Source organism: Ceratotherium simum, chromosome 13 (genome assembly GCF_057802395.1).
Source record: "Ceratotherium simum simum isolate JZ-2026a chromosome 13, ASM5780239v1, whole genome shotgun sequence".
NCBI lineage: Eukaryota > Metazoa > Chordata > Mammalia > Perissodactyla > Rhinocerotidae > Ceratotherium > Ceratotherium simum.
The window spans coordinates 47018616-47155162 of NC_141912.1; the positions used below are offsets into that span (position 1 = coordinate 47018616).

Genomic DNA, 136547 nt, shown 5'->3' on the forward strand with positions numbered 1-136547 from the left:
GTTCTGTTGGCCTGGGTTACTAACTATCTCTTTGTAAGGCAGAAGCCCCATTTGACATCACCATCACATGTCACAAATAAAATGCATTCCACCCACATGGCATTTCTATGAACACACTCATTGCCTTTTGTCTTCTCAAATGGTTGTAACTTTCTGTGCCACTCAGCTCAGAGTAACCTCCCTCCCTTCTGCACTGTAATCTTTCTCATCTCCCTGTAACTTCTTTTTAAGCTTCAACATGGGCCTCTCTGAAGTTCTCTACATAAACCATAAGAGGCTATGACTTCCCACAGCGTTTCTTAATTTCTGGCCTTAGCAACCTACATCCTGAAAACCCCATAGACCTTTGTTTACCTCTTTCTCCATGTAAACAATAAGAAATAGGGAGGGGGATGGCAGAGGCATGACTCATTCAAGAGATGATGTGTTACACTGGGCTTAGACTATTCCTGGACAATATTTCTGTAGTTTATATTAATTGCTCATTTGTGGATGCTCCAACCTCTGAAGGATTAGCACAGATCCGTCTGCAAGAAACTGACTTAAAAGAAGATCCCTTAATGCAAGAAAGTTCTGGCCCACGGAACTAACTTGACACACTGAGAGATGTCAGGAACGTGGGGAAGCATTGGGCTGTTTACAAGCAAAGTAGACCACCCATCCCACTTTGCACCAACGTCAGAGCCAACATTCCTCCTTCATCCTTCTTCCCTCAGAAATCTGCTACTTGTAACCACTGCTGATTGAGAACTGGTGACCTCAGGGCCGAGCAGGGCTCCTGCTCTCATAGAATTTACAGATTCATGGACTGTTTTACAATTCTGAATTCTACTGCTTATGTTAGGATATTCTTGGCAAAGAGTAGTGGTTGAACTATGTATCTTGCAATTGGGCAGAAAACTGGCAAGTATTTCTCCAGTTTTCTGTTTTCATAGCTTTTCTGGAATTTGGACCCAGTGCTGTGTATAGTTTGAAAGGTGGGAAGTACACGCATGCCTCTGTGTGTTTGTGTGTGTGTGTGTGTGTGTGCGTGTGCTGGGGGTAAGGGAACGTGCTTCAGTTAATGCATGTGGGCAGAGGGCCAGAGCCACATCCTATGGAAGTCCGCCAGAGGTTCCTGCCATTATGGAGATTCCATTCACAACATCAAACGCAGTGATTCCCAAAGGATCCTACAGAAGTGGGTGGAAGTTCAGTGTTTCTCGTCCTGCTGTGTTTTTCAGCTCCCCCCGAGCGCTGTGCTTTCCTTGGCTGATTACATCACGATGGCCATGCTGACACCGTGCTGTAACCCACCTCAGTTCTCCCTGACACAACTCCAGGAACCAAACCTGTCAAAGCCATCCTTTCTCTGATATCTAATTGTAATTCAGTTGATCCTTCAACCTCACCTCTGGCTCTGTCTTCTCAGCACTGAGCTCTGCCCAAAGCCAATCATGCCCTGGAGAATTTTATAGCCTAACAATCATTTCCTCTGGGGACTTTAAACAATGAGCTATTCAGTTGGGATGTGACAATTTTCAGGCACATAGGAGTAGATGTCTATGTCATCTGTGAATATGTAGAAATAGAGTTCACTTACTTTAAACATTATTAGAACTTCTGTCAGTCCCACCTCTCCCGCCCCATGAAGAAAGAGAGGCAGAATTTAAATTTAAAATTAAAAATAAAAGAAAGAGATTTTAAGGAATTAAAATGTTAAAAGAAAACTCTTTTGAGCCTCAGTAAATAAATGGTTGCTGAATCTCAGCCTCTTTTGTCCTGTCCGCCTGATGGCTGGGCCCAGTTAGGTTCCCAGTCCTTATGGAAACCACACAGCGGGCCCTTCCCCAGTGGTCCCACATCTTTATTCTGTCTCACTGTCCCCTTGGGATCAGACTTTGATTTGGAATGTATGATTGCTGTGGCGACAGCACATGGTTAACTCTAATATGGATGCAATTTCAATAAATATTTGTGTTTCTATGAAATGCACACACACGAAACACACACACACAAGTCGCAAATAATCAAATTCTTGGGAAAAGCTCCACTTTTTGTTCATCAAGGTCAAGTGTCATTAGGAGCATGGACTAGCCAGCTGTAAAACTTCCATCTGGAAGATTTCTAAGTGGTTGGAATAAACACAAATTAGACTGTACAAAATTCTTAATGTATATTAATTGGTCTGGGAATTTGAAAACTGAAAGAGCTAATACACAGAGAGCTATACAACACGCCAAGGGCCGCTGCAGCCACAGTAACAACAACAACAATAATATACAGTGCTGTAAGATTATTAAAATCTATTCTATAGTGCACAGAGAAGTACCTGGTTAAAGCTGTTAAATATAATATACGACAGTTGGGGTCTGTTTTCAGTGCAATATATTACATTTGGCAATTAGTGGATATAAAAAAATAGATTTTTTGCTTTCAAAAGGTGGAATAAGCCAAAACATAAGGCTTTTCTGATAAATTATAAAAAAGTAATGGGCAGATCTGCTTGGATCTGATAAAGCATGGTTGTTATCACACTTTCTCTGCATATTCAATCCACTTAGCTCAAACCTTAACATACAAAGGTACATATGTATGTGTTTACCATCTGGAGAATTGTGTCTCCTTCCGTGCACTTCTTGTAAATATTATTACCCACTTGAAAGCATCCTGATGAAAGCATCCTGTAATTCCCTCCCTATTTTTCCCACTGCCCTTCTCTTCTCTCTTAGGTAAGAAAATACCAGGGAGATAGCGAGAGAACTTTCCTGTGGCTTACTTTCAGTTTCCATTTTTGAGCCATTTTTTAATTCTCAGTGTGGCAGTGTCTGAGTAATTGTATTAGACAATCAACATGGAAATCTTAAAGTGTGGTCCTTAATGTGTTCTTCTCTATTTTTTTCTTTTTCTTCCTGTTTCCTTCCATCCTTCTTTCCTTCCTTCCTCCCGCCCTCCCTCTCTTCCTTCCTTCCTTCTTTCCTTCCTTTCTAGAATTCACTGAAGTATTTCCTAGGTACTAGCTTTTTACTTATTATTTTAATTAAAGCTTATCTTTGTGCCCAACATGTGAAAAGTGAAAATGTCTCTTTAAAATTCTATTTTACAATATAGACAGAGAAGCTAGGCCTTGAGGAACTTAAATTTCACTTAAATACTATACACATTTGGTATCACAGAAGGGGTGGAGGGTGGGGCAGCAAAATAAAGGTAACAATTTAATTTTAGTCTGTCTTTACAAAAGAAAGCCTCTTTCCTAATGAAAAAGTCTCTTCAGCATCTGCTCCCAGAAGCCTGTGGAGAAAACATTTTATGGATGGCTTGAAAGCATCTCTTTTTCAGAGCACATTCACGGTTCCTCAAGAGGTCACCTGGGTTGGATTTTTCTGTTCTTAGTTGAGCAACGAACAAGCACTGGATGTGTTTTCCACGGACGAGCTGGTTGTTTCTGGGGTGGAAACATTGTACGTTCCTGAAAAACAGAGCAGCAGCTCAGCCTAAAAGATAAGCGTTCAGGTTAGGGTGTGAACCTCTCCAAAGGGCCTGGGGGAGCTCTCTCCAGGAGCCAGGTAAGCTCTCCCATGCCTGGACACACACCCATGCCTGCCCTCCTCCCTCCTGGGACCCAGCGGTGCCAGAGAACAAAGCTGTCCTTCTCGAGCATGCATGGCAGCTGACCAGACAAGCACTAACTACTTCCCATCACACCAGCAGCCAGATTTCTACAAAGGACAGGGAGATCTCAATGTGGGCGCCTCTCCACATGCCACCACATGCATGGGCCTGGGGACATTCACCTGAGGGGACCTCCCTGGTCCTCTTATGTTGGAGTGACTTGGGGGAGCTCTTGGGAGGGGCCTGGAGGCTGAGCTGGAAGGTGAGGTGGGGAAGGGGGAAAGGAAAAGAAAAGAGAAAATTACAGGGGAAGGAAAGGCAGGACCAGAAGAGAAGCCGAAGTTAGGGGATAGCAACAAAAGTGCCGAGAGCGAGTGCAGTGGGGAGGGCAGCCAGGGAGCAACCACACAGGCTGGTGTCAGCAGTAGGGCGGGGCTGAGCACGGGGATTGTAGGGAGCGTGTGCTGGGCAGGGGGAGGGACACAGTGCCCACCCTACCATCAGATTGGTGAACTGCCACTGCTAACAAGGTTTCCATCATTGCCTGGGGGGCACTTTGGGGCTGCTGACAACATAAACCAAAGTTACAGTGATTATGGAACCCTCGGATAGGCCAACGTGGAGCTGCATTGATGACCCTGAGAGGCTATCGAGGGGTAACGACCTGTTATCTCAGGCCCTGGGACCTCGGGGAAAGAGCCCCAACTCCAACTTCTATCTGACTGATTCAGAAACAAGGAACTCATTCTATTGGCCTTACATATTGCATAATTCTGATTCTGTAGAATCATTTTGTAGAGTTTTCCCTATTTTCACTTTAATGCAGACGGTGAACACATTCCACAGACAGTGTTGTGGAGAACTATTGCCAAGAGCAATAGTTCTAATACACCCTGAAGATTTGATCATTTCACAACAGGTCCAATCAGTGACTTTCAAAATCAAAAGTGAAGGTCCTCCAGTTTCATAAGTCATGCATCAAACTGAAGCCCCAAACACCAAGTCCTTTGGAGTTTTAACAGTTAATACACATTCTTGAAATTTGTTTTTATATGAAAAGCCTTAGTCTAGAATACTGACACATTTCTAGATTCTGCATTTGTGAGATCTGTACAGTTTCAAGAAGCTGGAAGGAATTCTGGTGCCTATTTTCCTGGCGGGAGAGGGTAGTGGCATGGGACAGGGGCTTCAACTTGCCAGAATAGCTGAGACCTATTGCCCAAAGCCATTAACACTGTTTATTTTAAACTCCCAAGGTGGGAATTTTAACTGTGCATGTTCCTAATAGAATAGTTAACTTGGGTGAGCCCTCATATATGAATGCACAGTTTTATAAATGTCAGTGTGTAAACCAAGCACACTCTAAAAAAAAAAAAAAGAAGAAAAGAAAAAAAGGAAAAGAAACCCACAGCATGAGATCCTATAGCAGGATTTTCTAAATATATTCTCTGCTGCACTGTAACCCAGAAACATGACCCACCCATTCCTATTCCACACGGATAGAAAAGAACTCTGTGTTGGGCAAGGCCAGCAATTTACAATTCCCATTTTTATGGTTGAGGCAGGTTTGACAGACAGCCCTTCAAAAGCTTGTCTAGATTCTCCAAATCTTATTCTTCGTAAGTTACGATTACCTGTCCACTGAAGGCATTTGTCCTCTGTACCAGCTTCCTGATGGTTTGGGAAAATATTAGCAATTTCCTCTATGTGACCTCTGCCCCAAATGGAGCCATTGTAGCTAAATGCTCTGAAGTGAGAATCCCCATCGGGGCAAATTTGTCCAGGTCAACCCAGGGAGCAACTAGGGTCACTACGTACCTGTTTTACCAAACAAATTGTTAAATCTTCTTGATATTGGAGAACTCATAGAAAATACAGGTGTAGATGAACCTAGGGATGTTGACTAGAAAAGAGAAGACAAGACAATTACAAAGCAAACGTGTTAGACCAAGGCCCTGTTTCTACCTGTAGGAAGATTAGTTTGCTGCCCTCTAGTGGTCACTTACTGCATCTCTCATCCCATTTCTCAAAGGCCTATGTGAACACAAATTTCTACTTCAAGCAAATCAAGCCGGAGAGCCACCCTGAAACATTGGAATCTCACCATCAGTCTTAGGAAAATAACTTTCAAATGTATGTTTCACTGTTCGATAGGGTTCTAGCATCTTCTGACATGTGGAAACAGTCAAATATATTCAAGTACAATAGTTATTTTCCAACATGAACTACAGAAAATTCTATTTATCATTATTCCTCAAATTGTGTTCTCTGTTGCCTTAGGTTTCCCCAGAAGATTGTTTCTCATTGAAATTTTATTTTGACCTCCAATCAATATTATCTGTGCTATTTGACTGCTATTTAAAGATGTGGGGACAGCATCTTAATGAGAGCTCCATGGCTGTGTTTAATAAACAAAATGAGGTGAGAGGCAAAAACGATGAAATAATCTATGCTAAAACTAGTTGTGGAGAGAGAGAGAGAGATTTGGAGAAGTCTCTACAAAGGAAAGATTTACCTTTGAATGCTGCGAAGACCATCTCGACAGTGAAAACTTATTCAGCAAGGCTTCCTGTACCTGCATTGTTTAAAAGAAGCCATTGTAAATTCAACACACCACAAGCACTTTAGACTTTTCTAGGAGCATGAAACTTGTTCTCACCTTCTGATCCCAGAGGCATCCAAAGAGTAAAATGAATAATCCCTGAAAAGGATTGGGAAGAAGTGCATTTTAATCATATTCTATTCTCTGGCAAAATAGGGAGTATTATTAACCTACTGTTGAATTTGTACTATCTCTTTGCACATCTGAGTTTATAGAATGAGTCCAGTAGATGATAATGTTAAAAGGGATGCAGTAGGAGCACACCAAGGGACCTTAAATGTTATGATGTTATAAGGATATTTCCTATTTCCCTATTATCCGCCAATGGTGAACTGGAGATCCTGTTGATTATGCGATTAAATACATCTCTTGTGCCTACAGGACTTGGGCATGGAGTGGAATAATCAGTCCCTTCTAGTCAAGGCTTATTATAAATGTCATTAGACATGAGCCTGATAGTTTGGAGCCATTGGACAAGTAGCATAAGTTAGGATTTGTGTGGTTTTGGCATGAATATCCAAGGAGGCAATGTCTCTACTTCCAGATGCCCTGCCCCTTCACCAGCTCATGGGGGCCTATGCTTACCACCCCTCCACTGGGTGAATCAGAACTAAGCATTCCCTTCCTTGTGTTCCAAAGGCTTGTTGTCTTCACCTCCGCTAAAGCCATTCTAACAATTTGGCTTGTATCATAATGAGTTGAGAGGGAAAAAGGTAATTTTTTGTTTTAGTATAATGGAGTAGAATGTCTACCTTACATAGAGCACACATTCTTTCATTCTTTAGCAAGCGTTTCCAGAGAACACACTACGTGGCACACAGCATTCATTTTATTCACCAGATGCTTATTGAGCACCTACTCTGTCTTTTTAGGTGCTAGGGATACAGTGATAAATAGGACAGATGCTATCTCTGACCTGGCAAAGACAGAGCTCATTGAATGCTTATGGAAATTAACTGGAAAAATTATTTGGCTTAATAGTGGTATTGTCATTTAGGAGATAATCGACGACATTAATATAGTCTTGGATAAATAGCAAAATCTAGTGCAGGGAAGGGACTTTCCTGCTATTTGTATATTCAGGGCATTTAGAAGAGAGTCACATATGCAACCAAATTATAATGCAGGTGATAAGAGGTATGAGGTTCCATGGGAACAAAGGAATGTGTCCTTTCTATTTCATTGAGTTCTTGTCATTAACAGTCTTTAGGGCCAGGGCCTCCTCTGGACTAAAATCCTTCCCCATTCCTACTCTTGTTTGTGTTTCTATCATTAATTTGTCCCATCAGCCTAGACATTTCCTAAGAGTCCTGCACTGCAGAACTTACCTGGAAAGCATTGAGGAGGGTAAATACGATATGGAACACAGCATTGCTCCCCGGGAACACAGTGGCAAGACCAAAACCCCAGGTGAGCCCCAAGAGTGGTGTGAGGACCCCAATGCTCTTGCTGATCTGAAAGATGCTGCTTTTCTCCTGCTTGCTTGGCTTGTCTCCAATGGAAGGTCTCAGGATCTTGGTGATGACCACCACCGTGATGGTCACGTTCACCACCACGATGATTAGTGCTGGGATGATAAAGGCCAGCAGGGCCTTGGTATCCTCCCAGTTGAGCCAACACGCATTCTTCCTCATGTAGACTTCCTGGGGCTGGGTGGCCCCCAACGTGATGACTGAGATGACAAGAGGGCAGCCATAGCCAAGAGAAAATGCAATAGCCTTCTGAATGGACTTGCTTGTGTCACGCAGGATGAAAACCAGGCGGTAGAAGAGCATAAGACCCAGAGTCAGCATCCAGAAGAAGACACTGAGGTAGAAGAAGTGGATGAAGAAGGTGGTGGCCACACAGGCCGTCTCATTGAGTAGGTAGTGATGGTCATCAATGGTGGCGGCCACAATGAACCAGATGTCGGCAACCAGAAGGGAAGCAGAAATGTTCACAATGCAGATGTGACGCATATAGGAAGTCCGATTCTTGGTCACTGATTTCCACACCACGGCTTCCACAACCAGACAGGCCGCTAAGCTCAAGATGGAGAAGCACAGCCCAATGTAGGAAATGATATCCAGTAGTATTTTCAGGAGAGAGTCAGGGTCTGGGGAGTCAGGGGACATGAGGATGGAGAATGATGTTAGATGGTCACAGCTGCAGGAGACAGTGTCTTCATTGACTTCTTTAACATAGCACCCACTGCTGTCCCACCCCCCTGTATGGTTGGCGAGGTTGAAGTTCCAGAAGACACATTGTGGTATCCCACCTAAAGGGTTGTTGTTCTTAAAAGTCATTGAAATCCTGAATGGCATGGTTATATTGTGGCTGACAGTGGTTGTCATCACTAAGCTGTTTATAAAATTCTTTGCCTCAACATCCTGGGCAATAATGGCTTTGAGAGTTGGGAAAGCCACAGTGACAATAGATGAATCTGGCTGCAGGTTTTCCAGCTGGCACTCATCAATGGCCACATTGCCCCAGAGGTCAGAGTCTAAGAAAACAAAGCTCTGTTTGTAGGGTTTTGGGTCGCCAGATTTTATTACCATGCTCTTCATCTGCACGTTAGTTTGGGAGATGGACAAAAAGGTGCTATCTTCTGACCGTAATGCTCGGGAAAATCTTTCCACTGAATCCAGTAGCTGTGAGCTCTGATTGGTCTGTTGTTGTTGTAACACCTTCCAGGTACTCAAGATGGACTTGCTGAGGATGGCGTTAACCGTAGAGAGAACATGCTGTAATTGACATGGCATGGGATCAAACCAACCAAATTCTTTCAATCATACAACAGAAAAAAAATAACATCTCCCTGGAAACTGGTAAAGTGGGTACAGGTAAGAGGAAAATAAGAGAAAAATGAGGCATCACAGGCTATGGAGATCTGTGATACACCTTCTTATGGAAGGGAGTTAGCAGAGACTAGACCTCAAGACTGTGAGACTTTGTTAAACATTTAGCAACAGTGACAGTGAGAACCACCACCATCTCCCCCACAACCCACTAAGGCCAAGTCAGCAGGCTGGCAGAGATATTTATTAATTGTTTTATTTTATTTTAAATCTCAAGCCTACAAAGGCTTTTTGATGGGTGATATTTCATCAGCATGGGTGAGGTAGTCTCAGAAGACCCTCTCAAATGCTGAGCATCAAATGAGCAATTGAGGGTTGTCAAATGCATCTTTGTTTTTTGCTAAACATATTGATTCTCTCTCCCATAAACTTGGGCATATCATTTTCCATTTGTGCCTTCTCTCAATATAATTTCTCTGCCCTTCTTTGCCTTGTTCTGTTCTCTGAAACTATAAGCCCTATAGTTAGTTGAATGGTGGCCCCCAAAACAACATGTCCTAATACCCTAATACCCTGTGAATGTGAACTTATTTGGAGAAAGGATCTTTGTAGATGTAGTTAAGTTAAGGATCTTGAGAGGAAATCATCCTGCATTACTTAGGTGGGCCCTACATCCAATGATATTATCCTTATAAGAGACAGAAGAGAAGAAGAGAAATGGAGAAGAGGAGAAGGCTGTGCGAAGACAAAGTCGGAGATTGGCATGAGGCAGACACAAGCCAAAGAATGCCTGGAGCCAGCAGCAGCTGGAAGAGGCAAGAAAAGATTCTCCCCTAGAGCTTCAGAGGAAACAATGCCCTGCAGATACCTTGCTTTCAGATGTCTAGCCTCAAGAACTGTGAGAGAATAAGTTTCTGCCATTGTAAGCTATCCAGTTGGTGGCAATTTGTTATGGCAGCCCTAGGAAACTTATATAACTTTTTTGGACTCTTGTTACCCAAGCTGCTTGCCAGGTGGCATCTGGTTGGGTTTAGCTAATGGGAAGCTTTAGCAGGAGATGGGTGGAGAGGGAAGAAAGAAGATGAAATATATTTTTCCTACTATCCCCTGCACCCCCATTCCCATTCTCCTCAGCACATCTTTGGCAATAGCTATGTCCTTCAAGACTGTAGCTCCTGCTGAGTAACCCCTCCTCCACGGGTCCAGCTCTCACTCGGCTGTGAGTGCACTATTTCCTCTCCTTTCTCCTTTAGTCCTCGGGGTAGTTATGCCTCCTAGATGTTGCTGGTCTCGGGATGACTCACCACCTTTTTTTTTTTAACCCTAAATTTACCTCTGTAAATATCCCTTCATTGAAGTCTCTTCGTCTGAATTCTTGTGGGTGAATCCCCTTTCCTCCTAGAATCCTGTTTGCTTCCAAGTTCAGGTGTAGTGCTAGAGCATTGAGAATCCTACCTTGTACCTATTCTGAAAACCTTTAATTCCTAGTTTTCCTAGAAAGCAGATAAGAATTCCTTCTATTTTAATGAACAAACTAAAGCAGAGATTCACTAAAGAAATCTTCTTAAGGTCCCCAAATGAATACCGGAAACACTCCCTGATGTCCTAGAAGCCATAGGTGGAGAACACGTTACATGACTCTGGAAAAGACAGAGAAGAAGCCACAACAGGGAGGAGATATGTTTCTTGACCACAAGTCCTGAGGGGTGAAAAGATGAGATCCAAAACTCCTCCAAGGCTTAAACCAACTCACCGTCATCATTTCTGAATTCACTTGGGTTGGAACTGTTGAAAGCAAATCAAGGATGTTAATGGTGGCTCCCAGGCTCCCAGGAAATGAGCTGACTTCATTTTCCACCTTGCCTGTGCTAATAGAAAGATCCTTTAGGTATGTAGGGAGCTTCTCGTCCTGAGTGGGGCTCTTGATCAAAGCCTAGTAAAACAAAAGCCAACACAAAAAGACAAAGAAAACAACTTGCCAATCAGTCCAATGATCAAATCCTGCTGATCCATCCATGACAAAATCTCTCATATCTATAGTTTCCTTTTTCCTTCATTCCCATAAGTATATCCCATAAGATAACTTACTTATCTCTTAAACTATCTGTGTGTGCTCTTCAGAACAGAATATTACATAAGAAGGGAAACAGTAAAACAGATGTCAACCTGATGACTAGTTGGAAAAAAAAAGAGAAAGTAGATGTGATTGCTGGAGAACTAGATTAAAGTTGAGTAGAATTGTCACTTGGATAGTCAATGGAAGCATATTTGCTACTCTTTGCTTTTTCTTATCACTTATTTTGCTGATCATTAGGGTGACCATCCCAATTTTCCTGGGACAGTTCTGGTGTATATCTGCTGTCCCAATGTAATTAGATAGTGCCCTCTTTTATTTTCAAAAAGTGTCCTAGTTTGGATGATAAATTATATGGTCACACTATCTAAAAGATCACACCTGTATTTTCTAACTATCTATCTTCTACTTATAATCAAAGAATGAACTCAAATTCTGTCTTCTCCATGAAGAACTCTGATGAGTGTTCCAACCCAGAGGAGTTTCTTCCTCTGAATGCATAAGTATTTGTTTTATTTAACACATGTCATATTTGTGACATCTTTCCTAGTGTCATCTTGTGTTTTAATTTTGATATCGCTCCACTTAAATGATAAGCTCCTTAATGACATGAACAATGTGTTGTTTTTCTTTATTTCCTTCTCATATCGCATAATGCCTAACATAACACAAATCATTTGACTTGGCACATAGTAGGTGTTCAATAATATATGTTGAATGGATAAATCAAATGGAGCGTGATAGGCCAGCATGCCCCTTTTCCATTGAAAATGTATTTGGGTATCTAGAATCAAGACCAGGGCCCAAAGTTGAGTTAAAATTAGTATAATTTCTATCTTTCTCAGTTAGGATGATTTATATCCCCAGTGCTTCATCCATCAAGGTCTAACTCAGATGCCAAGTTTTTCTAGCAGAACTTCCTGATTATCCTAGCCAAAATTAGTATGTACAACATCTGTATTCTCTATCAAATCAGTGGTCAAGTTCTGATTTGGCCTCTTTACTCGGATAGCACTTATAATAATGCTTTGCACATATAGGTATTTTAATGAATTTGGTGTAAGACAAGAGGACAGACAGAAGATAATTAGATAAAACACAAATCAATATCACCCCTTCCCCTTAGCTCTTCTTCCAAGGGTGAGAGGATTTGGAACCAGTTGTCTGAAGATGTCACCATTGGCTATAACCCCACTAGTTGCCTCCTTAGTGTTTATTTATTGTAACTCACGGAATTTAGGAGTCTTTAACTGTCAACAACTTAGGTATGAGGTGACATTTATTCATTTTGTTGGAAAGAAAGGAATTTTCCCCTACCACATGAAAGTAACCTCTGTGCTAGGTAAGAGAGGCAGGCTAGTCCCTTCTTTTATAACTATAGGCCACCTCTAAGGATTGAGGAAATCTCAAACCTGTAAAAACATAAAGCCCCACTATTTTTATTTTCCACTGATGAACCTTATTTTTTATATTGCTTTTCATTCTGAAAAGATTAGAGCTATTTTCCTGATATCAAAATCATTCAAAGGAGAGCGCTTAGAGAGGATAGTACTACCTATACCTTGGAGCTAACGGAAACAAGATACTGAGACGACAAGGTGAGGGTACACAGCTGTTCCTAGAGCAGAACACATATTTTTTTGCCTCCATATTGACATTTAAGAAAATTTTTAAGCATTTCTGGGGTTGCATCTTCTTTGGAAACAAAGTTGTTTTGAGAGCAACACAAACCAACCCAAGGCCCATTTTCCTAAGTGCTGAGATACACAAGCTAGACAGATCTCCCCACGAAGAGCTCAGTCAGAGGTCCCAGGATCACCTTGGCCAGCTGGAGCAGACCATTTATTGTGGCAGAGATGCAGTTGTTTCTCTTCACCTTCCACTGGGAGCCTACACATTCATAAGTTATGATTCCACCAGCGGGACCTCCAGGGCTGCTGGGAATGTCCGAGAACTGACACAGCTTCTGGATGACTCGCCCAGGCTCCCCAGCACCTATTATGGGATCCTGGCATGTGATGTTCTCCTCTGCATTGGAAACACGGGAATAAAAGGGACAATTGAAAGGAGGAGAAAACATAGTGGAAACAGGGTCAAGCCAGGTGGAATTTTGATGTTTGAATTGATCTTTCTCTTTACTTCCAGTGAGATTTTCAGAGTTACCCAATTTCTTTATTTTGCTCCTGATTTCTCAAAGCCCCAGTGCTTTCCACACAAATCTGACTTTAATCTGCACTTGCTTTTCCTAACAGAATTTATATCCTCTATGCCTCATTCCCACCTCCAATCCCCAGGAATCATCTCTCTGCTGCCTGCAAAATCGAAGCCATGGAAAATAATGAGAACTTAAAGTGCACTCAGCCAGATAAGAGATATTCAGTTTACTAGGATTTGTAGGGATATAATGCCTTCACCCAAAGGATTCTCATCCTGGCGTATTAGAATCACCTGGGGAGCTTGGAAAACACCAATGTCCAGGCTCACTCCAGCCGAGGTAAATCAGAACCTCTTGGGCTGGGATTTGGGCATCAGTAGTTTTTTCAGCTTCTGCAGTGATTCCAGTGTGCAGCCAAGGTTGAGAAGCCCTGCCTTCATCCAAAGATATAATTAGCAGTAGGAATTCTGGGCACCCACAACCTGAAGATTCTAGGCAATATTTGTAAGCATTTGTTCCTTCTGTTTTCCCTGAAAGATGACTCTATTTCACCTGTACTCTAGAGGAGACTTGAATGGGAAAATGACATCTGTTGCAAAATCTCTAATCTCCAAGGGACACTGACTCTCTGATGTGCAGATCCCTCTCTCACCAACTTTTAAATTTAGCATTAATTGAGTCCTCAGCCATTGTATAAAATCTTAAAATATGTGAGTAATGTTCTACTAGGAAAATGAAATGGAATCAGAGTTGATATGAAGAAAGAGAAGAAGAACAAATATAAAACATGTTGATGCTTGGACTAAAATGGAGGGACAAGGAAGAATTTACCTTAGCTGCCCCCTGGAAGAGGTCTTCTTGATAGGGTCAGTGGACAGTGCTTCAGAGAGAGATAGGGAACTCTAAATTGCATTCTACTTTGGTGTCCAGGGCTTAGTTATCAATACACATGAGAATGACCACAAATCAGTGAACTCAAAGGAGCTGGCTGATAGAGCCATGGACCCTTCAGAGATCAGGGGTCCTACTACAGAGAAGATTTCTGGGAGAGGGGTCACTTATGGTGGAAGCCCAGGACCATCATTTACACACTTGCCCCTCTGTTGTCGTTAAGGAGAGCTCTTTGGCATGGGCTGTTACAGAAATGGCTCAACAAATCATGACCTTTTACCTTGAAAATGTTATGTGGGGGGATATTGGCTCAGTGATGACAAAGGATGGAAAAGACAGTTGCCTAATGTTTAGATCGATTCTTTTCGTGTAGCCCTGTCTCAGGGAAACAATGCTAGTGGGGACACCCTTCCTTTGCTGAAACCTCAGAGGAGTCTCAGCCCCACACAGACACTGTGCACTCTTATCTGCTGGGGGTGGTACACAGCCTCCCAGACTCAGCTGAAATATGGCTTCATCGGCAAGGCTCCTTGATCACTTCCTCCTCACCCATCAACAGCAGAGTTATGCCAGGCAGCCTCAGCTGGTCGCCCACAACGTCTCTAGTTTAACACTTATCACATTATACGTGATAACATTTTTTATTGCATCTCTCTCTCCCGTAGGCTCGAGGCCAGGAAACATGGCTTATTTCTTTTCAAATCTCCACACTTACCCCAAGGCCTGCCACATGAAGGTGCTCGACATACATTTATTGGATGGATGAATGAAGGAATGATTGAAAAAATGAATCCCTGGTCATGATTATAACACTTTAAAGTAATTTAAAATGCTCTCACCAAGAACCAGATTAAGCTTCATAGACTGGCTCCGGACTGAATTATTAGCGGCGTTGGTAAAGTGACAAAACACGTCAACAGTTTTCGGACACCGGGAAATGGAGTTTGCCATGAAATCGTATCTGTAGCACACTTGCTTTCCATTAACTTCTTTTGCTAAGATAGAATTGTTGAAAGAATTAAGTCACAACATGAGTATCCAAAGCACAAATTTTGTTAGAAGGATCCAGTATGGGTAAACTTGTCCACACTCTTTCCAGGAATGGGCCACATGCACTTTTAATGTGGTTTTACTTGCTTACCTTTTGCCTCCAGCTCTTAGAAGTAAGTAAGCCCACATTTGCATGGGTGCTAGCCAAAACTTTACCTCCACCATTCATGACTCCAAATCTGTGCCCACACATTTTTCGACAATCAAAATACCTTTTCAGCATCTCTCAAATCTCTCTACCTATCTAAATCCCATCACGTCCTGGGCATTTATTCTATCCTGCCTTCCCCACATTGGTTTAGAGTCACCTCCAATAGGTCTGTCTCCTCCATGAGACCATAAGGTGTTGGAGAGAAAATACCTAGTCTTATTTATCTTTGCATCTCCCAGTGCCTAGCCCAGTATTTGGCATATAGCACTGAACACATGCAAGTTGAACACAGAATGTTGAGATGTTTGAATATTTTAATAACCAGATTGATTCCATGCCCCCTACCATGTAGCCTTCTCCAAACTTTTTATTGGATCCTTGCTGTTCTGAATTTCCACTGTTCTTTAGATCTGTATTACTCATTTTGGATATTTAATGTTATATGCATTATCTTTTATGACATGAGCCCTTCTAGATATTAATATATGTATTCTACTTCTTTTGTATCCTTTCCATTGCCTGCTATGGTGTTTTGCATTGAGCAGGTCCCCAAAAATAGTTCTTGAAAGAATGAATAAGCTTATAAAACCCTCATGAAGATGTCTATGTTTTGAGATTTGGGATTGTGAGCTCATGTTTGGTTGACCTTAATCTGTAGGAATCCTGAAGGATCTGGACTGAAGTACATTCTATCAGAGAGGATTTGAATTTTTTTTTCCAAGTGCCATCAGTGCTACCAACAGACCACTTTAAGATAATTTTAAGTTAAGATAATTAACTTTAAGTTAATTATCCTTCAGCTTGAAGTTCCTGGACCACACAGGCAATATAATTTCAAACCCCAAACCTGAGTGAAGGCAGGACACTTGTAATTCTCAGGGGAAAATTTTGCCCAACCAGAGATGAGGCCAAGCTCTTAACTCTGGCAGATGAATTTTGTTTTCCTAGCCTATTCTTATGTCACCCTTTGAGGGTCCTGACATCATGCTAGTAGGGTGGTGGTGCCTCAGTTACTGCATAGGAAGCAAGGCCTCTCCTTTCATGTCCTTTAGAGCCTTAAATCCCAAGGTTTTGGGTTTCTGATATGACAAATGCTCTCAAGGATGCCCCAAAGTTAGTCAAAGCATTATCTTTATTTTTCTTTTCCTCTACATTTTTGGCCCTTAGTTATTCCTCTTACTTTCTTACATGCTCAACAGTGCATTTAAAAAGATTTTTGTAGAACATGTGGGATTTTTAGAGCATGCTGATTCATACCATGGAGTGAAGGACTATCAGAACATCTAGTTTACTATGTTGAGGAAGCAGAAAGCCTGCGAAGGTATCTTAATACCATCTTCAACAGTTCCCACTAAGGAGAATGGGCTCCACTCTCACAGACTCTTAAGATTTTGCCACAACCACAAGACACTGGCCACATAGCAAAATAGAAGATAATGAAGTCTCATGGGATTCTGCTCCGTTACATTCCATCTCTGATACAGTCCGTAGTTTCTTGAATTCTATTTTAAGAGTAAATTTTTAGACTTCACATGTATGAAATAATATGTCCTAACTATTCATCAGTTGGCCTCTTACCAGCAGGAAAGGATGAAGAATCTATATGGAAAGTTACTCTGTAGTCTTCATCCTCCTCTATGCAGCACTTGAAGTGGTGGGAACCTCTGCGTGACACTATAGCTTCCAAAGGATCAACCATGATGTTTGGCTCTAGAGGCAGTGGATGAACGATGACGTCTTTGCTCGCAACACTGTATGAATTCTTATATCTAAATATGCAGTAATAGGTTCCTGAGTGGAAGGAGGCAAAAATGAGATGGAATGAAATCATCGTTCCAAAAAGGCATTTGCTGGGAAGGTTAAGAAGAGGCTTAGTTTTCCCTCTCAAGCTTAGGCAAGTGCACACCACACCATCTTGGACACTGGAGGAGAAAATGCATGATCGACTCCCCTTCTGGTTCGCTATGTATTTGAAGGACTAACCAACAGCCACCTAAATATTCACTTACTTTCAAATAAAATTAAATGGCTTATCCAAAATCATACAGCTTGTTAGGGGTGGAATTGGGTTTCAAACCAGGTTCCTGATACCTGCCCCAAGGCTCTTTCATTAACCTGGGGAATAAATGGGAATTTTGGTACATGCTGGGATGGAGAGAATTTGAAGAGAGCTGTGAGCCAGCTGGAGCACTGGGGGGGTCCGCATCTCTAAGCGATTAGGCTCTTCCGTGTCCAGGACACGGTGGCACCACCAAGGAGTGAAGACAGAGAGGGAGTTAGTTCTTGGGAGAGCTTGACCTATGGACCCTGAGGTTAGATGTCTGACTCTTCTCTATAAAAGTCTAAAGATGAGAGGCTAGCTGACCGTGCTGGAGTGGGAAGAGAACACTTCAGGAGGAATAGCCTACATATCCAGTGCTTGGGGGGCAGAGTGGGCTGTGGAAAGTACTTGGGCTGAGCATCTTGAAAGGGCCTTTTCCCAGTGGACTTTGCACTAGGGGCCATCAGACGATGAGCTACCATTTGAGCCACTGCCACAGAACAGTAGAGGAAGATTATAATAGCACCTACAGGTAAGGGAGACCCTTCGATTTTGTATATACTACTTCTCTTTGCTCCGTCACTGGAGGAGCCAGAGCAGGAGCTAGCCAGAGGGAACCTGGAATGAGGACAGAGAAGAAACTCCTTTCCATTCCTGTTGAGAGGCAGGGAAATTTAAATTCAAGATAAAATAAAAGGGTTGTTGATTTAGAGGAGAATAGATTTTTTTTTTAGTCCCTGAGTATGGGACCATTGATAGTGTAATGTGACTGGAAAAGCTCCTCCTAAGTCATGGCCCGGTCATAGGAGAGAGCAATTGGACAGAGTAGGTGTGAGTTTGCAACCGGAGAAAAATACTCCCATTTCCTGATTGTATACTACCAAGTCCAAACTATAACTAGTTATTTCTATAAGGTTGCCTAGGCTCTACAGGCAGAAATAAGGAAGACCTGGGACTCACAGGATCTGGACTGATTAACCTGATAGTTAATGAAAGGCTTCAGGTGGAATGAGTAAGATTTGGCCACTGGAGCCAGCCTTAGTTTCCCCCTGGCTCTGCCATTTACCAGACGTATAGCCTCAGGTAATTGACTCACCCTCACTGGGCCTCAGGTTCCCCACCTGTAAAATGGCGATAATGATAGCACTATCTTCTAGGTTTATTCTTTTAGGTGAATTAATACACTTAAATACTTAGCACAGTGCCTATCACATAGTAAGGGCTCAATAAATGTCAGCCACTATTGTAGCAGTTTATCAAATTCTCTTTTTATTTTTTTTCCCCCAAATTTGTGTTTCCTCCCAACATGAACAAGGTACAGAGATAAATAGGAAACAAAAATGTTTCTTTCTTTGGAACCAGGCATATAAAAGCTTTACCTAGATTTTTTATAGCACAGTTGGGTGAAACACTCCCAAGAGTCTGATAAAAGTACTTTTAAGAACAATTCTCTTTTGGGGTTGGCCCAGTGTTGTAGTGGTTAAGTTCGTGCACTCTGCTTTGGCAGCCCAGGGTTTGCAGTTTGGGATCCCAGGCGTGGACATACACACCACTTATCAAGCCATGCTGTGGCAGGCGTCCCACATATAAAGTAGAGGAAGATGGTCATGGTTGTTAGCCCAGGGCCAGTCTTCCTCAGGAAAAAAAGAGGAGGATTGGCAATAGATGTTAGCTCAGGGCTAATCTTCCTCACCAAAAAAAAAAAAAAAAAAAAAAATTCCTCTTTCTTAACTTCATGGTAGGAACACAGGCTCTAGAATCAGAGATACTAACTCCAATCCTGACTCTACAACTGCAGTTGTGGAAGCCTAGGTGCATTTGTTATTCTCTCTGAGCCTCAGTTTCCACATCTGTAAAATGAGAATAATGACCTCTTCCCCCAAGGTGCTGATGCCTTAAATGTGACGACACATTTAATGTAAAGTGGCTGACATAGGTGTGTCCCAGGACGGGCCCTCTGGGGATGGTAACTGTTATGGTGTGTTTCCAGGGGTCCAGGCAGCAGAGCAGGGTATCTGGCCTTTCACTCACCCGTCCACTCCCTGGTCGAGGTCTTCACTATCAGTACCGACTCTGCTCCATCAGGATACCTCCTTGTGGTATAGAACCTTTGGTGTATTTTAATTCCAGCAGAAGTGTTCCAGTACACCTCATCATAGTTACTCACATCACTGATGCACTTTATAGAAAAGTTTTGTCCCTCAGAAACAGAAATTGGTTCCGGGGTTATTGTTAGGTTGGCTGAAAAAAGGCAAACAAAACAGACAAAAGAAAACTGACAACAAGCACAATGTTTAGTCTTTCCGGTGACATCGACACACAAGTGAAATTTAAGATAAAGATAGAAAGCATGGGCCATCCTGACTCTACTTGTGTCAACGTGGGATTGGTACCTTGCTGTTCCTGGGCTTTACTTGTTTCTAGGCTGTTCCTGGTGGTGCTCTGAACTGTACTCATTTCCATCACATGCCTTAGGAACTCGTGCACTTCCCCTTTGTGGCTGGAATTATCTCCTGATGATCAGCAGGGCAAAAGGTTGCAAACTTAGGGGTGTTGACTTAACCCAAGCTCCCCTCCATCCTCTCCCGTGACACCTCAAGGGAGACCAAATGGCTCCGTTCTTGTGACAACTCCATTCTCTACTCTTTTAAAATACCCCTTTAAAAACAATACCACATTTTATTTTAATTCCTCTCTCTCTACTTCTCTGTAAAAAGTGACCCTCTCAAGAACAGGACTCTCTCTTCCGTGTCTTTGCACCCCCAGCACTTAGCACTGGATCTAGTACACGGTCAGTGCTTACTAAGCAGAAGACTGATTTCTGGAACTACATTTTTAGTAGTGGGATCGTGAAGTTTATTGCCCAAATAATTACATGTGGACTCTCTCAGGCAAACTAGGATGTGTGAGATCCTAACTATAAGTCTCTACATTTACTCCTCTTTCTAAGAATCTCCTCATAGATTCATGAGGAATTATTCATCAAAAATGTTAACAAGACCCTTACAAATATAAAAGCTTGTATGACCATTCCACTGTTTTTGCCTCTGAATCTGTCTTTCCACTCCTCTTTGAGCATGTCCTCTAGATAGTTGACATTTCAAAAGGCCACTCGTTTCTGTCTTCCATAGGTGAACAACTTCATGCCTTGAGCCCGCTGATGCTGGCCTGCTATTCCAAACAGTGTAAAATCTTATTCTTAGTCATAATCAAAAGAAACCCGGGCTTTCCATAGTACTCTTTAGAAGTAGAGCCAAATGTTCGGAATTCTGAAGCCGAGCAAGAATGGATTAACGCGTCCCTCGCATGCCCCTCGCTGTGTTGGGATCTTGAGATGCCTTTTTAAGGTTTAGCGGAAAGAGTAGAAAGGCTCATGGAATCATGAATTTGGTTCTCTTGCTTCTCAGTTGAGGTCCAAACTACCAGACCAGTGGCAGTGGTTTTCAGCAAAGGCTAAATATGACCCTAAAGACACCCAAAAGCTCACATAATCAGTACAACTCGCAGAGTTAAAACTTGCGGTGGACGACTGCTCTCGCTATAGGAAACCGCAAATTGCTCAAAAAACCCGCGAACTCTTCTACAGCAACAATATTTTCAGATAAACCTGATCTAGCTCTTTGTAAAAATGCTAAGTCATGATTACAGAAAACCAGTCCTTTCTCCAAGTTGTTCAGAGGGGGGTCTGATGATTTATCTAAATAGTTCCTTTTTGTAAGATGAGTGAAAAAACAAGTTTGCCCCATTTTTGCAGGTGGGGATGAAGTTATAAATGCTTTATTATGTGAGGAGAAGAAATGATACTTTTAAGAAGCCTACTGAAGCTGAATTAATTGAAATATAAAAAACACTTGTTACAACCGTAAAATAAGCACAAAGTTTCAGATTATTAAAGGTTTCTGCAGCATTCTCTCCAGAATAGGTGAAACGGGAGAGGTGGAAGCACAGAGGGAGGAGAAGGGTGGTGGGGAATGAGCCAGGCTATTGGAATTCAAGGGAAGGAGAACGAGATTATGGGAGGAAAAAGGGGGAAATTAGGGGTGTTATCCTCATTATAAACTCAATGATCATTTAGGACTAATCTGAGTGTGAAACTCTACCTCTCAGGCCACTTTCGTGTTACCAGCACAATGCAGGCCCTGGCTTCCCTGCAGCCACTTGTCCGCATTCCTACCCTTCCCAGATTCTAATGACTTCATCTGCATTTAAATGGCAGAAGGGACGATCCTCTTCTGTCTCCCACTGTGGGATCTACCCCAACCACCTACCTGGAAGGCCCTGCTTTATTGCTCATAGATATTCCCAAGTGATCAGCAGCCCTTGGTTTGAGGTGCAAGGCTCTAAATTCTAGTGAACGAGTCCTTACCCACAGAGGTGAAAGTCACTTCTATGTTCTTACTGCCTCTGGCTCCGTGGGCGCTGGTGAACTCACACGTGTAGACGACCTTGGTTCCAGCCGACCCACTTAGACACTGAGTTCCGTTGGCCTGGAGGGTGTACCTGCTGCAGCTGGAGTCCATGTCTGTGTCAGAGTTTTCTGCAATGACATAAGTAGTTCTTCTGCCGTCACAGTTGGCTGACTCTCGGATTTAGCAGCAAAGAGGCCACATCAGTGAAAAAGCGTTATTATTTAAATTCGATTTCTTCTCTTTGAATGGAGAGGCAGGATTGTACAGTGGTTAGGTCTGCAGACTCAGGAGTCAGGTGGCCTGGCAGCAGATCCCAAACTCTACCACTTTCTCGCAGGGTGTTGTTGAGAAAGTCACTAAACTACTCTGTGCCTCAGTTTCTCAGTAAAATGGGCATAAATAATAACAGCTATGGCCCAGGACTATAGTCAGGTAAAATGAGTTAATATACGTAAACGCTTAGAACAGCGCCTGGCTGGGACCTGCCCCTAATAAAGACCACTAGTGATAGTCGTTTAAGTGTGAAAAATAAAAAAAGAGTTTGGATATGTTTTCAACTGGAAGGAAAAAAGATGCCAGATTGTTTAGACTATTGTTATTGAAAAGAGGAAGAAACAAGGCTGGGACATCTGATATCCATCCCATTTGAGAAACCTTTTCGTAACTTATTCTCTCCTTCCTAGTCTATATGTTTTAGTGGAAGCTTCAACTTCATGCGTTTTCAGGTTATCAGCAGTTTACCCTTCAAAACAGCTTCCTTTACATTCCCAAGATGCCCTCCAAGCCATCTTCACTTCTTGCCTATGGCTCTATAACACCCTCCTGGTGAATTTTTTCTGCTCCATTCCCTTCACTCTCTCCTCCAACATTGCTTGCTGCCATGTACCCTTAAGACATTCTTCAAACACTGTCAATCTTCCAAAAATTAAAGAAAAAGAATAAACTTCTGATTAGCTCCAATGTAAATGCATCTTTTTCAGCCTTGGCTGGATGATCAATGATATTTGAAATATTTTTATTGATATATAACCAGCTTTTCTCCTCAGTTCCCAAAACGGTTGTTCATAACACCAAACTGGTTTGTATCTTCACCAGCCTTGACTAATTACCTCCTAGTTCATGGGCACAAGTGTCCCTACTCATCTCTAAGGCTCACCCCTCCACTTATTTTTGGAAAGCCCACTTCCTCCAGTGCCTCCAGGACCTTATTCTGTCCTTTATCTTTCCTCTCCCCTGTGTCTTTAATCTTTCCTCACTTCAACCATCAGATATGCTCAAGTCTTCCCTTCCTAAAGTAATCCTTGCCCAATCTAAAAGCTCCCCTAGCCACCAGCACATTTCTTCCTCTCTTCATGCCACATTGCTTCTGCATTCATCACCTTTAGTCTTTCATTCCCACTTTTCAGCAAACCACTGCAATTTGCCTCTTCTCCCTATACTCCACCTAAGGTGTTCCTTTAAGGCCAACTGAGACTCCTTCTTTTCCACATCCAGTGGCTTCTTGTCACGCTCCCTGGACTGCAGCATCCCATTCTGCACACTTTCCCTGTGACTTGGCTCACTTGATTCCATAGGTCCCTCCTGCTTCCTCTCTCTCTTCATCCTTCTTCTGGGTCTTCCTCCCAGGCTCCTCTCCCCTCTGTTCCCTTTTTACATATTGGCGTTCCCCAGGATAGTGGCCTCCCCACACATCCTGATATGGGCTCTTTCCTTACCTTTTTCTCTACTCTCTCGCTGGGCAATCTCATCTACACACATGGCTCCTATTATATCCTGTATTTGGATGACTCCCTACTCTATCTCCAAGAGAAACCTCCTGTTGGAAACTCTAGAAGAAAATTCCCAAGTGCCAAAGCGATGTCTTAGGTACCGCCAACTCAACATGTCCAATCAAGAACTCATCTTTCTTCTCTCCAGGCAAAACATGCACATCTTCTAATGTTTCTTCTCTTTGCTATTGGCAGTTCACAAAATTAAGAATCTTTAAGTCATCTTTAATTACTTGCATTTCCTCACATTCCACTTCCACTCAGTTGTAAAATTTTTTAGATTGCACCTTTGAAACGTCTCACAACTGTCTTATCCACTCCAACCTGTGGTTACCTGCCTGGGTCCCGTTATCTATTATCTGCCAATTGCATACTCTTGAAACTGGGTCTCTATTTTCAGCTAATTACCCCTTCAATCTATTGGCTACACAACCTTAAAATTTATTTTTATTTTCTAAAATTTATTTTTCTAAAGTTCAGCCCTGATCATTTCACTTCTCTCCTTTAACCTTTAAAATCTTACCATTGCCTACAAAATAAAATAATATCTCCTTAGCGTAGTATATGTATTTGTTCACAGTATGATTTCAATCTGCCTCTGTTCTCTTTATTTCGTTCTATATTCCTCTCTTACAGACTAGGTCACAGCCTGGCTCTTCAACATGCCCGTAGCTTCATGCCTTTATGCCTGGGTTCACATCTAGAATATTCTCCTTCCCTCTTCCTCCTGTTGACTCTTACTCATCCTTCAAGGCCCAGCTTCCTCATCAAACTAATGTGCAAGACAATGAACTATGTCAGATGGAGTATATATGGAGATGTACAAAAATAATTGTAATGCACAGTAGATAGATTTCCTAAGAGAAATAAGTATAATATGGAGATTAAAGAAATAAGTATATTATGGAGATAAATATATTATGGAAGGGTGTTTTAGTTGGGAGACTAGGGAAGATTTCAGAGAAGAAGGAAGATTTGCTCTAGGCCTGGAAAGAAATAGATAGAATGGTGGCTGTGCTGTTCTGGTGTGCAGCTGTGTGTGTGTGTATGTGTGTGTGTGAACCAGTACTCCTTGGAGAACTTGGCCTTCCATTAAGCTGCTTCAGGAGCTGGGGCTGGGTGGGGGAGTGGGAGAGTGATAAGCTATGTGGGCTCTAAGCCCCCCATGCTTTTTACAACTCAAGTGGCTCCACTCTGGTGTGCTTTACCCATCAGATGTGTGGTTCTCAACCAAGGGTGATTTGGCCACCCTGGGGAACATTTGGCAATGTTCAGAGACAGTTTTGATTGTTACTACTAGGGGTGCTGCTGGCATCTAGTGAGTAGAGGCCAAAGATGTTGATAAACACCTTGCAATGCACAGGACAGCTAGCCTCAGCAAAGAATTATCAGGCCCCAAAGGTCACTAGCGCCGAGGTTGAGAAATCTTGCATTGGACAACCACATAAGACTTTTCTTGAAGAAAGGATTGTACGGTTAAATCAGAAAACCATTGGTGTACACAGAAGCACAGAAGCAGCAGCACGCTAGTCACGGTTGGGGAAAGCTAAGTAGCCCTGTTAGGCTGAAACACACAGGAAAAGAGTGGAGATGAGGCTCCAAGGAGATAGCGAACTCTGAAAACAAAAGCAAGACCTCTGAATCAGCAGCATTCACGTTGTCCTTCATACAACACCCCTGCGGCTGTGCAACTCGGGGTCCAGCACGGAAGGTACTGAATGCAGCTAATTAAGTTGGTGCTCTGCTTTCTGGAGAAGAGATGGGAGGCAATTACAAGTTTGCTGCTCAAGGTTAGATAATATCCAATGAAGATTCCCCACCACACTGAGGATAAGTGAGGGAATGGTTTTTAAGGCTATCATCATTGTCAGAAAATAGTTATTGTGGCAAATCCAATGTAGTCAACTTGGTTTTAAATGTTTACATTTATCATCTTGGTTTTTCTCCCTCTAAAAGTCTTGTAAAAAGTTGCCATTATCACTATTCAACAGATGAAGGTCTGGAGGTCAGTGAGGTGACTCAACTTGCTCTGCACCAGGAAAAGGGCACGTGGCAGAGCTGGGGTTACAGCTTTTCAGGACTAGGTACTGTCTTACTGGAAAACATGGTTTGTAAGGCTAATTTTTCCAGGGCAGAAGACTTGGCACAAGTTCTTTCCTTTTCTTTTTCTTTTTTTAAATCTAATTTTGTGGGCATTCCTACAAGTAGAGGACCGCTATTTAAAATGGGCTTTGTCTATGGCACTGTCAGGAACACAGAGAAGGACATGGAGGAGGAGGAGAGAGTGGTGGGTGACGAGGTGGAGCCCTTTGCCACGATTGGGGAGACCCCGGGCAGCTCACATAAAGGCTCAGTTTCCCCATGTGTAAAATGAGGGATTGGACAAAATCCATGGTTCTCGCTCCCTCCTGCCCAAAAAAATCACTTGTGAAATTTAAGAAAACATGCCACTGCCCAGAGCCCAAATTCATAGACTGACTTAATTGCTCTAGAGTGGAGCCCTGACAGCTGGTCTTTTAAAAAAACAACGGAGGTGACCCCCATGTGCAACCATGATGGAGGATGGTGCCTCTAACAATGCTACTTCTAGTTGCTTCTCTACTTAGGGCTCACCTCAGTCTCTGAGGCAGGCCTACTTCTGGTGGTGCTTTATAAAGTGACTCAAAAGCCACAAGACTGATTTTTACTCAATAAAGAAAAAAAGCCAGTGTCACTTTTTTATCTCTTACTGACGCCCTGTTTGGCTGCAAAAATAACATTTCAGGCGGCACACAAGCACACGCAATAACACGTGGTCAAAAACGTAAGCGGGGCCGTTGGGAAGAAAAGACACAAGAAGGGAGATTGTGGTGTTTGAGGCTGTTCCCCGTCACCAGTCCCTCGGCGTGCTGTTCCATGTTGTCATATGCCTTCACAGCCAGCCGAGAGGGGGCTGACACCCTCTTGTAAAGACTCAATTGTTTTGTGAATACTCTGCACGACGATAGGCCAAGGGAGTATGGTAGGCAGGGCGAAGAAGAAGTTCATGAACTCATTTGGGGACTGTTCTAACAAAGCGGGAATTAAGGCTCCATTATTTTTTATCATCACACCACATAAGAGGAGCTATGGGGAGACTACAAACTCTATTGCCCTAAATTCCCCCAAGCGGTCAATACGTCCCTAAATAGGCAGAGTAGTACTAGATACGGGCAAAGTAGAAGCGGCACTGATGATAATAACTATTAGTACCTCTATGCTTACTACTACTAGGATATAATATTAATACTATTACTTCTGCTGCCATTAACATTTATATCATCAGTCGGTGCCCGATGATTTGAAAAGCCCCAGAAAGCTCTCTATATTCCAAAAAGACCACCTTCTTAAAGCTGGAAATTCTTTCATTGCTGATTACCTCCTTGCTGTCTTATCCCTTGCCAGAAGTGTTTTCAAAATGAAATGCAACTTTTTCTGAGAAGAGGTAATATATTCACTTCCAAGCCCTTTGGGGTGAATTATTTAGCTAGATTGCTTTCTCCTGACCTGAAAAAGTGGGTGCTAAGAGAACTTGTGGGATTTGGAGAAAGATTGCTGCAGAGACGGGCCAGCAAGGGAGGAGGAAGAGGGCAGAGTGCCGAGAGCAGAGGCTCAATTCATCAGAAAACCGACCGTGTGGGTCCCCAGGTGGCCAGCCCTGGGGCAGGAAATCCATTGTTCTGCAGTCGCTTCAGCTCACACTGGGCAATAGGAGTGTCTGCAGCAGTCTGGCCACGAGAGGCCCGAGCATCTGCACCGCAGACTTCCTGGTTCCTCTGCCAGAGGGCAAGGTTTTTCCCCTCTCCGAGTTGAAAGCCTATAAGTCAGTACCACGGGAACTTTGCAGTGTCTTTCCCCCATCTGTCAGCTCCCTCAGGATGCCTACATCTCCTCTTCCTTAAAAATCAGGGAAGTGACTAAATGTACCATCTGTCAACATTTTCAACAGTTACCAAAGGCCTTTCCCATCCTTCGGAGTTCTTTAGAATGGAATGCAAATGCTGCAGGTGAAATGTGCTTTGCAAATGGATGTGCTCAGGAAAAGTTGCATGTACATTAACCATTATTTTATTTTTTTTATAATTTAATATAGTCTGATAGCAAAGACTCTGTAAAGTAAAGCTTTACCACACTAGTGTATTTCATGGGTGGAGTCACATTTTACTTTAATGATGTTTTACTTTAAAGATGAGCACATAATACTGTCATTTCTTAAGGGAAGAATTGGATCTTGTTATGAGAGGTTTCTAGGCAGAAGACAGTCTTCTGCTTCAGTACAAACTCTGTCAGATCAGCTGGCTCCCGTGCTGGCTCACCAGGCAGGGATAACATAGCCTGGCCAAGACAAACACTGGTCTTGTGAAACAACACCTGAGGTGAGTTCCAACTCTTTCTTTTTTTTCCTATTGTGACAATCTTGGATAAGTCATTTAATACGGACCACAATTTCCTTATTTGCAAATTAGAGGTAAAAATGCCAGCTTCAAACTTGTAGTCAAGTTTAAATGTGACTAAAAGTGATAACATATTTTTAAAAAAATGGTTAATCATAAACAGTTACACAAAAATGAGTCAGTATTGCTATTTTAGTTTATTATTATTATTATTATCATTCATCAGTATAAACTGAAGGGTGGGGAACTTCAAGTCAGATCTCAGATCTAAAACGGAAGCAAACAGGGTCAGAAATCGACATGAAACAATTGAGAGACAAACAGGTCTACACAGAGAGATGAAAAAGCAGAGACACAGCATAATATAAAAGAAAGTGTGGATACCAAAGCAGAGAAATGAGAAGGACAGAAACCAAGAGAAGAGACACAGAAATGAGAAGCTCTAAGTCAGACCCCAAAACAAAGCCAATGACCTTATCCTTAGCTCTTTGCTGAAGATGGAAAGGAAGGTAGGGAAAGGAAGGAAAGGAAAGGAAGCTTCTGTAGATGGGAGATGCTATGGACCTAAGTCATCAGGTCCCTCCCTCTGGGGTCTTCTCTGCCAGGATCTCATCTACAACCCAAGCACGACACTTGTATGTATATATTTTTGAAATTTTGTTCTAGAATGGCTAAGTTGGAGCTGGCATCAAACCTAGTACTTTTTCACAGTCTGAAGCCCGGAAAAAAACAGCATCTGACACTTCCTCTTTCACCCATCGCATCTCCCATTTTTACTTGGCCAAGAGGCAAAAATCTATTTGCAAAAGAGCATCTACCATTCTTACCTTGAATGGTTATTTTCCCCTCTTTCTTCCATTCTATTTTACTCCAATTAGCATTAATCTCACTGCAGCAGTTCAAAGATACAGGATTGTTGTCACACATGACCTTCATTTCTTCATTTGCCAAAATTTGGATGGGGGTAACATCTATTTTTTTTCTGGCCTCATATTCAAAAATATCGAGTGTCAGTTTGCAAATATATTCACCTGCACAGAATACACAAAAGCATTTATTATTACTACATATATATATTTCCTTAGAAGAATGAGAGCCTTGTCTCATGTGTCATGACAGTACATCATGAAACACCATTTTCAAAGGCATCCGAGACTTGGTCTAAACAACCCTCAGGGAACATTCAGGAAGTGCAGAAGATTAATGCAGGTATTTCTGATGCCACCAGGTAAAGAGTAGAGAGATGTTCTAAAGAAATAGCAGAAATCTCAAAGTCTCTGCTAATAAAAGAAAAAAGTGTGGGAAGGGAAGAGGTAGAAAGGAAAAATTGGAAAGCCTTGGAGAATTAGAAGACTATGGATAATTCTGGCATCCTGTTTAACTCTGTGGCAAAATCAGAATCAACAAAGGTGTGCTAGGACCCATATGTCTGCAGCCCAACTTCTCATTCAGAGAAAAAGAGATGCCCCTGTGGACATCTGGGTTACAATGGGGTTATTTTTTCTGTTTTTATTTTTGATGAGGAAGATTCGTTCTGAGCTAACATCTGTTGCCGATCTTCCTCTTTTTTTGCTTGAGGAAGATTAGCCCTGAGCTAACATCTGTGCCAGTCTTCCTTTATTTGGTATGTGGGTCACTGCCATAGCATGGCTAGTTGAGTGGTGTAAGTCCGCACCCAGGATCTGAACCCACGAACCTGGACACCAAAGCAGAGCGTGCCGGACTTAACAACTATGCCACAGGGCCAGCCCCTACAGGGGGATTATTAAATTCTAGAACGTCAGGTTTAAAACTTATGCTTCCGGGTTGCTGGGGGAGGGGAGTGGGGAGGGGCAGGTGGGAGCGACTACAATGGAGTACAAGCAAATTTGGGGGGGGTGACGGATGTGTTCACTATCTTGATTATGGTGATAGTTTCACGTGTATACACATGTCAAACTTATTAAATTGTACACTTTAAATGTGTAGAGTTTATTATATGTCAATTCTACCTCAACAAAGCTGTTCTAAATTTTTAAAAATTAAAAAAAAAAGTCTGCTTTTTGTCTCGAGTTCCAACGAAGCCTTGGTAAGTGTACAAAACTGTATTTGTCTCCAAGGCTGAATTTGCTTAGCTCATATGTCATGGGATTAATTTTCAATTTTGAAAAGTTGCACCTGGTGACTTCCTTTTGAAGAGGAAAACGCTATATACACATTCAATGGTTGGCTTCTTTATGAGCTCTTCATTCCTTTCCTCACCCCAATTATTGGATGGAAACCCACCTGCGTCACCCTGAGTGATGTTGTAGATAGTGAAGTTCGATACTGAGGTCGTGTTGTTGAGCACGGAGGTGTAAATCCAGAATCTGCTGCTGTTCTGGATGTCGGAGCTCCTTTCGACATGGTGCCAGGACACATTGGAGAACGGAACTTCGTTTTCACACACCAGAGTTACTGTATCCCCTTCAAAGATGATTTCTGGTATGACAGAGAACTTAGTTTCATCTGGAAACCCAGAAAAAATGTATTAGGATCCCAAAGCAAATAAATGTACTTGATGCTACCCCCCCAGACTGGATGCCACCACGACGAGGGTTCTCCCGAGGTCTCTACAGCATCTGTGCTGCTGACTAGAAGGAGGCAGCGTGTCCTCCTTGCTCCATCCTTGGGCAGCTGGTATCTGAGGCCCAAAGAGTTACAGCCTGCTGGATACTAGGGACAAGCCTTCCAGTTTGGGGTCTTTGCACACTTAAGAGTTCTTAATGGTAGTAATGAGGATCTCAAAGCTATTTTCAATATTTCAAATAGTCTGGTAGGAAATTGCACATTTGCTTATGAAAAAGCCACACCAGGTAACTTAAACATCAAGTTTCTTTGCTACTGACTCAAATAGTATCAACTGCTTCTTATCAATAACTGATACCTTGTGTTGACTGAATGTTCTGTCCTATGTCTTTGATGAATTAGAAATGGAAAGACAATTCAATTTTTGATAATCAAGTCTGGTTGGGAAATAATTTTTTTTAAGATCTAATACCCATGGGCCCTTAAAAGTGAGAGCTGTATAGACACACAGGTCCAGATTTGAATTCTGGTTCTGTGCCATACATAGCTGTGTGGCTCTGGGGACCTTGCTTAGCCTCTCTGAGCCTCAGCTCCCTTCTCTGGAAAATAGGGGCAGTGAGAGATACCTTGGGAGATGACTAAGGGAACAGTAGCTATTATGGTTTTCATAGTAAAATTCTGGAGAACTATGGCGTTACATCCTTTCATAGACAGAAATAAAAACATAGTATTTGCTATTTTTGTACATGTTTTTATGGTTGTCCTTTGCTTACACAACTTTCCCTCTAAGCTGTTTCTTGTGCTATGTCCTTCGTGAGTTCTGTGTTTCAAGGAAATCAGAGGAGCGGGTGAGGAGGCTCTGTGAGGCCTCTTTTGTATGGGGCTCGATGCTCAGGCCAGATTCTCTCCATAGTGTAAACATGGGATAAAACACCATAAGATTACTCCGGGGTGGTATGATGCTCTAGCCAAAAGAACAAGGCATCTAAAAATTTCTTATCACTTTTTTTAGGCTCCTGAGTAAAATAAGATTTAAAAAAATCACATTCATCTATTAGGAAGCAAGGCCATCTGTGAATATTAATGTAATGAACTGACATTGAAGTCACACAAATTTGTGTTACTTACTATGTGTCCTTGAACAAATTATTTACCCTCTCTAAGTTTCCATGTTCTCATCTGTAAAATGGAGATAATAATATCTACCTCACAAGATATATGAAGATGAAATATGTACAACACACTGGCTTAACACAGAAAAGACTCAATAACAGTGTCCCTCTTTTCATTACTATCGTTGCTAATAACTATGATTAGTAAAACTGCCAGTATCATATAGTTAAATGGAATGGATCATAAATATATTGAGAGTGATTAAAGAAAAGGGTATACTGGTTAAGGGACCCTGCTGGTTAATCAAACATCACCAGAGGATTAATATATGACAAAATGAATGGAGCTATTCTGAAGATTGCCATGAGCCTTTGTGTTTCATAAAGACAGATTGAAAAATAAGTTCCTGATACCAACTCATTCATGCAGCGTTTTTCTTTCTTGTTCTTCTCCTCTCTCTTGTCTTCTAAATATAATTATAATTTTTTAAAAACACCTAGTCACTTGACTTTTTTGGATATTTGTATTCTGGGTAAACACCACCACCACCACGGAGAGCAGGATGGTGTCTGCTTTCCCTATGGAATTGCACATGACAAGTCCGTGCTTATCGGTCTAAGGCTGTGCATATCACAGATCACATTCTGGTCTTCGAAGGAGGGCAGAGATGGATGTAGAAGGGTGTGTTGGGTGCCATTCACAACGACTTCATTGCTCTTTGGAAGAATAACCCGCAGATACTAAAGCCCCTTTGTGAACTGTACTGTCAGCAGTGTTTCTGGACTGACGGTCACCCACCCATCAGGAGAACGGCTGGACACTTACTCATTTCAGTGGCTGACTATCCTCAGCACAACTGAAATTTCTGGGAAAGAGTAATCATAACTGAAGCTCACCTATGCTAAAGGCTGCTATTCTCCTATGCCCTCTGAACCATAAATAAAAAGAATTTTTCGGGGCAATGTGTCTGCTGGTTGGTGGGGTGGCATTGGGTCGGGGAGCAGTGGTCTTGCTGGGATTGCTTCTGTGTGAGTCCACACTCGGGCCACTTGTTCCTCTTCCTTTAATGTTCTGGTTTTCATCCAGGTTGTTGCTGCCTCATCTATTCTGAATTTTTACTTTGCTATTTTATCTTGCTTATGTTGAAGCACTTTCTTACCATTGTGTATATCTCTTCCAGTATTTTATTTTTAAAAATGAGCTGATGTCTAAAAATACCAGCAGAGAATGTCAAGAGAAAGAATATAAACCTATTGTGAGGATGGCCTCGCTCCTGAGAAGGGGCGCCCTTTCTCCTGGTTGTGCCTGCAACAGTCAGCTCAGTGCCTCCCCAACCGTGGACAATGTTGCTCCAAAGAGGAATTGCCATCACGCCGGAACTGTGGACCTGAGTTATCCAGAACATCCGCTGGCCAATTCTTGCCCACCAAATCTCTGCCCAGCTGGCTCGCCTTCCTACCCCGCCAGTAACAATATGTCCCCCCACCTAATAACACAACAGAGCCCAACTCTGTACCCCATTTGTAAAATGGGGAAGAATATCTAAAATCCCAGGATTCTTACCACTGTTATATATGATCCAAAGCAGTGGTTCTCAAACTTTCCCCTGCATCAGAATCACCTGGAGGGCTTGTTGAAACATAGACTGGCCCGGTTGATCTGAGGTGGCCCCAAGAATATGCCTTTATAACAAGTTCCAGGTAGTGCTGATGGTGCTGGCCTGGGGGCCACACTTTGAGAACTACTGCTCTAAAATAACAATGGTTCCCTATTTAATATCAATACATTTCATGACTATCCCAACCCCTACCACAATGTTAGCTTTACTTTTCTGAATGTTTTGGGTCTGTTAATTAAAAAAAAATCCATAAATCCAGGTGGCTCTGTAGCCCCATTGTAAAATCTTTCCCCACTGAAAATGCCTCCTCCAACTGCAGTGACACTAGTCTGGTTGGGAGGCTTTGCACTGGCTTAAGACGGGGAGACAGCACATAAACCTTTATGCCAGGAACGAGAGCGTCTGTCTCCACGGAGGACATCGTAATGTAAGTTCCCAGGTTTAAGCATAATGATGAACATTATTACCATATCTAAATAGAATCTACATATAGGAAAAATGTAGCAATGTTCTACTTACTACTAGTAACTGCTTGAAAGGAGCTGTAGTCCATTTTGTAGGTCTGATTGAGGTTCTGTAATACTTGCTCATTCGCTTTATGCATTAATTCAGGTGATGTTGTTTTAGTCGTGACTTCGTATGTCACAACCACACTTCCGGGCCTGGACGGAGACCACTCAGTTCAGTAAAACAGTAACTGACCTGAAAGAGTCTAGACCCTTATGGTTTATTTGCATAAGAAAATAAAATGACAGGAACAGCCCGGGTACTTTTATCTTCAAGGGTTCACTGAAATCAACCTGCTTTCAAAGCTCTAGTTGAAAGCCAAGGCAGGGCTCATAAATGTCTACAGACAGGTAACATAAATAAACAAAATACCAGACAGGGAAGAGGGAACTGAATCACATCAGCAGGTCATAGGGTGGCAGCCACAATGCAGACACCGTTGTCATACAACCATGCTGGCCCGGGGTTACCAGATATGCTGAATGTCAGGTGAAGCCAAAAGCCTGAATGTTTCTGTAAACATTCTTAATTTTTAAAATTGGCAACAAACTTTTAGAAACTCTGTATAAACCCACTCAGGGCTGCCAGAGTGCCCAGCACCAAGGGGAGCCATTCACACAGCAGCATGCAACTCTGCAGTTGTAGCTGGCTGGTCAACTTTCCTTAAATAAAAGCATCATTGCATGACATTATTTCATTTTTATATTTCTGAACTCCCTAGACGACAAGCTTCTCCCAGATCTTTGCAAAATTCTTGCATGCATAAAATGAACACAAGGCTTGTTCTCACCTTCCTTCTAAGTAGGTACATCTGTAAGGAGTGAGCTACAGTTCTTGGTATTTCCTTCCCCTTTAAGGCTGCAATCTGGCATTGTCTTCGCCTCTATCGAATTGCTCCTGTTGAGTGTCCCAGATGATGGCCCTCTAACGGGCTTTTTCTCCTTCACTAATGTGTTGATCTTTGCCAATGGACAGAAATGACCTAATTACAGCATTCTTACCTGAAGCCTGTCACAGTCACCAATTTGAAGCCTGGTAAAATCCGGTAACCTTTCCAGAACTGGAAAATAAAGCAAGACAAGTGTCATGTATCAAGGTCCAGTGGGATATATGTCAAAAGACTTTAAACAGAGTAAAAAGTGTGTTTTCCTTATCACCCTGGGTAAAATTTTCTCCTGTATATGTTGTTAGCGCCAGCATCAGCAGATCTTTGCAGAAGTAATTCCTGTCTACCTATGTCAGTGTGGGTTCTCTGAGAAGCAAACACTAGATTAAATGTGCAAAAAATTTACTCGGGGAAATGCCTAGGAGAGAAAATGTGGAGGCAGCGAGGAAGGCAGGGAGAGCCCTCAGACCCCAAGTGAAAGAGAGCAGGAAGGGAGGTTGGATGAAATCATCCTAGACTGAGCTTGGAAAGGCTCAGTATGGCCTTCAAAGGAGTCCCATGTCTGCCAGACACAGACCTGCCGTGCTCATGCATTAGCAGCGAGCAGCAAGCACTGCCATGGGTTTCAGAAGCAGCAGCTGTGGCCCTTGGTCAATTACATCCCCTGTAGTTGGAGATCTGTGATGGGCATTCACATGGCTGCTACACTGCCTGATCCCTCACTTAACATATTGCAGCACTGGTTGAGCCAATGTGGTTTTTGATGATGTTTTCACTCCACTTTGTTTCTCTGAGTACCAACCCCACAGGAGATTCAATCTGACTCAAGTCACATTCACAGGACAGGTGCAATGTGCAAATTACTGAGCCAGGTACCCAGATGGGTAGGACCCAAGGATTAACATGTAACTCTATCTTTCCTCAAAAGTATATAATTCAGTGTAGTGTGTGTGTGTGTGTGTGGAGGGTTCTCATGCTGTGTAGAACTATAACATGCCAAATATGCAAATCAGATGTCCAAGAGCTCTTCTGTGTCAGCACTTCATCATGGCACCCATGGAAAATGATACTTGTGTGGCACACTGGGGTAAGCTAGAGGCTGCTCCTGGCCTAAGGCAGGGGCTCGGCTGCCCACAGAGCTAAGGGAACTCATTATCCCAGCCCACCTGTAGTAATTTCTGCTACACCAGTTGGGGAGCTCTATTCCAAATGAGTGAACTCAACCATTTAGGTTTAGATGAATTAATCCAAAGTAAAGCACTTTGAATAGTGTCTGGCACACAGTTAACACTTAGGGAATATTCTCACTCAGGGAAGAACACTCAGAGAATATTTTTACGTGAGTAAATTTAAATCTGTCTTAAGTGTGAATGCCTAGGGACCACCAGTATAGAGTGGTTTGGAACCCTCTGAAACTTAGGGCTGGTCTGCCCTAAAAGTGTGATGGGTTTCATCCATGTGTTGTGTGAATACGACTAGAAAGGCATCATCTGGTGCTTCTAGACCAGGTTCTTGGGCCTCTGAATAGGTTTCAGTGAGGTGATACCATCAAATCTTATCTGAATCAATTCTACCCTAGGAAGATGCTCCACCTACAGGTCAAAATGATGTCAAACCATCCCCTGAACACTATTTGAATTGAGCACTTCTTAATTCACCATTCCAGATGTAAAGGAATAATTTTGACATCCACATTCATAAATTCTGAGAGATTCAAGCAAACTATCCACTGTAAATGCAATAGATTCAGTTCAGCCCAAAGAATTTGTTCATTAAGAGGCTCCTAGGGCCAAAACCTACCGCTGTTTCCAAGTCAGTCTTGTAGGACCTATAGAGGGCAGAGGAAGAGTTCCTGAGGTCTTCTTGAAAGCCCACATTGAGTCTGACCGACATTCTCAGGGTAACATCTGCTGAAAAAATACAGGGCAATATTTAAAAATCTCATATTAGCATTTGAGTACACACAGGACAGAGAAACATTTGCTTGAGTTGACATAAAACAGCCATTCAACAAACAAACATTTAATGAGCAGTTACTTACCTCCCCGGAGTTGGCAAAAAGGTCCCTTAGGAGGCAGTCCTTTAAGGCAACTGCAATGATGTCCTGCAGGGGAGTTGCCGTGGTCGTGACATGTGAGATTGTGGAGGCACCTTTCCTGAGGCCACCTATAGCCTGTCTCACAGGAGCACCAGATTTCATTTCCAGTAGGTCTGCAGACTATCACCAACCAGAACAGTGAGGAGAGAAAATGTGGTCACTATCTCTGCATTTATAAACTACAAGTATTTATACTTGTAGGAAATCCTAAGTTGACTCCATATTGCCCTTCTGGGAAGTTCTCTGGCACTGCATGAGATTCCCTTGATTCCTGTATGTATCACCACGCTATTCGGCATGGCCATCCAAAAGGTGACTACTCTGACTATCCATATTAGGGGATGCTTACAATGATAACAAGATAAATAGATTCCTGAACATGGAAGGTATGGTAGCCAGCCTCCAAGATGGCCCCCGACCATCCCTGCCTCTGGGCATTCACACTCCTTTGTAGTTCTCTCTCATATTGTACTCTGGTTGGTCTGTGTGACCAATAGAATATAGCAGAAGTGATGATACATCACTTCTGAGATTAGGTTATAAAAGACACTGTGGCTTCTCTCTTGGTTGTCCTCTCTCTCTCTCATCACCCCCTCTGAGGGAAGCCAGCTACCATCGCATGAGGACATGTCATGGAGTGGCCCACAGGGTGAGGAACTGAGGTCTCCAGCCAATACGCAGTGAGGAACTGAGCCTGCCAACAACCACACAAGTGAGCCGGGACGTGGATTTCCCAGCTCCAGGTGAGCCTTCAGATGACTGCAGTGCTGGCCAATAGCTTGACCACAACCTCATGAGAGACTCTGAGCCAGAGCCATCCAGCTAAGCTCCTCCCAGATTTCTGGCCCTCAGAAACTGTGTGACATAATCTATGTTTGTTGTTTTAAGATGATAAGTTTTGGGGTAATTTGTTATGCAGCAATAGATAACAAATATAGAATACAAATAAAATTGTGCCTTTTACATTTCAATTCAAATGCAAACGGCCCAAACAAAAACTGATCCCACTGGGGACACTGAAAAATGCTCTGAAAATGGTGCTTTGAATTTATTTCTAAAACTGGATCAAAGTCATATTGCTGGGAGCTGTTTGTTCTGCAGATGGGCACCTAGGCATAGGCCCACCAACTGGCCACCCAAAGGAAAACCATCAAACGACTGTTCCTGAAATAGGAGGGACAACCAAGTTCCGTGACTCTTTGGACACTAATGCAGTCCCATGCTCTAGAAGTAGGTGGAGGTTGAGCAGATGCATAAGGAACAGAGGAAATTAGGGATGCTAGTGAGGGAGGTGAACATTGGCTGAGGGTAATTTGAAGGGAGCCAACAAGACTGCCTTTGTCAAACTCTCTCCTACTGACCTGAAATCCCACTACTAAAGCATTTCTTGTTTTGATTTGTCTGTTTTTGAGAGGGATGTGCGGGTAGTATTTGCAGAACTTTTGACTCCCATGTAAAATACAAGCATGCCTTAGGAGGATGGCAAAAGCTATTTCCTCCAGACCACCTACCACATTCCAGATATTGTTTAGTGCTTTACACACATTGCCTAGCCTTAAAAATCCTCAGTTTTGTTTACTATTATCAAAAATGTCTTTCTTGAAAGGATCATTGGTAAGCTGTTCGAGAGTGAGCAGGGGGAAGCATGGGAAGAGGAGAATGGAGAAAATTTGGGGTGCTTAGACATTAGTACCATGGTCAGTAAGTCTAACCTCCATTACCCACCCATCCCATCCACTCCCCTTTGAGGTCAACTCTCCCCAGCCGTCTTGCTGGTCCTGAGAGCCATGAGTCTCAGGCTCTCTCAGTTAGCTATCAGAAGGATTCACCTCCCCAACGTGGGAATGGCCAGTCTTGCTGCCAGGATAAATTAAACTTTCCAAGGGCATTTACATCTTAAAAGAGAAACTTGTTAACCCAAGTTGTAAATTGACTAACCCAACATCTAAACTTGTGTTAACAAGTTCCTAAAATGGTATAAATAGCAGAGCCCCTTGAAGTCATGCCATTTCCAGTAGAACAAAATAAATCAGAGTTTGTCAATATGTCTACATTGAGTGTACATAACATGAACTCACAACTAAAGCTCAAGTATCCATAATCACAAGCTGTTCAATGAAAATAAACTACTTATTTATTTGATAATTACTGGTTTATTTTGTTTACTAGATTTGCTTTCTAGCACCCAAATACACACCCAAGGTTTCCTTAAAAAAAATTGGGAGGCAAAACAAAATTGACTAAAAATCTATCAAAAAATTAATTTTTCCCCATAAATAGAAGCAATAATTTTAGAGGCAGAAGACCTGTGCTGAGTAGGAACATAGAAGGGTGTTTCCTATGTTGCTACAATGTACATTAGTTTTGTGAGATGTTCTATGGAAAAGAGTCCTGTGTGCAAATACATTTGAGGAACACAGAGTAAACTTCCCACTGCTGGAGGACTCACAGTGCATGCTGGCATCCTATCAGAGAACCACTAACTTGAGGAAATTAATGCTAACGTCGAATTTGATGGGAAGTGGCATCCAAAGGGAGCCACAAGGCAGCCATTTCAGGTTCAGGTAGCATATATTAAGAATCAAAAATTAAGATGCATAGACTGATATGGTGATAGACTATTTGAAATATGAGAATTCAAATAGATTTTGAAAAATAAGAATTTTATTTTTGCCTCCATTTTAGAATCATGAAACCCAACATCTGTTACTGCTTTGCAATTTACAAAGCAGTAACCTTTTTTAGGACAAGGGACAGTCCCATCTTACAGCTTCTCAGATGATGGTCCTCTGAGAAATAGGAGAGCTAGCATGACTTTGAAAGAGAGTCAGTGTCCAGAAAATCCGATCCCATAGCCTGGGGGTTTCTGGTTCATGCCTTGCTTCTGACCCAGGCGTGTACCTGGTTCCTATTTCCTGACCCATGATGCCAAAAAGAAGGAAACTTGCTACTTATTAATATCCTCAACCACTCCTTGCTATCTATACCCACTGATTGCCCAGGGGAAGAGGACCCCGTAGTTTGTCATGAAGGACCTGGCAGTATGACCACTTTGCAACAACCACACACAAACCACCAAGCAAACATTTTGCTACCATTTAAAATAAGGAAACTGGCTGCAGAGTTTGCCAATAAGGGCTTCATTCTGGAAGGCTGTGAAGTCATAAAATCAGACCCATAAGGACTGTTGGGTCATTTCACTTGCCTACTAAGTATAATTTTCTCTAATGGTCAGGAGTTCAGACAGCCTTTCTCCTGACATGTCCCATCCTCCATTCTAAAGTGATGGGTCTTTTACTCACCTGTTGTCACTGCTATGCTCAAAATGTTGGTGGCTTGGTCAGTGCTGTTCCCTTGAATTGGAAAACTGAGGCTGTTCAAATGAGCTTTGAGAGGCTCCAGGAAGGAGGCATTTTCAAAACTGATCTCAATGTCAACGGTGTGCTCTTCAGCCGCAAGGCTACTCGAGGCAACTGGAATGAAACCACACGAAGGCTGTGAGAACACACCGTGGGTGACAGAGAGAGAACGTGATGGACATGTCAGCATTTAAGGGTAATTCCACGACCATGTGGATGCTGGACATAACAGCCTTTAAGAATTTCTAATGAAACTTTTTAGAGAAAAAGAAGAGTTTGTCAACTCACCAGTGCCAAGCCCCCCTCATGGCGTTCCTGCTCTATGACCCTACTATTTAAAGGAGAAAGGCAATGCAGTGGTCTCTGGCCATCTGAGAGATTCAAAGGCTGAGCTCAGGACTTGCCCTTCCTCTCCGTGCCCCCCCCCCCTTGGTGTCCCAGGCCAAGGACTGCTGTGTGGAGAATGGACTGTAGGGGGCAAGAATAGAAGCAGGGAGACCTAGCAAGGAGGCCTTGACAACAGTCTAGACAATAAACGCTATATTCCTGACTCACAGGAATGAGTCAGGGTGTTTCCAACACCATTCAATTGACACGCAGGTATTTTGAGAGCTGAACTGTGCATGGTTTGAAGACCTCTGGGAAAAGCCATCCAGTTAATTACCTTTGCTCTAAGCCTATGCACACAGTACGAGCTCTGTGTTCTTACTCTGTAACTCTGGTGTCCAGAACATGATAGGCACTCAACAAAAGCAAAATTGGCAAATTGGAAAGTAAAATAAAAGATATCTTCAGCTCTTCATTGCTTTTCCAAATTGTCTCTAGGCTGGTTAACTGGCTGGCATTCTAGCTGAATCTGCTCCTCAACACATGCCCACTGCAGGCAAGCCGGACAATATACATTGGAGTATTCTTTCATAGTTTCCTGTATTACACTGTCTGGTCCACTAGGTGTAAGCTTCTCAAGGGCAGGAACTATTTCTTTCACTTCTCACAACCTTACTCCATCTGGCACGGAGCTCACCACAAACAAATACATGCCCAATTAGTTCTTGTTAAACCTGTGACTCTCTGTTACTGCTAGAATCTTTGGCTCATTCTTGGCTGAAACACGTAACTGGAGCAGAAGCCATGGGCTAGGTTAGTAGTTAATGAAGAACCTTCAAAGAATAGGAGAATTTTTTACACAGCTGTGTTAAGAAGACCAATTGTGGCTTTTCTTGTCAGTCAAATAAGAAAAAGATTAGTGAATACTTGCAAAACCATCACTTTAAAATTTAAGTCAAACCTGAAAATATGATGTATATTTTACCATAAAATTGAAATTCTACGTCCATTTTCTAAAAGGGCAAAGAATTTTCCCGCAATATTGCAAGATTTGTTTTAAGTTTCCCAAGGAATATTGATGTGAAGCACTAAAATAGAGTAAGTTTATTATGAGAAACTCCCACTGATAAATGTTTGTTGCAGAAGGCTATAACATTTGTTCACTTAGAGTTGTAAACTATATTTGTCTTAGAAGGTTGGTTTTACTCATCAATCTTGAGAATTTTTTCATTTTGGCATCATTCAACTTGCTGTAATTAACTCAAACTGTCTCAAAAAAAAGTCTTTGCAGATTTCGTTAAAATTAAGAATGCATATTTCGGTATATTTCCTCCTTATAAAAATGTATTTACAAGTAGAACAAAGTGACTTTTAAAACCAGTGTGGAATCACAGTGTCTAGTGATACGTGGGTTTGCCTTAAATTTCCTGTTTTCTCTCTGATTCTCAAGCGTTTAGTGATGGAAACAACCTTCCTGGAAGAAATGCTAATTTTATTTTGCGTGATCCTAACTCTAGACACAGTATGTTGCCTGCTGGGGGCATTTGCAAGGAGGGCTGCTGCATGGTATTTACAAGGTCTGCCTTAGAGCACATTCTTTTTCCTGAAAAGTACTGCAGCAATGTTTATACCCTCCAGAGGATTCACTGGCTCCAGGATCCTCTTTGCCGTGGTCAGTCTACTCTCCTCCCATGAATGTAAACAGGATTTCCTGGACGGTAGCTGCTTTTGAGATGAGTGAGATCAATAACAATTCCCTATCACCCACTTCATCATCTGCATTGTTGCATCCCAGGGTCTGATCCCAGGATAATATCACCGCTGCCTGAGGGCAACGTCCATCCCTGAGCCCACCCGTCTGTGCTCTTTACAGACATAATTGTAGGACAAGCATGTGCCTGGAAAGCACATGGTGATTCATGGATGTCATCATTCCTCACCAAACTAAGGCAGTTCTTCCACTGAGATATTACAAGGAGCTGAGCCAAAAGCTTAAAATACCCAGAGGGAAGTTCCTGTGGCTTTAGTGAGTTCCTGTCTAAGGGATTTGTGCAGCTGTTAATTAAAGCGCCAGCCTCTAAGACTCTCTTTCTCTCATCCACCGTTTCTGTTCTTCAACAACTTCTAAGGGAGTTTCAGAATGGCCCTCAGCCTGAGCACAACTTCCCCCTAGAGACCGATAAGGATGAGGAATTTCTAATACAGAAGGAAATGTCTTTTCCATGAACATAGTCAATTCTTCAAAACAGGCTCAAAAACGCCATAGTAACTCAGAAGGCTCCGGGCTGGCCCTTGGAAATCATCCGGTACAGTGGTCCCCACGCTCGACTGATGATATACACACCCAGGGAATTCTACACACACAGATATTCTGGTGTCTCAACCCAGGTGGGCCAAGGTAGAATCTCTTTGGGTTAGGCCAGAAATCTGCATTTTTTTCAATTCCCACTGGTGATTCCGGCGCTCAAGCAGGTTTGGGGTCTAACGTTCCAATCCAAATGAGGAAATAGAGAAGGTAATCCCGGAGAGCCAATATTAGCACCTAACTCTGCCTTTTTTTTGGTTTTGCATTGCTTTTTGTTTCAGACACCTCCTGCTGCTGCTCCTGTGGGGCAAACAGTCAGAGAGTCTCCAAGCATCCTTGTTTACCTCCTTCTTCAGTGATCCTGGATGGATCAAAGGTGATTATGATAAAAGTAGCAATAATAATAGCAGCTGCCATTTATCTAGTGCCTGGTGGGTTCTAAGGCCATGAGGACAGTGTGCATACACCCATTTTGCAGATGATGACACTGAAGTTTAAGTGATTGAAGCCACATGGATAGCAAATATTAGAGCTGGGATTTGAGACCCCAATGTTTCTGGCTCCAAAGTCCATTTTCTTTTAACTATCCCCTGCCACAACTAAATTGGAAGAAGATAATGAAAGCGACCACTTTGTAAACCCTAAGGTACTGTAAAAAATATAAGGTATTATTGTTAAATGTGTCTTTAGTATTCGGTGTGCAATTCCTACAGTAAATTTTAAAATAAAATCAAATACAAAGGCAAAATTATTAACAATAAATGGAAAAATTATCTAAAACTTTGTTGAATTCAAGTCATCATAATAAATATCTTAAAAATCTGCAGTGAGGAAAAACACGTTGTGACCCACTGCCATTGAAACTCATGGCTTTTGACATTAAGCCTTGCTAGGTTTATCTGTCTGTTCCCTGATTTATTGATTTATAGGTAACTTCACTGTTTACTGAGTGCCTACTTCCCAGGCACTGTGCTGGGTGCTGGGGACACAGGGTGACTAAAAGGAGCAAAGCTGTACTTTCATGGATCTTCCATGCTCGTGCAGGGGGCAAACAGCACGTTCAAACTTCAATGTCAGGCAGTTCTAAAGGGCTTGGAGAAAAATAAAGCAGGATAAGGAAACAGAGGGGCAGGCAGAATGGGGGTGGAGTGTTGTTTTTTGTAGAATGATCAGCAAAGACCTTTCTACAGCAGTAAACGTTGAGCAAAGAAGCAAATGATGTGAAGGGATAACCATGCAGATATCCGGGGAATATCACCCCAGGAAGAGAAACAGGCATGGATGCCTGGAGACAGCAACTTCCATGGCTTGTTTGAGGCGCAGCAAGAAGATGTCCCTCCTGATTTGGGTCATTCCTTCTCAGCTAGAGTATCATGGTAACTATGGGCAAGCAGAAGACAGAACCACGCTGGGCCTCTCGTCCGTGTAATGCCCCAGGGTGAGTGTCTGAGCTTAAGGGTGGTAGCCCAGATGCTCAGGTGTCAGGATGATCCAAATATGGGTGGGATCAGAGGCCCACTTTGCTCACAGGCCTCAGACAGATTTGGGGTAGAAATGCCAAACCCTGTCCACTTCGCCTCTCTCAAACCTGAGGACTTCAGAGCTTGGGAAGGTGATGATGTCTGTTCCGCCCCAGGCTACAAGGGACCCGGGAGGAACAGAAGACAGTTTCCCCACCTCTGTGTGAGGGTGTATTTTAGAGGTCCTTCCATGCTCCTCTGCTGCCTCGGGGCCATCTGATTCCAGACAGTTTAATGTGTTTTCTTTTCCTCAGGCTCCTTCGCCCTGGTGTTGTTTGTCTGAATTTCTGTGACTCACCGATGCCTCGAGTGGAAGGTAGCACATTCCAGGTGTCATCAGTGTCACAGATGGAGCCTATCGGCAGGCCCAGCAGACACAAACCAACCAGGATTTCCCCCCTCCTTTCCCCTCAATCACTGCTTGCCACACAGCACTTATCTTAAAGAGACATTTCTGGAAAGTTGGCTACAAACTGAGACAAGCAGTTCTGGGTCTCAATTACAGCTGTTTAAGCAAACAATACTATTTTTGCGTGGCAACTCTAATGGGAATTATGGCTTCTCAGAAGGCAGAGTCTAAGTAGATGCACAAATTAATCTCACACCTGCAAAAGCATGAAGCCTGCGATCCCAGAAGAAATGAGATTAGTGTGGTACTCTCTTGACTGGACAATGCTTCTTTACCACTGAAAATTTGGCTCTCTTCTTTCTCCCCCTTAGTCCCGCAGCAGGTAAATATTAAAAGATGCCTGCTCTTCTGCTTGTTTGTTGACACGTTCTAGTAGGTACCAATTTGGCAGCATCATCTATATCCTACTGTGCCGTTGTCAGCAGATAGTCAAAGGATCTTGTTCTCCCTTTGGGTTTTGGAAAGGTTTGTTCACACGGAGGAAAACTGCCAGCACCCTAGGTGATAGCTTACCTGGCAGGTGTGGATGGAGGAGACAGTGGGCAGTGCTGTGTCATAAAACACTGGGCTGTGAAGTCTGGAGAAAAGAATCAACTCTACTAGCTGGTCATATACCCAAATCATCAAAGTCAGCCCCATATAAAGTTCTTTTCCTAGCAAGAGGAAGATAGTGGTGCCAGGGCTCCTTCCTCTACAAAGCTGCTTTAAGAATCAGGGAATGGACTCTCAAGGGCAAGAGCCAGAAACACATGCTGAAAACCATGACTCTTAACTATGAGCATGGACTTGAGAGCCAGAGGGAGCTGGGCAGGCCATCTCACCTCTGTGAGCCACACTTTGCTCATCTGTAAACTAGAGGTAATATTTTTTCTGCAGAATTGTTACGGAGTTTGGATACTATATGAAGACCCCTAGCAAATAGTCTGGCATATAGTAGCCATTCTGAAATAGCTGGTAGAAATAATAATATTTATTATAATAAATGTAATGATTATATTCTATGCAGACATCTGCTGGTAGGTCAAGACAAACTAATGTTATTCCAATTGGGTCTCACCTTTGAGATAGTTAAACAAACAAACAACATTAATCAGAAATTAAAAGAAAAAAGCACTTCCAATATTGAAGGTCCATTCTAAAACCAAACCCAAATGTCAGGCTGAGAGCTCCCAGCCTTCCCATCTTACTCTGCCACCACTGCCACCTGCTCAGAGCCCTAAATGACACATGTTATCACAAGAAAGATTAAAGCCATGAAAATCCCCAAATCTGTTCCTCGACCTGGAAAATGCACAGAGTTTCCTGGACCCAGATCAAAAAGGTCCAGCACTTTGGGGCTGCCAGGTCTGCGGGAAGGTCAGGATTTCCGCCCTGGCAGCCAGCAACCCTGTCTGGGAGGAACCTGGCTCTACTCAACAGGTGTGAAAGTGTAAGCACTTCCAGGGCAGGGTGAGGACATCCTGGAGCTCCCTTTCTCGAAAATTGTCTCCTACCAGCCATTTCTTTTGAACTCAGAGAAGAACCAATGGGGATTCTTCAGCCAAGGGCCCAAGACACATTCCCAATCAAGCTCAGAAACCTGGCGTGGAGGACTCCACAAATTGACAGAGACGACACATTTGTGTAACCAATAAGAAACTTCCATCTCCAGTCCCCTATAAAGACTACCCTGATGGCTAAATTTTGTGCTTATTGGCAAACCTCCAAGATTTTCATTTCAAGTCCAGTTTCTACCTGTGGCCTCCACATCCCTCAGTCACCCAGGTTTGAGCACTCTTGGAGTGTCACATGGACCCTCGCTTCCCTTCACCCCCAGGGTCAAATCTGTCTCCAAGTCCTTTTGATTCACTTCTCTAATTGTCTTTCACAAGCATTCCCTTTCCTTCTCTCCTATTTCACTCCAGGGGCCAGGGCCGATGATGGGCCACGCTGCTGAGCCTCCTCATTGGTCTCGTGACGCTAACTTCTTCATCTAATTCATTCAGCCATAACCACCTGGCTAGTTTTCACTTCAGATGGCTTCCATCAGTCCATTCTCTGTGCCAGCCTCTTAGCTCATCCAGAATCCACTTCCCGGTGTAATCAGGACATAATTCTGGATGCTTTAACCCATTCTTATTTCCCTTTGCTGCCCAACAGCCACTCACCTCTAATAAGTAGATCCACACTTATTCTTGCCTCTGGCCTCTGGGTTTTGTGCAGGCTACTCTTCCCCAGCAGAGTTTTGAAATCATTTTGCTAAAATGCTAACTCCTATATCATGGCATCCATCCTCCTGCCTTCAGTAGTTATATGGGAACTTCCCTGCACCAGGACTATTTCAGGCTCTTTCAGATGCAATATTGTTTTTACAAATAAATCAATTAACTTTGTTTTTAATAAAAAAAACTATCAAAACAAACAAAAAAACGAATAAACTCTCAGATATCCCTATTAACATTTTTAAAAGTAATATGTACATAATATTACTTAATCCTCTCATCAACCCTGTAAGGTAATAGCATATATATATTTGTATGTATATATATATATACACGTGTGTGTTTGTGTGTGATATATATGAGAATATATGTATATATATCTCAAGGGCCTGGTGAAGCTCTATAACTAACCAAAGTGAACTTAGGGAGAAGTCCATAGTGCTCTGAGAATAAATATGAGTATTGATCCTACCTTTAAAGATGATTCTATCCCAAACCCTAAAGATTTGGTCCAGTGCCTCAAAAGGAAATTCCCTTTGAGAACTCTCTTTCTGTTGGAACCTTCGTTTGTCCCTTTCTGGCATTAAGCCTCCAGAAAGGGAGATGTATGTATATGAGAAAGGAAATTCCACTCTGAAGATCAGAGCCCCATCCTATCATCTCACTTAATTATCACACCGAGCAGAAGCCGGACACCTCTGTGCAGCATCTGCTGAACGTAACTCTCCTGTTGCTTTCTTTCACAGTTTTCCTGGAGAGTGATGCTCTTAACCTCAACTTACATTCTGGGTGTCTGCTGCCTGATGCCCAAGTCTTTCCAAGGCCGTGTCTTACTTCAGTGATTTTGTGAAAGTACCAAGGCCAATCCATCTTCTGCAGATGATGGGTTGAGTCATTAACACTTCTAAAATGACTCTAGAGGCCCAAGAGCACAGAGGACCATGTGTAATAAGTGGAAAACATGTTTTCATGGTCATGATTGTTTTTAATGAAAGCACGCTTGGAAAAATTTTGGAAAGTCAAATCCTTAGATGTAGAAGTGGTTTCCTCCTCAAGGGCTAACCTCTCACGATGTTGCCATGGTTCATAAACAGAGATGAAGAGCTCGGATGTGCAGGAAGACCTTACTTTTACAGCTGTACCGTCACCGACTGCCCTGAGCAAGCTGGCAGCCTGAACTCTAGAAGAAGCTGGCAGAAACCTGGAGCTAGAACTCTCCTGCAAATATTTTGATTTTAAAAAGAAAAGTCCTTCAAAACACCAAATGGGTACATCTCTGGCCCTGTTTCTGTCACAGGTGCAGGAGGGCTCAAGAGGTTATCAGGGATGGGGTAGATGTAATGATACTTGCTTTGAAGCACAGAAAGTGCAGTCTGTACTACAGACGGCTTCAAGGAAGGAAGGGAGAAAGGGGGAGTGAGGTTCCCGTGGGGATGTACAACAAGGCTGAAACAGAAAAGAATAGGAAGAAAGGGAAGAGAAAATGATCAGTGATATGACCTTTCAATGAGCATTTCGAGAGCTGCGTAAAGTGTGGTCAAATTCTCGTTTCAAGCTCTGGGCAACAGCTGGGTCTGGTTGCTGCACTGTGAGGGGCTCTGACAGACACCTCTATCCTGACCTCAGGGTGAGCCCGCTCTCTTTGGCAGCCTACTGTCTCTCTCAGACCACAAAACTGAATAGACCAAGTCACAGCATGCCTGGAAAACAACTCCATCACAATGCTCTAGGTTAGAAGTTTTACTTTCTACACAGTTGGTACAGCCACTAGGCCAGCTGACTCAGTGGTAGGAACATACTCTCTGAACCCATAAAGAGGCAGTGATGATAGAGACTGCACTCTCTTCGTTTGTCCACTCATCTATTGAGAAACCAGGCCACAGAGATGAAGAGAGTCCAGGGGAGCTCATGTCTGCTCGGGAAGGCAAACAGGAAGCAAAGTAATTACAATGCATCGGGACAGATGTGCTATGAGAATGTATGAAGACAATGGGAATACAGAAAACAGCCCCTCCCCGTCCGGGGAATTGGTGGAAAGCCTTATAGGGCAGGAGCCCCTGTGAACCGTGTGAACCGAGGCTTAAGTCAGAGTCCCCAGAGGAGCAAAGGGGGGTGGTGAGTGGGGCATCGACTATATGAAAGGAACAGAAGGAGAGCAAGTGGAAAAAGCATGTAGGGTCCAGTAAGACTCGAGTGGGTGATAGGATTTTATCTCTAAGGCAATTGGGAGCCATGAAGGATTTTATGCAGAGAAATAACAGAAGCAGACGGATGTTTTTGAAAGGCTGCCGTGAGGAAAGTTGGAGGGTCTGGTCCCAGGAGAATCCAGCCTGCAGACACACACAGACACCTGCCCAGGGTCCCAAACATGGGACAAGACACCGAGGATCAGTGTGCGAGTGTTCACAGCTCTCACCTGCCCTCCGCCCTCCAGAGGGCAGAGCCTATATTTTCCAGGCCACTTCTTTGGAATTTAGCAGGAAAATTGGAGTGGGAGACAGAGGAGAAGGACTTGAGTCTAGTGGTTAAGTTGATCCACAAAATAAAGTGCTGAGTGAGAAGAAAGAGGTTAAAAAATTTTAAAAAGGCAGAAGAAAAGGCTGCTGGGTGGAGAGTAGAGAAGCAGGCCTTATGGTGGGGGGGAGGGCAGCTGAGGGCAGAGCCCCAGGGAAATCTTCAGGATATGAGGAGCGGGGAGGGAGAGGAAAGGGGATTGTAATGTGTTGCTAAGATTCATTTAATGTCGTCTGATAGAGTAGAGAATGGAGTTCCTTTGTAATTACTTCTAGAAATTGAACCCTGATGTGCTTGGAGACTGAATTATGTGGATCACAGTGTTTTGAAAAGTTATAGCAAATGCCATTTGATCCGACTTACTAGAAAAGATTGCCAAGCAGAGGTTACATACCTGCTCGTTTATGCCTTGGTGGCTCCTCCCCTGCTGGTTCATGTTCATGGAGAATCTGAAAGAACGTTTTAGAAAACCATCAATTAGTGTTAGAGACTAGAGATTGATGGATCTATTGTTGCTTCCTGTGGCAGGGGCTAGGACGGCCAGCTCCAGAGTCAGACAGCTTGGGTACAAGGCTGTGCCACTTACTAGCTACGTGACCTTGAGGAAGTTATTCATCCTCTTTAAGCCTCAGTTTTCTCTTCTGTAAAATGGAATAATGACAGTACTGACCTCATAGAGTTGTTATGAGAATTAAGGCTTTCTGTCACATGCCCCAAAATGTTAGAGCTGAGCTTAGGACTACAGATTCTGGGTTAGCCCCTTGTGCCTGGTGGATGCTGGGCAAACAGCAATTGAACGGTGGGGAAAATGAAATGGAGTCGCGTCTGTAGTGTGAGCCGGGAATCCACTTTTCACAGACCAGTCTCTAGATCAGGAGCGGAAGAAATCACCATATCTGAGTTTCTCAGAGTTCCTGCAGTTTGAGACCTGTCAAGAAATATAACTTATGATGTTCTCAACTTGTGTTCTCTGCCTAAGATGGGAGCCCTGAGTCATTCCAATGACCTTCCTGACAAGTCTCACGACCTCTTCTCAGCACTCAGCCTGTCCCCTCCCTAATATTTCTGCAGCGCTAGGGCTGTTTAGATTGTGCACAGTTAGAAATGATTTTCTCCTCCTCTGGTCCTTTTTCTCCCAGAGGGATCTATTGCTGCTTCCTGTGGCAGGGGCTAGGAGGGCCAGCTCCAGAGTCAGACAGCTTGGGTACAAGGCTGTGCCACTTACTAGCTACGTGACCTTGAGGAAGTTATTCATCCTCTCTAAGCCTCAGTTTTCTCTTCTGTAAAATGGAATAATGACAGTACTGACCTCATAGAGTTGTTATGAGAATGAAGTGAACCACAACGTGGCACATAGTAAGCCCTTAATAAACTTTAGTTGCATCATATAGTACAATGGTTAAGGGCAAGGACTCTGCAGACATTGAGTTCAAATCCTAGCTCTGCTATAAAATGGCTGTGTGACCTTGGGCAAATTATTTAGTCTGTCTGTACCTCATTCCTCCTCTATAATATAGGGATAAAAATAGCCTACCTCGTGCAGTTGTTGTGAGGATGAAACGATTAACAAATATAAAGCAGTGAGAATAGTTTTTGTGACATAGGAAGTGCTGTTCCAGGACAGGGCATCACTGTTCTGGGGGCACCATTCACATGGACCCCCTCTGTTCACACACTGTCACTTGCTTCTTCTCTAGAAAGCTCATCTCCTGTCATCCTGTGGCTTTTTTGTTTAAGAACTGATGTTGACTGTCTTTGCTGTCTGGCTCACTGCCAGCTCCGCAGCTGGTAACCTTGACCTGACATGGGTTCCCAGCTCATCCTGCCTCCAGGTGGGTTTCCCTGTAATGTGCTTCCCAATCCAAACTCCCGTCAAGGCTCAATAGAAGACCCCACCTTTCTGAAGTCTCCCCAGGTAACCCCTGCCCCCCGGGGGAGTGTCCTTTACTCCACATGCCTGTGAACACCACCCGAGGCAGAGCTCATTCTGCCATCTGGGATGTCTACCATTATTTTCTAGTTATCTCATGTCATAATGATACAAAAATAATAATTCCTAAGATGTATTCAACACCCTGTGCCAGGCACTGTTAAGTGCTGGATGTGTGTTTACTTACTTAATTCTCACGACAATCTAAGATATAGTTTATCCACATTTCACTGATGAGAAAACACAGGCACAGAGAGGTCAAACAACTTGCGTAAGGTCACCCAGCCTTTAAATGGCAGAGCCAGGCCTTGAACCCAGCTAGGCCGGCTCCAGAGTCTGCACTTGGCCACACAGACATTGCATCCTCCTATCAGGAGACGTCTGGGAAAACTGTGGGTTTGTCTCAATGACCTAGTCTTTCCTACCTAGCACTTTTTCTCTTTCTTTCTCTATTGCCTCCTCCTATCCCCTCTTTCTTGTCAATGACTGGTACTAATGTCTATGGGAACTGGAGGGAGACGTGTACCTGATCATTCATAAATGTTCTTGAACGGACTAGAGGAATGATGGGTCATGACTGGAATTTCAGAAGCCCAGGTGCTGCTTCACATGCAGCACGGTTGTCTTAGCTGAACTGAAATGAGCAGGGACGGAGAAGGAACGAAGTTGATGCATAGGGCTGGTTCCTCCCCACCTTCCCCTGGAGCCTGTTTTGGCTTTGTGCCCAGGCAGAAGGAAGGGTTCTTACTCTGCATTCCTGCCTCCATCGTCCCTGGGGCCTGGGGGTAGGGAGAGGGAAGCTACCAGGAAGCTTTCTCTGTCCACTCTTCATGGGCTGTGGTTGGGGGACTCAGCCCAGGAGAAAGTGACCACCGGCGGTCACCTTTGGGCAGCTCTCCCAGGTCGAGATTTCAATTTCTCCATTTTCCAGAGGGACTGAAAAATTGAGGACTTCCTGCCTATAGTTGTACATTAAAATCAAGGTCCACTTCAATTCTCTCGTGAAGAGTATTTCAAATCTTTTTGGGCACAAGGGCTACTTGCCTCCCATCCCCATAATCTGAATTAGCAGGTCTGGGGTGGGGCAAAGAAAACTGCCTTTTGTGTGTGCGTGTGTGTGTGAAGAAGACTGGCCCTGGGCTAACATCTGTGCCCATCTTCCTCTACTTTATATGGGACACCACCACAGCATTGCTTGACAGGCACTGCGTTGGTCTGCATCGGGATCCGAACCTGGGAAACCCCGGGCTGCCCAAGCGGAGCGCGTGCACTTAACCGCTGGGCCACTGCGCCGGCCTGAAAACTGCCTTTTTAACCAGCACATCCCTCAATGTGAGGCCACCTTTTGAGAAACACTGCTTTTTAACTATTTCCTGAAACTTTATAGTGATTATCTGGAACTTTCAGTCTTTGCAAAGTGCTGTTTCCACAACTCTGTGTCACCTACTGCCTCTCTGTTGTCTAGTGAGGATTCACAACATTTTGTGAGAATAACCTACCTTTTATTTTGAGCTCCATAATCATTGGGGAAAATGGAGGAAAAATACATTGAAAGCAATAAAGCCTCCGAGGAGTTCCCTGGCAGTGGTTGCGGTGGTGGTGAATACCCTTGCTCTCCCAGATTAGAGAGGGTACAAAGAGCTGGGCTGCCAAGTCGTGGGGCCTGGATTTCAATAAGGCGAATGCTGGAGTCACACCAAGAACTCAATGCCACGCCTCCACTTCTCCCTAGCGGGAAAAGTCGTTCACTCATGCTAAGCCTCATGTTCTTACGTTATGAAAGATAATGCGCCGAGGTACACCACATGCTGGTGCCATCTCCGGCAGCGGTGTGTCCCCTTACGTCCAGCTGGCCTGGGGCTCACCAGGAGCCAGCCTTGTCCTCTCAAGTCTTCATGTCACCCAGTTTGGGGAACTGTGAGACTCTAGCACTTGCCTTCTCTCTTAAACTCCAGGTGCTGAGGAGAACTCATGGGGGAGCACAGATCCTGCCAGGGCCTCCCAGTGCTCAGCTGAGCACTTATTTCAGACAAGGAAACGGAGCCTCCGGTGGGGCCTCCCTTTGCTTGTCCATATAGAGGCACCCAGATGAGTGTCTGAGCAACAATGGCCAGCTCTGTCCAGAGGGGATTTCCTGATGGCCAAGCTTTAGTCGGAAGACACAAGGTCACCAAATCCAGGAAATGCCCCACCTGTTGGACGTGATGACTTTACAAATAATTGTGTGTAGGGGGTGTGGCCGGGACGTGGACAATGTCAGGAATGAGAAGTGACACTTTACGTGTAGAAAAGAAAATCCCCAGGGAACTGGATGACAAACAAGGTGGTCCTCAAAAACCTCAGCGGTCGCCAGGCCTCACCCCTCCCCGCCGAGGCCCTGTCACTCACTCTCTTTGTTTTGACCTGGAATCCCCAATTTAACATCTTTGCCTCCATGTTTAGCAATTGTCTCCACAAGGGTCCTGTTGGAATGTCTCCTCACACAGGCATATTAACGCAGGTCTATTTGCACCAAAGTAGTAAAAATAACCAAATCTTAAGTACTTGCTCTGTGCTAGTCACTGGGCCAAGGCACACATGTATGAGAATGTTTAATCCTAAGATTAATGTGACTCAGTTTCCAAGGCTGGTGAGGGTCAGGGCCGGGCTTCAGACTCAGGCTGGTGCCAGCTCTGAGAGCCCACAGCCTTGCTGCTCCAAGTGTGGTCTCTGGAGCAGGGACAAGGGCAACTTGTCAGAAATGTGACATCCAGGGCCCCACTCCAGACTTCCCAAGTTGAAATCTGCATTTTAGGAAGGTGCCCAGGTGGATTTATGCACACACTGAAGTTTGAGAAGCTACAGCATCACATTTCGTAAGACCGTCACCTCACATTTGTACACTCGCGTTCACAGCAGCATTGTTTGCAATAGCCAAGGGGTGAAGGCAACCCAAGAGTCCACTGATGGATGAATGGATAAAACAAATGTGGGATATACACACAATAGATCATTATTCAGTCTTAAGAAAGGAAGGAAATTCTGATGCATACTCCAACATAGATAAGTTTTTAGGACATTATGTTAAGTGAAATAAGCCAGTCATGAAAAGACGAATACTATATGATTCCACTTATATGTGGAACGTAGAGCAGTCAAAATCGTAGACACAGAAAACAGAATAGTGGTTGCCAGGAGCTGGGGGGAGGGGGGATGAGGAGTTGTTGTTCAACAGGTATAGATTTTCAGTTTTGTAAGATGAAAAAGTTCTGTAGATCAATTGCATGACAATGTGAATATATTTAACACTACTGAATTATACACTACTGAATTATACTGAAAATTTAAGACGGTAAATTTTATGTGTATTTACCACATTTTTTGTAAAAAAGCTCATCACCACATGTTGCATTAACTGGGAGAAGGCCAGCCGTGGGAGTTGAGTGGCAGCCTAGGGCACTATAAGCTGATAAGACAGGCTTGAGTGCACCTCTCCAATAGGGTCTTTGGTCTTTGGGCTGTATGAAGATATTGTGTCTTGAAGGCAGATCTAGGGGGGAAAAGCAGGGCCCTTTAAGGGGTTGGTGGGAGCTTCCAGGAAGATGAAGGTCAAATTCCACTAGCAGCCCTGGGAAGTCACTGGCTTATCCCCTGACCCGCCTGTGCCACCAGCAGATGGAGGGGCTTTGTAGGGCCTCTGTGATGAAGGCCACCCTGGCACAGTGTCGGGACGCTGCTGCAGCCATGAACATAAGGACACACTGCAAGAGAGGGAAAGCTAACCGCCTTGCTGAGACCCCCTCGCTCACTGGTTTTCTCCCCCACGCTGGGATAACCGGAGCTCTGCACGGACTCCAAATTCCCGGGAATCGTAACTGTCTCCTGCCTCTATTTCTATGAGCAACCTGCTGTGTGTGACTGCACGGGCTGCACCGTGCACACTGGAGTTTGAAAGAAGAGACACACTGAGTACACCTCCCAAGTCATGAGAGAAATACAGGGAAAGACAAAGAAAGCCCAGGTCAAACAATGAAAAACACACAAACAGAAAGGAGGAAGGAAGTGCATGAAGTCAGCAAACAAAATCCTGGAAGTAAGAGCAAGCATTTTAAATACGTCATTAAATGTGAATCAATTATACTCCCCTAATCAAAGTCAGATGTACTCAGATGTGATTTAAACGGAAAAAAAGACCTGAAACATGTGTTGTTTATAAGAGAACCGTGAAAGCAGAGTGATACATTAGAGACTAAACAAAAAATAAAAGACAAAAATCAAGCAAACACAAATATGAAACCAGGATTGACAACTGGAATAGAAGACAAAGAGTTAAAATGAAAAAGTGCCAAGCAGGGCAAAAAGAGACATTTTACAATGCTAAAATCTACCAATGAAGCTCTAAGAATAGCAACAGACTAAATAAAGTAGCGCTAAAATATCTTTTAAAAAAATCAGTAGAAAAAAATACCATTACAGTAGGAGAAATAATAATAGCAAACAGTGACATAGCATTTATGATATGTAGGGCACTGGTCTAAGGCCTCTTATAAATATTAACTAATTTAACTCTCATAGCAATCACAGGACAGCAGTACTATTATTGTCATTGTTTTATAGATGAGGAAACTGAGACAGAGAGAGAATTACATCAGTCTCCCAAGATTTCATACCATACCCTGTCTGTGGCACATTTCATAATCAGTACCATACCCTGTCTCCTTAGAGTGGTCTAAGGAAGCAATAATCCAATAATTCCCATAAGGAATAAAGGGGTACTTATCACCCCCTTCAGTTAAGCTCAACTCTCTTTAACTTCTGAAAGACAAAATGACCTGGATAATTTGTCAGCCAAAAGCTCAGATGATATCTTGTGGCCCCTTCAGCTAGATCAGTCTGAGACTATGACACACCACTGATAACGTCTTTTAAAATGTGTTCTAGCCTGATGCTCAAGTTCAAATGAATCCTTTGAGAACATCCGTCCTTCTCAATCCTCCAATCTGCTTTATAGTCATTGTTGTCAGTTTCAGAGTGGAGCTTCAGGCCTAGAGGTGGCAATTTAATTAGGAAGGGTTCCCTGTGTCCCACCCACCACCGATTTCAGAGTACCACAAGCTGTAGCCCAGTTGATACCTAACATCCACCTGCTCACCACCCCCTCCTCCCATTTGCAACATTTTCTCAAAGGCCCAAAAAAAAGCAATTTCCGTCTGTGACATTCCCAGGAAATCAGAGAAATATGACAGGGGAAAAATGTAGCAGATATGGATTTACTCACCAAAGGATGAACAATAGACTCTAAATTCAAGTTCAGTGTAGCTTGGGATGAATAAATCACAATAATCATGAAGCACAAAGTGGTTCTCCTTGCAGATTTCATTTCTTCAAGTTTGGGTTGCTTTGCCTGAAATGGAAATACGGTGGTTTAGAGACAGAGCCATTTATTTAACAAACATGGGAAGAACTAGCAAACCCTGTCTTGAAGGTCACACTACAAAAAGACCTTTTCATAGAGAGGGGAAAGGAAGGAGTGTAAAGGCACCTAACTGTAGAGAAGAGTCTCTGCTCCCGACCCTTGGGTGAGGAAATGATCATGTCAGGAGGGAGGGGGTTGGGTGGATGGAGGATGGTTCCCATAAATAGGACAAAGGTGGCAGAGGTTTGGGTACATTTCCTTACACATGGAGAAGGAGAGAGAGAAGGAAAGAGAAAGGAGAAAGAGGAGAGAGAAGGAAAGCAAGAAAAAGGGAAAGACTACTCAGAAATCCTTTTAACATTGTCATCCAGTACACGTAATATATGAATGAAAGGATTCAGAGAACAATACTCACCTTTGCTACATGCAACACACTCTGATATTTACAATTGTGGTCTATCCTAGCTTACCCTATTTTTTCTTTTAATTCTGGTAACAACCCATTAAATTGACTTTTATTACTATTATTTGTTATTTATATTAATGGGCTTTTATTATTTTATTTATTATTTATATTAATGAGCTATGATCCATTAGTATGAAAAATCCTGGACTTCGTCATAAAAATCTAAGTTGTATTCTATAGTCTTTTATCATAGTATAGTGATATAGTATAGAATATTAATATCATAATATATTCCATCTTATGTATTGATTTTTGACAGCAATCTCTTTATAATGATGGTGACAAAAATGAAGTTTTTTGGTGACCAGGTTACTCATTGTTGCTGTTAAAAAGTAGAGTACCAGATGGAATCATCCCAACACTCGTGGGTCTGGGGACCAGGACAAACTACTTTGCTCAGATTCCTTTCCTTACTGACTTTTCTATATCTACGCATTGTTGTGAAAAGGGCTCTAGACTAAGAGAAGAAGATACGGGTTAGATGCAGGCTTATTCTAACCTAACTGTGCTTCCGTGAGCAAGTCACATCTTCTCTGAGTTCATGTTTCCCCACCTGTGAAATGGAGATCATTATATCTCCTCTCATTCTCTCACAGAGTTTTCTGAGGCTCAAATGCAATTAAAAGCCGTGAGGAGCTCCGGGGATACAGGCTGCAATGGTTTTCACCCTGATTGTTAGTGGAATCCAGAGGGCAACCATCAGGAAGGGCAGGCCTTGGCCCAGGCGTTGCAGGGAGCGCCAGGGGAGCGTGGCCAGGATAACACAGATGCTAGCCAAGATTTACATGCCAGGGAGAATTGTGTTTCAATCACCAGCTGCCGGCTCCCTCCTTTTCCTCTTCCCCAGTGGAAAAGAGGGAAGCATAAGGCCCTGGAAAACTGATCCAATTTGCAAATCTGGCAATCTAATACTTTTTTAAAATTCTGGAACTCTGTGGCTTTTGGAAAATGCTCTGCAATTTAGGTTACAGGAACAGATATTTAAGACCAGCTACATCTGCTATAGGGAAATCATAGCAACTCAGTGCTTAGTTCTCTATTAGAAGTTTCTCCTCCCTTGTTGAAAGGGAGTGGACTTTTGTGGGTATTGGGCAGGCTGATTTAGCTTGGTGATAGCAACTGTTCCTGGGATGAATCGGGTATTTAGGAGGCAACTTAATCTTTTCAGGCCCTGACTCAGTGCACTGTACTAGTTGGTTCCAGATCGAGGCAGTTAATAAGGGGGTGAGACTTAGTAACTGAATGGTTAATGAGCCTCCCTTAGTATGTGACACCTAGGGAGGGACTCATGTATTAGAGGGACTAGAGCTGTCTCCATATCTTTCCACTATTTCCCAATGTTGACTTTTTCATCAGAGTTAGCGAGAATTATAATGTCCCCAAAACGTCATGTTTGGGCCTTTTGCATAGGCCACCAGCCAATACTGTCCACTGTTCCCATCTTCCCCCAGCCTCTCCTGAGACAGTTCTTGATTAAATTAATATTCTCTCTGTTGACCTACTTAGTGACAACAAAATCACCAGTCAATAGAAGTAGAGCTATAAGGAGGACCCTACTCTGGGAAGAGGAGTATTCTCTAGATGCAGAGGAATGACAATAGCTAGGTACAGTCCTCAGTTACACAGCAAGGGGGGTGGTTCTCCACTTGAAAAGAGAATGGTACCACTTTGAGGGAGAGGTAATATTCAAAACATTTGACAACCAGGATGGCGTGACCAATTGGAACACTGATACCAGCTGAGGATCAGTTCAGTTTTTGAGGTTGCTACTACATTTTGGGAGAGACCTGAAGATAAACTTCTCTTACCTACGTCAATAATTTTACATTAACTCTCTAGCTCACAGCTGTTCTCATCTGTGAGGAAGCCAGAGGAGGCTGTTTAACTTGGCTAATGGAGGAAAAAATCCAAATTCATCCAGTTAAAAGCATGGAGCAGTGTCCACATTCAAGGGAATATATCTTCAGTAAGGCCCCTTTATTTGTTTGTCCCCTAGCAGTTCATATTTATTCTAAATTCCTGGAGTAAATGGCAGACGACAACTAAGAGACTCAGAGGCAGAGAGAGAAAGAAAATGATCTGAAGTCATTCCCAATTTCTTTCTCTTTTAAAATTATAAATCCTGGACACTCTTTACTAAAATTCACCAACCTGTATGAGTCAGCTGTGTTTTAGAAAAAGCTGGGAAATATGATCTCATGCCCAGTACTGACCCTGTGGTGATGAGCAACTTCCTGGTCTCCTCTGACTCTATTTTCCTGTCTGTGAAGTTAGGAGAGACAGAGAAATCAAGCCCCTCGACATCATATGCCAGGAATAAGTCATCAGGATTCTCAGCAGCCCTGCATTTAGAGAATGAGGGTCTGGGTTCCTTGAAGTGTCTATAACAACATTCTCTTGCTGCATGATTATGCATCAGGATCCGTCTTGTGAAACTGACCTGAAACACCCGGGAACTGTTCTCCCAAATCTTAGAGATAACCAGTGTTTAAGATCAACTGCTCTCCTGGAAACGCTTCATCAACCTTGACCTGCCCAGACGAGAGGAGGAGTAAATAGGCTTGTATGCCTGGCAAGGTTAGAAGCACATTCACAAAATGGCGACATCTGTGTGATCTGATGACCCAACGTCATCATCAAATTGTGATTGCAGGCTTCTTCTCAACAGAACAACAGTGGGATTCTCTCTGGAAATGATTTATTTCCTAAGCTCTACACGGCTCTGCCTTCCCATGCTCTCTAGTGTCCTTGGCCCCTCTCACCTGGGGAGCCTAGCTTTGATACTCTCCTTGGCTCCTCTTGGGGAGTAGGAAGGTAAGAGGTGAAAGTGAGCCCACGTTTGACCATCCTCTGCCCAGGGGCCTCCTCCATCCTCCTGTGCAGGGTTCTGCTCCTGGCTTTAGCCCAGTACACAGCCCCTCCCCTTAGCATCACTGGGGTACCACCACCCTGGAAGGAAGTTCCCTGGAGTATTTGTGCATCATTTGCTTCAGTGGTTCTTGTCCCTGGCTGTGCATCAAAGCAATCACCTGGGGAGTTTCTTTTTTCTCTTTTTTCATTTGTTTGCTTGTTATTTTAATATCACTCCAGACCAATTGAATTAGAATTTCTGAGGGGTGGGAGCTGAGAGTCTGTATCCATTCCAGCTGCTTCTGATGCATAGGGGGATTTGAGGTCTGCAGATCCATGTTTTCAGCATTCCATTGCTCTTTCCACATCCCCTTGCACACTTCTGGTACTGTCCATCACCAGCCTATAACTTTCCCTTAATAAAGAAACTATGTAGAAGAAGAATCTTGAGGGGGATGCGTTTAGGAGGCAATCCACCAATAGTAGATGAATGAATGGATTAATGGGAGTAGGGACTCAGAGGTGATCTACCCAATAATTTTTTATGCAATTCAGTAGCCAAGGCTGTTATTTGAGACTGTGTTCTATATCTCATGTAGCATCAAATGTGTTGCATGCTTATGGACCAAGCACCATAGGGTGCTTTCTATAGGCCCCAAGTTGTGCTATGCATTCACAAGTTGAAACAAGTCACGATCTTTGACCCCAAGAAGCTCTCAATCTCATTGGGAAGGCATGAAACCTACAATTAAAGAAACATAGACTGAAAGGAAAACATAAGCTTAAAAGACACTATTTACTAAATGCCTACTGAGTACCAGGCACAGTGTTAAGTGCAATAAATATGTTAATTCACTTAATTTGCTTCTCACAATAACCCTGTGAGGTAGGTATTTCAATCTTAATTCATAGACAAGAAAATGAAGGCCCAGAGAGGATACAGAACTTACCCAGGCCAACCAGCTAATAAGTAACAGAAGGAGCTCCACCCCCAAGTTAGCCTGTCTCTGAAGTGAGCAGCAGTGTGCAAGTGATAAGCATGACTGGAGTTGAGGACAGGAGGAAGTTGGGTGAGCTTTGGAGTGACCAGGGTCCCTGGCCAGACCCTGAAGGATGGGCAACGCTTCAATGTGTAATGGAGAAAGAGAAGAGAATTTCAAGCAAAGGAGAATAGCATAAGCACAGTCAGTTGTCTCTGTTTCAAAGGAAACAAAGCAGTCAAAGGGTGATGTTTAGCAGTCCCTCAAGCCACTTGTGGAAGTTTCCTGGAGCAGCTTGTCTAACCACTGTGACGTAGGCTCAGCTATGGTTCTCGGGAGGGCATTGTTCTCCTGAACAATCACTGTCACCAAAGAAGGCATTGTTATTTTTGCTGTGACTTGGAAAGAGAATGAATTTGATGGCATTAGGGCTCGGGTGATTCCCTCCTTCGTGTAGCCGACTGTAGTGGAAAGAGCACCGGCTTTGGAGTGAAACAGGCTTGTATTCTGATTCCCGCTCTGCCACTTCATAACTATAGGCAAGACACTTAACCCCGCTGAGCCTCAGTTTCCCAATGTGATAATGGGGATCACAGTACCTGCCTTGCAGCATTGTTGTAAAGATTAGAGATCATGCCTATGTCATGGTTGGAATTTGCTATGGGCTATGTCCCTCCAAAATTCATATCTTCAAGTCCTAACCCCCAGCATCTCAGAATGAGACCTTATTTGGAGGTAGTATCCTTAAAGAGGTAAGTTAAAATAAGTTCATTAGGGTAGGCCCTAATCCAATATGACCAGTGACCTTATAAGAAGAGGAGATTAAGACACAGACACACACAGAGGAAGGACCAGAACCTCTAGAATTATGAGAAAATAAATTTCTATGGTTTAAGCCACCCAGCCTGTTGGCCTTTGTAATGGCATTCCTAGCAAACTAACATAGAAGTTAATAAAAATGGTATCTCTTTTTATTCTTTATCATTTAAAAAGAGTGAGTGTGGACCTCTAGTCTGCTGCTCAATATTTATTCTGGGTACATTTTTATGAAAATTGAAAAATGCATTATTAGTGTGTCTGAAAAGAGCATAAAAACATACACAGTCAGAACTGGAAGACAAGTTAGAATTCATCTCTGGTTCAAGTCCTTCCACCACCCCACACACCCCTTTTAGTTTTCCAGATGAGAAAACTAAGGCCACGCAAGGGCTGTGTGTCTCAAAGGCAGCTAGGGCCTGAGTCAGTCAGGACTCAAGAGCTCAACCAAGGATTCTAGATAATAACATTGTCCTACAGTCAGGCAAGCCATTTACGACAGGATTGTAGATAATAACTGTCTTCGATGCTGCTGCTGATGATATAGATCTCTGTCATTTATTGGGTTCTCACTGTGTTCCAGGCATGGTGCTGAGCTCTCTCCAAGGATTGTCATTGAACCCTTTCAAGGATACTATGATACCAATAAATTACCCCCACTTTTCAGATACGGAATGGAAGATTAGAAGAATGAATAACTCATCAAGGCCACACAGCTGACATATGGATGTGGCAAAATGATAAACTAAGCTCTCTATTCTACTGTGGAAAAGGTAACATTTGGGCTACGAGATTGTCTTGGTGGGGTATCAACAAGAATAAATGGAAAACTTTCTCTGTATGTATGGACACTAGACCAGGCAACTGGAAACACGATTTCTAGCCTTACTTTGCCACTAATTAGCTGTGTGACCTGGAACAAATCATTTCACCTCTCTGAGTCTCAGTTTTCTAATCAGCAAAGCCAGGAATTTGACTGCACTCAGTGATTTCAAAATTGGGGTGTAAGAGTTGGCCTCTGAAGGTCCTACTACATTCAAAGAGTCTAAAATTCGTCACCATTATTTCAAATCCAGTGTAACCTCGCTTAGGCTTCTAAGCCTAATCATAATTATCTCTTGCTTGTATCCAACCCATCTCTGATTTACTACACACTCCAGGCCTTCACTGCCATTCACGTGTACCATTGTGATGGCTTCCATTCTTTTCCTGTCTGTCCCATCGTTTACATAGATGCAACATTGATCTTCCAGAAGCATTTTTCTCATGTGTTACTCCCTGCTCAGCTCCCCACTGCTTTCAGAATTAAGGCAATTGCTTTACCGATACTCAAGGCCCTCCATGACCTGGATTTTATTTTTCAGAGTTGGCATATTTAATAAGCATCTATCATATTTTCACTACTGAAACTGGTTGCTTTTTCATAATTTAAAATAGTGCAAGAGATTTTCTGGTCTTCACGCAAAAGTAAAAATACAAAAACTAATCTTTGAGAATTAATCCTGGGGGTGGGGAGGAGTAGTTATTATTGTCAAATTATTTTTCAATGTTTGGCAAAACCAAAATAATGCTGCTTTTTACTTTGTTTGTTAATCTTCATCTTGTCCTGCCCCTTAGCCCCAGGATAATCACTGCGTATTCAAATTCTACCCACCCCTCAATGTCCAGGCAAAAGGCCCCCTCCTGGCTGGAGGTTCCCCGATCTGTTCAGCTATAAATAGTCCCTACTTCCTCTGAACACTCACACTTAATCTAGATCCTTAGCTTTCCTACTTGTATTATATTTATCATTGTAAGTATTAGATAAAACAAATCTATTGATTCTCCCATTCATGTATTCATTTGTTCATTCATTCACTGGACAAACATTTATTAAGTCCTGGTGAGTGCCAGGTGTTCTGTTAGGTGTAGGAGAAGTAGAAAAAAACAAGAGAATGGTCCCTGTCTCCATGGAGCTTAGAGTCTAATGGAGTAGATGATATTAATAAAGAATCAATTACTCAATTCATTGTTTAACTATGACTGTGACAGTGCTACCAGGGAGAATAATCATAATACAAACATTTGTTGTGCACTTACTCTGTGCCAGGCACTGATTTGAGCACTGACTGTATTAAATCCTTTAATCCTCACAACAATTCCAATGAAGTGGTTCTAGTATGATATCTAATTAATAGTACGACATCAAGTTAACTGAGCCACAGCGTGGGTAAAGTACTTGCCCCAAATCACACAGCTGGTAAGTGGCAGAGCCAGAATTGAAACCTAGGAAGTCTCACTCCAGAGCCCATCTGTTTAATCAGGGTGCTGAACTGCCTAATAAAGCCTATCAAGAGAGGGACATGACCTAGTCTTGGGAATTTGTGGAAGGTGTCCCAGAGGAAGTATTTAATTGAGCTGAAATCTGAAGTATGAGTTAGAGTTAACTAAAAACAAATGGGGAGGTTGAAGGGAGGGGAGGAAGAGGGTTCCAGGCAGAAAGAAGATCACGTGCAAAAGCCCTGAGGTAGGAAAACACATGGCAAATTTAAGTTGCTGCAAGCAGGCCAGAGTGGCTGGAACACCAAATGGAAGCAGGTATGAAATGGGGCTGGTAAGCCAGGACAGGCAGGCCTTATAACTGCAAGCACGGGAGTGGGTAAGATTGATTAGGTAGACAGCAGAGAGAGTAGAGAAGAAGGCCTAGGACCAAGGCTCACAGAATTCCAATAATCAATCAAGGAAGGTGATAGAGCCAAGATGTGTGGGAACGAGAGACCACAGAGGCAGGAGGGAGAAAAGGCTAGTAGTGAGTCTGAAACAAGAGAAGGTCAAGTTTCAAGAAGCAGAGTGTGGTCAACTATGTCCAACAGTGCTGAGATGTCCCTTGAGGAGGGGACTGAGATTGCCCACGGGATGTGGAAGCATGGTATGTTCTTAGCAAGGGGAATCTCATTGGGGTTACATGGGAGGAAATCATAGTGCGAAGAGTGTAGAGTGTGGGAGGTGAGGACTTAGAGAGAGTGAGCATGTAAAACTCAAGAAATTTGGTTGCAAAGTGGAGGAGAGACAATGGAGAGTCTTCCCATAGGTAAACTGCTTGGTTTTCGTGTCACTCAAATTAGGTGATGTTATATGCATGGCTTTCTTTTTAAGGAAGGAACAAATTGTATCACATGCTAGGACAGTATCAAGGGAAGCCGTGACTCTTACTAAACCTTGGCCTAGTTTATGGCTGGCTAACTAGACAAGTTATTGTGTGCTTTGAAAGAAGCCAAGGGCATATCTCCCTATCCCTGCTCCCCGTGTTCTGGGGTACAGTCCATATGCTCAGGCAGTTGTTTTTTAAACATGGCCTTCTGATCAAAATAGAGACTAGGTGAGAGATGGAAGACAGATATGCGCATATACCATTCTACTACTAGAGAATAATTGAAAGCAGAGCTCTTCTTGATGGTAGATGATAGATGATAATACCAAATTTCAGGAGGACTTTCATTGCGAAGTTTGCTGTGATTATTACTCTTTGCTCAGCTCCGTGAGGCACAGGTTGCAATAAAGATAGGATGCCATCAGTAACCTCCCTCCTGAATTGTAGAAGTAGAGATTAAAAATCCTCAAGTGTATCTTCAAGAGCCTGCCTTCAGAGATCTGTGTTTTCAACTGCAGAGGTGATAAGACTTATGTTTGCTGACCTTATTTAATTAGAGGATTCATCCCTCGCACGTGCAGAACTATAAGGTAAATATTTATTCAACACAAACACGAAATACAATACCAATTGAAGAACTGCCGTGAAAATTTTTCTCTGTTGAATTTTCCTTGGCCTTGAAATAGGGTCCTACAGCAGCATTGTGTCAGGGTGGCCCAGCGCTATCAGATTACAGAGGAACATTTGTTTGTACACAATGGGGTCAAGTTTTCCAAACACACTGCACATGTGTGCAGCGTTGATAATCTTTTATCCTTCTTTTCTTGTTGTAAATCACCAGAGGATTTGAACATTTAAGCTAGAGATTGCCATCTTTGTGAAAACATTGCGTTCCTAACTCTGGTCTTATCTCATCTATCTTGCTACTTTCAGTGACGATGTGGAGGGATTTCCCTGAACTCTGGCAAAACAATGCCAGGGGTGCATTCCATTTGCAATGGAGGGGAGCCCTGTGGTTGGCTGCAGTGCTGATGGAGCACCAGAGCCCTTGGGTGTGGGTGCAAGCCTTACGTTCTGTGGTTCTACCCTTTATTAGGTGAGACTCAAAATAATACTGGAGGGGCTGGCCTGGTGGCGTAGCGGTTAAGTGCATGCGCTCCACTGCGGAGGCCCAGGGTTCTCAGGTTCGTATCCCGGGCGTGCACTGACACACTGCTTGTCAAGCCATGCTGTGGCGGCGTCCCATATAAAGTGGAGGAAGATGGGCATGGATGTTAGCCCAGGGCCAATCTTCCTCAGCAAAAAGAGGAGGATTGGCAACAGATGTGAGCTCAGGGCTGATCTTCCTCACACACACACACACACACACACACACCAATAACAATAATACTGGAATATTTTAATAATGACCATAATGGACCAATCAGAGCAGTCTCCGGTCACTGTGCAGGAGTTGGGGGCTGGGGGCCTTCATTGCTGGGTAGTGGCGAGGTCTGTGGGAGGTTTCCGAGGTGAGGGGCTGGGAGGCTAAGGCAGAGATGGGTGGGGGGCACTCTGCGCACTCTGGGGACTCGAGGCAGCAGTTATTTACCATGTGGTTTAAAATAGTCCAATGTCTTAAGAATTGGCAGGACCGTCCTACCCTCTGTGTTTCCCCCTTTCGTGCCCTTATCTACTCCATCTCCCCGAGACTGGGCATTGCCTTCCTTGGCCAGTGACTTCACTTCTCTTAAATTCTCATTCCCTCTCTAGGGATTACGTTAGGCTTTAAGAATAATGTGTTATTCAAAATGAAAAAAGTGTTACTTTTTTCCCCAAAAATACAGTACCCTAAGAAGTGATGGCCGTTCCAAGATTTCCTTAATCTGGACAGTCTGACTTTTTTCCTCACCTCGTCATGAAAAGGATTTTATAAAGGCAAACCCAATGACATTCTTCACTAGTCCTCATCCTCCCTGGTTTCTTGTTGGTTTCTGATGTCATTTAGGGCCTCCTCCTTTGTGGAGCCCCCTTTTCCCTCTCCTGCTTCTTTCATCCCTCCAGTTTTTGCTCCCTTCCCTCCTCCTTCTGTGATTCCATCCATCTTATCCCACAACGGTCTCACTGTGGTCCTGCCAAAACGTCTCCTGAGTCCTTGGCTTATCTCTCTTGACACCCTTTCTCTTAGGGAGCTTGTCTACTTCTAGAGTTTTAATTATCAATTTATGCAACAATTCCCAAAACTTTATTTCCACCCTGAGCTCTTTGCTAAATATTAGGAGCATCTCTCCAACTGTACTATTTCCGCCTAGGTCTAAATTCAGCTCATCTAAAACTGTACGTGTCTTCCTTCTCTCCCAGTGCTGTCTCCTAACCCATCCCTTCCCAGATTTACCAACTGCTGGCTTTATTCTCCAGTTTCCCAGGCCCACCACTCCATAGGTATCCTTAGACACAAGAATCGAGGGCAGGAGGGGGAGCAGCAATTCAACCAGTCACTAAGTCCTGTTAATGACTCCATTGCTGCTGTATTTTTTTTCCTCGGTCACCACATTGGTTTGGACGTTATCATCTCACATCTGGATGAATGCAGCAACCTCCTGAATGGGCTCCCTCCCTCCTTTCTGCCCCGCTCAATAATCCAACACACCATCAGCCAATTAATTTGCCTAGAACACTATTTTTCATAGATAGCTATTATACCACATTCAAATACTTTAAACAAGCAAATGCCCAGAGAATATTTGGTCTAATTCACCTGGCAAGCATGATCACCACAACCTAACGTAAACCCAGCTCTGCCTCATTTTCCTTCAGTTACACTTGGATACAGAACAGGCTGACCTACTCACAAGCTTTTATTGCACCTTCTTTTGCAAAACGTGTCGTAAATATTAACAATAAATATTGGTTCAATAGATTGCTACCTCTCAGCTTCTTCTCATCCTATTCTCGGCAACTGAAATGCTCTGTTCCTCCTTTCTGAAATTTACACATCATTTCAGGTCTTGCTTATTCACTTAATAACAACGACAATTGCTATCATTTACCAAGTCCTTGCTATGTGCCAGGCAATAGGCTAAGCACTCTGCATGCACTAGGATCATTTAATCCTTAAGTCTTATACTGTCAGAACTATCATCATCCCCATTTTACAGAAGCAGAAACTGAAGCTCAGGTAAATTAAGTAACACACCCCAGGTCACACAGTAAGTAACCAAGTCTGCTGCCGAAGTCTGAACTCTTAACCTTTATAGCATACTGCCTCTTTTCTTGTCTTCCCAGAGATACATCTTTCTCCTGAAAACACTGCATTTCTCTTCTCAGCTGCTCCTCTGGACCTGCCATGAGGCTCTTTTGGCAGCACTGTTGTGGTTTTTGTAGTGTAGCATAGTAACGGCAATGTAATAGTAATGTAATAATAATAATAGTAATGTAATAGTAATAGCATAGTAATAGTAATGGACTCTGAAGTCAGACTACCTGAACCGGAATCCTTATCCACTACCTGCCAGCTCTGTGTGCCTCAGGCAGCTTTCTTAAAATTGTCTGTCCCCTCGTCTATAAAATAGGGATCATAATAGCACCTGAGTTATAGGATTATTGGAATAACTGAGTTAACAACCTTTGTTATCACTGAGCGTAGCGCCTGACACATTGTAAGCACTCAATAAATATTTCCTGTTATTAAAATTCTCAATGCTCATGCCTCGCCTCCCATTAAGAGTATAAGTTAATTAAAGGGAAGGATTCTCTGCCTTTGCAATTCCACAGCAAGTCTCAGCAACATAGGTGCTTCCATTAACCTGTGATTTTAAGGGTTTCACTTTTGTGATTATCTTTTAGGAAACAGGCAAGATTCCAATTACTTTAACCATCAGGACCAGAATCATACAATGTGAGCTGAAATGCTGAGCTGGTAAATAACTCGTGAATTCACAGTGTACCCAATGCAGATATTTAACTCAACAAGCCTTCCTTATGAGCATATTCTGTGCCGAAACTCGCCGGCCCTGGGGAAACTGAGATAAGCTGAGGGAGGCCCTCCTAGCGCTTTCTATAAAGGAGACAAAGGCTACAACGATGAGCAATACTAACTTGAACTATATCGAGAAAAGTTGGGGGCGAAAGGTTCTACGAGCACATTTCATAATTTAAAAACAGCCCTGATTTATTGTCTATCCATTTTAGATCAATCCAGAAAGTGGTGGGCCGTGCAAAGGATAATTAGTATTTCTTTGTCGCCTTTTTCTTAAGATTGGGACGCAACATGTTAAAGTGACATTGAGCAAAATGCATGACCTCCTGTAGTCATTTGGCACTGGAAGAGCACATCCTGTTTACCTAGAACATTTCATCTGATTTTGTTAAATCTGTAAATAACAGGCAGCCAATGTGTCCGCAGTGAAGTCAGTGGGGTTGTTCCAATTTAAATTCAACAGGCGGTGCCATTGTAACTCCTCTTCATTTTCACATGCAGAGCTGAGATGCGTCTGCCCCTCTCACAAACGATAGCAGCCAGAATCCCAATACATGGTGCTCACAGCTGCTGGCACTTCTGGCCCCAACTTTTTGGCTACATGAACAGGTATTACTTATACTTCTCCACTTAGCCATTTTCTCTCTTACAGTTAGGACTTAGTGGTTCTCAGCCCTAGCTGCACAAATGAATCACTTCAGAGATTAAAAAAATGAAGAATACCATGCCCGGGCCCCTTCCCCAGAAATTCTGATTCAGTAGGTCCAGGGAAATGTCTGGGCATTGTTTTCTTTTTGTTAAGTTTCTGAGGCAAAACTAATGGACAACAGGTGTTACACTCTGCCAAAATCTGTACCAGGCAATAGCTTGATCTGTCTACAGATTCGCAGCAAAACACGTACCATGTTGCTGCAAAGCTGACAGAATCCAGCTGATCACCTTAATTCTCTATTCCGCGTGAATTTTATCCTCGTATTTCTGACCAAGAATGGGGCTGGGAAGCCAGAGATCTGGGTTTCTTCTCATTTCAGCACCCTGAAAAGATTCTTTGTGTGATGCTGGACAAAACTTAACCTCTGAACCTTTCTTTTTTGGATTCCATAAAATGAGAATGAGAGACCTGCTCCCCCTGTGACATGTCGAAAGAGGAGGAAATCTCTGTCAGGGGGCTAGCACGAGGCACTAGGGTGAAATGATTAACCAGATTAGCCACGGATCAGGAGAAGGGATCAAGGCAGGCAAATTTAACACAGTGGTCAAGAAATTACTCAGAATGCCCCAAATCAGCAGGGCCAAGTGGCCCTCTGGTTTGAGGTGGAAAAATCTTGGAAAGGGCAAGAAAATACCATATAGTAACTGAAAGTATTTTCTAATTATTCTTGGGTTTGACATTGCTTATTTGTACCTTCTTTCCAAACCTTTTCTCCATGACCCATATTGACTTGTTCATAGTGATTTTTTCTTATTCACTTGTCTCAGAACAATGTTTGGGGGAATTAAAAAAGGCCACATTTTTACATAAAGCTAAAAGAGATAGAAAATTAACCCATCTGTTAAAAGCATTTATTATCCATTAAATAAAAAGGGCATCTCTCCCACTCTCACCCTATCTTCCCACTTAATCTATCCGTCTATCTATCCATCCATCTATCTATCCATCCATCCATCCATCTATCCATCTATCTAGTTAATTTCCTTTTACTTTATTTTTTTCCCTTTCATTTGCAAAACAAGGTTGCCTTTGACAGCCTTTAAGAGAGAAGCCCAAACCACTAGTTGGAAAATCTAGAGATTAATCCATGGGAAATTATTGTGAATATTATTAATTGCCAAAGCCAAAACCGACACAAATATAATAACGGTAAAAATGAGTAAAACTCTTTCAGACTGTTCTAAGTGTTAACAGAGCTGTTCACACTCCCCACGTATCATTTCATCTTTCCAGTGAGTGGCAGGTGTTGCTAGAGATCACTACATGAACCTGACAATGAGAAGGTATTGTACTCCTGTGTGCCCCGGCTTGTCTAAGAGCTGGGAAGAGAGAAAATAAGTCATTTAACTGGTAAGATGCAGGGCAAACTCTTGACAGGCTAATTTTGGGACGGGGAGAAAAAGAGTGCGTTGGGGGTGTGGGGCTTGAAAAATTGTTAGAGATATTCTACGACAGTATGAACATGTCCCTGCGTTACTTGCATAATTCAAAAATGAGAAACTAAAAACATCAGCCCTTTATGAAAGGAAAGTGGCGTGACCTGGCTTCCTACAAAGTATAAGAAAACATGGTTTGAGCAAGCCCCGCATCACAGAACTTTTCCTCCCTTCTGGAATGACCAAAGCAAGCCTGCCCAGCTCTGAATCCCAGCTGTCTTCCTGACCTCCTTTCCAGTACTGTCTGTAAGCCCCTTTGCCGCAGTCATGGGTGGGAGGTAGCAGCTTACATTTCCATTTCGGGGATCCCCCTTGCCCCGAGGACTGTCTGGGAGCTGAGAGAATATCCGTGCTCCTCCCACTGTACACGGGTGCAGCCTCCTTTTCATCAGTACGCCTCGACATGGCTGCCTGGCCATGGAAACACTCACATAGTAATTCACGAATGCTCTGGTCTTTATGGTATTTTCTGGTACTCTCTTTATTGTAGAGAAAACCATAAAAAGATCCCAGTTAGTTGCCTGATAATCTCCCTAAATATAGTCTCAACTTGACTAACAGGCTACACAATACTCTTGACCAGACAAGCTTAACGCTCACAACATACATGTCACAGCTATATAAAAGAAAATCAGGCAAAGAGGATCCTAACTGGACGATGCCTTAAAAGTTGTGTCCAAGTGACTGAGGTGCCCCTGAGATCTTGCTGCAAAGGGAGACAGACCACAGAGGGAGAAATGCCTGTTACCTGTCCAGCACCGCAGTCTCCAGGCCGGCTCCTGCTCTGATCAGATGCCTAGAAGCTTCCAGATTTCCACTCTGAGGCCATTTGCCCTGTGGCCTCCTAGAAGGCCTCACGCCGGTGAAGGGACAGCCAAGCAGGATTCATTGTGAGGGCTCAGGCAGGACTGGCAGCTCCACACCACACTCAGCCTCACCCCCGCCCGGTGGCTCCCCTGCCGCGGTCCTCGGAGCCTCACAGAGCCATCCCTGTGAGCCTCACAGCTGTTTGAAAAACAAGAAGTGATTTCCTGATCCTCTTCCCCGGATGGCGTGTGCGACTTCCCTCACGCCCATGGGAAGTCCTTCAGATCCTTCTTTATCTGGAAACCTCTCCACTGAGTGGCCAGACTTGTTTAGCCAATACCCCCTAGCTCTTGCTTTCCTTTCTCCCAGAAAAAAAAATCAGAAAATGAAACCAGAGCAAACCAAAGATGGGTTAGAACTAATGAGTGGCGTCAGGTGCCTGGTTTACACCTTTGAAAGACGTCCACTAAATTAGATTGTGGAAGGAAAATTAATTTCAGCGTGGAAGGAAAATTAAAATTATCAGTGAGTTCCTCGTCTCTAGAACTATCAATAAGTAAGTCAGAGAAATAAAAGTCCCCGGAGTACGAGAAGACCTCAAGAAGTCATTTGGTCCTAGCTCTGGAATTTAGCGAGGGCAGCACTTCAAATATGCCACATGAAGGGGGCGTCTAGCTCTCCCAGATCTCCAGGGAAGCCCTATGAATATTTGTGCATCAAACTGTAAATTCTGTGACACTTAAAAACCATCTCAATAACACTAATATTTAAAGATGAGGCAGTGCTGGGAAAGGGCCATTTGGCAGGCTGCAGTTAGGTTACTGGGTTTAAAGATGAATTATAATCAGAGTGTTTTAGCTGAAAGTGACCCTACTATCCTCGTTTTACAAGTGAGGAAACTGAGGCGCAAGGAGAAACAGTGACTCGCCCAAGCTCAGTACACAGATGGGAAGTAATAGATTATCATGCATTGTTCTTAGATCTCAGTGTGCGGAATGCTGTTCAGTTGCCTGCTCTGGAGCCCTACCCACAGAAAGTCTGGTGAAGGCGGCCCGGCCTGGAGCCCAGGACTCTGCATTGTGGGTAAGTGCTCCAGGTGAGTCTCATGCAGGCAATCCCAAGACCGTATTCAGAGAAACGCTCGGAATGTTAGAGCAAGGACTCCAGTGCCAGACCGCAGGGATTCAAACCACAGTCCCACATATTTCTGTTTTTGTAGTCTTGTGCACGTTAGGAGACCTCACCGAGACACAGTTTTATGGCGTGTGAAAGTGGATGATAACACTGCTGAGCTTAGAGGCTCCCAGGACAGCCTGGCATAGAGGAGGAGCTCGAGAACTGTTCGTTCCTATCTGAGGACCTGAGCTCTAAGCCTCAAGCTCACACGCCTTCCCTGCTCCACACCGGCTCCCTCTCTCCTTGCCCGCCTTCACTTCTGCCCAAGGCCATGGCCCTTAGGCACGCCGGCAACCCCCAGTACTACTTACGCTTGAAACAAAAGTTAAGTATTTTGGCAAAAAGAGGATGAACCTTCAAAATATTATTATTCTACTTCTCAGTACTGATTCTCAGTTGTATTTTCCACCCCCTCCCATGCCGTCATTGGGAGACGCTGGTCGTTGTCCACCCACAGCTGACCCTCCCCTTACTCCTCACTGCCATCCCCGGTCAGGCCGTGTGCTCAGGGGACGCATCACGATTGGTCTGAAGCATGCCCATCTCCTTCTCCTTGCTGGACACTGGGGTATGCTTGGACATGGGGCCAGTCATGGCTGCATATTACTTCTGGGTTCACCGTTAGTGGCACAATAAAGGGCCTTATTATTTAATCCAGTTCTAATTGGGCTTTCTGTTATTTGTCGCTAAAAGCCACTATAGTAAAGTGGTAATTCACTATGAAAAGTAAATCTATTGATTCTATATAAAAGACTACCCTTGGCCTAAAAAAAAATTAGGAAGAATATTAAAACACATACACACAGGGCCAAATAGCTTAAACCATATTCTAAAATATTCCAAATTAATTTCTTATGCTAAATATTTGTGGTATTGACTTTTTCTATAGGAAATGGACAAAGATACTCCAGATTATTCCTTACACTAGAAATCTATAATATTAAGTATAAGTAGTGGAGAAGCACCTGCGTCTTGGAAACTCAGAGGAGCGTGAGGGTTAGGAGTGTGGACTCCAGATCTGCCCAGTAATAGCTCCGTGGAATCTTGACAGGTTATTTAATCTTTCTGTGCCTCAGTTTCCTCATCTGTAAAATCAGAGTAATAATGACACCACCCTCAGTGTTGTCTTGAAAATTAAATGAGTTAAATACATAAGAAAATGCTTAGAATAGAGCCTGGCACAGAGTGAGCATGTAGAAGTGTTGGCTATTGTTATTTCTGCAGAGAGAGATTTTGTTGTAATGAGAGTTGCACGTATGGATTTGGTATTATCCTCACGTTTGCTTTCTGCTAGCTTTGCCTCTGGTTCATTGGCACTTTGAAGATGCCTCCGAGGTATATCTTGTCTCTGTCGTGAGATTTGGTTCCTTTGGGGGTGGCTTAAGTGGATTAGTATAAATGTAGATGAATGACGCCAGCTGTGTTGGGGAGGAATGAAGAAAATGTAGGAGGAAACCGGACATTAACGTGGTGGTGAAGGACACTAAGAGAACATTGCGGGCTGACAGCAACTGTGTGGGGGAAATTGACTTGGATACATCTTGCCTTAAGAAGCACCCTGCTGTCACAAGGAGCTCCTGGATAGATGCTCCTTCTATAAGACTCTATCTTTTTTCTGGCTTGCATTGCATAGTCAGGCGCAGTTGGCTCTCTGGACATGGAACGGGGCGTTGTCACGGTAGCTGTCCCTTTGTTTCCCTGAGGAACAATTCCTCTCTCACCCACAGTCCCGTTTGTTGCTAGGAACACTCTGTGCTTAGTGCACTCACTTTACAATGAAAACAAAGACAAATAAAAAATGGAACCACCATATGGTCTTGGCTGCAGCCCAGAATTAACTGCTGTTGGGAAGACTTTGCCCTGTCGCAGCTACGGCTGCAGTTGGCTGTGACAGAGGCCCTTCTCCTGAATTCTAAGATGTTAGAGTTGGTGGCAAGTTGAACCCAAACTTTTTCAACCAGACTGCAGTGGTGCAGCCAGAGTAACTAATTCAGCAGTCGTGTTATCTATGTTTGTGTTAGCAAGAGGTGTCTCTCAGGGCTTGAGGGTATAACTTCATTATAGAGAAAGCTATTTTCTCAGGCAAAAATGTTGGCACCAAATAAATGTGTATTTGCCTGCATGGTCCAGGCTGTTTCATCCCTCTGCCTGTTCCCCTTCCTCACCTAGCTAACTTTTAGTCTCCCGTTAAGTTGCAGGAATTATTTCTTCCAAGGACCGTCCTAGCCCTCCCAGCCTGGGCCAAGTGTTCCTTTTCCCTGATCCCATCCTACCAGGTACATGTCTTTTTGCAGTTACCACACTGCATTCCAATGATTATTTTGATACATTGACTGTAAGCACCTTGAGGGCAGGGGCTAGTCTTATTTATTGTTTGTCCAGCTCCAGTATAGTACTGGCATATCATAGGTGATCAATAAAAGCCAAAAAATGAAATTATTCCATCTCATTCCATTGCTGGTTCCTCTTCTTAACGCTGGGGTGTCCGTGGCTCAGCCTTTGGAACTCTTCTTTGTTGACACTATTCCGCCAAGTGATCTCCACCCATTTCATGGTTTAGATCTTTGTGCTGATGACTTCCAAATGTATATCTCTATCATGGGCCTCTCACCTGAATTCCTGCCGCATATATCCCACTGCCTACTTGATATCTCCACTTAGATGTTTAATAGGATCTCACACTGAACACGTCCAAAGCTGAACTCCTCATCTTCCCTCCCAAGAGTCTCTCCCATCTTAGTAAAGAGTATCTTCATCCTTCCCAGTTACCCAAACCAGAACCCTAAGACTCAACCTTGAGTCCCCCTTTGCACACTTTATATTTAATTTGGCATCAAATCCTGTTAGCTCTACCTTCAAAATATATGCATAATCAGCTATTTCTTACCCCTTCCATTGCTATCCTTCTCATCCAACCCTTCATTATCTCTTGACTGGATTGTTATCATTGCCTCTAATTGGTCTCTGGGCAAGACTGCAATTAGAATGGTCCTTGTCAAACAACCGTATATAATGCCCACCAATACTCAGCCCTGTGGTGCTCGCATCCCACACAGTCAAAGTGAAAGTCCTTTCAGTGGCCTATAAGGCCTACACCATCAGCACCCCTGCTCCTCCACCATTTCTTCCCTTAATTCCTCTCCTACTTGTCCCCACATTGCCCTAGGCACTCTGGCCTCCTTGTGAGCCAGGCACAGCTCTAGCTCCGAGTCCTCACACTTGCTCTTCTCTCAGCCTGGAATGCTCTTTGCCCAGACATCCTCCAGACTCACTCCCTCACCTCATTCCTACCTCTGCCCAAACATCGCTTTCTTAGTGAGGACTTTGTGACCGCCACATTTCACATTTCAGCCCTCTCAATCTCCCTTTCCTGATTAATTTTTTCCATATCACCTGTGACCTCTAATATACTGTAATGTACTTGTTTATTTTGTTTATTGGCTGTCTCCCCCTTTCAGCCCCACACCAGAATATAAGCTTCCTGAGGGCAGAGATGCCTCTTTGGTTCACTAAAGAAGAGTATTTGAAAGTGTAGCACACAAGCAAAGGTACGAATGCCACAGCATTAGGATGTACCCAGTAGAAGTATATACAAAAGTACATGACAGTTCAACTTGTAAAACACTCCTACCTCCTTGTCTTGGCAGGGGAAGCCCTGGGTTTTTTCAATCTACAAAGAAATCTTGGTAACCCTTTTGACCCAATGTGGCCCAGAGTCAGCTCTCATTTGGTATTTCTAAATTGAGGCCAGGGAAAGTCCCCTCTGGCACTGACCTGTCCCTATGCGAGGAAGGAACCAGCGAATAATTGGGCAGTTTTATAATATGCAAATAGTCATATTCTTATCTTTTGTGTGTATATCTTGGCAGAGTCTCTGCTAATTGGAGTTGGTCATGTTTGCGCTTGGCCCGCCGTCTCTCAAGTTTTATTTGCACTTTTTTCTATTGGATCCATTCCACCAATAGATGGAGTGATCACACTTTCTCTGCGTACACGTCTTTCAGATATTTATAATATTTTGCTATGGTAGATCCCAAGCTCCATCTTTTGAACCTATTGGATACAGCTGACAGCCCTGTTCTACCCACCTTCTTATGCCTCCAGCGATGGCCCCAGCTTCTGTCAGAAATTCAGAGCACCCTCCAAGTGGAGCTCTGTTTTGGACTCTATTCAAAGCACTACCCTCCCTGCCTTTTCTCAGAAGAGGGAGGGACAACATATGGGGGAAATGGAGGTAGACTTAGGACATGGCTCCATAGAGGTGTCATTGACAGTCCTCTATTGACCTTTGTTGACCTTTTCTTGTGGAGGGTTGACCCTCAATGGCCTGTGAGCCATCCCCAGCCTTCAGATTCCACCTTCAGTTCTTACAGGTGACATGCCATCCATGTAGTAGGAAATACTTGCTGATGCCCATGGCATGACTTATGTCACTCACGTGCTACTGCCATGATGCACATTATATCAGAGTTATTGATTGACCAAACTTGTCATTACCTCCTCCTCCTTCAGTCTCCCCCCACCCCCAGCCAGTATCATGGATGGAGAAGAGCAGGGAATTTGAGGACATGGGCATTCCTTCTTGCCTTGGTCTGGTAAGGAATCTAGTTAGAAGGAAGCTGCATTTCCTCTAAAGTGCACAAGTTCTTTTGTCCATGCACACCAGGTGGTCACTCCTATTCTAACTTCTGCTCCTTGATTGTGCATTCTGGGTGCAGATGCTCTGCGTCAGCAGATATCACATACCTCAGGTAACAGTGAGGGCGATCTGCAACATCTGGCAGACCCTAGTTTGAGCCTGCAAAGCCCTGTCCCCATTAAGGGTGCATCCATGCAGATTCCGTCGCTCTCTACTGTTTTCAGGAACTCAGCATTTCCTCTGACACCAAAAGAAAGGGCCCGTCACTTTTCCTCTGATGATAGAGGTAATTTCCTCAGAATTTATCAAGTTGATTAGTGAACAGTCTTGATGCCAAAACCACTAGACAAACATGAGCTGAAGAGTCATCCACACCAGGAGAAAAATCAGAATCAAAGAATTCTAGAGTACGGGGGCCAGTGATCATTCCTTCCAGCTACCTCATGTCAGAGGGAAGTTGAGCGGCTTAACCAAGGTCATAGCACCCATCAGTGTCAGAGCGAGAATTAGAATTTAGACCTTCCATCTCCCATGCAGGACTCTTAACATTATGCCCTGGTGCCCACCGCCCCCCTCCAGATACTGTTAAGATACTTTTCCTCTTACCTCTAAATTGGGACTATTCCACAGCTACAAGTAGGGTGCTTAACCGTATACGTAATGTCTATATGGAGTAATGATTTCTGAGTAGAGAAAGAGGTGATATTACACTCATGTTAAACTTGTAGTCTTTTCTTGATGATGCTTGGTTCACAATTTAATTACTGCCAGAAATGACACTCTAAATAACTCAGCCCAATTTTTCCAGCGCCCATATTCTTTCATGGAAGAATGTTAAATGATTCTTTTGAATGTATTAAAATACAGCTGAACCGAAAGTGTAGGGAATGGCACCATAGTTGTCTGAAAAATATGGTGCCAGGTGACAGCAGGAGTATAGATGCTCACCTCTGTGGCAGGATTTGAGAAGCCACAGAAAAACCTATGTCCACCTGCCCTGAATTCCTAAAATCACACTTTTAGAGACAAATTGCTGTAAGGGAAGGAACTCTTCTCTGACTCAAATAATTTTGAAGGGTTGACATATTGTCTGTTTCCAGTGAGTTGTGTATAAGCATGAATTAGTTTAAGTCATCAAAGAGGCTTTAATATGGAAGAGAGCAGAGATAACGGGAGGACAATGAAGTCAGAGAGAAGTGGGGAATGATGGGGGGATAGTGTTTTAGAGAGCAGCTCTTAACTGTATCTAAGGGAAGACACAGCTTATTCATCAAAATCATCCTGCTAATTGTTGGTGGAATTGCTACAACCACATCGCCTGACAACCCTATTATTTACGTTACTTTTCTCACTCCTCAAAATCACCATTTCACATCTCTTCTTCTCTCCTCACTCTCAGTTGTAGCCTGGCCTCATATTTCATTGAGAAAACAGAATCGATCAAACTGGAATGCTCATCTTCCTGTACACAAACCTCCACGCCTCCCTGCAACTGAACTGCTCTTTTTGGCTCCTTCCCTCCAGTTTGAGAGGATGACATGTCCCTGCTCCTCCTAATGGCCTGCCTCTTCCTCCACTTGGCTCTGGGTCCCATTTCCTCTTCCTTCTTCAGCACTAGATCAGTCTCATGAGCACACAAACATGCTCTAAAATTTCTCTTTAAAGGCCTCCCTTTGACATATGTCTCTCTCTCTCTTCATTGACTGCAACATTTCTCTGTTCCCCTTCACATCAAATCTTGACCAAAGAGCTGAATACATGGATTTTGTCTCCACTTCCTCACCCCTATTCTCTGGCCCCAAAGTCAGTCAAATCAGTCTTCCTCCCCGAGTAGTGCACAAAGCAGCTCTCGGGGTGGTCTCCGTGGCTTCCATGTGGCCGTAGTCAATGGTCCCTTTGCTGTTCTCATCTTCCTTGACCCTGCATCACTGTTTGACAGAGTTGGACTCCCTTCTTCTTGAAACCCCATATTCTTCTGGCTTCTGTGGCACTCAATCTCCTGATGTCCCCCATTCTCCACCCATCCCTCCTCTCAGTTTCCTTGGTGGCCTTCCTTCCTCTACCTGACCTCTAAAATTGGCATGCCCCAGGCTTGGTCTAGGGTCCCACTGTCCCTTTGCACCTGTGCTTTCCTCTAGGGTGACCTCATCTGGCTCCACACTTGAAAACACATTCATGGGTGAGGGAAAATTAAAGGTATTTTTAGACATATAAAGACTGAAAGAATTTGTAACTCACTGGCCCTGGATGAAAGGACTATTAAAATAGGGTTAAAAAAAGATTTTGTGCCAGGGATCCTTTTGGCTGTCTGTTGAAGCCTGTGGCCTCCTTCTCATAATAATGCTTTTAAACGCATAAAACACAACACATAAGATTGCAAAGGAAAATTATCTTGAAATATAGTTATCAAAATATTAAAATGATGTGATTTAGTAATATATTTACTTCTTTGTTAATCTATTCAATTCAAAGATTTAATGAGGCAGGTTTAATAACTATCACAAGTTTTAAGTGGTGATGAGAATAAACTAGATTTTGGGGATCTGCAACATAGTAATGTGATATAAAATATCTGTGATTTCTATTGATGACAAAGTCATAGGTACGGCTAATACTGCTGTGGTTTGTTACCTAGGATCCTCATTGAAGGAAATCCTAAATTTCAATTAAAGGTTAGTGAAAACAAAGTTATATTTTTTCCCATTCAAGTTCATGAACCCCCTGAATTTTATTCCTGTAGCATCCACGAACTTAGGTTAATATATTTAGGAGAGAAGGAAATTGAACACTCGAAAACTGAAAGTTTAAAAACTATTTTTTTTAACTATTAGCTTTTTAAATTATTAGTTAAAAATGATGAATTTGGAGGAGGTATTATAAAAGAAAATATAAATTAAAATACTAGGCAACTGAAAAGGAACATAAAATAGGTGTTCAATTAATGCTTTTTTCATGAGTAAGTGAATCAAGGAGAGATTTTTTTGACCTCTCATCTCTTCTTCAGCTGGCCAGGATATACACCCTCAGGGGAATCCACTGCTTCCAAAAGCACACTCACAGCACAGTTGTGGTTGCTAACACACTGTGCACATTGACGTCCCCTGTATGCCCTGTTGCTTGTTAGTAGGCTTACAGGAGTCCCCCCCGTGTGTATGGGGGGTACTCCAGCATCTTAGCCAAAGAGTGAAAGTAATTTCTGAGGTAGAGCTAGAAATCCCCAGCACAGAATAGATGCTCAATAAATTGTCCAAGACCTACACTATGAGGGTAACACTTATTGGTCAATATCACCTTCTGGTCAACCCGAGAAGGCCATCTCTGTGGTAAAAATTGCCACCCCCCAAGTGTGTACCCCCCTCCCTCCAGAGTCACCGCTCTTTGGCTCCTGGTTCACGTCTAACAGTTATGGCCCTCTACTAACACTTCTGTCAATTCTTCAGAGGACTGATGTATTCTTTTCAAAATACCCTTACAAGAAAACATAATATGTCAGGCACAATGACAATGTTTGCTTGAGAAAGAAGTCGGAAAAAGACTGGCCGACGCCTGTGTCTATGAAGAACAACAATGGCTCTGAAATTCAACCCCAAAAAAGGGCCTAAAATAAGCTCGCTGAGGAGAAGCACAAAGTTGGAGGCAGCAGTGGTGAGAATGGAAAATGAAGCACAAATGAAAATTAATCAAAATTTCTGAAGTTCAACTCCTTGGGGAGGAGGAAGAATCTGCCTTTTAAAAGCATGTGGATGTGGAATGCTGAAAACAACAGAGCTCATGACTGAGTTTTGGGGAAATGAAATATTTGATAATTAGCAAGATCTTGTTAGACCATGAACACTACTTTTTATTTAACCTGTAGCGAATCACTTTTAAAGAAAATGGAAGGGCACATAATTTCCAGATACCACGCACATTACACGGTAAACTAGCTCCTGTTCAAACAACTTGCTTATTTTAGCATTGGAGAAAAGCATGAGTTGTTAAATGGCTTACCATATGTTAATTGAATTCTCTGTCTCCCCAAATCTAAGCTGTGGATAAGCCACTGCTTTGACACCGTTTTCCTTCACTGGTCTGTTCTGTTTCATACCGTTATGGGAAACTCGGAGAGTCCGCTGACCTTCTAGTTGGCTTGGTGACCCAGTTGGTAAACCCAAAGCTTAGTTGCCCTGGGTTCTAGCCTGTACTTTTTGAGTTTTTCAGAAATAGATGGGGTAAGAGATTAACGGGAAGGTGTTTGCAGTGGCTACTACTGCCCTTTAAAGTGACCTAGCATCTTGCAGATGCCACCTTGCTACATGGAAGTGGCCCAGCACTCCACAGCTCTGACGGCCTATCCCAGGGCAACGAGGGGTCCAGGTTTCCATGTCCAAGACCTTTCCTAACTATGTTGCCTTCTGTAATTCAAAGTCTGCCTCTCAGGACCAGTAAACTATTTTTAGACCTGATACGTAGTATACAAAACACAGCTGCAGATCAACAATTACATGATTATTCCAGGGCCACACCCCTTGAGTTTGCCTCATCTAACCTGGAACATTAAGAAAGGGAAAACCACACATATTTTTAGTCTTTTCCTGAATTCCTCAAATGTTGTTCCATTTTCCATTTTATTTAGGGCCAGTAAGATGTGTCCTTTGTGTTTTACATGGCAGTGTGTGCACACACAGAAGATGAGCCTCTGCCTCGCACTCTTTATTTGAACCTGCTGGGCTCTTGCTAAATCTGGGCGCTCTTATGAACAACATCTGGCCCTTGGATCACTTACTAGTCTGCATTAGAAATCCTCCCATATACTCCCTTCTTAAGTGTGAGAATCGCCTTATACATCAGGTGCCTGCACAGGTATTATGTATATGTACTAACAGGAGCAATATTTAAGTATACTTCTATGTTTAAAATCATAAAATTTTTCCAGGAGGCAGGTAATGACAAAGAGAGAAAACTGGTGCCCTAAACCCACTAATACACACACACACACACACACACACACACACGCATGCATGTGTACACTTGTACTACATACATACACACATGCTTCTATGCATTGCAAAATGTGGTGAAGAAGGCAGCAGCCAGCACACATAATTCTGGACCATGGAGATATCTAGCATATTTGACATCTGGACCACATCTTTTATTAACTTCCCCCTCTTTTATATGAGAACATTATTTCCAGTGGTAATCCTTATTTTCTTGATTAATTCTTTAGATCTAAAGCAATTTGCTAAAAAAATTAAACATTTGACTTTTAAATATTATTAAAAATCAGTAAGTGTGCACACAAATTTGTATTTGCCAAATAAAAAGAGAACACCTTGCAGGTTGCTCTCTCCTTCACTGTTTTAAATATTAAACACAGATAAAAACTCTATGCAGTCCCATAGAATGACAGAATTGAAGCAACTCCTGTTGGGTTTCTTTGTCTGCACAACCACTGCGCTAATATTGCTTATTTTTAATCTACTGTTTAAATGCAGGGACCTGTCCTACCGCAGGGGTTAGAGACACTTCGAGCAACTTCAGACAGTTCCAAACCGCTAGGAACTCAGTCGTGCGACAAGCCCGGGTCGCTGAGTCCCTCTGTGTCGGGAGTCGCTATCTAACTGACAGTTGTCTGAATTAACTTCTATGGAGAATACAATATTTATTAAAATATAAGTAATAAAAATATGGTAATTAGGAGTTTATATTACTGATGGAAGCAATTATTTAGAACTTAGACCAATAAAAGATTTGCTAGGAAGAGTGTTTTATCACTGATATTGGAATTGCCGCCAGGTGGTGATAATATTTTTTTTAAAGACTTCTAGTTGGTTTTGCTATTGATTTTAAATTCTGCACAGACAGGGTTCCACCCTATTGCCTGCGCCCAGGGGGACCTCTCCCCACATCCACCCTCCGTGCCATTGATTCCAGCGTCTCGTGAGCTTGTCGCGCAAGCACAGGAGACCTCCGTGTCAGAGGGTCGCCGGTTCTCTCTTCATTAGCCTCATCTATTTTCACTCGGAGTGGTCCTCTTAGGGGTACAGACCCAAAGAGGGTGGAGGAAGGACTCGCCACCAGCAAACAGAAGTGGAGGAGAGCCCTTGGAAAAGGACAAAGCATGGCCGCGTGAACCCCACGCATCACTAAGGCATTTCTCCAGCTTCTCCAGGGGCAGCTAATCTCCCCTTTCCCCTTCCCCCGGTCCACCACCTGCTCCTCGCATCAGCTCCATCTGGAAACACCTCCCCGACCCAGAGGAAGGAAGAGCTGTATGGTTTTCTTTCTTAGTACGGTTCTAACCCTGCCAGGCCACCTGAAAAAAATAAAGTGTGGTGTGTGGTGCTGACCGGGGGTTAGAGAGGAAATCGGCTTTCGCTCCACTTGGCCCTGGAGGAAGGAAGCAGGAAGCCCTGCGCGGGGACGAGGGTGAAGCCGCACTCTGGACGGGGGGACAGGGCCCCTCTCCCTAATCCAGAATGCCGAGCGAAGGGCTCCAGTGCAGAAATCAGAGCCTCTGCGGCGCTTGGCGCACCTCTTTCAAGGTTAGCGACCTCATCTTTTATAAGAAACAATCCTTGTAGGGACTACAAGTGTTGACACCATGTAAGGCAGCCAGTCAGGACCCGACTGAGCCTCACAACTCTGTGAGGGAGGAACGGTCGTCCTTCCCATTTTTCAGACCGGAAACTCATCAGAGCAAGCTGACTTGGAGAGAATGGAACCCAGAACTGCCTCATGTCCAAGGCCTTCCATCCTCCTGGGGTGAGGTTGGCTGGGGGTTGAACCGTCCAGTGATTCAAGCACCTGTAGATACTGGAGCATTAACCTTCAGAGCATTGCCATTGTGCTATTGCAAGTACAGCGTTGGCGTCCAGCTATAGTTAATTGAGTCCAGCTGCTCATAGAGCTAGATTTAGAAATGTGTAAAGTGAACTTCTGGATGACTTATTCGTATAATATGTGTGTAATCAGACGCCAGGTGCCTTCCCATTCTTTTCATCCAGGTCGGCCTGCTGTACCTGCCCCTCCAGTATCCCTTTGCATGAAAGGGTTATGAGCAAGGATGAATTTAGTTAAATACAATGGTAGGGACAGTGTGTGGATTTGCTCTATGTAACGGCTGAAATCCTCTTTTAATATATCTCTTCTTCCAACTCATGAATCATTCATTCCTTCACCAAATATTTGTTGAAAACTGATAAACCTACGCACCAGACCCTGATCTAGACCCTGGAGATAAGCAGTGACCAAAACAACTGTCCCCTAGGAGTTACATTCTAGTTGGAGGAGAATGGTACCCCCAGGTCCATCTCCGCCCTGTCTGCCCTGCTCTGTGTCCCGGGAGGCCGACCCCACAGCCTGCAGTGCCTTGTCACCCGGGAGGGCAATGGGAAGAAAGGGAGAGTGGGAGACCCCAGCAGGAGACTGTAGGAGGGAAGGAGAGGGCAGCAGGTGTTTACTCCTCTCCCCTCCTTGCCAGGCTGCAGCTTTAGCAGTGGCTGTGTTCCTCCACCCTCAGCCACGGATTCTGGAGAACCCCCCTCTCCCATACCCACAGATCTTACCAGGCTCCTCTGACACACCATCCTAACCTTCTTGACCATTTCTGCCCTAGGGAGGTTAATCAAAGTCTTCCTGATCCTGCCAGTCCTCTGCTGACTTAACTGTCTACACCTTCTCAGTTACCCTTTGAGAATGTCATTTCTTTTCTGCCAGGACCTTGACTTATACAGTAATATAGACAATAAACAAACAAGTTATGTCTCAGATGAGCAAAAATGCTATGTTGAAACATAAAGCAGAGGAAGGACAATAAAGAGTGTGTGTATATGTGTGTGTGTGTATATGCGTGTGCATGTGGGTTGGTGGCATCAAACCCCTCTGTATTCCATGTTATTGAAAATCCCCTTTCCAACTCTTACCCTACCCCTCCTTGGTCTCACTAGCTCAGATCTCACGTATTGGGTTTTCCACTGGGTCCTCAATTTTTCTTATCTGTATTAGAGCAGTTCAGGCCAATCGTGGTTCCTACCTTAGAACGTGCATCTCAATATTCCCAAGCAAAGTGCCCTCCATCAGTTACCATCCTAGTTCCACGGTGATTTTAGGAGTTACCAACCACAAGAAATGTTTTCTACTACATGTGGTTTGAGAATAAACATGATTTACAGCTTAATTTTGTGTGTTTGGGAAGTACGTACACTCTAACCCTGAAAGCCTGTAGAACAAATTCCAATGCTTGCTCTGCAGATTCTTTGCTAGAAGAATGACAACGCTCCAGGTACCTTCTAAAGCATCATCTTCTCTTTCCCTGCCTGTCTGCCAGCCTCAGACCCCACCATCTACCATCTCATAAGCAGATAATCAGAGTTGAGTATGATGGCTTCTTTCCCACTTTCCTCAAACCCTCAGTTAACACTGTTGACTGGCAAGTATCATTTGTCTATTTCTGTATCTTTTTGCTCTGTCAAGCATTTAGGAAGCCGATGATAATGAGCAACTTCTGGGGTTGCTGTCAGAAAGGATAATGAGGTTCTGGTAGCTGAGGCTGATGGGATTCAGGACACAGTACCCCAAAACGTGGCACCTTGGCGTGTTGGCTATTTTAAGCTGAAGGAGTTTGAGAAAATGGCAGAACCAGGAAGATCTCTCTGATCTTCCCCGCCCTTCTTCCCTGAAGCAGACCATAAGATCCTCATGTGAGAGATGCCCTCTCTATACCCAGAGGAAAGGAGCATCCTTATCTCCAAGGTGGAGGGACGCCAAGAAGAATCTGAATGAGCAGGGCTTGCTAAGTCTCCCCCAGGTTCCTATTCTTAACTCACACTCTTTGTCCTATTGTGTCTTTCCCTGACTCTCCACTCTTCTTCAAACCTAGCATAAAAACACTCAGGTTTAACCATTTCTTCAGATCTTCATTTCTTCGTAAAGCTTCTGTGTCATGTAAAATTTATATGAAATAAATTTGTATGCTTTTCTCCTGTTAGGCTGTCTTTGTCAGTCTAATTTTCAGATCCAGCCAGGGACCCTAAGAGGACTGAGGGAAACTTTTTCCTCCCATTCACCTCCGAGCCATTGCTGAAACCTTGGAGCCCACCTGCTCTTCTTACCATGCGGGAGCATCTTGGAGGGTGTGGATCAGTACTTGGGACTCAATCTTAGTGATTCTCATGGGCAGCATGCTTACTAAGCCCTTGGTGGGAGGTCCACTGACCAGGACTTCCAGGCCCTGCCTGTGACCTTCTCCTCGGAGTCTCAGGGTGGAGTCTGGAATCTTCATTACCAACAGGCTCTCTAGGTGACCCTCGTGCAAACTAAACTCTGAAAACTACCATTCTAGAGACAACTATCCATGTTCTCCCGCCCAGTCCTTCCCATTTTTCAGGTTATATCAAAGCAAAAGTCTCAGGGAGTCATTCCTCCCTCCTTTAATTAGTGATTCTTTTCTACATGTAGGAATCTTGAGTCTGGACAGGGCTAAGATTGTGTTGGAACTGAGGTGGGCTCAAAGGTGTGGAGGAGACAACAGAAGATGCGAGAGCACTGGCTGCCCCATGAGCTTGTGGAGGCGCAGAGTCACTAAACAAACAAAACAGACAACCAAATCATTGTATCTGTGGGACTTCAACTAAAATCCCAACATGAAAATTAAACAAATGAGGGGAAAGAGCAAGTAAATAAAAGTTTATTGTTTCTCGCACTCAATGAAAGTAGTTTTCTGCTTATTTCCTTTTTACACAATCACTGTTAATTTCAATTATTTTTAGTAACTTCCCTTTGAACTCGTTGTTTCGAGCCTCAAAAGTAACTTTCAGGGGCCAGCCTGGTGGCGCAAGCGGTTAAGTGCGCGTGCTCCGCTGCGGTGGCCCGGGGTCTACCAGTTCGGATCCCAGGCGCGCACCAACCCACCACTTGGCAAGCCATGCTGTGGCGAGGTCCCATATAAGGTGGAGGAAGATGGGCACGGATGTTAGCCCAGGGCCAGTCTTCCTCAGCAAAAAAAGAGGAGGATTGGCAGATGTTAGCTCAGGGCTGATCTTCCTCACACCCACACAAAAAAAGTAAATTTCAGTAAAGATTGAATTTTGTTGTGAAGATATGGAATGGGAAGCTCCACCAATTAACTTCACTGGTAAACAAGGCAAAAATTTATGTAGTATTGAAAAATCTTAGAACATATATTTAGCTCATTTCTTCTATATGAAACAGAGATAGTTAATGGAATTGAACCTACTTTGGGTGAATAAGGATTTCCAGATGCTTCCAGATATTCAGAATGGCGTTTGCATTTCAATACTATAGATAGAGGAGTTTTAGCTACTGGATTGGTAATAAAACCCTCACAGCAACTTGGCTTTTTATGATTTGTGATTATTTCTGCTCCTGGAAGCCTCGCTTTGATTCATCACTTACTTGCGTTAAAGATTGTTGATTTGGCAACTTGCTTTTTTTGACATGAATCTTTTTCTTCCAGTTCTTTGGCGTGAGAAATTTAGTTTGTGACCACGACATAAAAAAGGTAGATTTATTTATTTTATTTTATTTATTTATTTTTGTTAAGCAAAGGGAAACATTAAGCATTCAGGATCCTTTCTTCCCTGTCCATCCTTGTGCTCCTCCCTTGCTGGAGATACCTTTGGGGTTCCCAGCCTCCTCCTGCTTATCCATTAAGGAGAAACTAACAACCCTTCCGGTACACGTTGGCCTGGGCCGGTTGGCCACACTCAAAGACACTGATCTCATATTTCCACACTCAAAGCCCATTCCGTAAAGGCTCAGATTCAAATTGTTCTAAAATGTAGAGAAACTTGCTCGAAAGCTGCAGCTCTAAAGCCCTCCAGAGGGGCACACTCGTGACTCAAGTGTTTGCTCTGGGTGACGAGTGACTTCCTGCTTTGCACACAAAGGTTTCCAAGGGCTGGTTTTTAAAACTCCCAAGAACCCTAAAAGTCACTCTGTTTTGACAACTTACAGACCAAAATGAAGCAGAATATCAGGAATATTTGGGTCATATTTTCTTAAACTACAGAAATATTTAAAAGTTAAAGGAGCGTTATAGCAAAGAAGAGAAAAGATTTAGTCACTCTTCCTCCCAGGAATTTTTAAATTTTAGTGCAGCTTAAAATCACCCAAATACTTTTGGCTAAGTTCCTGGCTTCTCACTCAGAGATTCTGCTCTGTAGAAGGCTGCGGATTAGCAGCATTAGCATCACCTATGAAGTGGTTAGAAATGCACCTTCTTGAGCCCACCCAAACCTCCAGAACCTAAAACTCTGGGGTTGGGCCCGGTAATCAGTGTTAAACATGCTCTCCAGAGGTGATTCTGAGGCATATGAAAGTTTAACAACCACTGAGATATAGCATGATTATCTTTACTACAGTGGTTCTCACTTCGAAAAAACACTGATGCCTCATGCCCAGGCCTAGGCCAGTTGACTCTGAAGCTCTGCATACATTTGGAGAAACACTGGCAGGTAAATGAGCTGCTGGGTTAGTCCATGGGGAGTCTCTTCTCTCTCCCAAAAGACACAGAATTTTCTCCAGCTAAAACCCTTAACCATTAGGGCTTCTGCCTACACACCCAGCGTCACCCCTCTCACCACTTTCTTCTCATCTTACTCTCCCATATTTGAACCTCCTTAGTGCCCTGCAAGCACTATGTTCTCCAGCCTCTGCCCGAAACTGCCTCCTTCCTCCATTTTCACTTGTCTAACTCCCATTGTCTTTCAAGGCCCAAGTCAAGGTCATTCCCTGTGAGAAGCTGCCTTTAACTCCCTCTAGTTGTGTGTACACCTCCGCCCTCGCTTCCCTCTGTTAAAGCACATACCGAACTGCATTATAAGGGTCTATTTGTGGGTTCTTCTGCTGTCCTATGAACCCCCATTCCCCACCCTTAACCCCAAGGCAGGACCTTGTTTGTCTATTCTTCTGTGCCCTGTACCCGTCATGGTGTCAGACACAGAGAAGGCAGGCGCTCAACGTTTGTTGTGAATGAATCCTTAAGGCGAGACATCATTAGAGGTGCTATAAGGGGTAAGAACATGGACCATGGCATCAGACTGCTGGGTTCAAGTCCTTGTTCTACCATTTACTAGCTATGTACACTTGGGCCAGTTACTTAATTCCTCTGTTCCTCAATTCCTCATCTATAAAATGGAGATAGAGGTACAACTATCTCATAGAGTTATTGGGTGCTTTAAATGAAGTAATCCATAGCAAGTGCTTAGAACAGAGCCTGGTGAGTATTAAGGCTTCGATGTTCAATGCTAGTGACAGAAAGGACCAGAGGGTCCTAAGATGCTTCTGTAGTTAGCCTCCACATACAACACTTTTTATCCATTCTCTCCCTCTCTCTCTCTTCCCAAATTTGCTTATTTCTTTTTTAGACTGCCAATATTTCTTTCTCCTTTCTCCTTCTCTTTCTTTGTTACGGTACTCTACAAGTCTATGACAAAATCCTACATTTATAACCATTGGAAGTGTGTGTGTGCGCACACGTGTGTGTGTGTAGAAGTTTGTGGGGTATATCAGGAATAGGAATAGGAAATAGATATTAGCCAATTCCTTAGCTGGAGGTCTTATTTTTGAAGGATTATTCATCATAATAAATAAAGCCCACATGTTCTTGAAAATTGTTATTTATGAAATTATTGACTTAAAGTGGATCTCAAGCACAAAGAGAGAAAAAAAACCCTGGATTTAGTAGTTGACAGCAGATATGAGACTTAAACATACAAGCAATAGGCAGAACTGCCTGATAAAGTAAATAAAGAAAACTTACAGACAACTTGTGGGAAAGTAGTTATTTTTTTTGCACAAAGTTACTTGAGTTTTATCAAGAGCAGCCCAGATTTGATTTCTAGTCGTGTGTGTAGTTACATTAGCAGTTTGGTTACATATTTATATTTTCAAAATCCTACTCTTCTTTTCACCAATGAATTACAACATACCGACTGGACAAATGTTTTTGAGCACCTACTTTGTGTAAAATACTATCTTATATGCTGTAAAAAACAAATCATCCACAAGTTTCCCAAACTCACAAAGTTTATTCATTGTTGTTGGTAGTGATGATACTTCTGTTGTTATTATGAATTGCTATCTCTTGCTGAGAACTGACTCCTTCACAGGGTCTGTGCTGAGCACTTTTTAAAAAATTATTTATGCACGATGTCATTTAATTTTCACAATGATCAATGAACTCTAGCTCTTTCCATATGAGAGAAGGAGGCTTAGAAAGGTTTGGAATGTGCCAACCCTCATTTAAAGACTGCATAGACTGGTGGTCAAACAAACAGAAGAATTTGAAGCAGAATCCGAACTCCAAATCCAGCTCTCACCACTATACTATACTATGCTCCAAGGTAAGCTGCCAAGGCATAAACAAAAATTAAACACGTGAAGGTGTGATGGTGTGAAGGGTAGTGCAAAGCAGTATACGATTCTCTTCCAAACGTGTGGCCCAGAGAAGGGTTACAAATTTGGCAGGAAGAACGTCATTGCAAAGATGAACCCAGATGGGAAAATCATTAACCTTCCCCCAGAGGAATGCAGGGAGGGGCCCCTTAAGCTACAGTGTAAACACTTTTCTAAACACAAGCTGGCAGATATTTTCTAAATATTGTTTCTTATGCATAATTAAATGTGCATCAGACTTTGGAAGAACTATCTAAGGTGCTGTTCAAAGAATGTGGATTCTGTAGCCCTGCCCCCCTTCCCCGCCCCCATGCCCCCTTCGCACACACACGGGTCCTATTTAATGGGGGGGGGTCTAGGCAGACCTAGCAATCTGCATTTTGACTAGTGCTCCCGTCAATTTATCTATGGATGATCTCTAGACCACACTTGGACCAACCATGCTTTGTATCTCTAGTATTTTGTGTCTTTTACAGTTCCCTTGTACTAATATTTTACACACATTATTATAAAAAAACAAAATAGAGATTTTAAAGGAGATTTTTCAAAATAAATAGCAGTTCATGTATTTTCTCCTCATAGCCCAGTGGAGGATGCAGCACCTAGTCCACCATCCAGGCTTGGGTGAGCCCCTGACCCTGTCCTGTAAGACCCTTCCCTGCCCTACGCACTCCTGGCAGTCAGGAGGTTGGGTGGATTCTGACTCAGTGTTCAGGCTCAGCTTCCTGTGGCCCCCACGGCTCTCCTTCAGACATCTTGGCAGATCAATCTCTGTGTCTGCAGAAGATCTGCAGGTGCAGTCAGGGAAAGTTTGTCTAATGCCAGGTCCACGGTGAAGTGGTGACCTTGACAAAATATCGGTTCCGTTCCACCATGGCAACATCACTTCAAATGCATGAAAACCCAGTGTCATTCATGACGCTTTCAGAGGGGAGATTTAAATTCAGCATGAAGTCCAAGTTGTCAATTATTTCTGCTTTGCAACAGGGATTGAGAACTCAAATAGGAAGTGCTAAGAATTGTGATTTTGATTTCGAGAACAGTTGAAATATTCTTAGTAGTCTAAAAGTGAGTAGTTTAACTTAAAAAATTATATTAAAATAAAAATTTACTAATACATCCATCTCAAAGCAGTAAAGATGTTATTTAAGCTCAGGGTTAAGTTCACCAAAATGTCTGTTTGTTAAAGGACACTTTTGTATTCCCAACTTTTTATGAAACATTAATTGAAAGCCTAATGTGCCAATTACTATGCTAAAGGCTGGGAATAAAAAGATGAATAAGATGGCATCTCTACATCCTCGGAAAGAAGTGCATGTGAACAATTACCGAGAACACAAGTACAAAAGGTGCTGTAACAAAGCCCTGGAAAGGTGCTGCTAGGATGCTTAGAAGAGAGTTCAGCTCTGCACACAGATGGGAGACAATGATGGCATTTAAAATGGGCTTTGGGGCCGGCCCGTGGCTTGGCGGTTAAGTGCGCGCGCTCCGCTGCTGGCGGCCGGGGTTCGGATCCCGGGCGCGCACCAACGCACCGCCTCTCCGGCCACGCTGAGGCCGCGTCCCACATACAGCAACTAGAAGGATGTGCAGCTATGACATACAACTATCTACTGGGGCTTTGGGGGGAAAATAAATAAATAAATAAAATCTTTAAAAAAATAAAATAAAATGGGCTTTGGAGGATCAATAATTTACTTGACAGAGAAGGGAGAAAAGAGGACTCTAGACAGAAGGAGGAACTGCAGCAGGAGGTGATAGAGATAGAGAAGAGAAGATGACCCGGGTCATGGCCATCGGGAAGTTGAGGGAACAGCAGAGGGAAGAGAGCCTGCCAAGAAAACTCAGGAGGCACAGCCAGAGAAGTAGGAGAAAAGCCAGGACGAGCCATGTCAAGCCATGACAATGAAGTGAGATGGATTTGGGGACATAAAGGTCATAGAGAATCTTGGCAAGAGCATTCACTATGGCGCACTGGGGGAGGGCAGACGGGAAGACAGAACATAGTGGTTTGCAGGGTGAATGGTTGGCGATGACATGAAGACATGAACATCCATAATTCTTTCAAGCATTGTGGTGAGGACAAAAGGAAGATGGAAGCTGTGGGGCTGGGGAAGAGCTGCTGCTCCTATTATTTTGAGATGAGAAGGACCTAAGAAGAATTAAATGATAACGGGAAAGAGCCAATCAGAGAGGAGTGTAGTGAGGCCATTGGGTGGGTGGGAGGGGTGAGAGCTGAGCTCTGGATGCAGGGAAGGGCTGTCTCTTCCCTCAAGGGAAGAGATAGGAAAAAAGGAGGAAGAGATGGGTGTTGAAGCAGACACTTTCATGGAGTTGGTAGTGAAAGGCCAAGGGAGTTATTTCCTCTGAGAAGGCAAAGCTGTCTGCTGAGAGTGAGGTATGTGTGCATGTGTGTGTGCGTGTATGCACTTGGCCACACTGGTGCCTGGAGATTTGAGGACAGGGGAGACACCGTGAAAGTGTGTATGGGGATAATAAGAGTCTCAGGCTTGGGGAAGGTTCATGTGCCTCCTCTGATCTTTCCGGGACTTAATCTATAGTTTTCTGGCTCCTTTGCACGCTCACTTACAATGCATGAGTGTATGTGTCTGTATATATCTCTAAATATATCATATGTTCTTGAAGTTTCTTGGAGGCAGAATTTCTGCTTTCCTTTGATGCCTAGTGGAGTTCAGGTACACAGCATATGCTCAATAAATAACTCTTGGTTGATTGAGAGATCTTTCAACTCATCGTGCCCCTGCTTTACCCAATAACCAGACTCCGAAGGGGAAAGCACCTATAATTCTAGAAGAGTCCTGCCCTTAGGACAGGGAACTGAAATTGGGTCAACATCTTTAGTAGGAACACATATGATGGTAAAGAAAGTAGAAATTTCATCTGGTCTGAGCAATGACTGGGTGTATGATATGATATTGAATGAAAAACTTTTATAATAAATTAAGTTTTCTGTTTTATTGCTTATTTCCTCTTCACTGACACACACACACGCCCACACACACATGCACGCAAACCTGCAGGTGGACACACACAACCTAAGTCCGAAATCTTTCTGCTTCTTAGAAGGTTGGAAGCATGATTTTTCTGCCATGTGGGGACACAGGAGCTGTGACCAGGAGAAAGGGTTAAGTAAGTATCTCTAGTAATGCTTCCACTTGTTCTTTGAGGAGTAACAAAGAGAGGAAGTGCAGCCTTTGGGGAAGGAAATTCCCAGCCCCCACTTCGGACATCTCACCGTGCCCTGTGAACCCCTGAGGGGTGTCTGATAATAAACACTTGCAAACAAAACAATCCATAAAGGCATTTTTGCTAACATTCTCGCATTTTCACCAAAGGGCTCGGACACCTTTTCCTGTGTCTGCAGACCTGGGGGGGCCTGGACATCCACCTGCTGGCAGAGACCAACAATCCCGTCCCTGCTCAGGGCTGGCGTTTGTACACGCAGGTCCTCTGCCCCTGCGGTCTTTGACTGGGCAGGGGCCCCATCCTCATGTGGGGCCGCTGGAATGCAGATCGCAGGCCCCGCACAGGCCGGGTGTGGACTGCCATGTGCAAACCTGAGACCCTCCTGTCCATCTTCTGTAGCGACCCCCAGACACAGCCCGAGCATTTCACCCTTGAGTGACAATGCAGTGACTGTCCTCAGGAGTGGAGAGAGCTGGAAAAAGGCCTGAAAAGCTCTGCTGGTCAAGTGTGCCAACTAAATAGCAGATTAGGCTTCTTTCTCTAGAATGGCAACAAAAACAAATCCAAAACAAAACCAAAAAAAAAAACCAAACCCCCCAAAACAACAAAAACCCCATGGTAAATATTTTCACAGTAGTTCCTTCTAAGGAGCTCAAAGCATATTGGGACCAAAATGCAAAACCTTAAGCAAGAGTCTAGTTTGGGTCAGTTTATTTGTAATACTGTACCTTATTTATCCCCAAAGTAATAGGATGTGAGGTCTGTTGCATCTATTCTGTAGATGAATAAATCAAGGATCAGAACCTGGCCTAGGATTAATAGCAAAGATCTGGATGATTCAGGTGTCTGATACCTGCTCTCACGTGTGTGTGTGTGAGTGTGTGTGTGTGTTGGGGCTGTGTGTACATGCATTTATGCTTTGTTTTACTATAATATGCTTAAAAACACTCTATTAATTGCAGTCTAACCCAGGATCTCCGAATGACATCCCTGTTTCTGTGCTATCCCAGAATCCACTCCACAGCACGGGTGAGGGTTAGATCCTCAACTACAAATAGAAAGCAGAGCCTTTAGCCTTTATTTCTGAAATGCCATCACAATTCTCTGGGGTATTTTTAGATGAAATAATTATACATGTCACTCATTTGCATCTGCCCAGGCAGGCGACCTCTATCTTGACCCCGGCACTCAGGACCTTGTAGACTGAGGAATGACAGGTTCCAGATTTCACTCTAGGTGGGGTTACCGTGGGCCTTGCACTCCGGCCTCTTTCTGCCCTTTGTACTGTAACAATGGGCGGAAACACAGGCTTGTTAGAGGAAATTCCCAGGGCCGTAGTTTGGATATTAGGCAGTTGCTTTGCTATGCTGGGCAGGCCAATGTGCATCTAAAAATAAACATGCTGGTCTGCATGGGTTTCTATGATTTTGCCTTGCACAGTTGATTATCTTTCAAAGGGATTTTTTTTTTAATTTTTGTTTTTAAGAAAGCAAGCCTAGGTAAACCTGGAGAATAAAATATACCATGGCTTTGTTTCGATTTGACGAAATGTAGCATTTGCTGATACCCATTTCTATTGGAAGGACTGCAGCTTTTCTTGCCCCCGGATTTCAGAGCAAGACTGAAGAAAGCAAGGCATGCTGAGATGCTGCCCAAGCAACTACAGAAAGATGTGAGGGTCCAAAACCGCAAGACCAGCCGGTTCTTCCGAGTGCACGAAGGATGAAGTATCAGCAAAGAACCCCGGGCAGCCTGGAGCAGTGGATGATGTGTGTGGGACCCACCTAAGCTATTATCTCTTCTCTAAAAACCTCCAGGTCCTTAGCTGGCAGAGAGGCTGTTATTCATGTGGCTCCTTTAGCTGTAAAGGGAAGGTGGGTGGAAAACAATGACAATGAACTTGACTCAGAGCAGGCAGACAGCTCCAGCCAGCTCCCTTCTCTCCCCAAAAGTCAAATATCCCACTCATCGTCCCCCAATTTAGAGGATGGTAGAGCCGTGCACTTTTTAAAATTAGATTTCTGACTGGCTAAGAATACATATCCACAGAGTAGTGTTTCCGTTTTACACACAGAGCAGAAATCAGGAAAAAGCTCTGAGTCTTGCTGTTACTTGCCTGACCCTGGTTTGACTGAAAATGTACCATAATGCGGCAATTTTCCATCAAATGGGAATGTGTTTTCAGCACAAGAAGTAACCTTCAATCTAGTTAGAGAGTTACCCACGAAGAGCGATTTGGAGTGAATTTTCCCATCTCATTGTTCTCATTTCTTTTTTGCTTTTTCCTGAAAGTCCAATCTAACTCTATTGTTGCAAAGACCCTATTTTCAAATGATCTCAGCAAATAGGTAGGGCTTGCTAGTGAAAAGGCAGCTACGATAACTCTCTGGTGATTTTTTTTTGCAGACTTTCGTTTGGTGCCTTGAGTTGGGGCCCTGAGATCACAAGGCTTTTGGTAGCTTTGAGCGGGAAGGACCTTGAGGTCATCACCCGGACCCCACCCAGTGCAGGCATCCCTTTGGGAACACCCTGGCCATCGTCTTCCAGGGTGCTGGCACACTGCCCGGGACAGGGTGTTCACCACAAGGGACAAGGCAGCTCACCCAGTTTTAGACAATTCTGATGGGGTAAATCCTTCCACACATTGAGCTAAAACCTGTTACCCTATAATTTCCACTCATTGGTCCTCTGGTGACCTCTTTTTGCACATAGAGCAATCTTTAAATATTTGAAGGCAGCCTTTACATGCTGCAGGACTGACTTTTTACTTCAAATATTCTGCAAAAGACAATTTTCTCATTTTCACCATTTTGGCCAGCCTCCTCTTTTAAGATCGGATGTATTTCTCGAGGCAACATATTAGGTACTTTAGCTAATTAACCTTCTCTACAACCTTGTGTGCTAAATAGTATCTGCATTTTCAGAACCAGAACAAAGACTCGGCAAGACACAACAAGATACAACTACTTATTAAAGGAAGAGGCAGGTAGGGGATTCAGAACCAGGTCTGCCTCTTTCTAGCCCACCACATGCCTCTGATTAAAAAAGAAATGTGGAACCAGATTTTGATCTCAGATACATTCTGAGACCTATGGCAGGCTGCTAGAAACATCCCATGCAGGTCAACATCCCTTTTGTTGCTACAACTTATGCTTACTAATAGAAATTAATGTTAATTTGAGAGGTTAGGAAATGACCAGTAGAAAACACTTCGGCTGCTGAAAGGCCACTGTAGACAAGGCTGGCGTGCAGGAAGAATGGAGTCAAAGAGATGCATGAGCAACAGGAAGCAAGCAGGAATTAGGGAGGTCCAGGAGGCATCTCATTTGAAAGCTTCAGATGATAAGGGAGCAAGACAAGAGGGTTCAGAGAGGGAAACAGTGTTTGCGTGAGAGAGCTTAAACAGTTTGCTTCAGACTGAGTCTGGCGGTTGTGTCTGAAGAACAAATAGAAAGTATTTGTTTTTCCCCAGCTGTCCATACACCCCATGAAAAGCTTGGGGACAATGGTACTATGCCCTTCCCTAACATATATTCTAGGTGAAATCTGGCTAAGTCACAAATCTTTAGGTAGGAAAAGAAAAAGCCCATATGTAGTCAGAGAGAGAGTCCTTGTAGCCATGCCATGGTGAGGGTCAGTGTAATGGCTGGCTATATGTCTACAGGCTTCTAGAGTTTTCCTGCACCACTTGGTAGAGCTCCTTCCTTCCCATCTCCTGGCTGCTTTCCAAAAGCAGAGATTGCCTGAGTATGACACTGCCTCCCTCTTCAGCAAACCAGCTCCACACCCAACAACTAATGCCAAATGGATTCCTCTAAGCTGCAGGGCCCTGCTCCCTAGAAGCCATTGCCACTCTGTGCTCGATGGAAGGTACCCAAGGACAACCTTAATGTGTACAGCTGAGCACAGGGGCATAGTAATGAAATGACTCCCTGAAGATCTCTTCTTTGCCAGTTTGACTCAGAACTGCAGAGCATTGCCCTTCAGATAACCATACAGTGTGAGAGAAGGGGAGTGCAGAGGCTCACTGGATATCGTCTTCTCATGAAGACATGCACTCCTATCGTGCATTCATGAAGGCAGGTGCTTCTCTTCCTTGTGGCTCTCTGTCTTGTTCACCACTTGAGAAAATCAGGGTTCAGAGAATGGATGTGGATTCACCCAAGTTCACATGGCAAGTGATTTGCAGGTGCAGGACTCAATCCAGGCCCCAAAGCACAGCCCAGCTTGCATTCTGCTAAATCACACTGCCTTCAAGCTTGTATGTGCCAACATTTATTAGAGATTAGACTCCTTTCATTTTTCCTTAATTCTTTTTAGGGAGAAGCAGGATAGAGGATGATAAAGAGTACACCTCCGGGCCGGCCCAGTGGCTTAGCAGTTAAGTGCGTGCTCTCCACTACTGGCAGCCCGAGTTCGGATCCCGGGTGCTCACCGACGCACTGCTTCATGTCCCACATACAGCAACTAGAAGGATGTGCAACTATGACATGCAACTATCTACTGGGGCTTTGAGGAAAAAAAGGGAGGAGGATTGGCAATAGATGTTAGCTCAGAGCCTGTCTTCCTCAGCAAAAAGAGGAGGATTAGCATGGATGTTAGCTCAGGGCTGATCTTCCTCACAAAAAAAAAAAAAGAGTACATCTCCTATATGGAAGGTGCCTGGGGGGACGTACTCACACCTATGTCATTTGCCTTCATATCCCCAGCACAGAGCACAGTGCCTGGCATGTGGAAGGTGCTCAGTATATATTTGCTGAAAAATGAGAAGGCCTCTGACTTGGAGTGGTGGAGAATGAGGGGCACTGACAGAGAAACACACAGTGGGAGAGCCTATCCACATAGACATAAAGAAATAGATTCTAAATCTATGTCACAGAACAGGTATTCAAAATATTTGGTGAAAAAATGAATCCAACAAAGTCTCATAAAGGAGAGTGTGAGACATGTATAGGGATTGGCAATCTCCTGGGAAAACTTCAAACTATAGATCTCAATCTGGTAATTAATTTGGGTTTTTCAGACAATATATGCATTCATTCATCCATCCGTTCTTTCTTGAATTCAATAAATATTTATTGAGCACAAGCTACACTGCCGACATTGTTTCAAGGGCTATGGATTCAGAAATCAAAGACCGATAACTCCCCAAGGGTGAAAATAAACATAGCAACCATCATTTAAGGTACTAAGGGCTGGAACAGAAGCATTTCACCAAGTGCCATAAAATCACAGACCTGAGGGGCACTTAGTCTGAGATGGATTGAGGGGGAAAGAGGGAAAACAAATCAGGCTGTAATGGTAGTTGGATGGAGAAGATGAATGGAGGTATCCCGGACAGGAGGAACAGCATATAGAGACATAGGTAGGCATCAGGGCTCTTGTGTATTGGAGAAATGGAGGGTATTTAGTACAGCTGGAAAGTCAGGTGGTGAGAGGTGAGGATGAACAGGATGATAAGGAGCAGACCTTAAAGGTCTTGTCTACCCTGCTTTAAAGTCAGGGCTTCTCTTTAATGTGCATGGATCACCCAAAGACCTGCTTAAAATGGAGGTTCAGTAAGTCTGAGAAGGGGATGGAGAACTTGCTACTCTAACAAGCTGTCAAGTTAGATTTGCTTCTCTAACAAGCGCCAAAAAGCCTGATGCAGCTGATTCCCAGACTACCCTTTAGGTAGCAAGGCTGTAAGCAATGGGGCACAATGGAACTATTTCACTGAAAAGAGTGACATTATCAGAATTACATATTCCCAAGAACCGTATAGCAGGATGTGGAGGATGGAATGGAAGGAGACTGTGCTGAGGTAAAATACATAAGTTGCAAGAAGTTTTGAGAATCTGAACTAAATAAGCCAAGGAAGAATAGTCAATGTTCAATAAATGGGTGTAAATTGGCTGATGTACTATGACGTCATTATAAACTATTTCTCACAGAAGAGAGGCTGGTTGTAAGGACAAAATGAAACGATAACAACATAAGAGGCAAAAAAAAAAAAAAATCAGAGACATATGTAGTATTATTTGAACAAGGCTTGACCCATCTCCTGGTCTCAGTCAACACATCATCTTGAGCCCCAATAGTGACCAAAAAGAGCAGCTTGCTAAGGAATGATCATCATCCCGGCAGACAATTATCACAACAGAATAAACAAAATCAGCCTTCTCAGCCATCACTTGACATACGTTGTCACTACTTGCATCTAATTTCAGGAAACTTCACGAAGGGGGAATTGTTTCATAGAAAATTCTGGAAAATAGCATGGAAGTCAACCAGATCCTGAACAAAGTGCTTGTTCATTTACTTAAAACTCATAAGTACCCTATATTAGAAACACCTATTTCTATTCCTGTTAGAAAATCCTCTGTCAACTCTGGTACATCTTTAACTGAAAGGAAAAACTCAGAAAGGAGTAAAAATAAATAAATAACTCATGGTGGGGGTCTACATTGTTGAAAAGAAATGACAGGTGGTAAATTTTCCCTTCTGCAGAAGCAAAAGCTGCAACTTCTTATGAGATTTTCCGTCCAAAAAGAATAAGAATCAGCTCATGTTCTATGTCCTATGCTAGTTGGCATTCTTGATCCAAAGATGTACAAATTCAAAAAATTCAAATGTCATCTCCCCTCTCACTACCTTTCCTCACAGTCCTATAAATCAGTAAATCTCAACAGGACACAGATTGAAAACATGCAACCAACTAGAAAAGCCGCATGGACACACACATCTACTTCAGAGTAGCTGGATTCACATTCCACGAGACAAAACAAAATCATGCAAGGACCTACCTTTCTCTTCTGTGGTTTGTAGGTTCCTGAAGTTTAACCCTGTACGGGAGATCTTCCCAAGAACCTCTTATGTGAGATGTAATTTAGGGACTTCCCATTCAATCACACAGCCACAGGAGGGTGGGGTTTCACAAGACCAGACTTCAGTTCCTCAGGGCTCACACAGACCTTTGGGAGCAGAGGTGAACTGCCTTCTGTTCTCTGCTGCAGGAAAAAGCTGGGAGACAAGGGTGGCTGGAGGTGGGGGCGGAGGCTGGAGGAAGGGAAGTAATATGGGAACCGTAATAAATAAGAGATCCTCTCCACATGATTTCCTGTATTTGGTGCCTGTTGCCTCTCTGCAGGCTCCCTAGAGGAAATAAGAAATTTAAACTTGTCCTTTGGCCATTGGAAAGAAGAGAATAAACACGTTAAGCACCATGAAAATGAGTATGAACAGGGCAGCAGGCTGGGAGCTGATGGGCCAGCTAGCTTTGCCTGCTATCAAGTGCTTTCTTCCTGAAGTTTCTCCAAGTGTTTAATTCTGCAAAAGTCAAGAATGCCCTCACCCTCTTCCACTGACCTGAAGCATTTTCTGGCCACAGTCCAGATGTCTTGTTACAGAGCCACTCGTGACAGGCAGGTCAAAACACACCTGAGGAGAGTCTGTTCACCAGCTTAGGAAAAGACCCTCTTGGCTCTGTCTTTGAAAACACTGATGACATTCTGTATCTAATCTTGGAACAACTCTTAAATTCCTCAGGCCATTTGCCTGAGGTTTTAAAGAATTATCTGAAGGCTACCATCCACAGATTGCTGGAATCAAGACCCTCTACATAATTTGTGGGTCTCAGTGCAAAATGAAAATGTGAGACCACTCATTCAAAGATTAAGGATTTCAAGACGGTGACAGCAGAACATTAAACCAAGTGTGGGGGCCCTTCTGAGTACGGGACTCGATGAAACTGTGCATGCTGTACATCCGTGGAGCCGGTCCCTGCTAGAGGAAAAGGGTTGGAGTGATGAGTGTGTTGGTTTTAATCAGCTGAGTTATCAAGAGGTTTGGACTATGGCCATTTTGTTGTGTGGGATGACAGTCAACCCTTGAACAGCAGTGCACTCAGAAGCTGGGGCAAAGGGGGAAATGCTGGACTGTGTGTGTAAGCAGGCAGAAACCACAAACACATCACTGAGGTAAAATCACCCCAGTGGTCTCCTTGCTGATCTTCAGCTCACCTCTAGTCCATTCACCTCCCGCAGTCAGAGCAATCTCTCTCAAATGCGGTCTTCATGATATGATTCTCACGCTTAAAATCTCCCAATCACCTAAGAATAAAGGACAAACACTTTAACGTGGCTTACAGCAACCTTCAGGTCCTGGCACTGGCTAACCTCTCCCGCCTTACCTCAAAACCCGCCTCCACCCATCCTCTCCTTCCAACCCCTAATCCTTTGAATCTCACATCTTCCAGAAAACATTTTTCTGATTCCTGGGCTCCTGTAGGTGTTCTTCCTTAGCAAACCATGCTTATCTCTCTGGTAACACTCATAACTCAAAGCAGTGAAGACCTTCCCACTTCTCCCCTGTCTCCTGCTATAAACTCTGTAAAGTCATGGACGGTGTCTGTTTCAGCGTTACACTCCTAGACCTAAGACCCAGAAGGGTGTGATTTGTGTAAGTTTAGTGTTAGCGGCAGGAGCATTATTAATTACAGTTATTCCCCTTTTTGGAAAAAGGAAAACAAATGACCCAGAGGAAAACATAAGATTGTTGTTATGGTTTTACAGTTTAAACTCTGGCAGACAAAGTAGAGTAATTTCACAGGCGATATTGCCATGCTGATTTTTAATATTTACTGAAATGCCACAGTTTGTCACCTGCTGTATGTCCGTGTCCTCATAGGGACTATACTATGAGTAGGAAATGACCTCTACTCAGAAAATGAAGCTTTAGACATGCCCACAGGAAGGAGGACTGAAGTTCGTAAGGGTGAAGGAAAAAGCTGTTGGAGGTGAGAAGAGAGAGGGGAGAAAGTGAGGCATGCCAAAAGGGAGAATGGGAAGGAAAGAGGAGGTAGGGATGTGGGACGGGGAAAGGAAGGGGAGGTAAAGACAGGAGGGAGAGGTGGGAAGAAGTGCAAGGATCCAGCAACGTTAGAAAACAGCGGGGTGGGAGATGGAAGGAAGATGACTATCCAGGGCTGCATTTCTTCTAGAAGAGGTTTCTTCTAGCAGAGTCTAGAAGCCTGACTCCCCCAGGCCTTTCCTATGCTCCTTGATAAATCAAATCCGTGTTTTCTGAAAATCAAAATGTAGAAGAGGGTCAAGGGACATGCCACAGTGCTGCTGTTATGACACAGAAATTAGCTTCTGCGTTTTGCTTGGATTGGAAACATTTTTAAAGCTACATAATCATTTGTCATTTCTCCGTTTTGAAGACTTTCATGACACCAATGTTACTACTAGACTTTTACAGCATGTATTCTGGCTACTTCTCATGGTTCCTCTGAACCAAAAGGTCACTTCGTGTATGGATAACGACTGTTAAGGGATGGGAAGCCCCCGTTGAGACTGTCTGATTGGAGTGCAAGCAACAGTAACAGAGACCCATAATCTAACATCTATAAAGATAATCTAAATGTGCGCGATTCTGAATATCTAGTTTTGTGCAATTAATTGTAATTTAATATATGCATATATCTATAATATAGCAAAGATATTTATTAAACCAATAGTTTGAATTTTCTTCATGGAGTCTCAATTTTGTTCCTAACCAATGGATATTACTTCCATTGAAAATAGAATAGTCAAGAAACACAGTGAAAGACTTTAGAGTGAGAAAAGATGACTGGGTGTCATGTCAACAGAATGTTGAGTTGACTAGCACACCCTTGGTGAGGAGCTGAATCTATAGGGGTCTATACCTTTGACTATCTTTGACTGGCTATTTTATAATTCTGAAAGATGTAGAAACTGACAGTAATGCAAATGATTCTTGTCCATAGAAATACAAACTAATTTTCTCCCGTTGAGATCCCATTGATTTCCAACCTGTAGAAATGATTACCCTAAACATTACATTTTAGTGCTCTATAGGCTATTAGTCTATATTTTGCATCTATTAGCAAAATTGGGTCAACATTCCTGATTACCTATATAAATACACCTACTCTTGAGATTTTTCTTTGAACCAGTTTTAACATATTACTGTCCCCTTACTAACTAATGAGTTAAATAAAATTTTGGTCACATGTTTATTTTATATTTGTATGAGAGTGATGATTGCACCTTTTTGAAAATGATCTTTTAACAGAAGTCAGGTGATAATCTGTGGATATGGCAAATTGTATTGGGAATTTGCAGTGGCAGAACTCTGTTTTCTTCAATATTTTGCTTAGTTTTCTGTGTTCCCTGAGTGTGTAAAATAAAAACATGAAATAAACAAAGCATGTTGATTATCAAAGCAAATGACAGAACTGCCTCAGCTGAACAGTTAGGAGGGTACAGGGTTTCCATCAGGGCAGAAATATAGGCAGAGCCGGAAGGCGGACTGCACTAAACCATAACTGGACATGGGTTTACTGGGTAGGGTGAAGTGCCGAGGTCTGGACTCATGGAAACTAGTACTCTGGAGGTGAGAAGAACTGGATAAGTGAAGAACACATATTTCAGGTATTCCGTAGTTCTTTACAACAGTGTTTTCAGGAATTCTAGCAGCATAGACAACCATCTGGAAATATCTTACTATCCATCAGCTACAGCAAACCCTTCAACAAAGGGGACAGTGGCACTTTGCCAGGAAGAGACCAGAAAATATCAATATATTTGTGTGTTTTAGTTTCTCTTTAATTTTGATATTTATTGTGTTTTTAATTGATGTGACTTGCAATATTTTTTTTTTATATCAAAGACGTAGAATGATTTATCTTTAAGGAATGTTTTAACCAGTCAGTCCAACCTGCTTCCTAAAGCCCTTAGTGCCAGATAAGCAGGTAAACATAAAGGATTTTTTGTTTTGTTTTTTATTTTTTACTTTTGAAATGAATTTGTCATTAATTCCATTATTCGGAGGGGAAAAAAATAACACACCTAACAGCTCCATGTGGAAGTTCTGATGTTTTTCTGAGAAGGATGATTCCTGATTTTGGAGGGATTGTGAGAAGCATGAACAATCATGGCAAGTAACAGAGCAAATGTGATCTGTTAGGTGCTCAAAGATCACTTTCCACAAACACGTGGCTCTTCTGCAGAGCTCTAAGGGGGTGCTCAGTTACACGCGCTTCAGCTCCACCTACATCAGAGGTGAGGCTTGTCTTGTTCCATTAGCCATTTTTCTCTTTGCCAACTATTAACGTCACATTTGTCACTGAAGACAGAGCACTAAAAGGGGACTACTAAGGGAGTTCTATGATTTCCATTATTTCACTGAGAGATAAAAAGGAAATGTATATTCTGTAATATCAAACCTCTCACCTAAGGAGCATATGCGAGAAATCTCAGTAGGATTGTTCCTGGAAAAAAGAAAAATGTTCCCCTTACGTAAGACCACTATCATATGCTTCCCTGGAAAATAAAGATGTTAGGAAAAATGGAAGAAAGGAAGTGCGGGGGGGGGGAGGAGAGAGGAGAAGGAGAGAGAGAGAGAGAGAAAAAGAAAAAGAAAGAAAGAAAGAAGGAAGGAAGGAAGGAAAGAGAGAGAGAGAGAGAAAGGAGGGAGGGAGGGAGAGAAGGAAGGAGGGAAGGAAGGAAGAAAGGGAGGAAGGGAGGAAGAGAGGAAGGGAAAGAAAGAAAGAGAAAAAGAAAGGCTTAAATCTAAGTGTTTTGGGGACCTAGGAATTCTCATACACTGCTGAGTGTTTTGAGGGGAATGAGGAACTCTCACACTGCTGAGTGTTTTGAGGGGAATGAGGAACTCTCACACTGCTGAGTGAGTATTATTGGGTAAAGCACTGGAGAGCAACTTGGCAGTATTCAGGATAGTTCAAAATTCTGGTCAATGTATTTATTCTAGAGAAATTTTTGCCTATATATACAAGGAGAAAATATAAGCATGTTCAATTGCATCATCTTTTATTATTAATAGCTAGAATCTAAAAAAAAAACATACATATGCATCAGTGGGGAAATGGATAAAAAAATTTTAGTATTACTACAGGAATAGTGAACTAGATCTGTATGTATCAACATGAACGGATAATTTTTTAAAAAGTAAAGGAAGGGGCCAACTGGGTGGCACAAACGGTTGGGTGCATGTGCTCCGCTGCAGTGGCCTGGGGTTCGCCGGTTCGGATCCCAGGTGCGCCCCGACGCACTGCTTGGCAAGCCATGCTGTGGCAGTGTCCCATATAAAGTGGAGGAGGATGGGCACGAATATTGGCCCAGGGCCAGTCTCCCTCAGCAAAAAAAGAGGAAGATTGGCAGATGTTAGCACAGGGCTGATCTTCCTCACCAAAAAAACAAAACAAAACAAAACAAATGAAGGAAAAAAAAGCCAGAATGAAAAAAGCCAGTTGCAGAAAAATATACACAAATGATATATGATGAAAAAAATACACAGTGCGGTCTAGGAAAAGGAAGGTATAGAATAGGAATAAGCAGGGAATAAAAGAAATTTTCCATTTTATTCTATGTCTTTGGTATAAAAAAAGAAACAAAAATGACAAAATATCAATACTTTAATCTGTATGGCACGTAATACAGACGCTTGTTTTTCTCTATAGTTTGTCTTTTAAAAAAGAAAAAAGCACAGTCACTAAAATATTATTTTAAAAAATAGAGACCTTTTGAGTGGTAGATAAAACACATTCTTTTCACATCCTCCACCTGCAATTGTGGTAGAAAAAAAGTTACTAGGAAGAGAACTCCAGGGAAGATCATAATTATCTTCAACCCTTGATGAAATGCAGTATTATCCTTGGCTCCATCTCAGATTTGCTCACTTCTTCCATGTGAAATGAAACCTTGTGTCCTCAGATGCAGTATTTTCCAGTGTCCTGCATGTTTACTGACAGCTCAGCATCCACTACTCTATGCACTGTTTGATATAGTTCACAAGAGAACCTGTAAAACCTCAATGAATATATCTAAAAGTTTCTCAAAGACAACTTGCTTTAAAAATGTATGTATCTTGAGGAAGATGGGCACGCATGTTAGCCCAGGGCCAGTCTTCCTCAGCAAAAAAAAAAAAAAAAAGAGGAGGATTGGCAGATGTTAGCACAGGGCTGATCTCCTCACACACACACAAAATGTATGTATCTTAGGAAGTTTGAAAAAGAAATTATTTTAATTTTATTTGAATGATGTAAAGAGGAACCTGTTTTTAAAAATTAACCTTAGGCATTCTGCATCTGAGTATAAATATTGCTTTGGTTGGTTGGTTGGTTGGTTGGTTGGTTTGGTTGGTGGAGTTTTAGCAACAAACCAGCGTGGGTTGAGAATACACTGCATGGGTTGAAAATACATTGAAGAAACTTTTTGTTTTTGTTTTTTTAGTTATAGAGATAGAGGAGGAAGCTGTGGCTAAACTTCTCTAACCTCTGACATTCCTGTTAGGTAAGGGATGGTCCTTGTCTCAGACTCACTCCCAGCCATGCCATTCAACATCTCAGATGGAAAAGTGAATAAACAAACAGAGACCAGGTCTCTTTAAAGATGTGACTGAGGGGAATCACGTCACTACCCAGGAGACATTACTGTGATAAAGTTACACCCGCTAGTGATGTGGGGCTTCCTGGATCTCCACACCAGATTGTTTCCCCTGAGGCATTTCTGTGCACCACCGTAATACACAATGCAGGCCTGGGTTAAAGGCCTCCTCCCTTCACAGGAGTCTCTGCCTCCAGATCCCCTTCTGTCTCCCTGGGTGTGCCATCCTGGTCACCACACCTGCCCCCTAGGCACAAATCCTTCCCCATCTCTGTTACCCACTCCCCATTCCCCTCATACTTACCCATCACCACTCACTCTTACACTGTTCTTTGAAGACTGGCCCCTGGCTCACACTTTTATCTTCACTCTGAAATCATTCTCTGTGATTTCTGCATCCTCACTTTCAAGACCTTGATCTCTCACTTCCTTGAGCTCCTCAATGCCAATGAATTTCACCCCACATTAGCAAATCATCGTCTGTTGCCACAATGTCACCATCTGGAACTGCTCTAATTTCAAAACAGATGATTCTAAGTTTGAATTGTTTTGGGGGAGAGCACACTTTGACCTCTTCTTCCTCCCTTCCATGGGACGTCTGCCTTCATCGAGAGCCCCACTTCTTCCTGGCCTCCTTGCCTAGACTCCAGCTACTTCAACCTACTCTCACCTTCCTATCAAACCCAGACATCATGGATAGCTATTTAAATACTCTTTTTGCAAATTTTCCATCATATCTTTCTTTCTTGACATTCCGCTGTGCCACTAGCAACTTCTGGTCCCAGGGACCTACTGATCCATCTTTCCTGCTCTCTCTGTGACTGATGGGAAAGGCCACAAAAGGCTACTGAAGAGGTATTTCCACTGTGAACCACAGCTGGATCCTCAGAGCTGCTTGACCAGGAGTTCCAGGACTCAGCAGCCTACTAGCGCTCTTGAGATCTGACCCCGTCTCACCTCCTTTGTAACTATCCTCTCCTAGCATATTTAATCTCTCCCTTTCTACTTACTCCTTAATCCTTTTGCCTGAAAACATGGTCATATCTCTTCCTCCAAAAACCTTCCTCTTCCTCATAACTCTTCCTCTGCCTACTCTTGAATTACCATCTTATCTTTTCTCTTCCATTTTCATCCAAACTTATCAAAAAAAACACTTGATAATCACCCAGTCTCTTCCTCCTCTCTCTGGTAATCCATCTCTCTCTCTAAATCACCTTGTTTAAAGTCACCCATGACTTTAGGCTAACAAGGGCTTTTCTCAGGTCTCATCTTGGTCATCTTGAAATTTTTAACATATCGATCAATTCTTTTTTGAAACTCCCATCTCATCTTCCTTGCATCTGTACCACCTGAAGTCTCTATCCTTGGACTCCCCATTTCCTCCCTTCTGATCTGGCTTTTCTTCATTCCTCTAAATGAGAGCATTTCCCAAAGTATCTCACATGCCTTGTTCTGTTTTAGGCACCACCATTCTTCTGGTTCAAATCTAGGGTGGGGTAATTAGCTTTACTTCTACCTTAATTTTCCCAGGTCCTCATCCTTTCCCCAAACCCAAGTCATTTTCCAGAACCTGCTGATTATTACTTTGACATATCTTTCCCATATGTCTCTTTCTTTGTATATCCACTGCCATCACTTCATGCTTGCATTTATCTCTTCCAGCCTGAACTACTGAAAAATTACCCTCAGTCTTTCCTCGCCTGGACTCACTCCTTCCAGCCATTGACACTCTGCTGTCAGGTTAATTTCCTTAAAGCACTGCTACAATTTTGATACTCCCTTCTCAAAAGTCCTTCCATGACACCTGTTGCATACACACACTGCCTCTCGAGAGGCTTTACTCTTTAGACTGTCATTCAAAACCCTCCCAGTCTATGTCCAGTCTATCTTTCCAGTGTAACCTCTGCTCTTCTGTACTTAGCTTTGGCTCCAGACCCAAATGAATCTCCATCCCCCCCTCCAACAAGTCTTGTCTTTTCTTTTCTGCAGAGAGCTAGGCTTCCAGCTGGAGTCATCCATCAGTCTCAAACAGGTCCAGATGCTCAGCATGAAGTTCCGTTCCTCCATAAACCTTTCTCTGATAAATGGTGCTGCAAGTAATCTCTCCTATCACTTAAATCCTAGAACACATATTGTCTATATCACTTTAGTAGCTCTTCCTTGTCTTACATATTATCTATTTATGATTTCATAACCCAGCTATTCAAATAATAAAAATAATAATATGTACCAAAAACTCTTTGAGTGTTTGCTATATGCCAAGCTCTTGGCATATTAACTTATTTAATTCTCTCAACAGACAATCATATGGGATGATTTCAGCCTTTCCTATATGATAGCAAAAGGAATGGCTGGAGTTTCCATCCCACGTATTGTGGGAAATCCACCAAAGCCCAGCCCTCCCTCCCTCCATTCCTCTGGGATCCTCAACAAAGGAGGTGTGGGAAAAAGTTGAGTTCTTCTGAGCCATCCTCACTGGAGGCTGCACTGGAATCAGCACCAAATGGTTTTCTGCCAAGCCATTGCTCTTGGTTCCCCCTTTGAACCCCTGATCCTTCATTTCCCCAAAGCCCCATTAGCATAAGGCTATTGGGTGAAACAGATTTTTTTTTTAAAGGTCAAGAAAACGGAGAGAGTAATTCATCATAACCCAGAAAACAGCTTACATTGATCACTGGAATCATTGTCCTAAAGTCCCTCTGCTACCACTCCCCAGGGAATTTTTGTGGCCAGTGTTCTCCCGAAGCCTCCATCTACATCATGTGCTCGGCTCTTCTTCCTTTCCAGAGCCTCCTGACAACCCGCTCCTCTTCTCTCCTGGGTCCCATCCTCTTACTGCTGTGTAAATTCCTAGTTCTTCTCACTCCATGATGCAGAGCAATTCATCTCTCTTCTCGTTTTGCATCCACTCATCCGAATGCCCAGGGGGTTTCAACTTTCACCTCCAAAATGACTCCAGTGAGCTATCTTCTAAAATAAGCATCCATCTTTATACTACCCCCTTAGAAGGCTACAGTACTTTTATCAATTTAAACAGCAATATTTTATTTTTCTTCCTCACCTATGTATAACTTATCTTCCTGGTATATGCATGTCTTATCTTTTATACTATATTTTAGGCATCTTGACTTCATTTTAACCAGCTTTGTATCCATCTTTGTGCCACACACTTGTTGAACAGATAAGTTAATAAGAAAGAGAATGATAGAAGGCATGAGGACAGAGGGTTTTGGGGATAGATAAAGACAAGGGAGGACTGATTTCTATCAGTGATTGGAAAAACTTAAAAGGCTTGTTTTTCACAGTTGCAGGTGACCCAAAGCTGGGAGATAGACAGAAGTGAAATTTGAAAAGACTTTGACAGTTCTGTACCATTTCCAGAATGCACTGCCTCTTTACTTGGGTCTAGATTACGAAACGTGTTCTGTAAATACTGAACATCTTAGCAAATGACGTGAGGTATTCTCCCCAACCCTGTTTTCTCTGGAATGAGAAATGTTGGAAAAATAAGCCGCCGTCAAGGTCTCCCTGGACTGAACCCTGAGGCCAGAGCTTGGGCAGCACTCATTTAGACCACTTCCTTTGGTTTATCATTGTTGAAACGGCCCTACAGCTAATGTTTCAGTTCATTCACAGGGGATAACTTCCATTCTCCTTGCCTCAATGCGCTGTCATTTCTTCTCACAGAAACAGTAATATTCCCAGCTATAAATTCTTCAAATCAGTTGGAATTTATAAAAACGTGTTCTTTATTCCTCAATGAGCATCACGAAGAATCTTCTTCATGTAACATGCTTGTCTCCTAATCATCCCCAGCTACCTTAGGGAGAAAATCCGCCAACACCACAGAGATTTGACTCCTCTTCCAGTCTCTGTGTCAGGTTTTATTCCCAGCACTAGAGTCCCAAAGAGCTCACAGTCTAAGCAATTAAAGAATTTCATAACTATTTAAGTTTAGAAACACTTTAGCCTCAGACTGTTGACCTCATTCAGAGTTTGAATACAACTTTAACGTAATTTGGAAAAAATTACTATCTGCTATTATCTCAATTGTCCTCCTCATATTCCCATATCTGATAGAAATAGGATAGAAATGAGGATAAGGCAGTTTAGAAGTCACAAAAAAGTTCTATTCCCAAACATAGTTATTTATTTGGGCATACAGAATATATTTTTAACAGAAACAAAATTTCTAAAATAACAACTATAATTGCTATCATTTATTGAATACTTATTATGTACTAGATACGATGCTAGATTGGATGTTTGTTAGTTCACTCAATTCTGATATCAACTCTGAAAGGCGGTTATGGCGACTTCTATCTTTGATAGGAAACTAAAGTTCAGAGAGGTTCTGTAGCTTACACATGGTCACTTTGCTGTGCTTTAAAAATACAGGGTTACTTTTTAGCTCTCATAGTAAATACTGAATAAGTGAATGAAGGAAAGAATAACTTACTATATGAAACAATGGCTTCCTGAAAGGATCCACACTGTCTGTGTAATTGTCCATATGCAAGCAAAAATACGCATAAACAATAATTACAATCTTTGTAATAAAATTATGCAGAAAATCAATAATTTAGGGTAAAAAAGATTTTTACATTTAAGTCTGATGTTTGAGAGGAACTGGTCTAAATAGAGGGGGAGATGGATATTTTGGGGAGATCATCCTAGTCACTTTGTATTTTACTCTGAAAACTTGATAGGTACTAATCTTTGTTGACCTCTCAATTTAAGGGTATAAAAATTTCAATAATACTATAGTTGGTAAACATCATTGCAATGGCTCAAAAAAATAATAAACTTAGAAAAATAAATTCATTGGTAGCTGAAATAATAATTCTATTATTTAAAAAGTCTAATAGTGGTATTTGGAAGAAAATTTATTATCTTGACTGAAACCCAAGCAAAATTTCCTTTAAGTTATCAAAAATTGAACTGATGATGTTTTAGGTGTACATGGAATTTGAGGAAATAGTAGTTTATTAATGTTACTGAATAGCCTTGTCTGACCTGGACTCTTTCTGCAATCTCTTCAGCACACCACTCTCAGGGGGCACATGAAGAATCAAGACCGGAAGCTGGAGGCACAGTGCTGGTTGGGACAGGAAGAGATCCATGGCCTGATAAAAACAAGAAACCTGAGGGCACAGATATAGAGAGCAGGCCCAAGGCCTGAATACTCATCAGGTATTCAGAAACTGATGAGTAGGATGGATATAAGTGAGTTGTCAAAGGTCTGGCAAAGACCCAGTGCCAGGGAGGCACCTGAACTAAAGGAGCATGTGGGCAAGACAATGAGAAGAACAGGCACCCGGCACCAACCACACAGTCCTGCACTCCGGGGGAAGGTGGGCCCCTTGAGCTCTAGCAGCCTTTACTTGCCTCACCCAATTCCATAGGCAAGTGGCCTGAAGGTGCTCAGAGGTGCCTGGAGCTTCTTTTGCTGACACCAAAGAAAGGAGAAGGACAGATTCTTCTAGGGTAATTGGAAAAGAATTGGTGGAGAGGAAGGCAAAATAGGATTAGAAGCTGAATTGTTATGGGTGAAAAAGAAAAGCCTGAGAAGTACCTAATTCACAAGTGAGGGGTGAAAGCCAGCTTATGAGATAATTAACTGCCCACCCATCTCTCACCTCTGAGGAGCGTTTGTCCTGGACCCTTGGCATCTAGGCTCATGGGAGTACTGGGTAAAGCTGGAAAATGGTGGAGCTCAGGGAAGAGCTTGAGATATGTTGATTTTCAATGGAATGGTCAAAATCCTATTAGTGGGCAAAAAAGAACAGATACATCGAAGAGAAGATAAGGAAAGAGTAAAGGTAGATGTCTCAGGTCAAATCTGGAGAAGACGTTTAGGGAAGAAGTGCCATGCCTGCCCGCCTGTCCCTACATTTGTAGAGCTGAGCAAGAATGCAAATGGAGAGTCACATACTCTATGTCTCAGTATCTAAAAATTATCAGTTAAGCTAACTGTATCAGTCAGGCTTCCACCAGCAAAACAGAACCAGATGGAGACCTATATTAAGAGACTTATTGCAAAAATTGGTCCACGTGATTGTGGGAGCCGGCTAGGCAAGTCCGAGATCCGTAGGGCAGGCGATGGGGAGGGACAGGCTGAACTCGCAGGCACAACCTGAAGCTGCGCTCCACAGGCAGAATTTCTTCTTCCTCAGGAAACCTCATTTCTGCTCTAAAGGCCTTTCAACTGATAGAGTCAGGCCCACCCAGATTACCTAGGGTAATCCCCCTTACTTAAAGTCAACCAATTATAGATGTAAATTGTATCTATAAAATACCTTCAGGGCAACACCTAGATTAGTATTTGATTGAATAGCTGTGTACTATAGCCTAGCTAAGTTAACACATAAAACTGACCATCACACTGACAAACTGTTAAACAAAATATGTAACCACTATCTACCTTGAGAAATACGCCATCATGATGACAATATAAAAGTGTATTAAGCGATGGTTTCTCAATAACTGATAAATCAGCAAAATATCAAAGATGGCTTAAAGTAATTATAGCTCTTTTCTGACTGTTCTCTTGACCAGTCAGTGAAGTTTGGATGAATAATAAAATAAAGATATACATAATTTGTAAATTATATATATATTTCATAAAATTTATATTTCTTGACTTAATTTCAACAAAACTACCAAACTACATTGTTATAATCAAGATTTTGTTGTGTTGATGTAATGTCAACTTAGACAACCTTTCTTGAGTCATTATAGTTTCTAGGTAGTTTTATAAATTGATTTAAATTTGGAGAAATATTGCTCTGGAGGGGAAGTAGCAACCAAAATTGTCAATAAATGTCTTAAAGAAATATTTAGATTGAGAAATAACCATGAATTTTACATATCTTCTTAAAATATTGTAATAAAATCACATATCAATTAGCATTAACATAGGAAACACTTTGAGATATTTTAATTTTATCATATATTGTGATTTTAGTCATCTCATAAAGCAAAAGTTAGATACATATGATATTTTTAAATTTCCTTTTCTTTCAAGTTTTTCAAAGCTGGGGTAGCGTAAAGAAAACTGAAAATAGCACTTTGTTGCTGTATTTGTTCAAATCTTTCTTCAACAGAGAGCATACTTTGATCTATAATGACCAGAAAATCATCCTCACAGAAATTTCTTTGGAGATTATTTGTACATGAATATTCTTTATATTCATATACACATTTTTGTTTCCTTGTTCTATTTAACTTATATTTTATCGGAATATCACTTTGCTATACAGGTCACATGCATTTTCTTTTGATTTATAAAAATACTTTTTCTTTAAAAATTAAAAAAAACATTTGTAAGCATTTTATAAGTGAAATGGCCAAACTCTGATCTTCTCTTTTTATAAAGTTTTGCTGAAACATTTACACCAAATAAACAAAGTTCATTCCAAATAACAAAATAACATGGGGAGCTCATGTTCAAAATTAATTTAATTTTCTGCTGAAGACCACAGTTTACTGTTTATTTGAAGCTCTTCTGTGTTTCACTTAATTCTCCTATGCATCTGATAGCTTGCCTAAATTAAATCTTATTGCTTTAATAGCATTCAGTCAGCATTGCCTTGACATGTCTAAGGATGGTTGGTTGCATGGCCAAATTTGATACTGGTTTCCTCAATTTTCCATCTTTTGGTAGAGAAAGACAATAACATATATAATCTTTAAATTGTTCCATAGAATGCCATTCTTATCCACAACTTGACATCTTGTCTTCTGATAACAAATTCAAACTATGTTGAGGATTCTGTCTTATGTGTTTTTTCTTTGCCTCACCACAATTCTCAACAAACTTTTAAATCAATGCCTAAAATTTGAAGTTGTTTTTTCAGCTTTTCATGAGTCAAACTCTTACTTTTTACAAAAGATGTAAAAACCAATGAAATATTTGTAAATTTTGACTTCTTTATTTCTTCATCTAGTAATTTTTAATAATTTATATGGTAAATGTAGGCATACAAGACTTTCATCACTAGTATAATCTAGTTGACCTAAGATATGCATCCTTAAAAATTTTACATATTAAATATTCTTATTGTATTAATCATGATTAACAATCTCCTTTAAAATTTTCCATTCTAGATAGTGATCATTTGTTTCATTATTTTTTATCTGTGTTTTTTATCTATGTTTGGCCATTTACCATCAAATTTTGAAATCATTTCTACTTAACCTAGAAATTTTCCATTGTTTTCTGTAAATATTGTTCTGTTATTGCCACAAAAAACATCATTCTGCTTGAGTAAATATTGGACACAATATTATTCTTTTAATAATATCACCCAACACCCAATGATCTATTTCAGTGATTAAATGCCAACAATTGTTTTCGGTTTATTCAGCCTTTTATTTTAGTTCTAATAATTGCTATTTACATTTTTTTCTTTTTGGTGCTTCATTTATGTTCTTTTTATTGAGAGCCTAAGAGTTTCCAGTCACACATATCTTCCTTGGCCAAAGCTGATCACGAAATGGATTGTAATATATGCACCAGTAGTATCAAAATACTGTCTTTGAACTTAGTGTTTGAACTTAGAAACTACAAACCAATTAGATAGTTAGAAGGAAGAGGTTTTATTTATTTTGTTAAAATACCCAGAAACTTTCCTGCAAAGATGACTGTAAATGGAAATTTTAAAGGACATCTCTAATTGAGTGCATTAGGATCCAGTCCAATATTAATATGTGTAAATAAATATGTTTGGAAAACAAAAGCCATTTTATCATACCACTCAAATTTATCAAGAAGGACTAAGGCAAAAGTTACAAGCTTTTTTAGTGGTAGTTCTGTTTATTTACAAAAACCAAATGTCCTCCTTTAAAATTATTTTGCCTGCAATGCTGGAATTTCAGCCTATTCTAAGGGTGTTAATGAAGTCACCTCCTCCTATTTCGGCCCTTGTGCTAATAGCATGGCCATTCCTCCAGGCCCTTGGGGTAGACACTTAGTGCGGTCTTGGACTCATTCCTCTCCTTTACCTCATGATGTCCTGACAGTCTTACCTCAGCAATGTCTCTCCTCTCCGTCCTCCACTTTTTGGTCTCTCCTAACACTACCATAGCTTGGACCATCAATACTTCATGCCTAGACTTTTCAATATGCTTCCAAATTGGGTGCACTTCTCCTAGGCTCAAGTCAACCACCCACTGCTACCACGTTCATTCTCCAAAATCTCAGCCTGATTTTCATTTGTGGATATCCTACTCATCCTTCAAAACCAAACTCAGTTGCTTCCTCTTCCATGAAACTTTAGCTGGTCCTCTCAATCAGAGGATACCTCCCTCTTTGAATTTCCTAGTCTCCTCTGGAAAGAACATTCTTCTTGCTTTGTTGTCAGCTGATTACTTCTCTTATTCCCCTTACTAAACTGTGAGCTTCTTGTGGTCAATATCTTCGTCTATCTGTTTTTTATCTCCCCTGTATCACTAACATGATACCATATACACAGACAGAATCACTAAAAATTTGCTGAGTTGAATTAAACAGAGACTTATGGAAGCCTTCCGTTTTAAATGACCCTATTTTAATATCTATTTAGAATGAATTTTTTGTTAAAATTTTTTCTTTGTCTTGAATATCCAGAAGTTTATGGCTCTAATAGAACTTTCTCTAAGGAATTAAAGGCAATGTCTCTTCACAGCTCTACATTGTATGAGTAGTGATTCAAATTCCAGATCTGTGGACAAACTCTACGTAGCCTAATGTATTAGGGTAGTTGGAAGGATTAGGAAGCATGAGACAGCAGAAATGACTGGAGTTGTCTTTCCTTCAGCATTACAAAAAGGGAAAATAAACTGAAATAAACTATTACCGAGTTATCCTAACAGGGTTCCTCAGTCCTCCTAATCTGAGGACACTAGCAAGATAACAGTAATACCTTATAATTCTACGTCATTTAACAGCTCCCGAAGTATTTCCACATATATATATGTAACGTTCAGGACATCTGTAAGTTAATCAAGTCAGATATTAGTAAGCTAATTTTCAGAGGGCAAAATAGATTAGTAAGTGGGAAAGTGAGAATTCTATCCATCCATCCATTGAACTAGCATTTTTTGATTATCTGCACTCATGTACTATTCCTTAAATTTAAGGAATACACTAAAAATTCCATAGAATGCACTAAAAATTTTCCAAAGATTTATTCTGTTCACAAAAAAATAGAATCCTGGGCTGGAAAGACCCTTAGATAATATCTAGCCTTGAAGTAATAAATGGGTTACATCTTAAGTCTACCAAGTCTACTTGGCAGACTTGGTAGCAGCTGTCTGTAGCATTTAATTGAGAAGGATTGTAATACAAAGTCAGGGCTAAGTGGGAAAGAGATCAATGATGTATTAGCTGTATCTGCCAAGGATATGTGAGGAGGAGGGTCAGCATGTATGCAGTATATTTGATGAGTCTAATCTAGTTCAACTCTCTTGTTTTATAGGTGGGGAAACTAGACCTCAGAAAGTTGGAATGACCATGTTTAAGACACATTGCTCACTGAGAACAGAAACTGGACTAGAATCCAGAATTTAGGATGTACAGAGAAATGCCATATCTACCTCAGTTCCATGTCTATACTCATATACACAGTTACGCCTGATGCCACTGACAATTAGAATCTCCAGTTTAGGGAGACAATGACTCCTAAAGAACACATACAGGGTAACAGTGTAATTGCTGGTTTAGGAAAGATCTCTCAGTTTTCATGGGAGTGAAAAACACCTGTGGGGAAGAACTGACTACTGCTTTTCAGAAGTGGGAGACTGTGGAAAACATTTGTTTTCAAAACTTCTGTTTGAAAAATCTCAACCAGAACCACAACATCAAGCAAGAGAAATTCTCTCTAAGCATATTTGTTCTTGTTTGTTTAAATGAGCATATTCTAAGATATTTTGGCTACCTGGTCTGCTTGTTTCCATGCTGAGGGACATTCTGTCCTCTGGGAGGAGAAAGGAAAGAACAAATCTTGAGCCTGGGAAAAGTGGAAGTAATGTCTTTCCCTAAGGCTAATCTTGCAAAGCCATAAATATGACACATTGTTAATGGAGGATAATTAATTCATTCCTCATAAATATCATTCTTATTTCACAATTGTGGGTATTTTCTCCAATGCTCTCATTTGCCCCAAATGTGCAGACACCTCCTGATAAGACGTGGTTCACCTGATGCAACTAAGTGCTTGCCTCAAGAAAGCAAACATTTTGAGATTTACTAGGGCAATTCACATTGAAGGCATATGATACATTTATTTCGACACTTTGCTCCTATCCCTCTGAAACACTAAGGCAAATATTTACCCAAGCCATCAGGAAATATGGCTGTGACCAACACAAAATTGATTTTTCATGTACATATCAGTCTCAGAAAGAGTACATTCACAGGTACATTGGGGACTTTGGAAAAAATTGAAACGGAAAACTATTTTTTCTTACACGACATTCTTAGTTTGAGGGTAGGGGTCTTTCAAACAGCATGGTGTATAATTTTAAATATAAAGTGAAAAATCTTAAATGTCTATAGTGAATTATCATCTTGCTTGGTTTACACATGACTTCGTCACACAAAGTTCTGACATAATACAAAATATTTGCAGAAACAATGGAATAACACACCTGTAAAGGGCAATGGAGCAAAGCAAGGACATTACAACCTTGAACTGTTCTTTGATTCTTGACTACTTTGGAAACTACTGGTAATTCCCAGACGTCACTTTGAGAACCTGGGACCTAAACCACACCATGCTTTGTACATTCATTTCTGGGATCCTTCTCTGAACTGGTCGTTGCAGTTGGGATAAAGAGGAGGGGACAGATGTGAGAAATATTTAGGAGGCAAAAAGGATTTGCTGGTAGACTGATTGGGAGAGAGGGTGGTGAAGAAGAGGAAGGAGTTGAAGACAAGGCCCAAGGTGGTGGGAGGGACTGAGGAAATAAATGTTGGGGATATTTCCTGAGACAAGTAATGTAAGAGGAGGATCCCATTTGGTGTTTAAGATAAGGAAAGAATCACAGATGCCTGTACTCACTACCAAAAGCTTCCTGCATAGGATGTGATGGTGGAAGACATTAGCATGGAATCCAGAAATAAGGAGAGATCTCAACTCTCCCAGTCAGAGTGTGAAAGGCTCCCTACACCTCAAACTCCACCTGCACTACTTCTTGTGCCCTCAGCCTAGCCAGATGCGTATTCGTAACACATTTAACAATTAAAGTTAAGCTGATTCAACTATACACCATAAGCAGAGGAATAAAGAGAGAGAAATAATTTAAACAGTTGAGAGGATTCTGCCTGCCACCCCACTCAATCAACATAGGCCCCCTAGTGAGTCTCAGATGGGCAGGACCACCCTTAGTCTGAGTAGGAGGACCCTTCTCCAACCTCACAGTAGAAGTATATGCTCCTAGCCCCTTCCTACACCACAAGGAGTCTCACACACAGGGATATGTACACCCGGGCTACCATACCTAAACTCTAACCACACACTCTGCAAACAACTACCCTTTGGTCACCCTTTGGGATTAGGTGTGTGCACACTAGTGGTACAGTCCCTTCCAGGGAAAAAGCCTACACAGGCCCAGGAAACCAGATTGAGATCTTTGGCAGGGAGTTCCAGGGTCCTGTTGCTGTAGTGAAGTCTAGACAGTATGGGTTATGGGTTCTGGATGGGCTTATCTCTTTGTCCCTATGAGGAGAGGTGTGGCTGGAGGGTGACCTCTCTCTGCACTGCCACATTCTGGCACAAAACTTCAAGGAGTCTGAAAAATTCCCAATTTGAACCTGCCCTTCCAGGCCATTATGAAAGTCTACTGGTTAAGAAAGAAGGATGAAATACACTTTTTTGTGTGTGTGTGAGGAAGATTCACCCTGAGCTAACATCTGTTGTCAATCTTCTTCTTTTTTTGCTTGAGGAAGATTTGCCTGGAGCTAACATCTGTGCCAATCTTCCTCTATTTTGTATGTGGGTTGCCGCCTCAGCATGGCTGACGAGTGGTGTAGGTCTGAATCCGGGATCCAAACCTGTGAATCCAGGGCCCCGAAGCGAAGAGCACTGAAGTTAACCACTACGCCACAGGGCTGGCCCCTGAAATACATTTTATTTAACAGTTTGTTTGCTTGATTTATAACTTCAAAATATATAGACATATGCTCTTTGGGCCTCATTTATATTCTTGTCCCAGTTTCCACAAATATTAAGGATAGGGTCTGGAGAAGGAAGATTTGCATTGGTTATTTCCTCTGGTACATTCATTCCCCATGTTCCTCTCACACTGTGTGTGACTCTTGCCACACTGAGTGTGTTTTTAGACATACATATTACTCATATAATATAGCCCCTAAATGTAAGTCAGTTACTTCATCTGATACCAACTAGGACACAGCCATCTTTTCTAACCCAGAGAAATCACTGGCCATGTCAGACTTACCGAGTGACAGTATGTCGAGTCTGTCTCCAGGCTGGCCTGTCAGTATGAGTATTTACATAGTTGTCTATGTCTTATACAGGGATTTTTCAAGGGTAATTTTGATTACATTTTATTTTCACTCTATTCACATGTCCATGCTGATCAAAATGACTATTAGGCATTCTGGTGAATTCCTTATGCTAGTCTTTGACATGTGAAGAGAAAAAAATGCAAGTGAGATGATTTGGGTATGATTTCAACTGGAAGAAAAATAAAAGATGTGGAATTATTTATTTATTTATTTATTTATTTTTTAAATAATTTTATATATTTATTTATTTTCCCCCAAAGCCCCACTAGATAGTTGTATGTCATAGCTGCACATCCTTCTAGTTGCTGTATGTGGGACGCGGCCTCAGCATGGCCAGAGAAGCAGTGTGTCAGTGTGTGCCCGGGATCCAAACCCCGGGCCGCCAGCAGCAGAGGGCACGCACTTAACCGCTAAGCCACGGGGCCGGCCCGATGTGGGATAATTTAGGCATTTTATTCTTTTGCCAGCCCAAAGACAAAGGGAATGCTAACATACTCTTTTGAGAAGGATGAAGACATCCCCTATAAACCCTCTCCCTTACCTACTTCAAAATCAATGAATTAGAGCAGCCAAACAAGTGCTTTGAGGATAGGATAAATAGTTCTATTTATCAAGAGGGAGAAGGAAATACAATAAAAGGTGAAGTTCTAAAATCCCATTATAAGGATTGGATCTCTGCTGTTTGATAAAAAGTCACAAAAGAACCTTTGCACCCAGCCTTATGCCTAGTGATATGGCCCCTGTGCCTTGAATTCATCAATAGAAAGACATGCCACTTTCTGATGAAACTGGTTCATTCTGCTGCTTCGAAGCAAGTTCCCTGGCAACAAGCTGTTGGTAAGATAGATAGTGTTACCGAATCTATAAGGGCTAATTTTCAAGGACTGGGATAAGCAAAATTGCTTTAAGAAGGATGACAGTGCCAATAATTGAGTTCTTCTGAAGGAGATTTGAAAAGATAGGGAGGTAAACACTCAAAGAGAACTAAGTCTTCATTTTAGGACTAGTTACACGTGGTAGAAAACATAAGGGCTGGCTTTTCTGTCTGAAGGATGGATTCAGATGCTTTTATTTCAGAAGAAATGTCAGCTGTTATTTGGGAGTTGTTGATTATCTGATTCAACAGACGTAGAGAATCCAAAGTTAGCAGGAACTGAGACCATGAAAAAATCATTTAAAAGGAGAGCAATGTGTATCATGATGGTGAGCAACCTTCAGGGGTGGAATAAACTAGACTCATAATAGAGTGGGGGTGTGGGAAATATATGGACAAAGTATGGGGGAAAAGCTTGAAGATTTTCAAACTTGGGTTTGATAATTATTTATTAGGGCTACTAAATATATTTCTTTGAAAATCAGGTTTCTCTCTCAAACTAAAATCTGAATATAATATCAAGATAAAGTCAATTATTCAAGAACAAGTATTGTCTACTGCACCTTCAATTTTGGAAGAGATAAGAGACATAGAAAGCACAAGTCCGGACTTGAGAAAGTTTTTCTACCCAGGAAGAATGCAAAACCAAGACTAAATTATCTAAATTGTCTAGACAGAAACAAAGATGGTTGCCTATCAGGTGAACCCACCTCTGTCATTTACTGCACATGTGACACTGGGCAAGTTTCTTGATCTCCCCATGGCTTAGTTTTCCCATGTATAAAATGGGGATCTGCATTGTACACTTCTCCTATGGAGTTGTTGTGAGGATTAAATGGGCTAATATTGCAAAAGTGCTTAGACCAGTTTCTAGCACACAGTAGGTACTCAATACTTTTGACTATTGTTATTATATTTATTATTTACTTTTTTAATAGACTTAGAGAAGTAATACTTAGTTTTTGTAGAACATACTAACAGGTTTTCTGCAGTGTGAAAATATGCAGTTTTCTGCATATTTTTGGATATAAATTAAAGAACCATATTCTGTGTATTCTTTTAATATTAATTATTACAATTGTAATGATTGTAATATATTGTGTACCAGGCATTTCACGTATACTATATTTTCTTATTTAATGCTCATAGCCACTTTTCAAGATGGACATGAATATGTACATTTTAATTGAGGCTTGGAGAAATTAAACACTTGCTCAGTCAGTCACACAGTCAGTAAGTGATGGAGCCTGTGTTTGAATCCTGCTGTCACTCCTATGCAAATTGGGAACCACAAGGCTGTATCACTTTTTTATACAATGCAGTTGTATTCTGCACACAGCCCTCATGTACCCATCAGTTCTCATATCCTTTGAAATATAGTCAGAGAGAGAGCTGAGCATGAAAACAAGAAGAGGAGACACAGCCTTCTCTTGAGACTGACTTCTTGGTTAAGGGACTCACATGCTTTAGAAGAGAATGTATTTCTCCCTGGTTACTTCTGAGCACTTTAAACTTGACCTGGGATCCAAATGTGGTTCCAGCTGTCTCTTCCGGGATCTCAGGGTTGCGATTTTGGGGCAGAGTGCAGTCCACTGACGACATTTTTATTCTCTTTCCCATCAAGTGAGGAAGTATTTAATAAGTCACTCATCTGGAAAACTCAACTGAAAGAGCTTATTTCCCCCATAATGCTAACAGTGCAAAAAAAAAGGTCTATCTATCCAAATGAAACAGTGTGATAAAATACATTTTGTCTTAGTAAGTTTTGCTGAAAACATTTCTTTTGTTGAAACTAGTGCTTCCCATATCTGTTAGTCTCAGGAATTGTTTACATTAAAAATCAGAGCTTTTGCTTGTGTTTCTGTTATGATATTGTATTGTTAATCTTTATCAATATTAGCCATATTAGGAATTAAATCAGAAATTTTAAAAAATATATTTAGTAACTCATTTTAAATGTCAATAATAAACCCAATTACATGTTAATGAAAATAATATTTTTTGTGAAAAATAATCATGCTTTCCAAAACAAAAACAAATAGAGTGACAAGAGTGGCATTGTTTTACATTTTTGCAAACCTCTTTAGCACCTTTAATAGAAGATAGCTGGATCCTCACGTTTGCTTCTGTATTTAATTTGTGCTGATATCACATGTCATGCAGCCGTTGGAAATCCTCACTGTACACATATGAGAAGACAAGAGTAAAAAAAGGCCAATTATATTTTAACATCATTTTGAAAATAGTTTTGACCTCGTGAACTTCTCAGGGACTCTAATCACTGGACCATGTTTTGAGAACCTCTAGCTTAAACTCTACCTGTCTTTACACATTTGTCTCCAGGGTCCTTCTCTGAACTGGTTCTAGTCTCCTGTGTAAGCTGAATTCTAAGACGGCCACCATGATCTCCACTTTCTGGTGTTAATCTTGTGATTAGATTATTTTGCATGGCCGGGAGCAGGGAGCGGAGTGCGGTGAGGGAGAGGGAGAGGGATATTGCAGATGTGATTGATGTCACTAACCAGTTGACCTTAAGATAGGAAGATTTCTAGTGCATCTAACCTAGTGACATGATTCCTTTAAAAGCAGCAAGTTTTCTTCCACTGGGAACAGAAGAGGAAGTCGGAGAGATTTGAAGTGTGAGATGTTGGGGAGGGCCTTGGGCAAGGAACTGAGACAGCCTCTAGTTGCTGACAGCAGTCCACATTCAACAGCCAGCAAGAAAATAGGGACTTTTCCTTATAGGAGGACCCAAGTTCCAGATGAGAATGCATGCAGCCGACACCTTGATTTCAGCCTGAGCAGAGAACCCAGCCATGCCAAGCCAGACTTCTGACCCACAGAATGTAAGTTAATAAACAGGTGTTGGTTTAAGCTGCTAAGTTTGTGGTAATGTATTATGCAGCAATAGAATATTGATATATATCTCTAAAAGCTTATTCTCCATGTATCCTGTATTAGAAAGAGGTAAGCTATGAGCCAATGTACAAAGAGACAATATGTGCATGTTTCTCGTAACAAATATATTCCTCTAAAAAAATCCATATTTAGGGGCCTAAAATAGAACATATTTTTCAAGCGTTATGAGATTATTTTAGCTTTGTTTAGAATGTTTACTGTTGTTTCTGTTGGCTTGTTTTTTTTTTGTTTGTTTTAGTGCAGACCTCAAGTTTAAAGGGTAAAAAATTTGGTAGAGTGCCATATGATGAAAAATTATAATTGAAGTTTTTGTGGAATCAGGAATCACAGCAATATAAAGCATCAACTTACCTCATTTAAAAAATAAAATGAGGGCCGGCCCCGTGGCTTAGCGGTTAAGTGCGTGCTCTCCGCTGCCGGCGGCCCGGGTTCGGATCCCGGGTGCGCACCGAGGCACCCCTCCTCCAGCCATGCTGAGGCCGCGTCCCACATGCAGCAACTAGAAGGATGTGCAGCTATGACAGACAACTATGTACTGGGGCTTTGGGGGAAAAATAAATAAATAAAATCTTTAAAAAATAAAATGAGAAACATACTACTTTCCTTTAATAAATTCAAATTTATTCAAATTTAGTTTTCTTCACTCTAGTAAAGGCAAGAATGAATCCTGAAAGCAGAAAGATAGAGAAAAGGACAAGTAAACTGAGAGACCTAAGAAGGAAGGAGAAGGTAGACCTAGATACGCACAGAGTGAAAATCATTTGGATATTGAGAGACAGGACAGGGAAGAGACTGAAAAAAAATCTTTAGTGGGTTTTGAAGTGTAAATGTAAGGAAAACTGCTTTGGTATGACCCTATTTGTTTCTTCAGACCATTAAGTCAACTTTGAAATGCTCATTAACAGTTTAGCCACTGTTGACAGCTTTTCAGTTGTCCTTATCAGTCAGCCTTTGGAGGGTCACCTCTCGATAGGAGCCAGGACCTGGTGCATAATTTGCAGAGCCCAGTGCAAAATGAAAGTGTAAGTGTGGGCTCCTTGTTCAAAGAATTTCAAGACAGTGAGAGCAGAGCATTAAACCAAGCATTAAGCAGTTCACACTCTGGTGAAGCTGGCCCTCACAGGAGAAATCAGACAGGAGAATTATTCCTGGGCTACATTGGCAGTGAACAGGGCTCTATTATTCTCGGGGATGAACCAGATTGCTAGAAAGCCACACTTCTTTTTCTCATCCCTTTCTAGGCTCACCGAGCACTTTTTCTCAAATACGATAATTTCCGTCAATCCTTCCAAATTATCTAGAAAAGAATCTTTGGAAATCTCACAATATTTGAACACTATACTTTTGGAAGATGAATATTTCTTCCCTGATACTAGGCCTACAACTTGGGCAATAGCTTCCATCCATCCATCCATCCATCCATCCATCCATCCATTTATTATTTGACATAACATTTATCAAGTACCCACTATGTGCAAGAGCCTTTCCTGGGAGCTGGAAGCTGGAAGCTTCCATTAAAAGTGTTAATACACTTTCATGGCAAAGTTTTAGAAGCATTTCCTTACCATTATTTTTCAAAAGAAAGCATAGCATTGTTTCAAGTTGTGTGTAAGAACTATAAGATTTTTGAGGTCTTAGTAAGTACCCTTATACTAAGAAGCCTCTGAGTCTAGACTCTGCCATATGACATATGATTTGCTTGCTACCTATTTCCTCTGGATACTCTGGAATGATCAGCTTTTCAACTTAGCCTTTTATAGGAGTTTCTGCTCTCTCAAATCCTTTGTGGAATGGGGCTTAATGTCAGCTAGCCTCTTAGAATGCCCGAGAGTCTCAATACCTCCTGTCTTGCAGGCCTCTAATCATCTTGGATGGTTTCACTGTTGTAATGGGATTTACCTTCTTAAACCTTTTCCTCAAATACTCACCTGTCCAAGCTCTCATTTTGTTCAGCCCAGATCATTCTCTCACTGACCTCCCAAAGAATCTTATGCCTCCCTGCCTCCATGCATTTACCTCTTCTCTTTGGCCCACCTGGAAGACTCTACCCTCCCTTTCCCGATCTCATGCTATACATCCAAATGCTTCACATTCTTCAAGCTTGATGTTCAGGCCTTTTAACCCATTAATCCTACTTTTATGAATCTAATGTAAGGAAATGATCAAAGATACATGTAGATGTGCATACTATACACTACTCTGTTATTTACATTACGAAAAGTTACAACAGTTTGCCTTATTTTCTTAATTCTAAGAGCCACACTTTAACATATTTAAACTTTCTAATGCATATTGCAAATGATGTAACTTTTCTTTATTTTACAAGATGCTATTTTAAACTCATATTTCATTTAAAAATCATTGATTACTTAGAATAAAGGAAAATATTATTGCTCCTGTGAAGTTAGGCTTTATGGTCCACAAAACCACCCTCACTTCTGATGCCAACTATGGAGTTTGGGGGCTCTCAAGGCCACCCTCAGGTTTGGTAACTCACTAGAAGTATTCACAGAACCCACTGAAAACTGTTATACTTATGGTTATGGTTTATTATAGTGAAAGAAGATAGGTTAAAATCAGCCAAGGGAAGATATGCATAGGGCAGAGTCCCAGAAAATTCCAAATGTGGAGCTTCCATTTGTCCTCTCCCAGTAGAATCATGGACAGCATGAAGTCTCCTGGCAATAATATATGACAATATGCACAGAGTATTGTCAACCAGAGAAGGCCACCCAATTATTGGGTGTCCAGAGTTTTTACTGGGGCTCAATCACATAGACATGATTGACTGCCTGTGTGACAGTGTGCCATATTCTACCTAGGCCAAGAGAGAGGCCAAGAGAATACCTTCCAGTAGCCAAAGCCAAAGCCAAACTTCTTTTTAGGTAAGATTAATTCTTTACTACAGAGCCCCCCAAATGAGGGATTGGTTAAATTAAATATAGTTCAACAACATAACGGAAGAACATGCAGCTCGTTAAAATTATGTTTTGAAACTTATGATATGCGGAAATTTGTACAGCATAGTCTTATGTACATCTTTTGAATTGTGTGTGTACGTGATGTCTTTCAGCTAACCATTGATACATTCACATTCTTCTGCTTTAATAATTTTTTCAGTTGTCCACATTTAGTTTCCATGAAATGTATTTTTTATTCCCCATTCAGGTTCTGCATTTTCTTACAGAATAACAGAGGCTTCTCCTTCCTTCCTATTACCTTTTTCTCCACATCAGGCCTTGTGGCAATGTTCAAAGTCAAAGAATGGAAATTCTCTTTGGAAAGTCAGTTGTAGATAGAAGAGAGTTTCTCGGTAAGACTTCTCTCTGTTTCTCTGTCTATTAAGTTTGTTCTTTCACTCCTTCATTCATTGAAAAAAGCTTACAGAATTTTCGCTAGGACTGGGGCTGTAAAGACACATGGTCTTACACTCAAAGGGCTGAGAATCTGGTAACAGAAAGAAACGTGTGGAAGATAAGCTACCATATACGACAAAGGTGTCCTCTCACCCAATGAAAACACAAAGTGTTCCAGCCTACAAACTTAGATAATCATTCAGAGCTTACTCTAGCTGGAGCCATAGAGATAGGGCATTAATGTAGAACTCTCCTTCTGCCGTAGGTCTTATACCTTCCGGGCCACACACAGACCCCAGGATGTGTTATTAGGATGACGACTAGGGCATATGCTACCTTAAGGACTCAGAATCCCAATTATCTTTCTTTTCTTCTATTTACTTTGGAATTTGGCCACTTGCTCCCCTTGCAACTGTCATACTCCAAAGGCACATTACATTGCTATTCAAGACACTGGAAGAGCAGGACAGACATCTAAGAGGTGCCTCAAGGAGTTCCAAGCTTTCCACACTTGATCATTAGTGACTTCCCAGTCACTTACCTGGCACCATTTCTGGCTTTGCCATTTGTTGTAGAGCAAAACAAACAACATAAAATAACGACAAAAATATATATATATATATATATATATAAAACCTGAGTTTATTTTCCATCAAACTAAATGATTGATTACGTGAAGGAATAAATTATAAATATTCTTTAATACGTACTGGTATACAAACACAGTGAAAAATACTGTAACATCAGAAAAAAGGCTGTACAAATACAGAAACGAAATCAGCATATCCTACTTAGGGAGATAAGATGTCACACCCCATCCCTTCACACACAGAATCTGCCTCAACCCCAATATTACTTGGTCCTAGGACCGTAAAAATTGTCTTTAGCTCCCTGTGTAATGACAATCACAGCTGCTGGGTATAACATCTAAGTCCGCTATTTCTGATGCAGCATCAGGCATTTTCTCAAGCACTCCATAAGTCATCATTGTTATCACCAAGTTCAAAACCCAACTCCACCTTTCTGTTCCATTCAAAGCCCAGGGACGTGGGAGAAATCTCTCCACCTCCAAGCCAGGCAGTGCACACACAAGCACATGCACACACAGGTCCACAGACCAAACAACCACGGAGAAGGAAATGCATTTCGTTTTGGCTTGTTCAGAAGGGCTTGGCAAACAATGGAGAGAACTGACATGGGAAAATACCAAAAAGCTACTTGAAGCACTCCTTTGTGTGTTTAAAAGAGAAGCAGGGAGATGTGAGGGGCTCTGGACCACGGTGTGTTGAGGTGGATACACAGAGTCATATTAAATGAATGGGCCTTACTTTCCTCATCTCCTCCGACCATATTTTCTCTACCATATCCAAAGCTACTTTTTTCTTACACCAGATTTACAAATGAATAAGTGTTTTGACCAGAGTAATGCCCATTTTTCAAATTGTATGAAGAGGGAAAAGTCTGTGAACAACTGATTACTTAGTTCACAGATTAATTGGTTAGTGTTGAGAAAATAGAAGTCAATCTTCCGGTGGTTTCTTCTCTACATTTTCAACATCTGGATGATCAATTGAATCTTTTTTAGGTTTTATCCAATCACCTAGCATTCCTGTAGACAATTCTACCATAATATGGAAGTTCTCTATAAGAGGGAAAGCTGACCTTTCCTCTTATAAACCGAATGTAATACACACCACACACACTCATGAATGCACATGCACACACATACACATAAGCAATTTCTGGTAACTGAAACCAAGAATTAAAACATGGAGTTGTTTTTAATTTCAAAATTATTAAATCGTTTCTTGGCTCATTTAGGAAAACGTGAACCCCTCAAGGGCATATATTGTGTTTTCAACTTCCCTTCTAGCCCCCACAGCACTACATCATTTTGGACATAATAGGACAACAGAGTATATTAAATGAATATATATATGAATGACTCAGAGCATAACTCAATTATTAAAAGCTTTTTAATTAGCAAATTAAAAGGTATATTTCAAATGTATACAGTACATATTCAAGTCTAATACCAATAAGCTAGCTACCATCAAAGAATAAAGCACAGTCCTCGTTGGCAAGGAGTGCATAATCTAGCAGGTGAAACAAGATTAATGGAGATGAAAAACAGCAAATGATAGAAAAACCATGCAATAAATACCCCCCTGTAACATGTTGGTGTCTACTTGAGGACTACAAGATTCAGAGGAGAGGGGAGTTGATGGAGGCAGGAGCAGGCAGAAACGTCTTCAGGCAGGGTGTGGGATGCCACCTGAACCTTGAGGAGCAAGGGAGATTTGCAAACATGGAAGAGAGAGTGCGTGGGCTTTCTAGGTAAGTGAAACAACATGGTGAGTGATAAGTTTTTCTTTGGGAACTAGAGCATAAAAATAGATGAATACCAAGTTATTTATTGACAGGGCCTAAGTACTCCAAATCAATAACAAAGAACACCTTGCAAGACAGCAGAGGTTAGGAGAAAACAAGGAGAGAGTGACCCGACAAGCTGAAACGTTGTAGACTTGTGATGGGTGTGTTACCACGTGGAAATGCATGATGGCTGTGAGACACGTGGGTTCCATACGGGCGGGAGCCTCATTTGCTTCGTTCATCTTGTTCACCATTGTACCCCCAACACCTAGAACAGAGCCTGGCCCATAGCAGGCGCCCAATAGATTTTTGCTGAGTAGATGAATGAACCTTGGAAAGGCTCAAAGTGACCCAGGGTCATACACTTCCAAGCAGAGCCATTTCAGAGACCTGCAGAGCTGTGCTATGTTTGTTTTCCTGAATAGGTTGGTCTCCAGCGGTGTTTGCTAAAAATACAAGCCTATTTCCCCATTAGTGTAAAGGTGAAAGAACTCAAGGAATGTTCTCTTCCTCTCAGAAGTGCATGAGGGTAAATGTCCTTCTCTAAGCCAATCTGCTCCCTTCCCAGGCCTAGAAGCACGAAGTTTAATGGCTCATTCCAAAGGCTGCATGACTACCAATGTTAATAAAAGTCACAGAAGTGCTCAGCCCTGTACAAACAAGCCAGTCATTTATTCTGCCCGTCTCATAGGGGCACTCTGAGGACTGAGTACGTGTGGTAGAGCTTGTGCATAATGCTTTAAGTCGAGTCAAATCCCCTGATGTAATTTCAACTAAACACAAAGAAAGGATCTGTCCCAAGATTTATAGGATACATTCAGGAGGAGGAAATACTCCAGCTAAGAAAATATGGAGTGAGGTGAGATGTCATTTCATAAGATGAAAATAAAAACGAGACCATGTTTTATTCCTTATCCTAGAATTAAGGGTAAATGGGATATTCCAGTTTTTTCTGAAAATGGCACTTATCTCATGCTTTCCACCCGTTTCACCTTGACCTTTTGCTTCTGACAAATAGAAGAAATTAAAGAGATTCTCCCCAGTATGCATTTCTTTTCTCTGGTGTGGTCTCACAGCCCTTGAGGAAAAGAGGAAGATCAATGTCCTCCATACAGTAGTCCTCAGTGGCTGCCCTTGTTTCCCTTCTAGGAGTGTAAAACCTTTTGTCATTTCTCCACAACATGCTCTCAGTAGCAATAGGAATAGAAATGATTTCTTTTCTTCTCCTTTTTACTTTTTTTCTCTCTCATGCCCTCATGCTTTCCAACATCCATTGAAAATGTCCTAAGTCAAAGTTATAGTGATGTTTTTTTGATATACTTTTAAAGTCTATTTTATATTAACAAAGAAAAAATAATTAGAAATTTCTTTTGGTTTGTAACTCTTTAGTTGTTCCTTTTAAGAGCCTTCTCTTGCCTGGGCTATTTTTCTTTCTCCTTGTCAAGAGTCATTAAACTTCTCTATAGGCTAATGAACAAGAAAAAGAAATATACACAAGAGGCCCCTCTCTCCTTCACAGCCCTCTATAGGCTTTTCCCTCACCTTTAGACAGGTATTTTCTAAGCCATCTGGCTGGAATGCCCCAGTATGAATGTTTTGCTTGATTAAATCCCTGGGACACTGACCTTCATATTCTTAAAAATTTGGGTTTATTTTCCCACTGAAAAAGAGGAAGGGAGAGGAAACTTTATTGAACACCAATAGTATTCAAGGACTAAACAAGCTACTTTATTTACTTCTCCACTTAAGCCTCCCAATGACCTTGCAAGGTAATTGTCTTCTTTCCCATTTTACAAACAGAGATGACAGCCTGTCCAAGGGGGTCAGTAGCAGAACTGAGATTTGAACCCTTGTCTATGGTCCCTGGAAATTGTACCTGTCCTCTAAGTGCACTGCTTTGAAGCAGTAACAATGCTGTATAGAATTTATGATTCATTATTAACATTAGCATTATTATTATTAATAACACCATTTTTTGGATGCTTACCAAATATCAGACTATATGCTAAGAATTTTCAGGCTTCTGTCATGTACTCCCAACAATAACTTCACAAAGAGTTATTACTCTTTGCTTACAGATGAAGTAACTGGGATTTGGTAATGTCACCAAATTATTACAATTAATAAATGTTGGAGCCTGGCCTCAAACTCGTTTCTTTCTTAACAGCTATATTACGGTGCCCAGAATACTGCCAATCCAGCATTAAACACTGCTCTGCTCACACCATTACCAAGACTTTCTTGATTCCTGAGGCTCATAGGGGTGTTAGCAATAGAAAATGAAACTTGAAAAGTCCTCACTCCCACCCTCCCTACTCCTGCATAAGGGGAGGCTTCGGAGCCCCCTGACCCTGACTTCCAGCCCTCAGTCTCAAACATTCCCTCTCTGAGGTCTCTACGTCGATGGTTCCCAAATTGGAGTGTGCCTCAGAGTCACCTGGACGGCTTGTTAAAACACAGGTCCCTGGGCCCCACTCCAGAGTTTCTGATTTCAGAGGTCTGTGGTGGGGTCCAAGAATTGGCATTCCTGACAAGTTCCAGGTCACGCTGATGCTGCTGGTTAGGAAATACACTTTGAGAACCATTGCTCCAGTCTAAGAGAAAGCAGAGTATAAGCAATTCATATTATTGCAGATTTTAATATGTAAACAATTGTCAACATACATTCCGGAGTGATTCCATTAATGTCACCTCTTATTTATTCCTTGTTAAGTTGAGGTGGAGGGGGACTGTACACCATTTCCCGCAATCAGGAGAAAAGAAGACAGGCGGGGCTGGCTCTCCCACCCAGCCCACTTCACATTATCACCAAAGTTACATTATCACCAGCGCCAGGCAAAGCTTCCACGCTGCAAAGAGTTGTCCTTGGCAGTGGCCGGCTGTGTGTTGTCATGGAATTCACAGCTGCCTTGCCTGTGCCCTGTTGGTGGACATGGCTGAGATCTAAGAACCAGGAAACCTTATCCACAAAAGCAATGTGTTCCTTGGCAGCACATCACACTGGGGTTCCTCTGCTCTGGTTTCAAGCATCAGGTCAGAATTCCAAAGAGGTGTTGCCTCCCGTCTGGTTGGCATTATTGTAGCTTTTGGCAATGCTTTATCTCTGTTTCCTACCCGGCAAGATAAGGTTGTGCCAAATCCACTCGGACTGGTACTCTTTGGTGATAAATTTCTCTTCTTCCAGGGTGTTACCTAGGAAGAGACACAGAACCAGAGAAAGACAGAACTGGATGGGATCTCTGAGCTTATCTAATGAAGTCTGATCTGTGGTTTTACTGATGGGAAACTGAAACGCAGAGAAATGGCTGAGGCAAGCTGGAGGCCAGATCTCCCAAGGCCTTTGTCCTAGAGAGAACTCTCTACATTAGCCCCACTGGAGCCCATCAACTAGCATATTTGGTTAGGATCAAGCCAGGTGAAATGTAGACCAATTCTGGGAGAATCATGATAACTAGTGAACTATAGGATTCTTCCTCTATCACTTGTTTTAGTTCTTTTCTCAAGTTCCAGCCTTTCCCCCCACCTTGCCCAGGTTATCAGGAGAATCTGGAGTAAAGAAATCCGGAAAAATAACTCATAGAACACTGTTAGGAACGGTATCCTTTTAAAAGACAGCCTTGGGGGCCAATATTTATCCCAAAAGGATAAATCTCTCTTCATAAAATATCAGGATCTGTTGCTGCTGGTGTGGAGCCAGGCCAGGAGGCTTCTGGAACAGGGGAAGTGTGGTGGAGTGGAGCACACTGGAGCAGATGCTCCTCCCTGTGCGTTCTCTCGCCCTAGGCAGGGTACCCAAACTCTCTGAGCCCAGTTTCTGCATCTATAGAAGAGGGGAAATAACATACAACGTACTGTGTTGTTCTGAGGATCAAAGGAGGTAATCTATGCCGAGTCTAGCACAGAAACTGAAATATGGAAGGGCTCAATAATCTCTGTTCTCTCTCCTACCCTTTTCCTTAAGCCACACCGTGTGCCAGGCAAGCATAATGGTAAGGCAAGGGCTGAGGGGTACACGGTGAGCAGCCCTGATCTTTCCTGATGAATCTTCGAGGGCCTTGTAAATCCCTGCTCCAAATGCTGTCACTGTTTATGTTTGTTTGTTTTGTCCTCTTCACCCCTAAGTCCTTGGATACAAAATGTAATCTGTGAAGAGTCTGGGTAATGCAGTCATAAAAGTGTGGCTCATGTCTGACAAAACTGTATAAAATTTGCCAAACTATTTCCTCCCAAAGTAAAAGATGAATCCAAAGAGCCTAGAATATTCCCAGTCTGTTTTGCACCACTTACTTGAATTAATTCGATTTGCCCGAGGTACTTAAGGTTTATCCCATTGATGCAGCCCAGATTTAAATAAAACACTGGTTTTCTAGCAGGAAAAATCCTGCGCCAATGTGGCTAATTCTGTTTTGCTTAGAAACAGCCTTCACTGTTCACCAGCACCCTTGGGCATAAACCCAAGGTATTGTCACCATCCAGAAACAGCTATTATGTTCTTAGCGCCCTAATCTCTCTTACTATACAAAACACAGCAAGAACACTGTAAATTGTTCCTAATTAGAGTAGTTGGATTAAAACGCCTTTTATATCCCCAGGTTCCGGAGTGGATCTCAGGTATATAAGCTTTGAGCAATTTGTCCAGGACTTATTTCTCGGTGAGAGTCTGCCCCCTGACGTTTGCGAAAGGTAAGTACAACACAGTCCTGCTGCCTTCGTAACAAAAGGCAAATGGTCTTTCCATTTAAGAATCATTTGGAAGGAAAGAGATATGGGGCTTTTAATGAAATCTACATCAGGCTGAGAAAATTCTAGGTGCTACAGAATGACTGTCCCTCAACCCCTTCATTTGTTCTAGAAGCATCAGGAAAACCTTGGAGAAAACTAATCTTTCTAACATAGCTAGTTACAGATGTGGAAGAGCTTATTCCATATAGGCCAGGCAGAGTCTAAGCGTGATTCCACTCTGTGCATCCAGTGTGAAACTCTCCAACAGTGAGGTTTCTTACTCTGAGTGCCTGTTATGTTCATATACCCCCAATCTTCATGTTTCCCACTGGAATGGGCAAGTTGGGGTCATTCTCTTCCTTGGCTCTCAGCAGTATTGAACCCAGTAGCTGTCCTTGAAATCCTTCTTGAAATGCTTTTCTTAGCTTCTGGGACAGCACATTCTCCTGGTTTCCCTCCCACTTCACAGGCTGCTCCTTCTCGTTCCCTTTACTGGGTCCTCCTCCTCTCCGTACCTCTAGATGATGGGGTGCCCAGGCTCAATGTTTGGACCTCCTCACTTTTCTCCCTGTACTAATCCGATCTGGTCCCGTGGCTTTAAGCACCATCTCTAGGCTGATGACCCTGAGAGTGTATCTCTAGCCCATATCTACCCTTGAACAATAGATTAGCACACCCAGTGGCCTACTTGACGTCTCAGATTGGAGGTCTCATAGGCGTCTCAAAGACCTGAAGCAGCTGACCAAATCCACATAAGCTTGGGGAGCGCTGTGGCCTCTGAGTTCAAGCAAATGAATCAAGGGGATTTCCAACTTGAGAATATCCCATGCTTTTGCCAATTTACATACACGCACACATTTTATTTATTTATTTATTATTATTATTATCATTTTGGTGAAGAAGATTAGCCCTGAGCTAACATCTGTTGCCAATCCTCCTCTTTTTGCCGAGGAAGATTGGCCCTGGGCTAACATCCATGCCCATCTTCCTCTACTTTGTATGTGGGATGCCTGCCACAGCATGGCTTGATAAGTGGTGTGTAGGTCTTCGCCAGGAATCCAAACCTGCAAACCCCGGGCTGCCGAAGCGGAGTGTGTGAACTTAACAACTACGCCAACAGGCCGGCCCCCATATTTATTTATATTTAACCAC

At 42.5% G+C, this 136547-nt stretch overlaps 1 protein-coding gene across 2 annotated transcripts; it reads right to left on the reverse strand.

The window, feature by feature from the left end:
- Positions 1-2935: 2935 nt before the first annotated feature.
- Positions 2936-56628, reverse strand: ADGRF5 (adhesion G protein-coupled receptor F5). Of its 2 annotated transcripts, XM_087437874.1 has the most exons (21): positions 56514-56628; positions 49721-49775; positions 39994-40164; positions 36635-36811; positions 36394-36503; positions 34709-34767; positions 33720-33862; positions 30188-30409; positions 28750-28953; positions 21699-21869; positions 19726-19845; positions 19364-19573; positions 16870-17082; positions 14930-15085; positions 12864-13072; positions 10724-10903; positions 7522-8916; positions 6251-6292; positions 6107-6166; positions 5410-5494; positions 2936-3448 (listed from the first exon to the last, which is right to left on the reverse strand). In XM_087437874.1, the coding sequence occupies exons 1-21, from the start codon at positions 56613-56615 to the stop codon at positions 3369-3371; spliced, it is 4164 nt and encodes a 1387-aa protein (XP_087294000.1). In that variant the 5' UTR covers positions 56616-56628; the 3' UTR covers positions 2936-3368. The 2 variants fall into 2 exon arrangements, with proteins under 2 accessions (XP_087294000.1, XP_087294001.1); XM_087437875.1 differs by lacking the exon at positions 19726-19845.
- Between the last annotated feature and the right edge of the window lie 79919 nt (positions 56629-136547).

Coding starts and splice junctions, on each gene's coding strand:
- ADGRF5 (XM_087437874.1), bottom strand. CDS start 56,615: ATGAAATCTGCAAGGAGAACCACTTTGTGCTTCATGATTATTGTGATT. Junction 15,086..16,869: donor TTCTTCATCCTTTCCTGCTG/GTAAGAGGCCAA, acceptor ATTCTATCTTAG/CAAAAGAAGTTAATGGAAAG. Junction 8,917..10,723: donor TGAATTCAGAAATGATGACG/GTGAGTTGGTTT, acceptor TGTCAATTACAG/CATGTTCTCTCTACGGTTAA.